The sequence below is a fragment of the Idiotropiscis lumnitzeri genome, chromosome 22 (assembly GCF_059441095.1).
Source record: "Idiotropiscis lumnitzeri isolate Australia: NSW breed Sydney's pygmy pipehorse chromosome 22, RoL_Ilum_1.0, whole genome shotgun sequence".
NCBI lineage: Eukaryota > Metazoa > Chordata > Actinopteri > Syngnathiformes > Syngnathidae > Idiotropiscis > Idiotropiscis lumnitzeri.
The window spans coordinates 3,998,059-4,142,237 of NC_142412.1; the positions used below are offsets into that span (position 1 = coordinate 3,998,059).

The 144,179-nt window shown below is 42.7% G+C and overlaps 1 long non-coding RNA gene across 1 annotated transcript; it reads right to left on the reverse strand.

Moving 5' to 3' along the window:
- Positions 1 to 4,851: 4,851 nt before the first annotated feature.
- Positions 4,852 to 114,672, reverse strand: LOC148316152 (uncharacterized). Its single transcript, XR_015840268.1, has 3 exons — positions 114,571 to 114,672; positions 22,909 to 22,989; positions 4,852 to 4,952 (listed from the first exon to the last, which is right to left on the reverse strand). It is a non-coding gene; the product is annotated as an uncharacterized LOC148316152 (long non-coding RNA).
- Between the last annotated feature and the right edge of the window lie 29,507 nt (positions 114,673 to 144,179).

Below are 144,179 nucleotides of genomic sequence, written 5' to 3' on the forward strand. Positions count from 1 at the left end.
ACTTGTAGTCAATGCCGAATTTTGCGACTTTTCAGCAAAGGGCGTGCCTGAGTGGCTGAATGTGGATTCATCCGTGGAACGTAAAAAAGTCAAGGTGCCATTGTTGAAAAATGGAAACCAACAACAGCCTGTTAAACTTTCCAAATTGAAAGTCGGAAGCCTGGAAAGTCATTAATTTTTTGTATCAACCAATAGTACTCTTTTGGAACACATCTTTTAGTGTACTCTCCATTTTAAAATTTATTTCAAAACAGAAATTTTATAAAAATAAAAAGGCTAATGTCGGAACTTACTCGCAGGATAAATGTCATTTTGGGTAAAAAAAAACATATGTTTGGCCTGCTATTCCTCACACTGGAAAGAAAGTAAAAAAAAAAATTTAAAAAAAAGAGAGAGAGAATAGCGCTGGAAGAAAGTGATCAAAGGTTTGGGCCCCACACCCTGGGTTCATATTGTTTTCTGTCTAAGATCAATGTCTTGAGTCTTTTCTAGCCAATTTTCTGGGGGGGTTAAAGTACGAACGGTGGAAGAGACATTGAACCCCCCCGGGCAATTGATGATGGTTGGAGGAAGTTGTACGCAGTCAGTGGGAGGAGATAAGATGAGGATCTTTCTGCATGACTGGGAAGAAATGAGGATTCCACTTGCATGGCGGTTGTGCACTTTTTTTTTTGTATATCTGGGGCCTGTTATACAGCAGCCCGGGATCACGGCGCCTTTGACGGCCCGCTCGCAACAGCCGTGCAAAGACTGGAGTACTGACCTTGAGATAGAAAAAACAGAGGTCAACTTTTATGGCTGTATTGCACACGTGTAGTGCAGTTTATAACAACTTTGGGGTCAGACATTTGATCAAACCTATTGAAAAATAGGTTCAACTCATTTGCCCACTGAAGCCCCCCCCCTTCTAGAAAGGCATCCTGAAGCCTGGAAAGTCATTAATTTGATTGTCCAGTATTTCCTTCATGAGATATTGCAACACTTCAGGGTGCAAAAGAATGACCCCTGTAAACATGCAAAAAAGGGCAAAAGTCATTCTATAGGTTTATGAGGAAGGAAATCCGATTGCGATGTATTTAATAAGGGAAAAAAAGAGAGATTTATGTAGCGGATTTTGTGAACAAAAGAGCGCCCCTAGTGGTGAAAGAAAAAAATCCACAGAAAAGCCCGTAAAATATGGTATGTGTTGTTTCGGCGCCAGTGTTGGCCGTCGCTAATCAGCAGGGTATAATATTTAGGTTCAGCGGGACGGTTGTAGAAATGAAGACAGCGGTCGCTTGACTTGAGAGTTTCTTTCATTCTGTATATCAACTCCTACTTCCGGATTGAAACAAATGGAAATGCCGGTAATCCGTCACAACCCGACATTGTTCTCCTTCCGGTGTGTGATCTTTTGTGCCTGTTTTCACTCTGTTACCGTCAAGAAATGTGAGTCTATAACATCACTTTTAGGAAGTGAAAAGAAGACGTAGCTTGCATTGTTCTCCAAATAAGAGCCAAAAGCATAATAAAATAGGCGGACATCCCATCGAAGTCGGTCTCCTTGTAACATCACTCAGATCATGCTATCATCTCAAATTTTTTCACATTTGAGGAGAGCCCAACCCTGAAGACATCGACAAACTAATTCTTAATCGTAGTGGTAGCGCCACCAAGATAGGATCATCTGAGTCATGTTGCCGGAGCTTTTGTTGCCACAAAGTACAGAACGGCAACCGGTGTTGGGGAGCTTGCAATTGTTGCTGATGCGACATTTTGCTTGTTTAAGCCCTTTTTGACGTGCAGCTTTTTGTTGTCTAAAGCGCCGATGCATCAAAAAAGGCCGCAGCCGACGGGGTTGTTAGTGTGACTCAAGAACATCATTCATAACTGACAGCTTCGCGCTCCGCTCGTGTCAGTTCTGACCTTTTCTGGGTTATGCCGTAGCATTTAATTACCTTTTCAAGATAGTACTTGGATGGGAGACCGCCTGGGAATACCAGGTGCTGTTAGCTTTTGCACCGCAAAAAAGGGCCATGGCGAGCCATTTCAAAAAAGCTGCACAACTAACGTATAAAAGCTTCCATTCGGTTAAACTTAGGGGCCGCTTGGCACCGATATTTTTTGACACACCACAATATTTAGAAAATAAAACATTTCCAAGGTTTATTCATTTTTATTTTTTTTTCACGAAAAAGGACTAATTTCGAGCGGTCTAAGGCGTTGCGTTCAGGTCGCAGTCTCCCCTGGAGGCGTGGGTTCGAATCCCGCCTCAGACAGAGCCCATTGAAAGTACCAAGCAAAAGGAGGAGGGTGGTCGCCCAAAACCACACACAATCATGTGCTGCAGGAATAAAAATGCCCGAATTACCTGGTTAGAAAGTTGACTGCCGAAAAAATAAAGCTCAAGATAGGGACGCATTGAGATCGCATCCACACGGAACACTCTAAATTGCCCCTATGAGTGTGAGCGTGAATGGTTGTTCGTATCCGTGTGCCCTGCATTTGGCTGGCAACCAGTTCAGGGTGTCTCCCGCCTACTGCATGAAGATAAGGCGTTGCGTTCAGGTCGCAGTCTCCCCAGGAGGCGTGGGTTCGAATGCAATTTCCCAGACTCAAAAATGATGGCAGGTCCATCAATCCAACTCTGATGACGCCTGTTTCGCTGACTCTGTGCCAAACGAAGCCGGTGCTGCAGTCATATCGGTCGATATCGATATATATCAAATTATATATGCTCAGCTCCTCCTCTTCACCACGACAGACCGATAAAAGTTTGGTTTTTTAGTGCTGATGCGTGTGACTATGGTGAGACTCGGTATTCAGATACAAATTAAACAATAAATCTACAATTTATGTCATTCAAATTCAGTTTTTCAATTGAATAATTCAATTGAAATATTCAAGTTCACATTAATAGACAATATTCAGATTCAGTCTCTCGTGGCACAAACGTCATCCCTTTATGGGATTAAGACAGAAAAAAGACGCTGTTGAATTTGACCTATTAAACCGTTTTGCTCTTGTGAAAACAAGGACAGACATCAGTGTCTGTTGTGATCTGTTTCTGTTTTATGAATTTATTTATTTTCATTTTTATATATCCATCAGCTTCTCGTTCTGTTTATTCAGAACAAACCTGCAAATGGGGGCCCTAATAACAATTTCTAGAAAAACGATAGGGACCTCGCAGCGGTCAGTACAACCTGAAGGGGCAACGTAAAACACTCTGAAGAAGGCGAAAGACTCGCCGAAACTTTTTGGTCACAGTGAATCAAATCACTTTCCAACTAGAGTCACAAAAAGGCATAGTCGTGGACATCCAAATTAATTTATAACTTAATTTTTCTCATGCAGTTGAGCATGTTAAATCTCCTCATCCTTGCTTTTAAGTAAAAAAAAAAAAAAACAATACTCTTGTATACATTAATTACTCTACAGTCAAGCTGGAAAATACACAGTTAGTAGTTAGCAAAAGCGTATTTAGAAAACCACATACTGTGCTTAAATTAGTTTCTAAATACATTACATGATAGGAGATGATTGCTGAAAAAGTGAGTCTGAGTTTGTCCTATTTAATCATTCCTTATTGATGTAATTCCAAGATAGTTGATGGGAAAGCAAACATTTTTCGTAAATTAAAGTCGATATTTCAATAAAAGCATTTCCTGAACAATCTGTTCCCATGACTGATGTCTGAAACTCCTTGCGAGGCTTTCATATTCACACTTGTATCAGTAATGATGAAGTTCAAATGGGCCTTTACTGAGGCATTTTATTCTCTTGATAAGCTCCAGCTCACCCACGACCCTCAAGAGGACAAACACTTTCCGCTAGCACTAGCACGGCGCTCTCGCTACTCGCGTGCGTCAATCCTGGCGAAGCGGTGTAAGGCGTTGCGTTCAGGTCGACAACAATTAATGTCAATGAATTATAATTTAGAAAAGCAGGTTATACATTCTCTTTAATTATATGCTTTTATACAATAAAGTGCATTGTTTTCCTGATTAAAAACACATTACCAAAAATATTGTGGTGTTTCTTTCGAGTCTGGTTTTTTATTTTTTTGACTATAAAGGATCCTAGGCATATGTCGCTTTTTCCTCAGCATATAAAAACTGGAGCGCCTTCATTTGCATATGTGGGTGGCAATCTACTCATGGCTCGGTGGCCTAATACGTTTGTTGCTTTGCTCAAGGGCAGTTTTCAAGAAGCAAGGCAGTATCTCGACAGTAACTAGTCCCAAGCTCAATTGGCTCATAAAAAAAAATAAAAAATCCTTTCCAGTCTTTAAAGCCAAGGCCCGAGCCACTGTCGTCCCAACTGACTTGAAGTGGCAAACCACCGACAAACAATAGTCAAGCGAAGACGAGTGGCTGCCACTGCTCACCGGTAACTCTCAGAAATTTTTTAATTAAATGTATTTTTTTTCTCAGATGAGGTGAGGTTTCCAACCTGGTCGTCTCGTGTAGGAAATTAGCTTGGACAGGAAACTAGAAACGTCTACTTGCACCGAAGTGCCTCCTCACTACGCCTCAGTGGATGTTTCTGCCTCTGCCCAACTACCTGCGAGCTGATTCCATTTCCTCTGTCGCAGCATGACGGAGGGCTTGGGCCAGCTGACGGACGGCGTGTGCGGACTGGACGATTTCACACACAGCCACGTGTACAACGTGTGGCCCGGCTACGACTATGTTGGCTGGAGCAATCAGAGCTTCCCTGGCGGCTACGTGGTGGGCCCGAGCGGGCGCTAAGTATGCGTCCGGAACGACGCAGAACGTGTCTGCAAGTGGCCCAAAAGTTAAATTGTCTTAGCGGGCGACATTTCGCTCCGTGCGAGCGCTCCGGAGGAGACCGTCAGCAATCACTGACCACTGCAAAAGGGAAAACCACATCATGGACCGGGAGAAGGGCAGGGTCATCCGCACAGAAGAGAACAAACAACAGCGCTGGATCAGAGAGGCCATTGAGATCTGCAACTCATTTCTCCTGATATATATATATATATATATATATATATACGTCTCTCTGCTATTTGACAAAGAAACCAAATGGCATTATCTCATAAGGGAAATATTGGACAATCAAATTAATGGCTCTCATAGCAAATGTGTACGGCGCGGCTCATAGCCGGCCCTCAGGCACGGAGCTCCGGGTGAATTTTTACAAATTTCTTCTAAGTCCCCTTTCCAGCGGGGAACTTTGAAACATTGTATCCGACCGTGGAAGGCTGTTGGCGGGCACGGCGCGGCTCATAGCCGGCCCTCAGGCACGGAGCTCCGGGGGAATTTTCACCTCATTTCTTCTAAGTCCCCTTTCCAGCGGGGAACTTTGAAACATTGTATCCGACCGTGGAAGGCAAGATTTGCAGTTAGGTGCAAATAGTCTACAGTTACAGCTGATTATGCTTGTGTATTGCTGAAGACAACTGGGATAGGCTGTAGCCCGCCCGCGACCCTTGTGAGGAGAAGCGGCTTGAAAAATGGATGGATGGATCATTTTCAGCTCGCGCTGTACACATTTTCTAACAGTGCTTCGCGGGTCTAAAAAATATTCGGGGGCATTGTAGTTTCGCCGAGCGGCGCGGTGAAACTTTACACACACATCAGGCCGAGCAAATTTATCAATATTTTATACGTTAGTTGTGCAGCTTTTTTGAAATGGCTCGCCATGGCCCTCGAGAAATGTGTATTCTTCCGACTCGTTAGCCTCTTGTGTACAAGTACAGCTGTGAGTGCCAGGGGGCAACTTTAAAGATCATGCAAGCTGTCTCCTAAACATGCGCTTCGGACATCCGAAGACCTGTTCTGGAAGTTGGACGCATAGACGGTTGTTGTGGTAGATTACAATTAAGGAAGATTCCACTTGTGGAAGGCAGTAGCTTAGTGTATTGAGAGGGACCCAAGCCACGAGCTTCAATGGCTGCCCAGGCATTCTTTGTTTGAAATGACAACAGGTGAATTTGTTGTAAAATGAGCTCCCACATTTTTTTGGCTGATCTCATTTTCAATTCCCAAAACCGTTCGAACAACAGGAAGCGTGTGGACGGGTGTGAAATGAAGTCATTTTTTGCAGTCGTAGCTCTGATGATGATGAAATGCATGAAAGTGAGGGTTGGGTCGCAAAGGACCGCGATAACCGGGGGTTTACTGTATATATATATATATATATATCACCCAGTAATTAAATAAATACAAAAAGAATGGCTGGGGAATAAAAAAATTAGATGAGCTGATCAAATACTGCACTTGAATAGTGCTAGACCTCACGTAGTCACCTTTTTTTTCCCCCTCCCTTGAATAAAAATAAAGTGGTTAATTAAATACAACTACAAAGACTGATGACTCCATGTACAGCAGAGCGTGCTCATGCCAGCTCAGGAAACCGAGTGGTTGTACCAAAAATATGCTGTTGTGCCTTGTGTCTCTGTATATGTCGTTATTTTAATTTTCACGTACTGCACGGTGCCCTTCTGACGAATCCGACTGAAAATTAGTCAGAAAAGACTCATTGCATTGAGTAAACACCATTTTTTAAAATTGATTTACTAACTTTTTTGGAATGTGATTGAAGTGAACTCGGCGACGCACCGTACCAGAGCTCCGGCCGGCGTGCGTGGCAGTTAAGCCGTTTCTGTACATGGGTCGCAACATTTGTTGGAATTGTACTTTATTACACAAGTCATGTTTTTTTTAAATTTTGTACTCGAATGAGAGATATGCGACAACAAAATTGAAATCTTTTTTTTTCAGTCACCGGAAAACGCTCTAATAAAAGAAAAAAACGTATTTAAATGGTGTCAATATGTTAAGAATTAAAGGGCTCATACCGGGATGGCTACATACTCCCCTGTGCGTCCATGTACGTGTGTGAAGGAGGAACGCATGCGTAAACATGATCTTATGATACTCGTGCCGAATGCTGCACAAGTGATTACGCAAACACGCTTTCTACACATCACGTTGAATTATTTAAAGAAACAACACTTGGATTAATAAAAGCGGCCCTCGCTTATAAGAGCATATTTGATGTGGCTAGGGGGGTTGCGTTGGAGTTGATTCTGCGGAGGATTTGTCCACGGGAAAAAGGAAAAGTTTTTGAGTTTATTAAAAGACTACTCCAACAATGTAGTCTCCGCTGAGGCTTCCTTGTGCTTGCATATTCAAATAAGAGTGCAGAAGTTGGATGACAGTCCATGTATTATTGGTTCTTCCCATTTTCATTTGGAGATACTGGACAATCAAATTAATGACTTCCCAGGCTTCAGGATGCCTTTTTCCAGTTCGAATCCCACCTCAGACAGAGCCCATTGAAAGTACCAAGCAAGAACAAAGGAAACACAGTAAAGAGAGCATTACCAGTTGCCAGGATGGCGGAGTGGTCTAAGGCGTTGCGTTCAGGTCGCAGTCTCCCCAGGAGGCGTGGGGGTGGGAGAGGCTAGTTGCACGGTCCATCTCCTGGTACCTTCGTCCTCCCGGGAATCGGGGTGGCTGGGGGTTCCCCCCTCTGACGAGGAAGCGAAGTGTGCGTGCTACGCCCGGGTGGCAGGTGAGCGAGGATGAGTGCCCCCATTGGAGTACCTGGGACCGTGATTTTCATTCGAAACCCTTTTGCGTTGAACTATAGCTTGGCATGTTGATTGGGTTATTATGTTCATTAGTTATTCCAAGAATAAGGATGAGGGAGCTGACTTAAATAAACAAAAGTGCAGTGAGGAGGTGCCAGCCATAAAATGTAAATTTTTTTTAGGAAAATAATTGAAGTGATTTATATACTTTCAATGTCCTGCATATTCTTGGCATTTATATTATTTGGAAAGACAAACTGAGCTTCCCACTTGCCTCCTCCCTTTTTTTCCACCATGTGCTCTTTAAATGCAAAACGTCAGAGCCTTGCTCCCAGGTCAGGATTGTGAACGCCACGCCTTAGACCGCTCTGCCGTTTGGTTTACAGCCATCCCTTCCTGTTCTTTATACACTGTCCAGTCAAGCGACTCACGAAGCTGTCCACCTCCTCTGCAGGATGCTGGTGTTTGATCCGGTGAGTTATTATACCCACCGGATTTTATTTTATTCGCCATATTGTTTAACGAAAAGAGGTCTTATCTGAATGTTTCATAATTTTATAATTTAAATTTAACTTTACCAACTTCCTTTCGAGATAGAACTAGAACTACACTCTGGTTCATTCATCATCAAATTTGTACAGCGCGAGCTGAAAATGCATTTACAGCACTAAAAAACCAAACTTTTATAACAGCTAAACCAAACGTTTCCAATGTCACATGTGCAGGAGAGTCGGTACCTGAAGACATCTATATGTTTATATTCAGTTATACACCTTGCGCCAATCAATATCATTTTTTACATTTTGACGTACTGCACGTTCTCTTTTTGCCATCTACCCTTCTATGCTGTTGTATCTTGTGCCATGGAGCAGCGAGGCAGACCCAACCTCGTTCTGTATGTATAAAAACGCTGAAACACAGACGAACCAAATCTTGTCCAAGCCATTGCTTTGGCCTGAAATGGTTGGAAACATGGCGGCTACGATTATAGAGGACTTTCATGAGCTGCCTTGATTGAGCGATCGAGGCTTTTATTCATTTATTTATTTGGAGTATTCAAACCAATGTAGATATAATTTAATTCCACATTCACAGAATGAGTGAATGGATTAATCAATTTATTAATTAATTACAATTTTAATCAAACATTTCATGGCGTATTTATTTATTTAATTAATTCGACTTCAGCTGCATTTTGTTTGGTCGCATCGGCCGACATCGGGACCTTTTGATTGGCTGTCGCGGTCTAAGGCGTTGCGTTCAGGTCGCAGTCTCCCCAGGAGGTGTGGGTGAGCAAATTTATCAATATTTTATACGTTAGTTGTGCAGCTTTTTTGAAATGGCTCGCCATGGCCCTCGAGAAAAGTTAAAAAAAGAATAGAATAGAAATAGAAATCCCTTTATTGTCATTGTACTCAGGAGCTTCCATTAGGGCAAACTTAGGGGCCGCTTGGCACCGCCTGTGCCCGGGGAAGGTGCTCATATTCGGGCCAAGTGTGACACACGCCCGCCCTCCTCCTCCGGAGCTTCCATTTGGGCAAACTTAGGGGCCGCGCCCGCCGCGCGCCCTTCGCCGGCCCTGCTCGCTCTCCGCCGGGCGCCCGCGTCGGCCGCCGTGCGAAGGCCGGGTCGGTGCGAGGGGAGTCGGGGCACGGCGGGTCGCGGAGGCGACTCTGGACGCTGGTCGGGCCCTTCTCGCGGATCATTTCAGCTGCGGCGCCCGTCGGGAGCCTGCGGCGGGGGTATCTCCCTCACCGCCCTGCCACGTTGCGGCCCGAACGCCCCTCCGTTCCCCCCCCCGGGGGGGTTCGCCGTGCGGCGGGAAGGTCGTGGCGGTCGGCTTGGCGGCGGGTGTCCTCGGCCCGGGCCCCCGGACACGATCGGTGGCGACGTTTCGCGCGGTTCGGACAGTACCAGAGCTCCGGCCGGCGTGCGTGGCAGTTAAGCCGTAGAGGAGCACCTTCCCCGGGCACGGGCGGTGCCAAGCGGCCCCTAAGTTTAACCGAATGGAAGCTCCGGAGGAGGAGGGCATGCTCGCGTGGCAGTTAAGCCGTAGAGGAGCACCTTCCCCGGGCACGGGCGGTGCCAAGCGGCCCCTAAGTTTAACCGAATGGAAGCTCCGGAGGAGGAGGGCATGCTCGCGTCACAGTAAGCCGAAGAGGAGCACCTTCCCCGGGCACGGGCGGTTCCAAGCGGCCCCTAAGTTTAACCGAATGGAAGCTCCGGAGGAGGAGGGCATGCTCGCGTCACAGTAAGCCGAAGAGGAGCACCTTCCCCGGGCACGGGCGGTTCCAAGCGGCCCCTAAGTTTAACCGAATGGAAGCTCCGGAGGAGGAGGGCATGCTCGCGTCACAGTAAGCCGAAGAGGAGCACCTTCCCCGGGCACGGGCGGTTCCAAGCGGCCCCTAAGTTTAACCGAATGGAAGCTCCGGAGGAGGAGGGCATGCTCGCGTCACAGTAAGCCGAAGAGGAGCACCTTCCCCGGGCACGGGCGGTGCCAAGCGGCCCCTAAGTTTAACCGAATGGAAGCTCCGGGGGAGGAGGGTGGGCGTGTGTCACAGTTAAGCCGAATTGGAGCACCTCTTCCGCCCGGGCACGAGCGGAGCGCGAAGCTGTCAGTTATGAATGAATAAATGAATAAATAAATAAATAAATAAAGAATGGCACCTTTCATTTCACAGGGCACACCAGACGGCGTACCAGCAGGTAAAAGTCTGAGTAATTAAATAAATACAAAAAGAATGGCTGGGGAATAAAAAAATAATACGTTTTAATAATAATTTGTTTTTTTTGTTATAACATGAATTTCACTCTCTCTCTCTCTCCCCGTATATATATATATATATATTTATTATATATATTGTATTTTTTTTTAAGCATTTTTGAAGGTGCGCCGCTACTTCCAGCTCCTGCTTTCGGATGTGGAGCTGCGCTTTTAATATTTTCCACAAACACAATATTAATCAGATTGCCGTGTTTGGTGCATAGAACATATTAGTGTACTAGCTTGGCTTCATATTTCAGACAAGCTAACATTACCTGCTCCTGACTGATGAAAATACCGTAAACGTCATAAAAAACACATAAAAAATAACAATTCAAAATCAAATTAAAAAAAAAAATCCTAAAATTATTGGAAACAAAAAAAATTTACTTTTTTTCCCTCATTCTCAAATGGTAGGTTGTTTAGTCTTTCCACTTATCGCAGATGATAAATTATATGCTGCTTATGTGCAAGTGACATTGACCAATGGAGACATTAAGCAGCCAAATAAAGAAAAGAAAATTCACACCGGGGCCCTCTGCACTATGTGTAGGGTCTACTATATATATATATATATATATATATATATATATATATATATATATATATATATACGGGGAGAGAGAGTGGAGTTGACACATACATACATATATATATATAAACGTGCGAAGACTACGAGCCGGCGGCGGGCAAGCTTGAGTTCCACAACGACGAGACCATGTGAGTTGAATGACTTTTTCAATTTGGGGCAAAATTGCGCACTCGTTGGTGATGCGAATATTTCAGTTGATCCAACGGCCACTTCATTAGGAACACCTGAGCTCCAAAATGTGTGTTTCACGCCGTCGTCGGGCGCCTTAACCCGGCGTTCGGTTCATCCCGCCAACGGCAGCGGGCAACCATGCGATTCCTAACATTTGAACATTGGGCCACTTAGGCGACATCCGAGCCTGCCAATTGTCATCAGTGCGGCACATTTCCTTGTAAATTTTTAATCATACCACTTTGTAGGAAAAAAGTAGACTTTTCAGCACCGTAATAGCCACGCCTTTTGCCAAAACGTCACAAAATTCGGCAGAGAGAAAGATCATTGTCTTGAGTCTTTTCTGACTAATTTTCGTCAGTCTTGCAAGAGAAATGTGCTTTTTTGTAGGTCTTGGTCTTATACATACAGTGAACCCTCGCTACTTCGCGGAACGTATATGTCCACTGGTACAATACGGTCAGCTATCGTGATATCAGACCCATTTTGATTTTCAGCACTAAAAAAACGAAACTTCAACACGCTTTTGATGCACCACAAAAAAAAGTCGTCTGGTGAAAAAAGACGCGAGTGTCAAATAAGTGTCACATTTTCTTGGGAAGGTATCTAACATTTCCCATAAAAACGACAAAGCTCTCTCAAACAAAATGTGTTGACCGCCACGCGGTAACGCGGCCTCTACGGACCGAGCACATACCGAGGCCCAGCGGCACGGGCGGTGCCAAGCGGCCCCCATGACAAGTTGAGGGTTCACATTTTCAGACATGGGCTGCAGGCAAAATAGTGACTTAGTTGTTTCAATTGCCACAAGGGTCTCTATTTAGTGCTGAGCACAAGTTTAGCGCGAGGCATTGTCTAAATCTATGCAGGAGTGGGCTAAACTGTGAAAAAAAAAACAGTCTCAGTTGGGGGTCACAATAAATTAGGAGGGGCACAGAGTTCCTGGAGTGACAGTTCCGCTCGGTGCTTCCAGAGATGCTAGGGCCTGAATATCCTCAAATGTGAAAAAATTTGCTATGAGAGGCATAACACACCTTCTCACGCGTGTGAGTACATATAGAATAGTGAATTCTTACAGAAAGGATTTTTGTCAGAAGGTATTTAGGTCCTCGAAAAAAAGCTGCGGTGCAACTCAAAAAAAGAAAATTAAAAACACAAGTTTTAGGCATGTTAACAAAATCTCCTCCGCGAAGTAGCGGCCGCACTGCGTGGACTGGCTGGGAAATTATTATTATTATTATTATTATTAGGGCCCGAGCAGTAATTTTTTTTTCTTTTCTCCCCCATCCCCTTTCGGTGATAACAAAAAATATGAAAAGGTGGAAAAAACGCCTCCTGGGGAGACAGGATGGCAGAGCGGTCTAATGTGTGTGTAAAGTTTCACGAGTTGTCGTTCATATTTAGTTGCACTCTAGAATGTCGAATGCTGTAATGCACTTCAGCGATTAGCATGCTTAGCGACCCCTCGTTCTCCTCCTCGTTTAAAACTACTTATTAATGGGGTTGTTTATTATGCACTTACTTTTAATTAGTTTTTAAAACGGGGTTGCTATTATTATTTTTCTTTCTTCGTTATGATATTATTGAAAATGTTTTTTTCTTTTAGTTTTTCCTATTATTATTATTATTATTATTATTATGTTTAAATATATGTAGAATGCATGACCTTCCGTCCTCTGTTTGGTTGAACAGTAATACGATTTTTGTATTTATTCAATTACTTCTTTTTGTATTTATTTAATTACTTCCAGCTGCGGGGGTTTCCGCTCGATGGGCCGGCGACGCTTTTTGTAAATTTTATGGAGTACAGTGAACCCTCGGTTATCGCGGTTAATGGGGACCGAGACCACCCGCGGAAACTGAAAATCCGCAATCTACAAACAGCAACAACAAACCACTAACCATTTCCATGAAAAATATCACGTATCAAAACTGTATCCCACTTACTTGAACCAACTAACCTTGACTGGAGCATGTGCTGCAAAAGATTTCCGAATGGCAATTGTGGAAAATTGTGTTCATCGGGGATCGGAATTAAAACTTGATGATTATGTACCTTTGTTCGTAAAGTAACAGCTAAACCAAACGTTTCCAATGTAAAAACAATAGTCCAGTAGGCCCCACAAATGCCGACGATGCACCGACAACAGGTTATTTTGATTAGCTGGGCTGCTGTCTTCTTGGCATGTGAATTTTTATTACAAGCAACAGTTTTTATGAATGATTTAGTTCTGAATTCAGTCTCGCTACTAGAATATGAGCACCTTCCCCGGGCGATTCGAACCCACGCCTTCTGGGGAGACTGCGACCTGAACGCAACGCCTTAGACCGCTCCGCCAAGATGCTCTTGACGGCGTCGGCGATCTGTCAAGAAGATTTGTTTGTTAAACCTCACTCCAACGGTTTTCAATGAAACGTTCTTCTTCAAGGTATGGAGGATTATAGATTCGGTGTTTTGAGAACAGTTTTTTTTCCCCGAGCCTCGCTTCGTCACTCCAGATGATTGTACATGTGGGGCACTAATATTATACCAGCCCCGTACCACCAATATATACACCAATAACATGAGGGGGCGTTCACTGTTGACTGGTGAGCTGTCTCAAAGTTGCGCTAACTCAAATCCAAAGCGATGCAACGCAGGACCGTTAATAATTAGTCATCAAATCTGCTTTGGTACTTGCGAGGATATTTTCAAGACGGACCTTTCGAGAGAAGCTCGGTCATCCGACGTCTTTCTGTTCATTATTTGTCCAGCCGTGGTGTCATAAATGATCGTATTATGAGGGCGATTCATTCAAGTGGGACTTGACCGAAGGTCCGGGTGGGAAGCGCACGGCCCTGAAGACGGCTGCCAACTTATTTTTGATCGCAGTGGTAGTGCCACCAACTGGTTAAAACAAATACAAATTATAATTTTGCAAAATGCCACTCAAAGTGATGCCTCTCATAGCAAATGTGTACAGCGCGAATGACGTCATCTGTTCTTCAGCGGGTCACTTTGAGGGGAGGAGAATGTATGTTTCTTGTTACATGTGGCTTATGTAGAAATGACGCTCGTCATATCTGGCAAAATCTAATAATAATTTCTACACAAAGTCCATTGTGGTGATTTTCTGCGCTCTCTGTGAATGTGCTTAACTGGCACTTAGCAGGACGCCGATGACTACCGTACCCCAAAACACACACGCACGGACGGTCGCCACCCGAGCGGCTCCACGAACACTGTAAGTCCCTTTCCGACCATCCCGAGCTTGAATTAAGTTGGGTGCAGTATTTATTTCATTTATTTGTTGTCGGCCATTTTTCTCGCCAGCCTTTATCAAGCCTGACTTGGTTGTGGGAAGTCTTCGGTGCATCTTTTTTTTGTTATGATCGCCGTCATTACCAGTTGCCAGGATGGCGAAGCGGTGTAAGGCGTTGCGTTCAGGTCACAGCCTCCAAACTCGTGTTGTCTGAGATCGCCTTTTTCGGTCCCAGAACGATGTGTTGCTGACTGGAGGAGGGGCTGCAGTTGTGCTTATCCTTAATCTCCTTTGATAGCCCTCATTTTAAAAAAAATCCCCTCTATCAAGGAGAGGTGGGAAATGTTTTCCCGATTTAATGCACTCACCGGAAAATACAGCGCGGAGGCAGGAAGTAGCGACGGCTAATACATAAAGATGAAGGCAGGCTTTTTTTTTGCTTTGGGCGATGTGGGCGACCGCCAGGGCCCAATATATGTAAAGGCAGGGCTTTGAGGCTCAAAGAGGAAGGGGGGTTGATACTTGAGAATCCGGATAATGGATGAATGGATGCTATCTTTTAAATTCAAAATCAGAATAATCTTCAATGGCCAAGTTTGTAAACCACTGAAGGAATTTGATGCCGCGAGTATAATCTCCACTAGTACTGGAGTAACAAGCAACTACGACAAAGACATGACAGAGCGCCCCTAGTGGTGAAAGACAAATCCACGTGCATGTGTGCGTGCACATGCACGCGCACATGCGCATTTGCCTCCAATTATTTAGTGCGTTTTTTTATTGTCTTTTCATGAAATGGTGTTTCATTAAAGCCACTAAGTTGAATCTTTTTTTTTTTGAAAAATTTGTGCACTGAACTAGATTTTACGATGGACATTCTGCTATCAAGATTGTCTTTATGAGGTCATACCGGACCCTTCTCCTAGTGGTACGTACTCAACACATCAAAGGCACCTAGAAGCGAGCGTTCTGCCGCTTTGTTATGATCCGAGCGCCAACAGCCTTCCACGGTCGGATACAATGTTTCAAAGTTCCCCAGACGTTGGCGGACCGAGCGCCGGCGGCCGGGACGGCGGCGGTGTCTTCCTCGTCGTCGTAGTCCTCCATCACGGAGTCATAGAAGGGCTCTGAGCAACACGCCGACAAAGGGTATGGCTGTGGGCGACTTGTGAGCACGATGGTCTCACAATGCAGAGGTTGTGGGATCGATTCCGGCTCCGGCCTGGTGCCAGTAAATGAATCCCCCCGTCATTGAAAACCCAAAAAACAGCTAAACCAAACGTTTCTTATTATTGATATTTGACTGATTCATTAAAAGCAGACAATTATGTTTAAAAACAAAAAATTGTCTTCCTATTCTTCATTGGAATTGGTCAACCACAAGTTGCTTTCAGGGCTTTTGTGAGGAGAAGCAGTACAGATAAAAAGATTTTTTGGGGGTGTTTGAAAAACACCTGTGAAAGAGGCTGAGCTTTGTTTAATTAATTTCAGGCTTGATGGAATGACTGGGCAAACTTTTTGATTGGTGGGTTCTAAAATTTGACAGAGGCAGAGCGGTCTAAGGCGTTGCGTTCAGGTCGCAGTCTCCCCAGGAGGCGTGGAGTTGGCTTTGAGGAACGACTAAATTCATGACTCACAAGTGCGCAGGAGTATTAACTCTGCACTGTAGGTTTGCTTTGCAACAAAAATGCTATAGTTGCGGCGGAGAGTGGGCAGGAAGCGCATCAGACACTCCACAAAGTCCACCGGTAAGGCCTTCAGGTCAAATCTAAGGCAGGCATTAAAAAAATAAATAAATAAATAAATTGGGTCATTTTATTCATGACAATCTGAATCTTTTTCTTGGTTGTTAGTTTATTTGAATTTTTTCCAAACGATTATTACGTTACGAGCACATGCTTTCTTAGCCCAGGCCACGCCTTTATCAATCGCTTATCCAATTTTTGCAACAAACCAGTGAACAAATAAATAAACAAAAAACGAACAGTGCAATGCCACTCCCACAACTTTTCACGAAAAAGGACTAATTTCGTTTATCGTGGTTCTAAAGGCTACATAAAAAATGTGTTTTTTAAAACGTGCACAGTAATGCCACCCCAATGGCAGCTGAGCAACAATGGGAAGTGACTTGTGGCAGAATTGTAATAATGTAAGGAATGAAAGCCACTGGGCCCGAGCTGCGACGGCTGCGAGGTCCCTATTGTTTTTGTAGAAAATATTATTACTTTTATTATTATTATTATTATTAGGGCCTGAGCAGCGACCGCTGCGAAGTCCCTGTTGTTTTTGTAGAAATTATTATTATTAAGTGCTTGAAAATGTGATTAAAACATGATTGTTTCACATACTTAAGATGACAAATTAGACTTTACCGGATATCCACTAAGATTAGTTTTCTTTCATCAGAAATTAGATCTGATCGGTCGTGAGTCAGTGATTCTTTGAGCTTGGCTGGATGTTGCGCCATCGTGTAACTTTTAGACGTGACTTTTTCGAGCTCAAAACATTCCCAACAAGTCAAATGTTAAGAGTTCATTTAAGACTACTACGCAGTCGACAAGTCCCCGAAGGGACATTCATGCCGTTTATTTTTCTATATTAAGAGGAGCAGCCATATGTTCACATAAAAGGAAAGTACACTGAAAATAAGTTTGTTCCAAAACGGCCTCATGGGGAACGTTTGGTTTAGCTGTTATAAAAGTTTGGTTTTTCGGCGACGTGCTCTTCTTCGTCCACTCTCCTCTTCGCCCACACTCTTCTTCGGCGCACGCCGGCCGTCTAACCGCTCCAGCGCCCCGTCGTGCCCAGTTTTGCCTCGCACGAGATGCATTTTTAAGGACCTGCCTGCAAAATGTTTGGAAAAGGATTTTTAGGCTCTCTAATTGGCAGGCTTGCTTGAGAGAACCTCTTTCCAGACGCAAGCGGCGCCGCCCGACTCGCCGCCGCCGCAATGGACCTGAAAATCCACTTGTGTCGCCCTCTTCTTAAAATATAAAAATACCCCTAATCCTCTAACGCCTTCAATCCTATTCCATCTCTTCCTGCTGCAACACACCTGATTCAAATGATCTTCAAAATACCCTCGAGCTATCGTGATATCAGACCCATTTTGGGGGACACTAGACAACCCCACATGCCTGACATTGTTTTAATGCCACTGTCTGAGGCGGTGCGGCTTGAGCGATCCATCATGTTCCGGGGGCGACTTTAATGGCCGAGCCGCGGTGACATTCACGGAATCCCGCAGATTAAAAAAAAAAAGCGTCTGATCCTAATGTCTCGACGAGACAGCCTACAGAGAGGAGGTAAAGAGACTGACAGCTTGGTGCAGTCTCGCCGCCTCCGAGTGCGTGTTGCGGTCGCGGGCGTGCGGGCGGCTCCGGCTCCCTCCCGCGACTGACCGCCACGCGGTAACGCGGCCTCTACGGACCGAGCACATACCGAGGCCCAGCCGACTTCCTGCAGCCCCCCGTGCCTCACTGGCTTAACTCTCCTGCACATGCTGCTAAAAATCCAAAACTTCACATGTACATAAAGAGTCGGTACCTGAAGACAGGATGGCAGAGCGGTCTAAAGCTTTCAGGTACCGACTCTTTATGTACATGTGAAGTTTTGGATTTTTAGCAGCATGTGCAAGAGAGTTATTAAGCATTTTGTAGGGATTAAGGGGGTAGGGGTGGGGTGGTTCAATTTAACCCAGCAGTTTTTAACATCTAAATCGAACAGCAGGACCAATTGTTGTAGAGAACAATGACATCTACTGGACAGTAGACTTAACACCCATCGGACCGGCTAGATCAGATTTTCTGATGGGTTTAATGTCATAATTCACTGATCATTGTTCAGATCAGAGAATTATGACATCTCGTCTACTATGAGGACATTCCCCACTGGCGTTGAGTTTGAGTCCGAAAACTAGTCCATATTTTAAGCGTTAGGGCTGATCGATTTTCCAGATCAGATTCGCAATTCCAAGAAAGGGCTGGGAAAATAATTTTTTTTAAAATTCAGAGAGGGGCGCGCGGTGACGGGGGCGCGCGCCGTGACCCTCATCTCGCCGGGCCTCGCGTTCTCTCTGAGAAATAAACGTGGCAAATGAGCGCACAGTCAAGTCAACATAGCTTCTCAGGACAGAAGGGCAAACTCAAAGCTCAAAGCTATTGATAATGCATCCGCTTCGTGTGATTGAAAAAAAAACGACGCTTTATTCATAAATTATGAGGCATTATATTAATTTATTACAAGCAATCCAAGTTTGCCCAAATGGAAGCTCCGGAGGAGGAGGGCGGGCGTAATTTCCACCTTTATATAGTGTAGAAAGGCATCCTGAAGCCTGGAAAGTCATTAATTTGATTGTCCAGTATTTCCTTCATGAGATATTGCAACACTTAGAAAAAGGGACAAATAAAGTTTTATCTTTTACACCGTGTTCATTTTTCAGTGCGCCTGTTGGACCAGACCGGAAACACCCCGGTCCCGATGACAAGCCACGGTGCCCAATCCATCGACATTTACAGTTTACAAAGCGCACTCCACGTTGACGTGACGTGAAAAAATATTGGACAATCAAATTAATGACTGCCCAGGCTGATCGCAGCCTCGTGTTGCCATGTCAATCTAATCTGCCCGCGGCCTTCAGAATCACTAATCATGACGCAAACTAACAAATTTCAAATTCATCATCACAAAGCCAGAGCTTTTGATGACATCAGCATTTTTCTGGAAAGTCAGGAAAACTATTCACACTTCAATTACGTGAATTCCGTGGAAAAAAAAATACTATCAGTGACAATAGGGCTTTAATGCATTTTCAGCTCGCGCTGTACACATTTGCTATGAGAAACGTCCCGACCTGAAGACATCTTAATGTTATTATTTTGTTATACACACAGCGCCGCCAACAAGCTCGAAATTAATCTTAAGTGCATTATGCTTCCTCCTTGAGAAATTCCAACAGCTTAACCAAAGCCCACCTGTGGTAAATTCAGTTGATTGGACATGATATGGTATAGGCACACACACTTGTCGATAAAAGCTTCCACAGGTGACAGTCCATGACAGAGCACAAATTGCGCAAGTCCGAAGAATTGTCTGAAGACTTCCTAGCCAGTATTCCAATCTCTGCACTGATCAGACTCGTTGTTTTGCGGACTTGACCCCAAATCGTGCCATCCTGGCAACTGGTAATGCTCTCTTGACTGTGTTTGCTTTGTTCTTGCTTGGTAGCTCAGGAGGGCCACGGCTGTCTCCGCCTCCTGGGGGTCCTTTTGAGGGATCATCATATCCTGGCCACCCGGCGGAAGTGGCCCCAATCTGCGTTCTATTGTCTTAACAGTTAATGTTCTCGTCTGCGAACATTACAATAAAAAAATTGACTCATAAGGTACATTAATGACATTTATTGCCGCGACCTGAACGCAGGCTTAACTGCCACGCACGCCGGCCGGAGCTCTGGTACGGTATCTGATGGGTGAGTGAGGAAACGATAAGAGTAGTGGTATTTCACCGACTGTGACACACGCCCGCCCTCCTCCCCCGGAGCTTCCATTCGGTTAAACTTAGGGGCCGCTTGGCACCGCCGTGCCCGGGGAAGGTGCTCCTCTTCGGCTTACTGTGACGCGACACCTTCTTCAGAGTCAAACTTGTCAGTTGAGGAACTTGCGGCACTTCTTGGCGCCGCAGTTCAAATTGAAACAGTGTTTTATATCATGAGGCGGGATTCGAACCCACGCCTCCTGGGGAGACTGCGACCTGAACGCAACGCCTTAGACCGCTCCGCCATCCTGGCCAGGAAGCCGGCAACTTCAGAAAGGAGCCGATTGATTCCTCACTGCTTGCACATCAGATGGAGGACCGGGTACTGATTCCGAAGGAACTAAGGATACGCTACGATGTGGGGCATATGCATATGTTCCGGACACATGTCTTGGCAGTCACACTACCTCTCTATGGACACTAAACATACACACACGGCGCATAGTTTCACAAATCATTCAATGGCCTGACAAATCTGTTCATGCACACACATCACTATTCATTTAAGATGTTATCGAATCAAGACACAGTAATGGGCATGATTGTTATTTCATGGGCGTGTCCGGCCGAGGGGCCCGCCGGCAGACAGTTGAAACAAATTATCGCGAGAGACATCAAGTTGAACATTTTCACAATAGAACATGATAAAGGTTTTTTTTTTTTTGCTCGCAGGACCTCTCCCGTAGCGCGTCGGTAAGTCACACCCTCATGGAACATCAGCTCAAGACACCATCAGCAATAATAAAGCAAACACATTCAAGAGAGCATTACCAGTGGCCAGGATGGCAGAGTGGTCTAAGGCGTTGCGTTCAGATCGCACTTACTGAGGCCTCATTTCGATTAAAAAAGGGCGCATTGTCAGTGATACTGTTGCCCTCTGGCAGGCGCTACAGATGCATCAAATCGAGGACCAATAGACTGAGAAACAGTTGCTTTCCGAGAGTTTTTTTTTTTTTTTTTTTCTCTCTCAGAGTTTCAGTTGCCAGGATGGCAGAGCGGTCTAAGGCGTTGCGTTCAGATCGCAGTCTCCCCAGTAGGCGTGGGTTCGAATCCCGCCTCAGACATTGCCCATTGAAAGTACCAAGCAAGAACAAAGCAAACACAGTCAAGAGAGCATTACCAGTTGCCAGGATGGCAGAGCGGTCTAAGGCGTAAGGAAAAACAGCGTACTCCAGTCTAGTTAAGGAAAAATATATGCAGCAGAGGACATAATGGAAGGAAACATAGAACAGCAATTTGAGATGGAAAGGACAGGTAACACTTGCACTGAGGTCAACCCCTGGGATCCGTCCGTCCCTGACCCCCTCGCGATAGGTGAAAAGAGCACATTAAATCACTGATAGGACCATCTGTCGTGGGAGTCATCTTAACATTTTTTCAATCGCCTGTGTGTTATCGCTCCTCCAGTCACAACCCAACTTTTTTAAAACAGATGTTGCAGACACATTCGCTAAACCTGTGCGCAGAGCTCATTAAAGTGTCGTGTAAATAGCGATTGTGTTGTACTCGGGCAAGCACAGTCGAAAAGAGTCGTGCGTTTACATGAAGCCCAAGCTGAGCCTTGTTTCCTCTTTTTTTTTTTTTTTTTTTTAATTGTCCCACCTAGAAAGTGAGACAAAATGAACCTAATACAAATAAATGAATGCTTAATACCGCGAAGCACTGAACCCGCGAAAGGTGAACCGCGAAGTAGCGAGGGTTCACTGTCAACGTGCTGCTGGAAATTTGAAAATGACTTAACAATTTTTGTAGAACATGAAAATGACAAGTACCATTTTCAAAATGAACGTAGTTGAAAGACTACCTCACAGTTATCAAAGGTCAAGTGGAAACGCCATTGCAAAAGTCAAAATGTTCACAATTGTCACGAGTTTGAAATGTTTTTTTTGGGGGCCTCGGATGGTTTTAAATGCTAAAAATGGCTCGCTATCGCCCCCTGGAAAAAAAAAACAACAAAAAAAAACAGCCCCATATCTCTGTTTCACCAAACTGAAAATTTGATGAAGTGTGTACAAAGCCAAGTTCGATTCCGGAGAGGGAGCCTGAGAAACGGCTACCACATCCAAGGAAGGCAGCAGGCGCGCAAATTACCCACTCCCGACACGGGGAGGTAGTGACGAAAAATAACAATACAGGACTCTTTCGAGGCCCACTGGCATGTGGCACACACAAGCTGCGGGTTTCTTGTGTTGAATTTTCTTTGGTGTAGAAGCTTCTGGAAAGTTCCACATAAAATACCAGTAAAGCCAGGAGACGGAAAGAGCTTTGTCACTCTAAATTTGGACATATAAGGTTAAAAATAGCAAAGTGTGTACCCCGCTAAAGCACATCTCACAGAATGGCTTTTGGGGGGGGGGGGGCAGACGCAGTTCAGCTACGATTGACATATTCATTACACATTTGCACAATCCAATGGGGTCCAATAAAAAAGCTGCATAAACTGACTGGCAGTTTATAATCTATGAGCCGCGCCGTGCCCGCCAACAGCCTTCCACGGTCGGATACAATGAGCGCATTTCATCTCCCTTATCAAGTGAAAAATGACTTATTTAACTTATTTCTATTTCTTATTTTACTCTGCGAAAAGCTGACTGAAGAACAAACTGAAGAGTCAGAAAGGGGAAGCCGCCTCCTATGCAAGCCTCTCTTTCATTAAACATCACAAATAAGCGAGGAACCAAATATGCAGAAATTTAATGAATGCAAGGCCGAGATTCGTCAAAAGGGCACCGTGCAGTACGTGAAAATTAAAATAAAAACAAATTTTTACTCCTTCCCTCCCAATATACTTTTTACTCATCAGGAAGAAAAACAAAATAGTGATCGTGTACAACCATTACATCACGTGACATTACCACATTAACTCTGCGGTGATGTTTTCAATCGAAGAACACAAAAACACACTTCCTCCGCATCGACGTGCGGCGCAAGCCTAAAAAAATGTCTTAAAAAATGTGATAACTTATTTTAACATATTTTAAACTATATTTTAGGCTCACCAGGCAGTGCTTATTTTTAAAAAATAAAATAAAATAAAAAGGTTAATGTTTTACCTGACATGTTTCGGCGAGTCTTTCGCCTTCTTCAGAGTGTCGCATGATGGTGTCTTGAGCTGATGTTCCATGAGGGTGTGACTTACCTGTCAAGAAAGCAAGCCTATCATTCAGAAATAATAAGGAAAAGGACACCCGTGTCCATTTTTATGTTTGTAAAAGTTTGGTTTTTTAGTGCTGAAAATGCATTTTCAGCAATCATGCATGCCCCCCTGCACTCACACAGTAATGCACACCTTGTTTGGAAGGTAATAATAATTTGACCCCCCTATGCATTTCATGCGCGGGTCCGGCCATATCCCATAACCTCAAACAATCATGAGCCAGCTCTGAGCTGTCAGTCACGCGGGTCATCATCTTATTGTCTTTTTTCGTGAAAAGTTGTGGGAGTGGCATTGGGCTGTCGTTGATCCAATGACAACTAAGGTAAAAGCCTCTATGAAAATTTAAACCCTGAAGTTAACTCTTTTTTTAAACTGATCTCTTACGCGGTATCTCATTGAGTGACGAATACGTGAAGCAGTTCATGTTCTTTGTCTTGCTTCCATCTCAGGAGATGAGAAGGATCACTTCCTCTGACTTGACGTATTTCGCCGTCAATGGGAGTGAATGAGTTATTAACTCATTCGTTGCCAGCCCAGGTAAAATCAATGTACTTTTTGACGTCTATTTCCGTCAATGGGAGTGAAGGAGTTCATGTATTTCATATCTCATGAGGGAAAGACTGGACAATCAAATTAATGACTGTCCAGTCATCAGTATGTCAGTTTACACTATTGTTAGGTTGAAGATATATTTTATCCCATATTTTACTCTATTAGTATTGCAAAAGAATTGAATGTGTTCTCTTTTTTCTTGCTTGGTACTATCAATGGGCTCTGTCTGAGGTGGGATTCGAACCCACGCCTCCTGGGGTTACTGCGACCTGAACGCAATGCCTTAGACAATGGTTTAATCCCTGCAGTTATGTATTAATCTATTTGATGATAAAGGGGATTTACATTGTTATTAATGTCGCAAAAAGCTGTCCCTCTTTGGGCCCACAGTGACATAAGGTAAGCAGATCCTTTTCAAATTCTGCACATTGGCAACGCTAAATTATAAGAGGAAGGAGGAGCGGAACGGCATAATAAAAAGAAAAATAAATTAAAAAAAAAAGCAAATCCAGGGTTCTAAAATTTTTTTTTTTTTTAGCCGAGTCAAAACTCAAAGATAGGTTATTTGCTGTACTGAGCTGCTGAGTTATCAAATATTTTACCCATTATGGGTTATTTATATGTGGAATTGGCACTGTCTGATATGGTAGACCCAAGCCGCTATTGATCATGTGTGTTAATTAAAGTGACTGGCACACACACTTTTGTTTTTCTTCTCCCAGCACTCTGAAAGTTTATATATGAGGAAACCCGTTTTGTGGGCAGTGAATACATTTCGTATGCAGCTTTATTTCCCGTGCAGCGTTGCGTGTTCAAATACACCATATGCATGTATGAATGATCAAAAGTGCTTCCATATTTCCTTTTTTTTTTAAGCATTTTTGAAGGTGCGCCGCTACTTCGCGGATTTTCAGTTTTCGCGGGTGGTCTCGGTCCACATTGATTTAACTTATGGAACAATGCAACACATAACCACTGACCGATTGGCAATCATGACCCGCCATCGGAGGGCCCCTGCCGGCCCCGGCCTCGCGCCGGGGTGTTCGGGTGGACGGTTCCTTCGGCCTGCGGGTCGGCCAATGAGGTTGGAGCTTTCTGTCACAGTTTGTGTGTAGTTGCGCCAGATCCACGCCTTCGCCGATGCGTTTGTCGTGGACTAATTAAGGACATCTTTATGTTGTGGTTTCCCTTTTTTTTTTTAAGCATTTTTGAAGGTGCGCCGCTACTTCGCACTTTTTTTTTTTACCAACAAGTGCTCTCTGTGGATCGCCCTCCCACGCTGCAAGGCTGGAACTGGGGCTACTGCGGCGAGAGCGAGCCATTTTTAAACAACTGTACGACAAAATAATAAAATATTGTGAATATTGAATCAACTCCCGGTTGAGTGGACGCTGGCACGTTTGGCTGCCACTGCTCACCGGTAACTCTCAGAAATTTTTTGGGTTCGAATCCCGCCTCAGACAGAGCCCATTGGTTTTTTTGTTATAACATGAATTTCACTCTCTCTCTCTCTCTCCCCCCGTATATATATATATATATATATATATATATATATATATATATATATATATATAGGCATATTTTTCCTTGAATAATGTTAACCGGCGTTCCACTGTACACCTTCATGTCATTTGTAAAGCAATTCAAGTTATTTCCTTGATGCTCGCTGAAGCGAAACAGCATGGCGTAGCGGTTAATTAAATCACAGCGAAAATACCTTTGAGCAAGGTAGAAAAATACAGAAAAGAGAGCATTACCAGGTGCCAGGATGGCGGAGCGGTCTAAGCCGTTGCGTTCAGGTCGCAGTCTCCCCAGGAGGTGTGGGTTCGAATCCCACCTCAGACAGACCCCATTGAAAGTACCTAAAATTAAACATAATACATTCAGTCAACAAAAGTTCCTGCAAAATGATTCAGATGATCCATCTTCTGGAAATCTTTCACATTTGAGGATATTCAGGCCCTGAAGACGGCTGCCAACTTATTTTTGATCGCAGTGGTAGCGCCACCAACTGTGGTGCGCTCAAGTAGTTCAGTTGATTGTCATGAGCCCACATCGATTCTTGTACTGTTGTAAAAGTAACATTTTGTCAACTCATTCTGCGTACGTGCTTTCATGACACAGTCACGTATTTTTTTTTTTTATCTTTGTTTGGATGGTTGGTGTTTTGCAGTACGTCAAAATGTAAAAAATGATATTGATTCGAACCCACGCCTCCTGGGGAGACTGCGACCTGAACGCAACGCCTTAGACCGCTCTGCCATCCTGGCAACTGGTAATTCTCTCTTGACTGTGTTTGCTTTGTTATTGCTTGGTTATTTGTATTAGGTTCATTTTGTCTTCTTATTATTCGAACCCACGCCTCCTGGGGAGACTGCGACCTGAACGCAACGCCTTAGACCGCTCCGCCATCCATAGTGTAAAAAGACATCCTGAAGCCTGGGCAGTCATTAATTTGATTGTCCATTATTTCCCTTATGAGATAATGCCTCTCATTGCAAATGTGTACAGCGCGAGCTGAAAATGCATTTACAGCACTAAAAACTTAGGGGCCGCTTGGCACCGCCCGTGCCCGGGGAAGGTGCTCCTCTTCGGCTTACTGTGACGCGAGCATGCCCTCCTCCTCCGGAGGACAATGTGCAAAATTAGCGGCGTGTCAATTTTGCGCATTTGACAACAATGGTCACATATTTCATTTTACATGTCATCTAGTAAGGTCCAAATGTCCACTAGTGACACTAGTTAAGCTTTTTCCTGGCCATTTGTGGGAATTTTGTTTCATGAAACCCTAATTGTGGATAGTTTGGTAAACAATGGCTTCTCGGTTACAGAGGGAGTGACTCAGTGTGTGGGGATCAACGTTTGCCTACTAGGGCGTCCTCCGGTGGCCTCTCGGCAGTACTGCAGGCCCATTGAAATGAATGGGGGAATTTTATACGTTTTTGCCTTTTTTTCCCCCCCTCGTTCCGAAATTTTTCACATTTGAGGATATTCAGGCCCTGAAGACGGCTGCCAACTTATTTTTGATCGCAGTGGTAGCGCCACCAACTGGTTAAAACAAATACAAATTATTTTCGTTGATGTTTTTCTCCGGGCAGGTTAACAAAATCTAAAAATTTGCTGGGCATTATTTGCCCAACATCGATAATGCAGTATGGGCTCAACAATACCAACATTTTTTTTTTTTAAATTAGAACAAAAAAAAAAGTCCCCTCAAATAGATGCCTTCTCCGTCTCTAGTGGTCGAATCTGATTAACTACATTAAGGAAGTCCTCAAAGAATGGGGATCAAATTGTCAAGTTGATTTTCTGCGTGTGTGTGCGTGTGGGGGTGTGTTCATTTTCCCTTTTATGTGGAATGACAGCTAACGCTATGCTAACTAATTGAGCAGCAGCAAAAGACTTGAGGCACACGTTGCTTCATTGACGCGGGCTTAGTGTCCCGACTCGGCTGCATGGTCACCGAGCTCGATAGGTCCGTGAAAATCCGCGAAGTAGCGGCGCACCTTCAAAAATGCTTAAAAAAATATACAATATATCTAATAAATATATATATATATATATATATATATATATATATATATAACCCATGTTATAATGGTTGCAGGTATTGGTGGATTGGACGATAGTGTCAGAACAATGATGGCGTTCATCATGACAAATCCTCTGTCTCTGAAGTACAATCATCCTGGCACCTGGTAATGCTCTCTTGAATGTGTTTGCTTTGTTCGTGCTTGGTACTTTCAATGGGCTCTGTCTGAGGTGGGATTCGAACCCACGCCTCCTGGGGAGACTGTGACCTGAACACAACACCTTAGACCGCTCACGAGTTGTCGTTCATATTTAGAACCTCATAATCAGCGTTGTTTTATTGCCGAACAGTGCAATGCCACTCCCACAACTTTTCACGAAAAAGGACAAATTTCGTATTTTTCCCTGCCGACCTCCCTAAATGCCTCGTGCACCGGCGATACGGGAGAGAGCGAGATATCTGCGGTGGGGAGGAATGTTCATCCGGTTTTGGTCTGTTGCATCTTCCTCTTTTCTACAATCAACCTGCCTCCCAAAAACAAAAAACAAAAAAACAAAACTGAAATTGTTCCCACATACAGACTTTTCAACAAAAAACTTTTTTTTAGACAGTGTTATTTGTTTGAGATGCAATATTGTTTGGTTGTAATTCACTAGCAAACAATATCCTTCAGATTAAGAACACAGGGGGTTTCAGGCGTGTGTGTGGAGAGGGTCCACACGTTCTTCATGGACCATTCGGACATTAAGAAGGATTTGGTCACACGTGCGTGGCAGTTAAGCCGTAGAGGAGCACCTTCCCCGGGCACGGGCGGTTCCAAGCGGCCCCTGAGTTTAACCGAATGGAAGCTCCGGAGGAGGAGGGCATAACAACAGATGTCTTGAGAAAAACATTTATAATGAAGTGAATAAAAGCATTCCAACAATAATAAACGTCTAATGGATTGAATGAGTTAAACTCACATTGTTGCATACCATTTGTGGCAGCGGGATGACTTTGAGGTTAATCAGAATAGCCGGAGCACTATTTGATGTTCACATTTGTGTTTGAAGGCATTTCATGCAAATACTGTATGTTGTACCTGCCAGGAAAAAAAAATTTGAGGTTTGTTTAAAAACATTCAAATTATTTTCTAAAAGTTGATGCAAAAACTCACCAAACTTGGCAGTCTCATCGGGCATGTTGTATTTATTTAATTACTCCGACTTTTACCTGCTGGTACGCCGTCCGGTGTGCCCTGTGAAAAATGTCTCTCCTAAAGGAAAAACCTGCAATTACATGCAAATTCACATTCTTGAGGTAATATCAATTTGGCAAACCAAGGGTTTTCGCATAAATTGGCAAGAGCAGATACTGTGCTTTCAGTTGAAAATGTTCGATTGGATCACGGTAATTTATATTTATACTTGAATTACTTCTAAGTGAAAATTTCCAATCACTGCCCAGCAATGTGTGGAAATTACTGGATTAATTGTGAGCAAAATGACACTATAAATGTACCACTTAGTTTCGAATCAAAAAGTGTTAGAGTTTATACCATAGGTTCTGCCATTTGGCAAAAAAAAATATCAATATTTTATACGTTAGTTGAGCAGCTATTTCCCTTATGAGATAATGCCTCTCATAGCAAGGTAAAATGCCAACAGGAGTGCTATTTAAAATCTCAATTACATTTCTACTGAGGTGGCGCCTCTAATATCTGAGGGAAGTGCATTCCAAAGCATTGGTGCCCGAATAGAGAACGCTCTAGAACCTGCGGACTTCTTTTTGGCTCGCGGGATCAGGGAGTGTGTTTATGAGGGGGGAGTGTATATTTATTCATATTCCATATGCGTTCCAAACGACATAGACGTCGAACATCACTACGTTGTCACGCTCCATGTCCAAAAAACAGCACAATTTTGTCGTTTACTCAGTGTGGCGACGTGGTAAACAGGGCATCCGAGTTCAGAATCATGCCACAATGTGCTTTGTATGTTTTGTGACGCAGCAACGAGCTGCGTGATGCGCATCATGACCTACCGATGATAGATAGCCAACCAAATGTCATACTTTTAAATGAAACTCGCGCCACGGTCTAAGGCGTTGCGTTCAGGTCGCAGTCTCCCCAGGAGGCGTGGGTTCGAATCCCACCTCAGACAGAGCCCATTGAAAGTACAAAGGCGTGGGTTCGAATCCCACCTCAGACAGCGCCCATTGAAAGTACCAAGCAAGAACAAAGGAAACACAGTCAAGAGAGCATTACCAGTAGCCAGGATAGCGGAGCGGTCTAAGGCGCAGTTCATTACGTCTGGAGAGCATTTAAATGTTTTGTCTGGCACTGTACATGGCTGGCATAGATAGCTAACTGAATTCATTGCGTTTGCAACATTGAATGAATTAGTTATGAAAAACATATTCCTGTGCATACCTTGACATATGTCATTTGTCAAGTCCTGTTGGTACTTTCAATGGGCTCTGTCTGAGGTGGGATTTGAACCCACGCCTCCTGGGGTGACTGCGACCTGAACGCAACGCCTTAGACCGCTCTGCCAATATTTTTTGCGCCTGTTATGTGTGTGCATACACCCCAGAAAGTTGGTAGTTGCTCCCCTGCCACTAGTAATACTAACACTTTGTCATGCTGCTTTGTCAACAGCCAGGAGATGTTTGGCTTCATCTCGATTAGCGTGGGGAGATATGCTTTTTGTTATTCAATGCATTGTCTTGAATTCAGCCTGTATTAGAACAAGTCTACTACAAGTCGATGTTTATTTATTATATCATATATGTTGCTTTCAGAGAAAAACATCAACGAAAATAATTTGTATTTGTTTTAGCTGAAATGGGTCCACGTGGGTCTCCTGTTCACGATGACCGCTTTTCCCGGCTGCCTCCTCCTCGGCTTGTAATGTCTGGGAATTAAGGCGCTTGGGCCCCAATTGGCGGGGCTCATGGCCTGGCGACACAGCTAGTGACACGTGAGGCAAACCTTCCTCACTCATTCGATACCATTGCTCTTGCTCCGGCGACAACTGCACATATGCTGCCACCCCCTCGGGGCTCTGTCTGAGGTGGGATTCGAACCCACGCCTCCTGGGGTGACTGCGACCATTCATTCAGTTGGTAATTTAGCGAGAACAAAATTCTCATTTCATTTTCAATTACAACCAATGTTTACAAATTGCAGTGATGTGCGGCGGCGGGAACAAAGCGCCTTCCAGATGTTGTCATAGAAATGAGAAGACGTCAACAAAGATCGCAGAAGAACAGCGACCGAAGCAAGAAGAAAGCAAACACAGTCAAGAGAGCATTACCAGATGCCAGCATAGCGGAGCGGTCTAAGGCGTTGCGTTCAGGTCGCAGTCTCTTGAATGTGTTTGCTTTGTTCTTGCTTGGTACTTTCAATGGGCTCTGTCTGAGGTGGGATTCGAACCCACGCCTCCTGGGGAGACTGCGACCTGAACGCAACACCTTAGACCGCTCTGAGGTGGGATTCGAACCCTCGCCTCCTGGGGAGACTGCGACCTGAACGCAACCAATGTAAATTTCCACCTTTATATAGTGTAAAAAGACACACACGGTTCCGATACAGTGAAACTGCGAATGGCTCATTAAATCAGTTATGGTTCCTTTGATCGCTCCACCGTTACTTGGATAACTGTGGCAATTCTAGAGCTAATACATGCAAACGAGTCCGTAATGCCTCATTTGTTTAAAAAAAAAAAACAAACGTTTCCACACTGAACTGCATAAGTGTGTTTTTTAGCTGAGTTCAAGAATGCAGTCGTACTTTTTCAAGAGTGAAACGTGTGTCTGTTGGTGGAAGTACAGCTTTCAGTTCAGGTGTAAGTTCATTTAGCTCTCTGGCATAGCGTGAGAATCCATAGTACTGGAAGTGGTCATTAGGCTGCACATCTGAAAAAGGAAAAGTAGCCCACTTTACAAGTTCAATATAGTACTTCAAGATGGTGTCATGAGGGTTGGTGGACAGTTGAGCCACGCAGCCATGCCTGAAACAGCAAAACAGCAAGCCATCTGGCAGCCATCATCGTCCTCCTAAGAGAGCGCGGCAACGCCCCTCTTAAGAAACCCTCAAGTCCATGTTCCTTTACAGATTAGCCTTTGCCCTGCATGACAGCCTCTTCACCAACTATACACAAGACGGCAAGCGTTCTGGCTGAAAATGAGCAATGAGGTTTTCATCCATGCTCTTGGCAGTTGCATGTGTGTGCGTGTGTGTGTGTGTTGCCATCATGATTGCTTGCAGGGAGCTGGTTATAACTGCAGCAGGGCATGAATCAAATTCAACCCCAGCTGTGGTCTGGGATGGGGAACCCCCGGATCTTCCAGTGCCACCCTCCCCAGGAGGCGTGGGTTCGAATCCCGCCTCAGACAGAGCCAAACTTCCACTTCCTCTGCATCTCCCCCTGGCTTCCCATGCGTGTGTTCGGAGATGTTTATGTAAGCCCGCATTTTTTTGACAGGTAAGTCACACCCTCATGGAGGTCATATCGCCCAGCCCTTCTACAGCATGTATACAGTGTAAAGTGCTTCAGCTGCTAGGAAGCGAGATCTCTTTTAAGATGGATGGCTGCAAGGCCGCCGCGGTGAGCACGGAAGCCGCGGGGAGTTTTTTTCCCATCACAGACTTGGAGTCCACACTGAGGGATGCAAGAGGGTCCATCCAGAAAGCTGTGCTCGCACCCACCTGCAACATGCATGAGAGTCCAGTCACAGCTTTTTTTTTTTTTTTTTGCCACCTTCAGACATAGCTTTACTGTGCACACACACGCACACACTCGCACAAACTCGTCGAAGGTATGCCGAAGCATACATTTTTTGCTGTACATATTTGCATTCACGATGCGGCTTTATGAGCGTTGGCGGAGCGGTCTAAGGCGTTGCGTTCAGGTCGCAGTCTCCCCAGGAGGCGTGGGTTCGAATCCCGCCTCAGACAGATTGTTTTTGTGGAAATTATTATTATTATTATTATTAGGGCCCGAGCAGTGACCGCTGCCCTCTAGGGCTAGTTGTCGATGTTGTACTGAAGTTTCGTTTTTTTAGTGCTGAAAATTCATTGTCTGCTGGCGCTGTACACTTTTTCTAAGTGTTGCACTGGACAGAGGAGCTCTCTAATCTCGTTGCACACTTGAGTACAATGACAAAGGGATTTCTGATTCTGATTAGGCATTTGCTTTCACATTATTTTTACTTTGTAATTATTTCATTCCCTCTCCCCTGTCTTTGCCCCTCCCCTCAAGCAGGGACAGACAGAAACGGTGTAAAGTTGGACTAAATAGTTTTGTAGATGATTTATTAACTGATGTGTATTAAATGTGACAAAGGTGGAAGACAGATGTTTTTTGGATGGCAGAGCGGTCTAAGGCGCTGCGTTCAGGTCGCAGTCTCCCCAGGAGGCGTCGGTTCGAATCCCGCCTCAGACAGAGCCCATTGAAAGTACCAAGCAAGAACAAAGCAAACACAGTCTTAACTTACGCTCTGGTTGGAATAATTCGACATTGTAAAGAGGTGGCCATGGCGGCACAATTTAATTGACCTAGTTGCAGTTATTTCTACAGATTCTCTGAAAATAAATATAGAAATATATATATATATATATATATATATATCGAAGTTGTACACATTTGAGGATACTTCAGCCCTGAAGACATCTACCGACTTATTTTTCATCGTAGTAGTAGCGCTCCGGCCGGCGTGCAACAACAGCGCTGGATCAGAGAGTAAACTTTCCACAAACCGTGGAAGCAGGTCTAGACGAGTATCTGGGTTCATCCTTCACTGCACTCGACGGCGCCAGCGTCTCGCGGCCCACTTAAAGGACGCGAGCGAGCGCAGGTGCGCCGTTTGTTTCCCCGCCGCCTCTGATCACTGTCCGTGCAATGCCACTCCCAAAACATCCCATCGACCCCGACGCTGAGTATGTTTCGGCAGTCTCATCGGGCATAGCGAGAACACCCCGATCACTACATCCTGAAGCCTGGAAAGTCATCTGCCGTGTTCTGATGGATGGATTGTGCAAGTCAAGTGAATACCCAACGTTGTGCCCAACAAGTCTAGTTACCTCACCTCACCAGAGAAAAAAATAATAATTTAAATTTAAATGAAAGTGAACAAAAGCATTGCAACAAAATATGTCTTTGACACACCACAGTATTTAGAAAATAAAACATGAACAAGGTTTATTTATTTAATTTTTTTTTCAAGTTCGGCGGGCCGGATCAAAAAGTTTAACGGGCCGCATGTGGCCCCCGAGCCGTAGTTTGCCCACGCCTGATTTAGAAGAGGAAATGCAATCACAAGCTGTACAAAAACTTTGGACAGGATAGGATCATCTGAGTCATGTTGCCGGAGCTTTTATTGCCACAGAGTACAATCTGACTTTTCAGCACCGTAATAGCCACGCCGTGTCCGGGGGAATCGCTGTCTCCGTAAGCTATTTGGCTAGTTAGCTGCTAGCAATAGCATCAACAGTAGCGAGCTACATTCCTGGGATCAAACTTCCCGTTCCTCTTCAATGGTCGATATCGTTGTCGGCAAACTTTGGCAAGCAAATATCCTGACTGAAAATCTTGCATGTCATAATACCGAGTAGGCAGGATGGCAGACTTCGTAAACATCCTACTACTTCAATCACAGCATCTGCGATTCCAGGTTGAGTCGCGAGCAGATGTTCTGATTTAGAGCATTGCATGCCGGGGCACTCGGATCGGGAGCGACCTCATGCTGGATCGTGATGGATGACTTCATCATTCCGGCTACAAGTGCTGCGTCAACAATGCCACCTGCACTGTGTATTTCATCCCTAACCCCATTAAGAAAGGGGGGGGAGTGGTGGCCCCTCCCCGTGGCGTGCTGCTTAAATAAGCTCTATGTAAAATGGTTAACAGCACTATCCCGTTGGCCGTAAAAACTGCGCTGTCCCATTGATTATGGCGTAATAGCTGGACAGATGAACGTGTCTCTCGGCGGTGCGGTGGGGTGGGGAGGGAATGAAGAAGCGTGGGCTGTGCACGCCTGAGTGATGAACCTGAATCGCTCCCACAGACACCAGCAAGTGGAGCGGCCTCTATATCCAATAAACTGCATTTCTATATCCTCACTCATATTTCACACGCACGCCCGCCGCGAGGGCCGCCCCGCACCACCGTCGCCCCAAGCCTTTCCAGGCCAACCCGAGGTCGGTCGCAGCGCACCGCAAGGCAGGGGAAGTGCGCCCGGCCGGGGGGCATGCCGCGGCTCTTGCCGCGCGCGACGACAGGCCACGCTCACCGCCCCCCCCGAAACAGTCGCTTGGAGGAATGGAGAAAACACTAAAGGAGGAAGTTAACGCCTTGAAAATAATTTTAGCCGAAAAGGAAAATGAAATTAAAGAGCTAATTCAAGGAGAGAAAGTGCTGAAAGAAAAATCACATTGCAGTCTAGAAGAGCTCGGCGTCAGAGCAAAGCAACTGGAGGATTTGCAGCAGTCCTTATCACATCTCTTTGCTGGGATAGGCTCCAGCACCCCCGCGACGCATGTGAGGAGCAGCGGAACAGTCTCGGAGTCCTTTTATCTCATCTCGGCTCACTGCTCCATAATCCAAACAAAAAACAAACCGGAAATGTAACTAAATAATAATCAAAAATAGTAATTCTGCAAACTTGTCAATAATTGTATCTTTAACGCATTTCCTGGCAGCCCCTGCATGCATGCAAGTGTGTTCCGTACCGTCTTGGCTTCCAGGTAAACGATTAATTTCCGTCAATTCAGAGGCTCTTAGTTGGAAATTCGCACAAATGCGCTCAATTCATTCTTTGGGTTTCAAGCAATGTTTTTTTTTAGTCCGGAAAATTGCGGTATGTAAAAATGACGAAAAGAGTTTTATTCACACCATCAACAATTAAATTAAAGGATTGAATTAACTTAAAAACATCGGTTAAAAAAAATGGCTTCAGAGCATTCTCGAGAAGGCGGGACAACTTGACTTTGACGAATCAGTTACTGCGGAATTCAACCATTACCATTATTGCAAAGTATTGGACATTGCCACTATTTTCCTAAAAATGTGCCACTGTTTGTTTTGAGATTATGATTTTTGTAATGAGTTCTTCCTAAATAAGATGAGAAAAACGTTTTTTTTGGAAAACGGTTTTGTCAGTGGCTTATGATCTTGGATGTTAATATAGATTTTTAACCAAGTGTTACAATGGACCATACCAAAACATAAGGGGTTGTCTGGGTTAAACCATCACCATACAGTGCACACAAACAGATTTGACTGTTGGCATAAAACTTTACAGACATTATAAAGTCAATTCGGAGATTTATCGAGTCTGCAAAGCACTATTGGTCATGCAACAATGTGCAGTGAAGCAAATATATATATATATATATATATATATATGCCCTTGAGGGCAGCGTGAATTTTATGACTGTCCATTGTCAAAGGTTTGAAGTATGTTGAAAATATGAAAAAGTGTTTCATGTTGACGTTACTCGAAATTTTATCTAATTTATATATTTAACTGAATTATTGTTGTATAAACCCGGTCCAGTTTGAAGATCACGATACAAGACGGTAAAAAAAAAAAAAAGAGTTCATTTTGTCTTCTTATTATTGATATTTGACTGATTCATTAAAAGCAGACAATTATGTTTAATCACCCGCTCGGGTGGCAGAAATGACATTAAAGAGACCAAGATAAGTCCAAAATATAACTCAGCCTGTGTTCAAAATTAACCAATCAAGGCAGTGTTACAATTATGCTGATGGGACAAGCTGCATGTCAAAACAACAATTCATCGTCATAAAACTGGTACTGATGACTTTTGTGGTAAATGTTGAAAAAAAGTGAGCACACCTCTGCAATTGTGTGTGTAATGAACGTTCATGTATGTGTATATATAATTATAATACACACATTTTACTTAAAAAATATGGATTTCTTTGTTCCCTCCTCCCCTCTTTTTATTGGATGAAACTAATTATTTGGTTGATTTATATCCAATCTTAATTTAATGTACTATCAATGTACGACTCCCAATAGGCGAGCCACCGCTCCATTACAATTCTTTTAGTCAATTTGTCATGCCTTCGATGTCGTCGGGAGGGAGGATTTTGATCTGTGATGTCCCCTTAAGAAACTGCTCAGATTCAGACATCCCTGTGGAAAGACAAGAACAATCATTCACATGTTGCTAACTAACGTTTCCAATGTAAATTTCCACATTTATATAGTGTAGAAAATTCATTGTCTGCTGGCGCTGTAGGCGTTGCGTTCAGGTCGCAGTCTCCCCTGGAAGCGTGGGTTCGAATCCCGCCTCAGACAGAGCCCATTGAAAGTACCAAGCAAAAACAAAGCAAACACATTCAAGAGAGCATTACCAGTTGCCAGGATGGCGGAGCAGTCTAAGGCGTTGCGTTCAGGTCGCAGTCTCCCCAGGAGGCGTGTCCCATTGAAAGTACCAAGCAATAACAAAGCAAACACAGTCAAGAGATCATTACCAGTTGCCAGGATGCTGCCCAGGCTTCAGGATGTCTTTTTTACACTATATAAAGGTGGAAATTTACATTGTATTCACGACGAGCCCCCGGGGCGCTGCCGTGGCCCCTAAGTTTGCCCAAATGGAAGCTCCGGAGGAGGAGTGCATGCTGCCTGACAGTGAAGCCGAAGAAAATACTGCATGTATGGTTGAAGGGATATATATATTAATCTATATATATATTTTGTCTTTATATTTAGGATTTTCCAGCGGTCGCAAGTTCCGACTTTCGGGTGTGTTGATTCCGCATAGCGCCGAGTATCCAATCACAAAATAAATATGAAAAGAGACTCGTCGTGGGACTCAATCGATTGAATGCTGCTGTAAATGCGGCGGCCGCGTTGCCTTTTGAATCTTTTTTGGCAGTTATGTTGGGAGTTATTAAGCATTCAGTAATGTGCCCCCCAACCCCCTTGCGTGAGATCCACATTTTTGGCGCCTGAATAAATCAAAAGTGAGATTTTTCAATTTAAATCACTAGCACCCCCCTTCAATACCAGATATGTTGAAAGAAATGAATACAACAAAAAACAAATCAATATGATTTATTTTGGGATATTTCTCCATTTATTTCCATTTTATGGCTGTTGCATATATATGCGCTTTGCCTCCGACATGGTCACAATCAATGCCGACGACCTTGAAAATCACACGGACCCCCGAGCGGCAGGGGGTAAAATCCAAACCTTCACCTGTAAATAAAACGTCCCGACCTGAAGACATCGTAATGCGCACCATCTTTCAGCCCAGCTTCAGTTTTTATCGGAGTTTTTAGCCGACTAAAGCCAGTGCCCTCAACGCTGGTAAAGGGTTGGTTGTCAAGCGATGGGCGAGCAGCTCTGATGAAATTACACATCATTTTAGCCCTCGAGCCATCTCTGGCAAAATGTTTGCACTTTTCAAGTGGTGGTGGAAACTAGCCCCAGGTCTTTCTTTATGGCTGCCTTTCGGGCACTTTCTTTCAAAGCGCAGGCGTCTTCGTAGGCTTTTAAAACACTGTTGTAGTGATGGCCATGTTTTAGGTGGCCGATACGATTTATTGTGCTGGAACTTGCCGATTGTCTTTCTCTCCTTTTGGAATGTTTACGGAACATTTGGGGAAAATAGCAAGGAAAATGTCTAAAAAAGTGAAGATATCCTCCATGATCTACGACATGTTTGTGCTCAATGAACGTTTACGACAGGTCGTATTCAGCAGAAAGACGACAACGTAGGCCTACGGCTTCATCTTCATTCTTTGATCGTTTAATGTTATCAGATATATTGTTATAATGTCATAATTCCTCGTATCAGCTTCATAATTATCTCGATAATTACAACGCATCTCTAACCAGAAGCATTAGCATATCACGCAACACCTCAGAGTACCTGATAAGACCTCAGCTCAGCAAACATTAATTAATCTTGCGCATGCCTTTTTTTCAACATTCCTGAAAAAGAGCCAGCGAACCAAACCAATTTGCCTGAGACAAACAGCAGGAGAAAAATGGATCAATATACGCCAGAGGGAACATGAAGTAAGAGGACTGGCATTCAAAGAAGGAAAGACTCCCGTGTCGATCGACGTCTCCAGTCTGCTGACCAAAGCGGGCGAAAGTGTGATACCTTTAACCTTCATCACCGTTTTTTTAGTATCTCGAGTTTTTCAAACTATAGAAAACTTTTTATTTTTAATTATTTATTTTTATTATTATTCTGCTCAGTTTTTGTGTCTTTGGGCTCGACTTTTCTTATTATTAAAGGACAGCAAGCTATCATTCAGACATGATTTATATATTTTGAAATATTACCTGCACGAGAGACAGTCAACGAGGGAAAGTCAAGTCTTCCAGGTGGAGGGCATGCTCGCGTCACAGTAAGCCGAAGAGGAGCACCTTCCCCAAGCGGCCCCTAAGTTTAACCGAATGGAATCGTTAACGCCCCTTTTTTAATGACGATGACAAGCTATACGAGGTTCTTTTATGACGAAAACATGACGTGATGTACATGCCAGATTTCATGCAAGTAGTCAAGTAACCATTCTATCCGCTCCGCCATCCTGGCAACAGGTAATGCTCTCTTTACTGTCGGGCGAAGGCGTGGACATTTGACGACATTAGGGCCAATTTGTCAAAAAAAAAAAACATGCTTGCAAGGAAAATGTTATATATATATATATATATACAAGCTCCGGGCTGCTGGATGAGACATCTGTTTATTTCTGCATGCCCTTTTTTTTTTTTTTTTTGAGGGTCCAGTGTCACACTTATGGATGCACAATGGCCGCGGTCCGAATCCGGTCCGCCATTTGGTGATGCCTGCTCTAAGGTGTGGTGCAACATACCAATTTTTGTTTCACCATTTTGTTCAATCTTACTCTTGTGGAAAAAATCGAAATTGGTGACGATGATCCCTCTGACACTCCAAATTTTGAGGGCTTTAAGATGCCCCCCAGCATTTTGTAATGTAAAGACAGGAGCAGCATATCCCCATGGATTTATTTTGGCAGTGAGAGCCTGGTGGTCGGTTCTCAGAGTGAAATGGCACCTGGTGCTGTAAACGAGCCAGAAAAATATTGTGGTCCACCGTGTCAAACGCTGCAGTTAGATCTCACAGATCTCACAGTGAGTATTGTTGAATGTACTACTGTATGATGACAGAATAAACAATAAACACGCCACACTATGATGACCATTGTAGGTCCAATGACATAGCAAGCCATCCAAACACTAACCAACTTCTTGATAAATGCGAAGGAATTTGAATTCCGAAATGATACATTTGTGTCGGCCGTCTAACCGCTCCAGCGCCCATCCTCTTTGACTCACAGACTGAAAATGCAGCTCGCACTGTACACATTTGCTATGTGAGGCATTATCTTAATTTTGTTTGGCAAATTACAGAAAAATGCATCCAACGAATCGGGAGAAACTTCATCATGCAACAAGACAATAACCAGACCGTAACTACGGTGATTTGGGGACATAGCCAAGCCGGCTGGGGTGATGACACGCCCCAGAAAAATCACAGACTTGCATCGGGATCTTTTATAGCAGTTTTAATTTTTTGACTTTTTTTTTTTTTTTGAGTCCACTGAGGCACATCTGGGCAGCCAGAGAGGCATTTGACCCAGCATGAGAGAGAGCACAACAGCAGAAAATCAGGCTGTTCTCACGAATGTAAGATATCTCCTGACATTTGTGCAGCTCGGGATGGTCATATGGATAGTTTTCATTTTACGATGTTATCGGGAAATCATTGTCGTGCCGCTCGGCGAAACTACAATGCCCCCGAACGTGAAGCGGACGGACGACATCGGAGGCGTGAAGCGTTTACAATTTAAAATAATTTTAAATGTAAAGTCATTAATTTGGATACTTCATTCAAATATGTTACTTTTTACCGCCACCCATCCGTCCAGGCTGTTCCAGACCTCAGCCAAGGGCGGAGGAGGTGGTATAGGCAGAAGGCCGGCGCCGGCGCTTGGCCGCCCACCGATCACACCACTCATGCGGTAACTTCACCCAAATAATTACTAATTGCCCACCCCTGCTCAATTGGTTATTGGAATTATATTCTGGATCTCTCCCCGATACACCGGAACTGTTGGGTTTTGACCCATGAAGCAGGACACGATGTCTGTGCCACCTGTTAGCAGACACAAAAAAAATGCACAGTGATCAGTAGTCACTGCATCAGACTTTACATTTGGTTTCCAAAAACACTGTGAAAGGTAAAGTGTACTTTTTATCCGCGCTCACACTCATACCTAGGGGCAATTTAGAGTGTTCAATCGGCCTACAATGCATGTTTTTGGAATGTGGGAGGAAACCGGAGTACCCGGAGTTCATATCCGCATGATTATATGACCAATCTTGCATTGCTGCATTGTCAAAAATATGTCGATTATTTCCATGGAAGTTAATACAGGAATTTTGCCAAAGTGGATATATGGAGCGCGAAGCTGTCAGTAGGGATAGAGTAAGATCAATGTCTTGAGTCTTTTCTAGCCAATTTTCGACAGAGGGGCCCTACCAGTATTTTTGAAGCCTGGGCAGTCATTAATTTGATTGTCCAATATTTCCCTTCTGAGAAAATGCCAAGAGCTCCCCAGCTGACAAGTGTGATTTCCCTCTCCTCTCTTAAGCCACACTGAAAACAAACAAACAACATATACACACCGGCACAGGTAGGATCTTTTACATGAGGGTGCTTCAGATTTCCGCCACATGTCGACCAAAAGGATTGGATGTTGAAAAACATCCTCGTCATGAGCACCTTCGTGAGAATCGGACATTGAACGGAGAGATTGGATTGTTTCTGACATGTGCATTATGTGCAGTGAATCCACTCTGCTACATGCGACGGCAGGCTTGGTGGTCTGGGACTATAACTGAAATAACGTTAAACAAATAAAACATCAAATTATTAGATATCCACTGTGTGAGTTGTTTGTGCGTGAGGCCAATTGTTATTTTTCTTCTATATATAATTGTCGGACCACAATGGGTTCTAAAATTTGACAGACTTCATTATCAGTTTAATTTGAAGAAAATACACCATAAGACCCAGAAATCTGTTATGTATATACATTAACAGCAGAATGATGATTTAAAAAAAATCCTTAATACCCACTCTGAATACTCAGAAATTCTATATCCATCCCGAGTGATGCACAAAAACACATTCCCGTGATACCTTATTAACAAGTTACAAGATATAAACCGTTATATCCTACTTTCTTCCCTAACATATATATATATATATACATATATATATATATATATATATATATATATATATGTATATATATATGTATATATATATATATATATATGTATATATATATGTATATATATGTATATATATATGTATATATATATATATATATATATGTACCTCGCCTACTGCCGAAGACAGCTGGGATCGGCTCCAACACATTGTGTTAGTCACGGTGCAGCGTCACTAATCTCGATTTACATGAATGCACATCTGTCAGCAAACTGTTAGTGGAAAAAGGCCAGCTGTTCGATACTAAAACTGAAATAACCATCTGTTCTGGTCTGACGACGACAAACAACGTGGAATGTCTCCCAAAGGTATTTGATGGTCATCAGAGGATCAAGTAAAAATACCTGAATATCCTCAAATGTGAAAAATTTCGAGAAGATGGATCATCATATGGAGGAAGGGCTGCTGAGTGACGCGCCGATTTAGGTCAGCAGAAAGGTAGCTGCTCCACCCTTGTCCCAAGGACAGATTTCTTTGGAATGAACTTGACACTGATTTTTTTTCGGGGGGGGTGCGCTGACCTGGGACCTCAGTGCAGACATGCCTGATTTAATACCTACCGCCCGTTTTATGTCAAAATTATAGAAACCATATATTACTATACAAAAATGCAAAGCAACAACAATTCTGTCGTGCACCGCAGAGACCAGAGTTGCCCTCGGTTTTTGGGAAACGACCCTCGCGGGGCCCGCCAAACGCGCCGGCCGGCAACCCGCGAAAACTGAAAATCCGCGAAGTAGCGGCGCACCTTCAAAAATGCTTAAAAAAAATATACAATATATATAATAAATATATAATGGAAATCATTTTCATTATAGGAATTAGGTAGGATTTTACAGTAATACGAGTGGACACGACTTCCTGTTTAGGCAACAACAAAAACAATAGGGACTTCGCAGCGGTCGCTGCTCAGGCCCTAATAATATATCACTCCAAACTTGATCCGAGAGGGTTTTTACTATCAAACATTCAAATGCTGCTCAATACCAAATATATCCTTTTCATTGTGCTGAGAACATGGATCTTTTACAGACACCCCGCTTCATAAAAAGGAGCTGTATTCTTTTTCATGAGTAAATAAAGTCATCGACACGGGCACGATTAAATTCTGTCATCGCTGCATTTATGTTCGGATTAACGCCATGAATAATTCTGTTTGTACACTGCAAAAAGTGCTTACAGTTCAAATGTAATAATCAAGTGCAACAATTGTGGAAGAATTTCTTAAATGGCCCCATTTAGGAGTGTTTTGTGCTTTCATGCTTCCCCTGCGTCGCATTTACAGCACTAAAAAACCAAACTTTTATAACAGCTAAACCAAACGTTTCCAATGTAAATTTCCACCTTTGTTGCTTCATCATGTGATCATTATTTCAGTACGTGAATCAGAATGTTGACTGCCACTAATATTGGCAAAATTAAAATCCTGCATGACAGACAAAACTATTGTATAATATCAGAAGGATCACACTTCATTCTCACTCTTTTAATATGACTTCAATACTCCTTCACACTTTATGCACAAGGATGGCCTCTCATTTAAAAAAACGCCCGTGCCCGGGGAAGGTGCTCCTCTTCGGCTTACTGTGACGCGAGCATGCCCTCCTCCTCCGGAGCTTCCTCCGGGGGTAATAGGCCGGCGTCTGTCACACTTAGCCCAATGAGTAAAAGGATTAACAGTGTCATCCTTTCAGCCTGGCTGACAATTAGATTAAATCAAATGGGACAAATGACTTTTGCATGAAGTATTTGTCAAAAACATCGAACTTCGAGTGAAGTAGGGCACTGTCTGAGGTGGGATTCGAACCCACGCCTCCTGGGGAGACTGGTGAACCTGGACAAGAGGAAATAATGAACAGACAACGTCAAAGGGAACAGCAAACATTCTAGAACAGGGGTGGGCAAACTTTTTAATTGGCAGGCCACAATGGATTCTAAAATTTGACAGAGGGGGCCGGACCAGGAGAATTTTGGTCACCTCACCTCATCGGAGAAAAAAAAGGCACGCCTACATTTTCCAAACCCACAACGGAACTTTGTGGTGCTATGTTGACTCTGAGGTGTTCACTATATATTTTAATCTTCCAGAGTTTGCAATGTCATGTGAATGCTCGTCCTATACTGTTTCCCAAGCAAGTTCCCACTGTAGTAAATAATGTCCTCTAAATCTGACTGGAAACTAGATTAAAAAACTTTTCATCTTTTCTTAGTCACACAATTTCTTGTTTTTTTTTTTTTTTACTCATGGGCCTCTCACTGTTTGTTTTTTTGTTTTTTTGCATTGGTTAAAATATTTTTGAATAATATTCTTTACAATAATATGTTCAATGTCTAAAGAGATGTTCAACAGTGCAAACCCCCCGCAAACCTGAAATGAGTTAAAGGGAAGAAAAAAAATCACATTTCTATTCTCCTTCAAAATTGTTCAGGTTCTGGACAACGTCCGCAGCGCCGTGCTCCGCTACGTGATGGACTGTGACAAGAAAGTAATTTGTTTTTAATGGATTTTTGCCGCATCCGGACCCCATTTCCCCCCCCCTCTCAGGGGCAGGGGGGGGCGTGACAGGAAATAATTGAGAACCACTGAACTAATATAACCCCGTTTTCCTCAACCAGTATAATTTGAAGTGGATTATCCGCAGACTAAAAATTTGTAATTTAATTCATAATCTAATTTAATCCATCACAACATGATTATTCATCATATTCCTGTCATTTCCATCTCAAAATGTCGTTTCATATATCCGTCATTGGTAGTGAATGAGTTGAGATCAATACTGATCACCCCAAATAAAATTGAGATGTTCTATAAGACACATGCATGCGTTTGAAGACTGTGTCGCCTCCGACAGATTATTTTTTTGTTGCTTGTGTTAGTTTAAAAAAATAAAAAATAATATTTATATATATGTTTAATATATATACATATATATATATATACACATATATATATATATATATATATATACTTTGAATTATAATTGCAGTGCATAATGATTCCACTTCCTCTGGGACTTTGTGAAGATTCCTTGCTGTGCGGCTATGATGGCGGCTGTCAGTCAATTTGGCGTCCCGCATGCCGCACGTGTCGACGAACGCAACGCCTTAGACCGCTCCGCCATCCAGGCAACTGGTAATGCTATCTTGACTGTGTTTGCTTTACAAAATTCGGCAGAGAGTAAGATCATTGTCTTGAGTTATGACACCACGGGTGGACAAACAATATACAGAAAAGCACTTAGACAGCACTGACCGAGTGTTGGACGATATAGCTTCTCTTGAAAGGTCCGTGTTGAAAATGGCCTCGCAAGTGAATCTTCAATTTCTAAAGATAAAGATGTCTTTTAATTGTCCCATAACGGGGACATTTGCAGTGTTACAGCAGCAAAGATATACATCAGCTGATGTTCCATGAGGGCGTGACTTACCCCGGGGCTGCCGTGATGTTAAGCTGACCTTGTATCAGCTGACAGGGGATAGCGCCACCAACTGGTAAAAGCTAATACAAGTTATTTTCTTGGATGTTCCAATGTACATTTCCACCTGTCCAATATTTCCCTTATGAGATAATGCCTCTCATAGCAAATGTGTACAGCGCGAGCTGAAAATGCTTACGTTCCACTTGGCCTTGCATTAAAAGGAAGCGCTTTGGTTTCAGATCACGGTGTTCCGGATGGGCGGCGAAGGCCAGCAGGACATCGAGATGTCCATCCTCACTGCGCTTCTCAAAGGTCAAAGTTCAGCAGTCCACATCATGTGACACCTTGACCGTCGTTTTTGACCACTGATTAACGAGCGTGCTCGTGCTCGTGTGCGTGTGCGCGCAGGCACCAACGCCTCGGCGTGTGACCAGTTGAGTTTGGCTTTGGCGAGCACGTCGCGTTCACCTCCCATCATGGATTGTTCGGCAGATGTTCCATGACACCAAAACCAGCAGTGGCACATTTGCAATCACATTGAGATAATGGGACAGAGAGGTATTGAGGCATGGGGGGGGGGGGGGGGGGGCTGGGGGGGGGTCTTTCCACTGTGCCAAAAAAAAAATATATATAAAAAAAGGCCACAGGCGAACAGACAGTAAAGTTGTCTTGGGTTATATTTACAATGAAACACGTATATGACGGGGGCGGGGCTTCAAAGTTTTCACTTAATATTTCCTTCGCCGCAATGGACAAAATGCTTAATAACTCTCCTGCACATGCTGCTAAAAATCCAAAACTTCACATGTACATAAAGAGTCTGTACCTGAAGACGTGCGTGGCAGTTAAGCCGTAGAGGAGCACCGTCCCCGGGCACGGGCCAGCGACTGGGCGTCCTCCCTCACGGCCAGCTCGTCTTTGAGGGCGGAGCTCAACCCTCGGCGGAAAACGGTAATTTTCCAAAATCAAAACACATCGAGCACTCGTTTGCACATTCATGTTTACCGGGCAGGCCGGCGTCTCTGAGAACGGAGCGGAGAGTCTGCTCAAGCCAGGAGGTCAAATGCAGGCCTGTGTGGCGAACCCGATCAGGATCGCGGTCCGCCTCAGCAAAATATCTGCCATCCATTAGCGGCCTGAATTCTGAGTAAGGCGTTAATGAAAAAAATTGAATCGGCCCGTCTTTATCAGCTGATGTTCCATGAGGGCGTGACTTACCTGTCACAAGAATTTGTCCCCAAATTAAGTTAAATGAAATATTTCTTTGCCTGAAAAAACACGAACTGTGAAAGTAAAAATAAAAATTTCCAAGAACAAATAAGTCACACCCTCATGGAACATCAGCTGATAAAGACGGGTCTCAAGACACCATCATGCGACACTCTGAAGAAGGCGAAAGACACAGTTAGGCTCAATCAGGGATCCATGTTGCGACCCGACCACAAGTCGGATGTAGATGCAAAATGCTTGACATGTCTAAGCTCCCGGACGCTGCCTTCAGGTCAGGCGACAAAGCCCAGTACAGGGTGGCCCGTGCGTCGGCCCCTACACGTCCTCCACCCTCATGCTGAGCACCGGTTCCGCACAATTCATACACAAGGCAACTGTGGACGTGGCTTGTTGTGATACTCTTAATAAAATATTATTTGAATTAATAAATTCAAAATTAAAGGACCTCAAGGTCAGGGAAGAGCCTTCGGGTTTGCTTCGGAACCGATGACTTGCGTGTGAAAAAGTGCACGGCCAGATGAAGGGCACGGCAGCCACAGTTGGATTAAGCCATGCATGGCCGTGCTCCTCCCATCCCTCTTTCCGAACAAGCCAGGACACCTCTCATGTTAACTCTTTTCTTTGTATTCACCACAACAGATAAGTACCTTTTCTTAATATCATTTAATAATGTTAGCGAAAGCCCACAGAATACACACAATTCAATTGTTCCTAAATTTTATTTTGAATATTATGACAAACATTGACAGTGAGGAGCAGAATATGAACTCAAAAGCAGACATGACACAGTAAACGTATTTATCTAAAATACAAAGTAAATACAGAGAATGCATTTTCAGCTCGCGCTGTACACATTTGCTATGAGAGGCATTATCTCATAAGGGAAATATTGGACAATCAAATTAATGACTGCCCAGGCTTCAGGATGTCTTTTTACACTATATAAAGGTGGAAATTGTACAGTACCATGGAGAGAACGGAGGGGGGCGTGGCCATATAACTCATTAAAAGTAGCCGTTTTTTCAAATTGTCACTTATTTCCTAATTTCTCCTAAATGAATAGATAAAAAAGATGATAACTAATTTCAGTTTCCTAATAAAAAAAAAAATAAACTCTTGGATCTTTAAATAGCATTTTAACTTTTAGCAGTTAGAAATTCAACCGCTATCTATGTCTAAGTCATAGCAGGCATGCCCGATGTTTGGCTTCTCCATAACAATTGCACCTGGCGGGGCGCTGGAGCGGTTAGACGGCCGGCGTGCGCCGAAGAAGAGCGTGGGCGAAGAGGAGAGTGGACGAAGAAGAGCACGTTCAGAAAATAAATGCCAAAGAATAACCAATAAGGGGGGGGGGGTGAATTACATGACAATCAAATTAATCATGATCTATCACATAAAACGCAGTGGTAGTGCCACCAACTGGTTAAAACAAATACAAATTATTTTCGTTGATGTTTTTCTCCGGGAAGGTGAACAAAATCTACCTTATATTTGCTCGGATGAGTGTTTAGGCCTTGAGCATGTCACAATACGAAAGGTCAAAGACTGTCTGTATGTTCTTTTCAATTAGGAGGTCTACTGATACAAATCCCAACATATGTGCAATAAACGGCAACACATTTTCTTTTATTTATTTTGATTTTAGAATGAAGCTGATCCTTTTTGTATTCATTCTTAAGCTTTGTCCTTTTTCCATAATTCATCAAGTGTCTGATTTGGATTTGTGACAAATATGTTCATTTCAACACAACAACAAACAAAAGCATTTGTATTAGTGTGGGATAGACCACTTGCGATGCAACATCTTGTTTGTGAGGGGGCCCCACATGAGAAATAGCCACATTTTAACCACCTGATATTCAGATTTCTAAAGTGCGTCATGCTTAAAAAAATAAATAAATAAAATAATAATATATATATATATATATATATATATATATATATATATATATATATACGGGTAGAGAGAGAGAGGGTGAAATTCATGTTATAACAAAAAAAAAAATCTGCAGCCCAAATTTTTTTATCGTGGAAAGGCATCCTGAAGCCTGGAAAGTCATTAATTTGATTGTCCAGTATTTCCTTCATGAGATATTGCAACACTTAGAAAGAGTGTACAGCGCCAGCAGACAATGAATTTTCAGCACTAAAAAAACGAAACTTCATTAACAGCTAAACCAAACGTTTCCAATGTAAATTTCCACAATTATAGAGTGTAAAAAGGCATCCTGAAGCCTGGGAAGTCGTTAATTTGATTGTCCAGTATAAACCTAGAGAGCGTGTAACAGCTGCGGTTGGAGGTTATCTGACAATAGTTTTTTTGGGGGCAAAAACGCCTTTCTATACATGGTCTTTTTTTTAGGCAAAAAACGCCTTACTATACATGGTCTTTTTTTTAGGCAAAAAACGGTGTATGCGTGTGTGTGTAAAAAAAGCACATTTATTGTATCCTTTGGGCATCATCCCTGAGCGAGTGTTGGACGACCTAGCTTCTTTTAAAGTCCGACTTGAAAATGGCGTCGCAAGTGTATCTGCAATTAAATCCACACTTTTCCCTCGGTTCATGTGTATCACGCCCGCTGATATTTTATATTACTCCAGGCCTTGAGTTTCCGTCACCATGTATGGTCGCTGCTCGGGCCCCAATAATAATTTCTACACAAACATGCAAAAAAGGGCAAAAGTCGGACTTTCAAAAATTCATAACTCACTTCCTGTTCATATTAGACGTTAAAGATTTGCCGCCATCTTGTGGCATTTTAGGGCATTGCAGAAAGAGTATAGGCGAGTTTTTCAGCGAATAGCATAAGTTAAGTTCCTATGGCGGTCAAAGGCGTTGCGTTCAGGTCGCAGTCACCCCAGGAGGTTTCTCTTCCCAAGTTTCATTGAGTTCTGCAATGATTTTCTCTGTTTCCTATGGACAAAGATTCACCCACACTGGAATTTAAGGTGATTAAATATGGGACGTTACAGCAAAAAAGGAAAAGGGAAATATGGAGGACGACTGAATCCCCCAGAATGGAGCCCCGGCTAAGCTGTCCCCATCAGGCTGATATGAACTTAAATTTTGTGTGAAAAGTGTTCATGATGGCCCCGCCCTCTGGCGTAATGCCCCCATAAAGAGTCTGTACCTGAAGACATTTTTTTTTTGCAAATGTTCTCTGAGTAGGAGGAATGCAAAGTGCGAAGTACACAAAGTCCATTGTGGTGACCCGCCGACGCGGCACGAGCTGGCTCTGTTGCGGGGCATTTGACAGCATGGATTATATTATGGGAAACGCCAAAAAAATGCTCTCTTGACTGTGTTTGCTTTGTTCTTGCTTGGTACTTTCAATGGGCACTGTCTGAGGTGGGATTTGAACCCACGCGAGCAAGTGACCGCTGCCAGGTCCCTATTGTTTTTGTAGAAAATACCATCAAGGAGCAGGCTAACATATGGAGGGCGGTTTTCGGATGTTTCTCTTCACCAACACACTTGATTCAAATGACCGGGACCATAATCATGCTCCTACAGAGCATGCTCATGGCCGAAACAGTCATCCGAGCATATATGAAAAGACATCCTGAAGCCTGGGCAGTCATTAATTTGATTGTCCAATATTTCCCTTATGAGATAATGCCTCTCATAGCAAATGTGTACAGCGCGAGCTGAAAATGCATTTACAGGCTTTGTTATTGCTTGGTACTTTCAATGGGCTCTGTCTGAGGCGTGGCTTGATCAATCAATTCCCAGGATTTAACGCCTTAGACCGCTCCGCCATCCTGGCACCTGGTAATGCTCTCTTGAATGTGTTTGCTTTGTTCTTGTATCCAATGTTAGACTCCCAGCGCACAGAGACTGAAGATATGAACGAGGTGGAGAAGCCTCAAGTGCCCGTCGTGCCTCGCACAACGGCGAAACCCGCACCCAAACCCAAGCCCTCCACTCCGAGGAAACCCGTGTCCAGGCCGTCTACGCCAAGCAGCCCATCGTCAAGGAATCCTAGTAGCACCAACCTAGGTAAGGATTAGAATATTGCTTGCCTTTAGGTCAATGCAAATAAAGATTACGATTCAGAATGAGGCGTAGGTTCGAGTTGCCGAATCTAGCAACCCAATGTTTAAGTTGACAACACGTGCGCCGAAGAAGAGCGTGGGCGAAGAGGAGAGTGGACGAAGAAGAGCACGTTCCCCCGGACACGATGGGCGGAGTCACGTCCAAAGTCAAGCCATATGTTCAGTTACGCAACAAGTAGCAGATGTGACAAAATGGTTCATGAGCTATGTTGAGGAAGTTATAGTATTTTACGGACGCCTCGGTGACCCCCATTAAATCCCTGACCCTTCATAGATAAAGTTGAGGCCCAGTGCCTCTCCAAATATCGACTTTGAACGCATGCAATGTGGGCCAAGGTGCTAAATGACTTGCAGACGACCTGATTCTGGGTCGGGGTTCTTGTGACCCGATTTCATTGCCGTCATTTTCATGAATGCTCTTCGGCTTACTGTGACGCGAGCACCATGCTCCAGGTGTCTGCATTCACGGAGAATAATCAGACTCTGCGGCACCGTAATAGCCACGCCCTTCGAAGGAAAGTCACAAAAATAGGGATAGAGTAAGATCAATGTCTTGAGTCTTTTCTAGCCAATTTTCAATCAGATTCGTTAAAAGGGCTCCGTGTAAAAAAAAAAAAGGGCCCCAGGTTAGCGGGACACCCAGCCAAGGGCATCCCCAGATTGCGCGCTTATGGATTTCTGTACGCATGCCAAACTTCACCGCCAGAAAATTATGGCTCAGATGTCAGCCATGCAGAAAAATTCTGTTAAGCATATGCTTCTCCTGACTTTGCCAGCAACTGTAGGAAACTTAGATTTAAATTTCAAAGTGTCTAAATCATTATTAAATTAATCAATCTACGATTTATACTTTTTTATTTTCGGGACCTTGAAAATCAGGATGTTTGGACTTTGTCTCCTCCAGCCACAATCTCAGGACGAGACTACAGGGCTGCAATTAGTGAGATTTGGACAATCAAATTAATGACTTTCCAGGCTTCAGGAGTCGTAACTCAATCCTCTTACTTGTTATATTACTGAAATTCACTCTGGTCTCTTAATTGGACCGCCTCCTCCCCGGGGCTTCGTTCCAGGACTGCGCTTAGACGTCGGTTCTTTCTGTATTTAGATACTGATTCAATTGGCTTTAGAACAAAAATCCCGAGCCACCTCATCCGGCTCCTCTCAACGCGGAGGAGCAGCGGCTCGACTGAGTCCGTGACGGGGCTTTTTTAAACTTTTTTTTAATCACGTGGGTGCTTCTGCAGACCTTGATCCGTTGATTAAACTTCACTGAAAAAACGAAACTTCATTAACAGCTAAACTAAACGTTTCCAATGTAAATTTCCACCTTTATATAGTGTAAAAAGACATCCTGAAGCCTGGGCAGCCATTAATTTGATTGTCCAATATTTCCCTTATATAAAGGTGGAAATGTACATCATTCGGTTAAACTTAGGGGCCGCCGGGCACCTAACTTGCTGCATTTGATCATTGTTTGGGTGGAAGGAATATATCATTGCAGGAGTTTTACCACTACAGTACTTTTAATGCGATTATTAGTTAACTCAACATGTCAATACAAGCGCTGTCAGCCTTGTTTGTATTCGCTGCAGGGCCGGCCACTTTTATAAACATTTATTTATTTTGGGAATAATTAATTCAATTATCGTTCGGGATTCGAACCCACGCCTCCTGGGGACACTATATAAAGGTGGAAATTTACATTCAACGACGCGAAGGCTGTCTTCGAGCGTGAGGACGTGCTCGTCATTGGCAGCCTCGGGGAAGACGTCTGAGGTAGAATTAACTTGAAAGAAGAGAATATTTATTTCTGTCAAAGTTGTGAAAAGTGACAATGATATTATTATCTTGTACGTTTCGTCATAACAATAATGAGCCACACCCATACTAACCAACTGTCCCCTGTCTTCAAATTTTGCAAAGATTTGATCAAAATGTCAATAAAAGAAGGATCAATTTTTTTTAATTCACCAAATTGTATTTTCAGGATCTACTGCATTGTAATTTTCCGAACATTTTTTTTTTAGCAGACCTCAAAAATTCAAAATCAAAACTCGCTCCCAAACGTGCTGGAGTTCGAGCCATCTCATTTTAATCGTTGTTCATTTGGGGAATCAAATAAATTAGCCCACAGTTAATTCCGAGTCAAAATTGGGTTTAATGGTTCTTGCTACGGGGGTGCGGCGATGCCCCCGCGGCATTTTATACCTTTTGTCGAGCGCGCGGATCATTTTTTGTACTAACACAATATTAATCCGAATACAGTGTTTAAGCCAGGGGAGGTGCATAGAAAAAAAAGTCGCCTGCGGTATTTTGTGTAAAAAAAAAAAAAAAGTCGCCTGCGGTATTTTGTCACCCTTGACTCAAATTTAACATTTAAAAATACATCATTCTTTTGCACCCTGATCCTAAAGGCTTCATCTGATTGCCTTAAAATTCTGTCTGTAGCATCTGAAGACCTGGCACAAACACTGGTAGCTTTTTGGAAGGCCAGAGACTCTTATTACAATGGCATTTTCAGCTCGCACTGTACACATTTGCTATGTGAGGCCAGAGTTTCCCCCCCCAAATATTTGTAATCAACTCTAACCTTTTCAATTGTAGCGTGTGTAAACATATTGAATTTACATAAATCTTAAACGATTCATAAAACTAATCTTATTGTGATTAATTTTCCGTAATCATAAACTAATCTCATTTGAAATTCCATACTATAAGGAATTTAAAAAAAAACTTCTGCAAATATTCATTTCTGTAAATAAGAAATAAACTGTGTTTCTCTGCGACGGAATAATAATATAATTCTTTTTCAAATTGAAGGTGTCTGCTAATCGTGCCGTTAACTCATTTAATACCATTGACGGCTAAATACGTCAATTTCCTTTTTTTTTTTAATTAGCTGTTTGTGTGTTGTTTGGACAGATTGTCTCCGTTCACATCTTAAAGAAGCCAAAACATCCTCATCACTTTATTTATTTGCCAAAACAGCTTCCAGGGCATTCCCGCCAGATGAGCCGACGGTGTCCAACATGGCCCGACTGTCCCCGACGTTTCCAATGTAAATTTCCACCTTTATATAGTGTAGAAAGGCAACTTTTATAACAGCTAAACCAAACGTTTCCAATGTACATTTCCACCTTTATATAGTGTAGAAAGGCATCCTGAAGCCTGGAAAGTCATTAATTTGATTGTCCAGTATTTCCTTCATGAGATATGTTTTAGGTTAATTTTTTACCTGACATGTTTCGGCGAGTCTTTCGCCTTCTTCAGAGTGTCGCATGATGGTGTCTTGAGCTGATGTTCGAACCCACGCCTCCTGGGGAAACTGCGGTCTGAACTGCCTCTGTTATTCTCACCAATATTTTAGGCGACATTCGGCTGGCGAGCTACGAATCAGTTCGACACCTATGGCAAATAGGCTAGCCTGTACTTGTTGATAAAATGGTTATGGGGGTTACAGTTCAGACGTGAGATATAATTGAGCTTCGTGGGCAATGCTATTTATTTATCTTATATATATATATTTTTTTTTTGTATTTATTTATTTATTTATTTATATATTTATTTTTAACGCATTAAAAGCTTGCTAATTTCCACAAAATTGTGTACGCGCACGCACGCGCACACACACGCGCGGTTATTCGCAGATGCCTTCGATGTAAGTAGTAGCAAAAAACGAGCACGACGCAAAAAAAGGACTTTCTCACTTATTGGGGGCGACTTTAACAAGTCATACATGTTTACAACTTGTTGTCATAAAGGGGCCACTCGCCCTCGCGTGCGCCGAAGAAGAGCGTGGGCGAAGAGGAGAGTTTATTTTGATATGCAACCAGTATTTTATTCATTTAATTTGTACGGGCATTGTAGTTTCGTCCAGCGACCCGACGAACATCACTGATTTCTTTCGTGGGTGGCGTTGGGTACCACACTGGTCAGTTGATGTCTGACTAGTCTTGTGCCTGGGCAGCCATTAATTTGATTGTCCAATATTTCCCTTATGAGATAATGATTGTCCAATATTTCCCTTATGAGATAATGCCTCTCATAGCAAATGTGTACAGCGCGAGCTGAAAATCATGTGGCCACATTTTGTGTGTCAGCCATTTTGTCTGTTTCACGCATTCAGATACATACATAACCGAGGTTCCTGTTATCTTCCATGAAGAAAGTCAAATATTCCTTGAAAATTTGGCACGTCTTTGAAGTTTGTTTAACCCACAGTATTGTAAACCAGGTTGGCTTGCCACTTTAAAAATCAGTGTAAAATTTAATTCCTCGCTCTTTAAGTTTTGAAAGTGTTTCAAAAAGATACCAGTCTTTTACATTGACTAGAATATAAAATATAAGACAATGTAGTAACGATAACCAGCAAGAAATCGCCTCACTCCAACCTCCAGAAGAGCTCAAAAAGCTGCAACGATATGACATGATCCAAAGTAATCCAAGAAGAGATGGCAAGTAAAGTCATTGGCACGTATCAGTCTGGAGACCCTCACTGCTCTTTCTGAAACAGAGCTGTCCGTCGGTTGTACCTCTGAGATAACGCAAGACATGTTTGACTGCCCAGGCTTCAGGATGTCTTTTTACACTATATAAAGGTGGAAATTTACATTGGAAATGTTTGGTTTAGCTGTTATAAAAGTTTGGTTTTTTAGTGCTGAAAATGCATTTTCAGCTCGCATAATAGTCGACTAATATTGGCAGCCCTGGTACTTACGTGGACACATTGAATGCTCCTCTTCGGCTTACTGTGACGCGAGCATGCCCTCCTCCTCCGGAGCTTCCATTCGGTTAAACTTAGGGGCCGCTTGGCACCGCCCGTGCCCGGGGAAGGTGCTCCTCTACGGCTTAACTGCCACGCACGCCGGCCGGAGCTCTGGTACGGTCCGAACCGCGCGAAACGTCGCCACCGATCGTGTCCGGGGGAACGTGCTCTTCTTCGTCCACTCTCCTCTTCACCCACGCTCTTCTTCGGCGCACGCCGGCCGTCTAAACGCTCCAGCGCCCCGTCGTGCCGCTCAGCGAAACTACAATGCCCCCGAATATTTTTTATACCCGCGAAGCACTGAACCCGCGAAAGGTGAACCGCGAAGTAGCGAGGGTTCACTGTATGTATAAGACCAAGACCTACAAAAAAGTCTCTTCGAACAATAAGCTAGGTTTTACAGGAAGTCGGCCATTTTGAATTTACTTAAAAGGGGGCAATATGGCCATCGGGGCTACCACGCTTTCATCCGCTGATGCTGTTCCCCAAAATGTATCAACAAATCTACCAAACGTATTGCATTGTGGAAAAGGAATGTTTCTACCCCCTGCTGGAAAAAAAAACGTGTTGGACGATGGGCTCTGAGAGAACGGTAAATAGTCAGCTTCATTTTTCATATTCTCTAGCCGAGTAGCCCAATACATTTTATTGCTGCCGTCAATGGCAGTAAACGAGTTAATTTAATTACGCAAATGAATTTGTAAATCTGATACAAAGTTAAGCCCTGTCAATGATCTTGTTGCGTTCAGGTCGCAGTCTCCCCTGTAGGCGTGGGTTCTAATCCCACCTCAGACAGAGCCCATCGAAAGTACCAAGCAAGAACAAAGCAAACACAGTCAAGAGAGCATTACCAGTTGCCAGGATGGCAGAGCGGTCTAAGGCGTTGCGTTCAGGTCGCAGTCTCCCCAGGAGGCGTGTCTTTTTACACTATATAAGGGTGGAAATTTTGGGCCCGTGTGGCCGACGGGCACGCGACAGGGTCGTCTCGGTCTCGCGACGATCGCTGCGCTGTCTCTCGCTTTCTTTGACATCCACTGGGCCCCGAAGCTCTCGTCCCGAGTGAGGGGAGGGTGAGTTGAGGTTTGGAGGGCGGGCCACGTATGGCTGTTGTGAGGTGGGGGGGATGCGTTGAAAGTGGGGAGGAGGCCTTTCCGGGAAGGTCTCAGACCAGAGATATTGCAACACTTAGAAAAAGTGTACAGCGCCAGCAGACAATGAATTTTCAGCACTAAAAAAACTAATGTTGAAAATTAACTGCGGAATGAGCTACAGATGCGACTGAGCACTACGAGAAACAAAATGAAGCTATTTTACTTACAATTTGACAGGCATCAATGTTTCTCAAGTATTGAGATAGCCAGCGACTGTATAAAACACGTGCTGTGTGCGTGAAATTTGATGTATTTTTCAATTATCGTCTGGGGCGAGCCCTGCTTAAAAGGAAATTTGGACGGTTCCATTCGGTTAAACTTAGGGGCCGCTTGGCACCGCCCGTATAAAGCAAATAGCCAAGAGCTTTGACAGAAGAGGTTCCGCTCGCGCTGTACACATTTGCTATGTGAGGCATTATCTCATAAGGGAAATACTGGACAATCAAATTAATGACTGCCCAGGCTTGAATTTTGTGACGTTTTGGCAAAAGGCGTGGCTATTACGGTGCTGAAAAGTCCGATGAGATGTTCTTGATGTGTAGGTGCTTGTCTGGTTTAATACTAACATAGTACACGCTTCAAAGACTCCGTCCTTGTAAACTTGCATGCGTACACTTTGAATTTGTTTTGCTTGAAGGTTCGTCTTTCTTGGTTTACTTCGTGGTTAGGGACGGCGGCCATCTTAGTTGTCCTTAACGGCTATGGTCTCGCATCAGGAAGTGTCCGACTCGGTTCTATGCGTTTACTTATCGGGGGGTCAAGTCTGTCAGTCCAACTAAATTCAAACAGCGCTTTGAGGTAAAGTACGCCAAGATAACTGCTCCCCTCTTTTTATTTCTTGTTGAATTAAATTCCACTATTGTTGTGCAGTATTTCCCTGAATGTGACTCAGTTTTTCAATGTTTCAAAGTTCCCCGCTGGAAAGGGGACTTAGAAGAAATTTGTAGAAATCCCTTTGTCATTGTACTCAAGTGTGCAACGAGATTAGAGAGTGCTTACAATGGATTAAGTATGGAGAAATTGGACACTTTTCTACGACAACAGGATTGATGTAAACAAAATCAAACAAAACTAAATATTCCAGAGAAAAATAAGAAAATATTCTTGTTGGGGTGAAGAAGCCACGTTGTTGATTAAATTGTTGTTAAATTGAATTATCTAAATTATTTGAAAGGAATTACATGAATAGAGTGAATCACATGAATTATGGGAAAGGAATTACATGAATGTGAAATGAATGACCTGAATAACTTGAATTTCAAACTGGAAACATTTGAATGTGAAATGTTGAATGTCCCATTGGAAATGAATGGGGAATTTGGGGGTGAAACATGTAAAATGGGAATGCATGAATAGAGGGAATCACATGAATAATGTGAAAGGAGTTAAAGGAATGCGAAATGAATGACCTGATTGTCGTGAATTTCAAACTGGAAGCATTTAAATGTGAAATGTTGAATTTCCCAATCGAAATGAATGGGGTGAATTTGGGGTGAAAAATGTTAACACCGCCATTTACCTCCGTTGTCTACCGGGACGGAGAGGGGCGCGCGGTGACGGGGGCGCGCGCCGTGACCCTCATCTCGCCGGGCCTCGCCCCTGTCCTCCGGCGGGGGGGGTGGTTGCCGGCCGGCGCGTTTGGCGGGCGCACGACTGTAAATAGACTGGACCTAGCCTGGTCCTGCTCTGGAATGAGTCTTGACCAAATTTGGACCAGACCTAAATTGTAATAGATTTGCAAGAGGTGAATATGGATGTGGGATTTTTCAAGTTTAAAAACTGAGAACGCCTCTATTTGCGCTTTCAGGGTCATTTGCTCTTGTAAGAACTTCCGGAAGTATATGTGATTAATAAATTTCAGTAGCTTTATGAATCGCATGTCTGAGGAAAATCATCATCTCTTGGTATTCTCACCACTTTGAAATGTCAGTCGAAAAGATGTTACATGAGGTAAATTGAGACGGAATTCTTACGTGGAGCGGCGGCGGTCAAAGGGGCCTGATTTGGAAAACCCGATTGTACTCTGTGGCTCAAATCAGTGACGCCTTTTCACATATCTCTCTGCCTGCGCCTGTTTCCAGTTCACCAAAATTGCATTATACCACCTGCGCTACAATTCAGGGTAAATTTGCGACAAACTGAGCATGCACCTGTTCCAGTGATGTCGTCTTCCTGCAGCATAAAGTGCTCTGTCATGTTCACATGTGTCAATGTGACATTATGCTGGAGCAAGTGACTGTATCACTTATCATGATGCGCGATGACGTCATCTAACGTGTTCAGATCTAAGGATCTTGGTCTATACATAAAGCGCTACGCCTGCGTGGGTTCTCCGGTTTCCTCCCACATTCCAAACACATGCATGGCCTCACGCTGCCCTCCTTTCTATTCAGTGAAGAAAGGAACAAGCGAGTCGATAAACCTTACCTTTTGGTTTACTCAAAATATCCCAAATGTCATGATGCTGTGTCAAGGGATAAATATAGAAAAATAATCATGCATAATCAAATATAAACTGTCAATTTCCCAGGTTGACCCCTTTTTGACCCATATTGGGATATTTTTGACCCAGCAATTTTGAGAGAAAATGTCAATGTGTCAAGAAGGGCATCCCGTGTTACCAAATAGCGTATATATATAAAATAAATATATATAAATAAATAAATATATAAAAAATAAATATATATAAATATATAAAATAAATAAATATAAATATATAAAAATATATATAAATAAATATATATAAATAAATATATATATGTATATATAAATATATATATATATATATTATTTTTTTAATGGGGCGCAATATTTTTTTGTTTATGACCGATTTTGCTTTATTTATTTATTGAAGTAGGATTTGTTTTAGTCCAGGAAATTTGAAAAAAAAAGACTTAAGTAGGGTCAAAATAAAAAAAAATAAATAACTTGAAATAAATTTAGTTCAGTTCAGCAACAGGTGGATTTTCCTTTTCTTTTTTATTTTCATTGGATTAATATGATTCTTATGAAAATCGATGTGCTATAGAAAAAAATGTGGGCAAACTTGTAATCTGCTAAAAAAAAAAAATTGTAAAAATCTTGAAAAGTTTAATTGCAATTTGGATTAAAAAAAACTACATAAAATATAGTGTAAATTTACATTGGAAACGTTTGGTTTAGCTGTCGTCGTCACAAATCGATGTCGATGGATCAGTTAATTAAGCTGTATCAATCACAACTGTGCGCTGCTTTAAATGATTTTTTTTTTTCACTCCCGCCCTCCGTGTCTCTCACAGTGCGTCCAACAAGAGGGCATAGAGGTCCGCGATGTATCCAAACACTTTATTGCATTCAGTAAACACCATTTTTTAAATGCCAGCACGAGAGACAAAGAGACTGCCCTGCATCATGCACAAAAGCCATTTAACTTGAACCACACATTATCTGTCGCATTTCGGCTTCCACGGGATTCTGTCATCAGGACAAGAATTTCACAAATACGACAATAGGGACTTCGCAGCGGTCGCTGGAGCCCCCCGCGCGGGGGGCTCTCGGTTCTGGTTCCAAGCGCGGCGGGGGTGCCCCGGCGTGGCGCACGGCGCAGCAGCACATTTGGACCATCATCCAGTACATCACACGCTTCTGCAACCCCAGCAGGCTGATGATAAAAGCAATGATTGAAATTTTACCTCAATTAGTTTACAAATTTCAAAAATTCATAACTCACTTCCTGTTCATATTAGACGTTAAAATATCAAATTTTTGACGCTAAGAAACTTTGAGGGGAGCTTTTGCCTGGGCAGTCATTAATTTGATTGTCCAATATTTCCCTTATGAGAAAATCGGCCTCCTGAGGGAGCTTGTTGACCCATAAGCTGGAATAAAGTGCTATCATGTTCAGCGATCAACGCTGTTCGATCATTGCATTATTCTTGGTGTTTTACGCGCTGACGGCAGTTTCTGCTCGTGGTTTGGCAGACAGCATGAAGATTTAAATGAAACGTTGCCACAACGCATGCGCCGCCGAACCAGCTCATTCTCTCTACTACATTATTTTGGACAATCAAATATTGTTATGTTTGTTTGAACGTTATTTTCTTCTCAGTTAAAACGATTCCGACTGGCTGGCGTGTGCGCCGTATTTTTTTTTACATAATAACAGGTCATTCCCACAGGGTGCGAAGGTCACCACGAACCTAGTGGGGGGCAAGTTTGGAGTGGGCCACGACCTTTGCATGCCTAAGAACTACATGCCGGCGAGCATCAGATCACACTGCTGAGACTTTACTGGATGTTTGGGAAAATGCTCGGCATGTTAACATTATAGTCATGAGGCCAATGTAGGATTTTGTAGACGGCTGCCAACTTATTTTTGATCGCAGTGGGTATCTTTATTATCTGGATCTGTTTATAATTGGGGCTATGTTCCAGAGGCCAGACACCTACTTCAATTGGTGAAAATCTTCAAGAAAGAGGTTACAAACCAAAAAACAAACATTTACTTCTACCACACGCTTAAATGTATTTGAACACGCGCACAAAAAAAAAAAAAGAATACTAGATGTACTGTACTATAAGAGCAATAGAATAAAAAGAGAGGCTGACATTTCCTCTCAAGTCTCATCGCTTGCTGCTCTGACGAGCTTGAATCAAGAAATTGCTCATAGAACTTTGATGGAGCGATTGCCAGCTAAGTGGATACTGTGGGGACAGGGGACACAAATGTTTATGTAGTTTTAATCTATAAAAGTCTATTTTATTTTGTGTTCTATATGACTGCTCAGCTGCATGATTAAATTATGAATGCGCATCCTTCCGGCCGTGAAGTGGCCTACTCGATGCTCAGGTCAGGTGGCGTCAGCCAATCAGGATAAAGATAATCCATCACGTGGCCGAAGGAGCCTCCAAGGCAACGCGACTCACCTAAACGCATCAGTAGGACACACGAATACATCGGAGACGTTTATTTTAGTCATAGGTACAATCCCATAAACCGGGGCTATACTCATTTTGATTAATACTCAAAACTGTCATTATTATTATTTAAAAAACAAAAAAAAACATTTTTTGTTCTGTTGCCTTGTATGTTCCACTATTTGATTATTTCGTGCTGAGCATTTCACATCTTATAAGACTATATTGCAGCTCCTTTTTCCGCGGATGCTGCGTCTCCACCAGTGTGATAGACTCAGCCAGAGAAGCCCGGTCACCTCCAATCAGGCCCGAGAAGAGTTTATTCAGTAGCCTCTCCTCAGGTTCGCTTAGGTCTTGGATATGCTGGTTCAAGGCTGTGCTCACAGCCCGCCATTGTTTGCATATGTGGTTGGGCACAGTCTTGGTGTGGGAAAGGCAAGAGATGGTGGTCGTGATATGGCGATAGAGCGGGGAGTGCAGAAGTCTCATTTTATCTAAAAGAGAGGCAAATCCGTGATTTAAGGCCGCCCACTTCGTAGCGTTACCCAAGCTGCCGACAGCCTTGGCTGTTATAAAAGTTGGGTTTTTTAGTGCTGAAAATGCATTTTCAGCTCGCACTGTACACATTTGCTATGTGAATGCCTCTCATAGCAAATGTGTACAGCGCGAGCTGAAAATGCATTTACAGCACTAAAAAACCAAACTTTTATAACAGCTAAACCAAACGTTCCCTTGCAGCTCGCACCTGCATACACCCCTCTCAGGCGCAGATTCAGGCCCACCACAAAGACTGTGAAAACCTGGCGTGACGGCGCCATGAGTGAATTACAGGACTGCTTTCAAGACACAAACTGGGGCCTCTTTGATCATCAGGACCTTGATGTCTACACACATTGTGTACTGGACTACATCAAGTTCTGCATGGAAACTGTGTCCCTACACAGGACTATACGGACCTTCCCAAATGCGAAGCCCTGGATGTCCAGCAGGGTTCGCTCTCTCCTGAAGGCCAACTCGTAAACACTTACCGGAATTAAAAAAAAAGGAGAGAAGTTCCGTGAAGGTTTGGGGGGGTAAGAGTCCAAGGGGGCGATAAATTGTGAGGTACAAGATCGGAGACTTCCTGAGAAGTCGTCACATGGACATCTGTACACAACGTGCAGCTGGCTACTCGTTAGCCACGCCCCCTTCCCGCTTGCGAAACTATGGTGTCAACCGTATGGCCCGTGGTCCACAATCGTCCCATCATGGAGTCAAATTTGGCCCGTTATTGCAAAACATTTAAATTAGAGAACATGTTTTGTGAAATGAATACTTGCCGGGGATATATTTTTGGACACTGACTATTGCAGAAATGTCAGTCAAAAGCTTAAGTTCAAACTTTGTTTGGTGGACACTTTTTGTGTTGTTCAAGGACTACCACAATTTGGGTGTATTTTTACATAGGCCGACGCGACAGTTTGCCAGGACGTCCGGTCGGATTGTTGTGGAGAGGCCTTTAACTCACCCGTAAATATTCTCATTCATTCGTATATTTCAATAGGAGGCATGGTTTGATTTCATGAGGCAAGTCTGTCCGAGAAAATTAATTACTCTGAGTGTTTGTTAATGATACCTCTGACAGACAGGTGTCCTGTGCTGTTCGCTTTGCCCAGGTAATTCTCAGCAAAGCAAGTGTATTTCCCTTCATCTGCTCTGCTTATGTTAGTGATCCACAAGATTCCATCAGGAGTCACAGTCACCCTGTGCAGACATTTCACACAAATTCAATTACCACCTCTCTTTAAGGTCATTTTGGTTCGAGGTGGACATTTTAGGGTTTTAAAATTTGAACGTTACGCCGGAGAAGATTCTCTGGCACGCAGGCGGAATATTGGATTTTCCCCCCCCGAAAGGGCGGCGGGTGGAAATTTACATTGGAAACGTTTGGTTTAGCTGTTATAAAAGTTTGGTTTTTTAGTGCTGTAAATGTTTAAGCCCATGCCCACCAATCCCAGATGGCGCCCACATGGAACCCTGTACCATTGCCCACTTCTAGCCCATTCCCACTTGCATTGGTCTTAGACAAGAGTTGGTCTCAGCATGCCTTGTTCTTAGCCTCGACTCAGTCGTGACCATTTTCAGTCTTGGACTCCACTAGGTCTTCGTCTTCACAGGCTTGGTTGGTCTCCTGACTCGTTCTCGAGATGTATAATTTAATCATAGCTCACTTCTTGACCCACTTTTCTCTGACTCAATCTTGAACCGACTAGGTCTCACCCTGCCTTGGTCTCAGACTCAATTTAGTCTCAATTTACAGAGGCTTCAGTTTTTTTGTGGGGTTTGACCCACCTTGATCCAAGTCTCAATATGGCCCACTACATACTGCAAAGGTAAGTCATGTGTCGATTCTATGTTTTTTTTTTTGTTTTTTTTTCTGAAATACCAAAATTGAAATTGTCTTCACTTTTAATAATGTCAGGATACTGAAGGCATTTTTGTTGTAATCCCCTTTTCAAAATAAATTGAAAATAGTCTGTATGTGTGACAATACGACAATATGACTTGAAATTCATAACGGCCTTCAGACGAAACCATAATGATGATGTGGCCCGCATCAAAAATTAATTTGCCACAACCTGAGTTAATCAGTCACATGTGGAGTAGACTGCTTTGTTCCATGTGAATTTTAAAAGCTCTGCTCAGATAAATTTGGCATAGAGGAACATACATCCAAAACTTTGAGATGAACTAGATTGGAATTTGTGTTTTAGCTCCGAAACATATGTCAGTCTGTCGCCAGAGTGCTGCCTGCTGCAAAAATTTTTGTTTCCGAAATACTATATGACGGGGGCGGGGCTTCAAAGTTTTCACTTAAGATTTCCTTCGCCGCAATGGACAAAATGCTTAATAACTCTCCTGCACATGCTGCTAAAAATCCAACACTTCACATGTACATAAAGAGTCTGTACCTGAAGACATCTATATGTTTATATTCAGTTATACACCTTGCGCCATTGATGTGGCATTTAAAAATAAAAAAATCACCTGAAATATGCACTGTGATCAACACTGATTTAAAAGAAAAATCATAGCAAAAATACAAAAATATTTGAAATATAGAAAATACGACATGAAAAATGCTAATTATAATTTTCATTTGTATGAATGTGTGATTGTGTAAATGAAAATGCATTTGTTTAAAACACCCAAATGTTTTACATTTAAAAAAAGCAGCTCTGGTTGAGTGTTTCACCTCGCTTTTTGTAAATTTTAAACGTTGAACGGGCCGCATGTGGCCCGCCGATTTTGAAAATAAAACAAATAACAATGGGGAAATTTGAGGTGTTACAGCAGCAAAGATATAGATCACACAGAGTCGGCGGCGTAATGTAGCCGTTAATGTGTAACATTAGCAGCAGACATTCATAAAAAGCATGTGCATGTTTTGGCCACTTGGGGCAGTATAGCAAAAGAAGACAATTGGTGAGCAGCAGTAGAAAGGTTTGCTGTCCCTTTCAAGTATCGGAATATACCATCGAAAGTTGATAGGGCAGACATTCGAATGAGACGTCGCCGCCGCGGGGGGGCCGGCGATCGGCTCGGGCGTTATCTAGAGTCACCAAAGGGGGGGCCGGGGCCCCTAAGTTTAACCGAATGGAAGCTCCGGAGGAGGAGGGCATGCTCGCGTCACAGTAAGCCGAAGAGGTAAAATAACACCGCACACGCCCTGCGGACGCTTTGGGAAATCCCGCTTTCTTTCGGTGCTTCGGAAAGTCATTAATTTGATTGTCCAGTATTTCCCTTATGAGATAATGCCTCACATAGCAAATGTGTACAGCGCGAGCTGAAAATGCATTTACAGCACTAAAAAAACAAACTTTTATAACAGCTAAAGACAGAATTATTCAACGATGAATAATGAGTATTGATTTTTAAATGTTATGACAATTTACTTTTATTTCCGACATTTGAAAACAGATATTTGTACTTTCTATGTAACATTTGTGTTCATGTGACGTGTAGATACCGCAGGTAAGGGATGCACTGCCTGATGGGTGTATTGCGTTAATTGTGCTTGAGCAAGACTGTTATGTGCATCATCTTTTCACATATATTGGGCGAATCCTTATTTTATATTCAACACCGTCATTTAAAAATATTCTTATTAGCAGGGGTGGGGCTACAGGGTGGCCAAACCTACACAGAGCAGAACATTTTAAGATCTGTGATTTTCACCTGAATGATGCGCTGTTGTTTGTTCTCTTCTGTGCGGATGACCCTGCCCTTCTCCCGGTCTTACGTGCTGGTTATTGTATTGTGTTTTTGTATAATATTGATTTTTAACAATTGTGATAACATAGGGGTGGATTAAGTACTCAAAGCGCTTCAACACCGTCTCCTCATTCATCTACTGATATCGTTTTAGTCTTGCAAAAATGTTATCATGTGCACTGCAAAAATGTTTGGGAGGCCAGTTGACTTTTTATGCTGTCGGAATCATTCCGACTCACTCGGGACGCCGTTTGTAAGGATCCTGAGAAAGTCTCTTGGAGCAATGACCTAGGTTTTACAGGAAGTCGGCCATTTTGAATTTACTTAAAAGGGGCGGGTCACCACAATGGACTTTGTGTAGAAATTATTATTGGGGTTAGTGGAGAGAAAGGTGATTTAAAACGATCGATCGAGATATTTTTTTGTCCCAATATTTTATTGAATTGTAATACCTTTAATATATGAAAATCAATTATCATATATATATATATATATATAGCATAAACAAACGTGATTTAGATTTAAATTTTTTGTTTCACGTCTAAAATAGTACCACTCCTAATGAGTTTGAATGATCTGGGCGGATTAGATTAACATGGAAGCAGAGGGTGAAATCTTCATAGCATTAAGAAAATCTAACTTAAATAAATACATCAAAATTTCCCAGAACTAATATTATAATTTACCTGCTGCTCAGAAGATACACGACAAATTGTATAATTTTTTTTCCTGAAGGAAGTCTTGGGCGAATTATACTTCAACAGCTCTAATTGGATTTAACTGGCAACGTGAAATGAGCCACAGACAAGACGCCGGCTGAAAAGTATTTAATATAGGACCTTCCAAGAAATCACATTCATTAGTGGAAAAAAAGGCGCAATTAGATTTTCCATTTTGCCTCAATTTAGCCAGCGTATGCCATACAGGTTCCACTGCTGAAAACTGGAGATGTCTAAAGATGAAAAAAAATATATTGCACTGCTTAAAATAAACACACAATCATTGTTTTTGCAATTTTAACAGATCACACAAGAACACACACTGGAGAAAAACATTTAGTTTAATTAGTTTATTTTTACACTCTCAATCTGCACATGAGTTACTATAAACGTGATCCATTTGTTTTACATTTTACAATCTCAGCCCCCCCCCCGTGGTCTGTTAATGGCAAGGTGGGCTGGAGTCCACCTTTATATAGTGTAAAAAGACATCCTGAAGCAAATCTCAGAAAAGACTTTAGGCAATCAGATGAAGCCTTTAGGATCAGGGTGAGCAAGTGTGTGATCGTTGGATCCGAACCTTTGAGCGGGAGTAGGAGCTTCGCGCCGACAAACTCGGGGTAGTTTGCCAAACTGGAGTCACTCCACAGCCTGTGAGGACAACATTCCCCCCTGTCGAATAAACTAGAATAGTTCCGCTACAATGGCCTCCAGTTTTCTCAATGCGGTAGGTTTATTGTGGAGACCCGCCCCCTTTTAAGTAAATTCAAAATGGCCACCAAATCTGCAAGGTGAGCTCCTAAGAAACAGAGTGACGGAAACCTCCAGTAGTGAGTTAGACAGGGTTAGGGAGACACTTCAGAGCGGGGGTCAAAAATGCGATCGTACAATCGGAAAAATAATTGGACCAGGAAGTTGGAATGGTCTGGGCATTGCCATGGCAACACTCTAGGATCGAATCCCACCTCAGACAGAGCCCGATCGATGGGAACGTCCACTCCATTGCAGCCTGCGCGTTCCACCATGGAGCGGGCAGGGGGGCTGCAGCGCCCGGGAAACCACCAAGTCTTTGGGTTCCGGGGGGAGTATGGTTGCAAGTAGGCTCCTTTACTTTCCCATCTAGAGTGAGCCATGACGTCTATAGGTCAGATTACTTTTTCATATGTCATAAAATATAAATGAATCATGCCTTCCCCCCCCCCCCCCCCGCCTCCTCTAATCACTTTCCTATATTTTTATCACAGTGGCCATGAGGATAGGTGGAATGACTTCCCCCTTTGGTGAGCAGCGCTGACTTTGATTAGAAGCGGTGAAAAATGTTGAAATTCCGCTCGATTGTTGGTGATTTGACAAAACCTCCGTTTGTGAAAATATTTGACGAACGGCGTGCGTGGCAGTTAAGCCGTAGAGGAGCACCTTCCCCGGGCACGGGCATGAAAAGGTAAAACTATTTTAAAGACAGCCAGAATAAAAAAGGGTAAATAAAATAGAAAAAAATATATTAAAAAAACATAAAATAAAATGCAATTAAAATTTAACAGTTTATATTGAAATTAAATAATTTGCACCTTTTATTTAAATAATGAAAAGGTAAAACTATTTTAAAGACATAATTTAAAAAAGGGTTAAACTCAGTCTAAACCCAAAGAAAAAGTTAGGAGACAGCAAGTGGAAAATAGTTTTTGACGCAGCACATCGAAAAGCCCTCGGCGCTTGCGGGTTACAGTGACGTCAAAAATAAGGCGTGGCTTGCTCGCAGGTGAACGGAACACAGAGCAGGTGTGATATGTTCTCCTACAAAACCTCGGAATGCATTTAATGAATGAGTTGACAAGGGAAATAATGAAACCATGTACGTAAAGGTAAAAACAATTATCAAACAGGGCCATAATATAACTCATTTCACAACAGCAATTAGTATTAATTAATGGCGTCTGCTAAAACTTTCAAATGATTGTTTAAGAATATTTGCCGTTAGGAGAGTTATTAAGCATTTTGTCCATTGCGGCGAAGGAAATCTTAAGTGAAAACTTTGTTTTAAAGCCCTGAATTGAAACCCGAACCCTAGTTGAAAACTACTGAACGAGCTCTTGGGGTGGGATGGAGCATTGAAGACGACTCTTTTGTGTTTTGTGTGACAACTCGTGTTGCAATATCTCATGAAGGAAATACTGGACGTGTTTTTGTTGTTTCCATCTGTTTATATAGTGTAAAAAGACATCCTGAAGCCTGGGCAGTCATTAATTTGAAAAAAAAAAAAAAAAAAGATTTCGAATTGACCCGACGACCCTTCCTCTGAATATCCTGGCAGCCTGCTGCTGTTGTGATGCAAACGAGATGACTTTCTTTTCGGAAACAAAAAATTTTAGCCCCAGTGTTTGTCCTTAACGTCAGCTATTAGGTTTGAAATATTTTTTCTCCGATGAGGTGCGTTTACCAGAACACTCCATCTGTCAAATTTTACAACCCATTGTGGCCCGCCAACCAGAGGCAAAGAAGCAGACGACACACGTAGGGAGAAGATATCGTCCACATATCTGATCTGACCCCTCAAGATTTCTGGCTGCCTACCCGCAACTTGTTTAAGTTTGACGTGAAGATTGTTGTTACATGTCATGATTGTGCCCTCTTCAGGACCGAGGTACAACATCAGTGTCAGAAAAACCAACGTGTCTGATGATGATTTTTTTTTGTTTTCATATCGAACATTATCAATGAAATTAATTACCCTTGCAGAACATATCCTTTCCATTAATTAATCCCAGAGATTTTCACAAGGGGATTGCTTGGTACTTTCAATGGGCTCTGTCTGAGGTGGGATTCGAACCCACGCCTCCTGGGGAGACTGCGACCTGAACGCAACGCCTTAGACGAGACTGCAACCTGAACGCAACGCCTAAGACCACTCTGCCAGGAATTTTTTTTCTAAAATAGAATTACAGCAACATTTTGTTAGAGAATCCACGTAGAACTGCCGCGCATTAAAATTCATTTTGAAAACAAAAATAAAAACGCAATATTTTTAGATCATGTTAGTTTGGACGAAGAAGAGCACGTTCTCCCGGACACGATCGGTGGCGACGTGATCATTTCTCTATGTGAGGCATTATCTCATAAGGGAAATACTGGACAGGTGGAAATTTACATTGGAAACGTTTGGTTTAGCTGTTATAAAAGTTTGTTTTTTTAGTGCTGTAAATACATTTTCAGCTCGCGCTGTACACATTTGCTATGAGAGGCATTAACAATTTCAAGTTTTGGAGTTTTTATTTAGCAAAATTTTGACACGATTTAACCATTTTTTTTTCAACCAATGAATATCGCCTTGACATATCGGTTATCGGCCTCCGTGACTACTAATAATCGGTACGTCTCTAACAAACAAACGTGTAGACCCTACGTGTGCCAGTATAACTCTTTATCAGGCTCACCAGTGACAGTTTATCGTGATTTATCGCTAGCGAACCGCTGAATCATTGAGCCTTCGGTCATTCTGCCAATCTTACGCTTCTCTCATTTGTTCAAATTATTTTGTTTTTGCGCTGATGCATCGTTTTATAACGAACACATCAATCATGACCACACTGTATGAAAAATTAGCCCGAGACAAAGTAGATCATAATTAGAGAAGAATACCCCTAAAATCAGATAGCGTTGCTATTTGCTTTCCAACATCGAAAATTGGGTTCACATATAAAAACAGTAACCTTTCAACAACATGAGTGGTGCAGGTATTTGATTCTGTGCGAAATTATACTTTAGATTTTCAAAATATGTATTTTTTTTTAATAATTCGGTTCAACCACAGTTCAAAAGCAATGTCTGGTATTTGTTGGTTAATTTTTGTAAAATGTTCGTTTGCCATTACTTTTTTAGATTGAAGTTATTGCAGTGACCACTGTGGGTTTTTCTTTTATTAACAGAGGGGTACCAACAATTTTGTCCATGAGTATGTATGCAATATTTTCTGTATATTTAAAATAGTGCATACATATTGCACACTGTTGCTCTTCTAATTTTCTTATCTTGATGTTGTTTGTAAATAATGGTTCCACCACTGTCGTTCTCATCGTCTTTATTTTGAGAATGCCTGTTCTTTTGATAGTATTGTTTAATTATCCTTTGCTGCTGTAACCAGTAACTTTCCCCAATGTGGGGGTCAATAAATTCTTTGTCCACACAAAGTAAAAATAAAACAATCCGGTTTCTTGTTGCTGTTTAAAATTTTTGTTTAATTTTCATTTTGTCAATTTCTTAAACATAAACCATAAACCTATTCACATAATTCATAAAATTTACAGTCCATACACACCTCCACAAACATATTCAAAATGTCTTGCTGGGGATAGGACATGGTGGTGTTGATGCTGTTATTTTTAAGCATGGTGAATAAATAATATGGGATGTTTCCTCTTAAGGATTCAAGAAACTAGAGCTGCAGATATATCTTATGTCATGAGTGACTTTCCTACCTCGGGCCCTATTGTTTTTGTAGAAATTATTAGGAAACCCACCCATGGATACCATTTTGCCCAATGTCTTTCCTGCCATGGAGTCGTGAACATTGACCTTAACTGAGGCCAGTGAGGCCTGCAGTTCTTTGGATGGTTTTCTAGGTTGTTTTCTGACCTCCCGAATGAGTCGTCATCCCACTGTACACATTTGCTATGAGAGGCATTATCTCATAAGGGAAATATTGGACAATCAAATTAATGACTGCCCAGGCTTCAGGATGTCTTTTTACACTATATAAAAGTGGAAATTTACATTGGAAACGTTTGGTAAAGAAGGTCCGCCAACGTCTGCACTTCCTGAGAGTGATTTAAGGACTTTCTTTTTTGGCGGAGCGGTCTCAGGCGTTGCGTTCAGGTCACAGTCTCCCCAGGAGGCGTGGGTTCGAATCCCACCTCATACAGAGCCCATTGAAAGTACCAAGCAAGGTGGACCCCTGAGGATGATGCATTGTTTGTGCAATTAATTCAGGAATTAATTTTGCAGACCGGAATTGAGGACTTTGCCCGTTAGAGCGTGCTCGAGCGAGTAAGAACATACTCAAAGTGAGCAAAAACACGGAAGCGGTGAACACAGGTGGTGAGCGGTGGGGCGAAGAGGAAAGAAAGATTGTTGAGATTGATTGATTGATTGATGAAAATGGGCACAACCTTAATGAGGACAAGCGCTAAACATGGAGCCGGGGCTGAGGCCGGCACGAAGGACAGCGTCGGGCCTGATAATAATAATAATAATAATAATAATAATGTGAACCCTCGCTACTTCGAGGTTCACCTTTCGGGCGGAAGTTGTTCCTCTTCGGCTTAACTGCCACGCACAAAACCACTGGTCTATGTAATCCTCATGTAATTACTTTGTGATCATATAAATTTATATAAATTAACAATTTTAAATGTCAAGTCATTGAGTTCAAGTCCAAGTAAAATGTCATTCAGTGCACATATGCATCAGGAAAATTTTAATATTTAAACAACTTGGATAGTTGCTTGAGTTTTATTGCTATGGGTTTGTCGGCTTGTTTGATCATATTTTTATTTGTTTGTGAATATTGATTCAGCAGACAATGAATTTTCAGCACTAAAAAAACGAAACTTCATTAACAGCTAAACCAAACGTTTCCAATGTAAATTTGGTAGGGTAACAATTATTACAATATGTAAAAAATAATGTAGCACTTTTCAAACCCTCTCATTTTTTCACAACTAGCTAGCTAGTGATTAGCAGCTAAAATAAGCAGACAGGTTTGTGGGATTATTTACTGATTAACATACCAGGCTAATTCTTTAGGAGCTAGTTATTAATTTAACATTTCAATTCACCTCCATTTTTTTCTACCTGTGTGCCGGGAGGACACAAATAATGAAGCAAGTTATTGGTTAACTGTAAAAAGCAGAAGATGCGACAAGACTTTATTTAGCATTATAAAAGCAATGTGAGAGATGCAAATTCTGCATATTGGCAACGCTAAATTATAAGAGGAAGTTTTATAAAACCAAAAAACTTCCAGACATCTGCCTCAATGCTTGTGCTGCTCCCCAGGAGGCGTGGCATCTTGGAAGTTTGAATTCAAACTTTTTGTCATTTTCTCTTTATTTTGGAAGAGCACCTTCCCCGGGCACGGGCGGTGCCCCGCCCTGCCACGTTGCGGCCCGAACGCCCCTCCGAATTTGCCTCATTTCTTCTAAGTCCCGGGGGGGGGGTCTTTTTACAGCCACTGGAAGCTGATTTGCATACAAAAGCGCTGCGCACCCACTCGTTGGCGTGTGTATAACAAAATAATAACATTAAGATAGAACCAATGCCAAGATGTCTGAGGTTCTGAGCTGATACACTTATTATCGAGACGATCGATGAGCATGAAATGCACGGCACCGCCCAAAATCTTGAAACGTTATCGCGTGACTTGGATGAGCGCTCCGCTTGACTGCGCGGGAGCATTTCCTGCCTGCACGGAGGCTTCATCTGATTGCCTTAAAGTTCTGTCTGGAGCATCTTAAGACCTGGGACAAACACTGGGGCTAAAATTTTTTGTTTCCGAAATACTATATGACGGGGGCGGGGCTTCAGAAAAAAGCCGCATTTAATTTGAGCAATGGGATAAAGTTCAACGTCTCTGGAGGTGGCTGTAAACCTTTTGCACTGGATCCTAAAATAAATAAGGAGCCATTGCCAGACGGTAAAAAGACATCCTGAAGCCTGGGCAGCCATTAATTTGATTGTCCAATATTTCCCTTATGAGATAATGCCTCTCATAGCAAATGTGTACAGCGCGAGCTGAAAATGCATTTACGCTAATGACCACACTTGAAAACCTGATCGTGAAATCGTTTTTTGCAATTCATTCAGTCATATCATTAGGGTGGAGTAATTGGTTTAGTTTGTTTGTTTTATTGGCAAGCATGGCTTGAAGTAAGCGGTTTCACGTAAAATGTGACTCATTGAATAGCAATACTGACGGACTGGCGAAGCTTTGAAGGAAAAGCAAATAAGCTCCTGGCTTGCGACGAAGGGCCCTTGGAAGCCGTTATATATATATATATATATATATATATATATATATATATATATATATATATATATATATATATATATATATATATATATATATATATATATATATGCGTGCGTACCCCGCCTTCTGCCTGAAGACAGCTGGGATGGGGCCACTTCCTTTATTTATTTATTTATTTTCGTAGGCATTCTTCACGTTGCCGGTAACCCCGTTCGATCCACGCGGCTGGCAGAAGGTGGGGCCACACGGCGCTCAATAAAACTGACTCATTGATAGAGCTCTGCAAGCGCTACGTTATATCCAACGGCATGTATATTCACCAAATGAAATTATCACCCCAGCCGGCTTGGCATATACGGGGAGAGAGAGAGTGAAATTCATGTTATAACAAAAAAAACAAATTATTATTAAAACGTAAACGCCATCGTCGTCTCTGGTACGGTCCGAACCGGACTTCGGTCAGCGAGCCGAGCCCATTAATTGGCAAAGATTGATTAAAAATATTAATTCCTAGTTAAATGACAGTGTAACCAACCAGGAATGTGGAGCAGTCGTGCTCACTTGAAATGATCGCCAGCTTTTATTTGGCATCTTTACTCGTCGCCATGCGGACAAAAGTCCCCCAGAGGGAGAGCAGATGCGTCTCCCCGTTGCAGTAAAGAAAAGCTTCCATTAACACCATAAATAATCCTATTTCTACCACTGCAGGATGTTCGAACCCACGCCTCCTGGGGAGACTGCGACCTGAACGCAACGCCTTAGACCGCTCCGACGAGAGCGATGGATGCTGAGCGAGAGAGGGTGGGAGGGAGGAAACGCCGCCTTTGATTCCGAGATGTAAAACCAACGGACTTCCACGGCGGGGCCTTTAACCAGTTGGTGGAAGCAATGCCCAACTGAGTTCACCCCGTTGAGGCGTTCTAGCAAACTGCACTAATTCAGCATATTTTTATGTTGGAGTGAAACTGAGTGTGTGACTCCACTGTTACACCTTTACACCGAATTTTGTGACGTTTTGGCAAAAGGCGCTGTTCTTATTGAAGGCCCACCGTCACTGTCACTGCGGCCGCTGCTGGCGACCAATCCGATCGGTGTGGTCGCTAAATGCGCTGAGCTGGGGGACTTCCACTTAGGTGGCCCATTTCATTTCATTTTATTTATTTCATTCATTTATAAAAGAAGAAACAACAATATATGAGTCCAAAAGTCTTATTTTATCTGCCCCGTTTCTACCCAGATTATATTCAAGGTCGCTAAGTACGCTAGCTGGACTAGGACAAACCCCTCCTTCCTGCCATGTGCCTTTTCCTGTCTGTTTTGATCAGCTGAGCAGGGGCGTTTCCCCTCAGCACCCATTTACACTGTTCTGAAATGGTTTCGCTAGATGGTGAAGTCATTAATTTGATTGTCCAACGGCTTGCTGGGAGTTGGCATTTCTGGTACCATTATACAATCATTAAAACGTCCAAAAAAACATGCATTAATTATTCAATGCTTAACTGGAGCTCGTCAATACACGTCCTCCACCCTCATGCTGAGCACCGGTTCCCCGAAACAGTAATCCGAGCATATATGAGGGCGACCTTGTTGAGTTGCACGGAGAAAAACATCCAACCACTTCCACCAAACCTGATTCAAATGTAAAATATTCACTTTTACTCCGCGGGATGCACAATCTGTGAATTTTAGAAAGTATGCATGATTACCACACCATTCAGTATTGTTGTTTCCTCGTCGGGGAGGAGATACGCTCGGCACGGGCGGTTCCAAGCGGCCCAGCCGTTGTGGAGATTGAGCAGCCAACCCACCACTCTGAATGGAATCAAAAGCAGCTGGAAAAGATGATCGAACGAATGAGCAGGCCTCGTTGAGCGCGCGGTCGATGCGGTAGTCGGCGCCCGGGAATTTAATAAATAAATAAAAGCCCAATCGTGTACCTCCTCTGGCTCGGTGCTCTAATCGACTAGTTGATGAGTTGACTCTACTACTCTGCATTGACGTATAATGCTTGAAATTGACTAGCTGCTAATCACGTTTGCAGTCATTAATTTGATTGTCCAATATTTCCCTTATGAGATAATGCCTCTCATAGCAAATGTGTACAGCACGAGCTGAAAATCGAGTCGGCCTGGAAGTATACAAACGTTTCCAATGTAAATTTTGGAGGGTGGGCGTGTGTCACAGTTAAGCCGAATTGGAGCACCTCTTCCGCGTAAAAGCTTCTCTCAAAAGTTTGATTTAATGTGAAAAATTGCGATTGGGCCATGCTTTGTCACGGTCTTCTGATTAAGAAAAAATAATAATCCCAAAGCACCCTAGTGAGAGTCCTGATCGCTGGCCGTCAGCGTACACATCATCAAGCTGTCTATCTATGCCCGAGCGTCAGCCTCCCGGTTCGCCATTTAGCAATAGTGATCTAGTCGCCCTTTTGTTTCCTCGCTAACGAACCCGCACCTATTACTCTGGGAACACCCGTTTGAGTCATTGAAGTCAATTTCAAAGCAGCTGTAATGCACATTAATCAGCACCATTGAAATACAACCAATCTGGTTAGATGTTCACATAGGTGCTTTATATGATAAAATAGCTTCATGCACTATAGTTCAAACAATCCAGCACTTTATGAAACAAAATTAACAGTGTTGTCAGTTGAATATATATATATATATAAAATGTTTTTTTATTGACCATTATTTCAATTCAGTTTTCAATTTAGATTTTTTTTTTTTGGCACATGTAATTTTTGTTTGATTTTTATTGTTTGATTTGTGTATATTCTTTTTCACATTCTGGCTTATTCACATTGTTACTACCTACAGACGGCGAATAAATCACCATTAGTTTATATTGTATTATAATGCATTATGTGAAGCGGTATTATACAGAAATCCCACATCAGCGGCTTTGTGAAGATGAATCTATTAGTCAGTAGTGGACTCGTTTTGTGATAAACCACGGACACTCATTTTGATGTGAATCAGAGACTGCCAAGCCCTAAGATGGCCGACCAAAAATAGTATCAGTGAATAATAAAACAATGCGCACACACAGGTTGTAAACATAATACATGTGCAGGTGAGATGTCGTCAGCAAACTTGACGATGGTGTTGTTGCCGTGTATCGTACATAGCGGCCCCTAAGTTTAACCGAATGGAAGCTCCGGAGGAGGAGGGCAAAATATGGAAAGATGTTTGGAACGCCGCTCTTTCATAATTTCTTCTAAGTCCCTAAAAAACCCAACTTTTATAACAGCTAAACCAAACAGGTGACGCAGGGACCCGACGTGTTGGTGCGCAGCTCGTCAAGTGTTGTCAGGTGTATTTTTTTTATAACTGTGAATGATACGATGGCGGGTCATGATTGCCAATCGGTCAGTGGTTATGTGTTATTCCCCGTGATTAATGAGGATCCACTGTACACCATTTGGTTTTGTGATGAAAGCAAGCAGACAGATACTAAGATTTTTTATATTTCAATATTTATTTCGAGATTAGGACTCTTCTCAATGAGTTCAATATTTATAAAATGTTTCTATATTTCTTATTAATTGCATTAAGTCTGGATGTCGTTTCCCATTTTATTATTTTAATTCAAAATGGCCGACTTCCTGTAAAACCTAGAGACTTTTTTGTAGGTCTTGGTCTTATACATACAGTGAACCCTCGCTACTTGGCGGTTCACCTTTCGCGGGTTCAGTCACACCCTCATGGAACATCAGCTGATAAAGACGGGTCTCAAGACACCATCATGCGGAAAAATTGATCGAGCTGAGGGGGTGCGCTACACACACTCGGACGCCTTAGGGTCATCAGCGCATCATTGATGGCTTTTTTTTTTTTTTAATTGATTAGTACCAATTTGTTATTTTGATGGTGATTGAGCGTAACGTCTGTCTATATCCAAAATACTGGGTGGTCAAACAGGCAGAGCAAGTGTTCTGCCTTCATGAAATTCAGGCCATGCCAGCATCTTGACAATCATCCTTTTAAAAGTAACAACGAGCTGAAGTTAGCACCCACAGGCTATCGTGTGCGCCTGACGGAAAACCTGTTTACATATATATATATATATATATATATATATATATATATATATATATATCTCCCAATTCTTTTTCAGTCCCACAAAAATTTGCCAGACAAGCTGCGCATGAAAAACTAAATTGAGCTTGAGGCGGACGCAGGACGTGCTCCGCCTTTAGAGCTTTTGGTTCGTGTGCACTGTGCAACACAGTCTGAGCGCAAATACAAATGCTCGAACCCTATTGTCTCATTATCCGAAAACATTTCATGGGGGGCGTGACTTGCCTTCATTCTTGTGACAGGTAAGTCACGCCCTCATGGAACATCAGCTGATAAAGACGGGTCACAAGACACCATCATGTGACACTCTGAACGGAAATCAATGAATTCCGGGCCGAAATGGCGGCGGCGCTTCATTGGGTCATGCTAAAAGACTAGCAAGATAGGTTAATTTTTTACCTGAATTTTATGCCTTCACCCTCCTGCAATTACAACTTTTCCGTAAAGGCAACGTAATGTGCCACAAGCCACCAAACCATAACGTCCGCGTTTTCGTCCAACAGTGGGCATAAAGTGACGGGAAATGATGTTTCCACACAGACAATGACAAGTCTGTAAAAATATACCGAATTCCATGCATTAATTAGTCAATTAGGATGGGTGGCTGTTGTAAACCTGACTGAGGGCCAATACGTTATAATATATAGACATTAATAAGTGATAAGAATAATTAATTGATGGTTATTGGCCATCTCTTGTATTTTAAAGGAACAGACAAAATATTTCAAAGTCCAGGTTTCTTCTTTTATTGTTTCATTCTCCTGAGATTTTACTTAATGCTGCCGGACCTTAAAAGTCTATTATATCATGACGATGCCATGAGCTGGCAAATAGTAATTGTGCAAACACAAAGAGTACCCTGGTCACACATCCAACCATCCATTTTCTAAAACACTTAGCCAGCTTTTAAGCATCAAGCACATGGTTCCCGACTGCCATACAAGAAGATACAGTATAGGATAGCAATGAAGAATATATATATATATATATATATATATATATTCAAGGAAAAGATAAAGCTATTAGAAGAATCTAGCATATTTGAAAAGACCTCTATGTTGGCGAGGGGGGATCGAGTACCTGTCGTAACGACGGCTGCCTGGAACCACGTTGAGTCTGACTTGCAAATCAGAGGGCCACCAACATCCGTTTTTTTAGTGCTGAAAATTCATTGTCTGCTGGCGCTGTACACTTTTAAGGCAGTGCAAAAATGCTGCTGTGGAAAGTACTTTGTAAAGAATGTATTTAGACTCTACAGTGATATAATATGTCAGTCCCAAGTAGAGTAAAGTACTGTATGTGATACACAGTCATCTGCTAAAGTTACTGTAAAATGTCGCCCCGCTAGTGCCCGGGGAAGGTGCTCCTCTTCGGCTTACTGTGACGCGACCAGCCGCCGCTCCACGCACCGGGAGCGGCGGGGTTCTGCGTGTGTGTATATATATATATATGAATTCACAATAATTATAACAAATGATTTGCACGGTTCCTGGGGAGACTGCGACCTGAACGCTGAGTTACTTAATTTGACTGTGACAACATTTATAGCTTTCATTAATTCAAGAATAAAAGTGATTTGAATGCTGTTTTTTTCACTGGATTTGGATTAGAATATATATGTGTGTATGTATGTATGTATATATATATATATAAGTGATATATATGGAGGGGTCGGGGATCAACACGCTGTTCTCGCATCAGAGAGGCAAAATACGGGCCCTAATAACAATTTCTAGAAAAACAATAGGGACCTCGCAGCGGTCACTGCTCGGGCCCTAATAATAATAATAATAATAATTTCCCACAGTAAGTATTCCCACCCACCTACTTTCAGTAGGCCAAAAACAAACCCCAAAAAGGGAGGGAAGGAATGGCTTTGATTTGAATGTAAGGCTCGGTTGCCCAACCCGAGTGTACAAATAAATGTAAGATGTAAAAATGTCATCTCATTTATATATTTGTCTGTATTATTGTTGTATTGCACTGGAGAGAAAGCTGAGAACAGTGGAGCCAAAAAAAAAAAATTGCTCAAAACGTGAATAATGTTTTGGTGGGTGCAAAACGGATCAATTCGAACCAACTGCAGAAGGGACAAATATACATCAATATTATTACATCGCGTCACATTTTCCTTTTGGCCATGCATGCGCCAACCAAAGCTAGACGGAAGCCAAAAGGTTTGGAGCCAAGTTATCCCGCGCTAACCTGGATTGGCGAGACTGCAGCGGCCGGTGCTGTGCGCGTTGGGATTCCACTGAGAGGGCTTCGAGGCGAGCTGGGAATTTGAACGGTGAGGCCCGGTCCATCTGAGAGTTGTTATTTTTTTCTTTCAGTATAAAATGCTGCTCTCATGTCTCTCAACTGCTAACTATCATGAATAATTAAATTGGGACAAACAGCAGGAATTTACCACACTCTGAGTGTAAGACGATAAGCGAGGACAGACATTGGCAGGAGGAAAATGGGATAAAGACGAAGGTTTTGGGAACTAGGGAAGAGGGATGAAAAAAAAAAAGCGCTCGGGGCAAAGTGTGGGCCAGACAAGACGGAAAAGAGCGACATGGCTTCAAAGGAACAAGAGCGGCGGGAATTGCTCGTCTTACCCCCACAAAAAAAAAACTTTCCATCCTTCCTTAATATCATAATTCCACCTTTATATAGTGTAGAAAGGCATCCTGGAGCCTGGAAAGTCACCATGGCCCTCGAGAAAAGTTAAAAAAAGAATAGAATAGAAATACGACTTCCTGTAAAACCTAGCTCATTGCTCCAAGAGACTTGCGCCCCCCCACCACCAACTCTCCGCCGCAACTATAAATAATAGCATTTTCCTTGCAAAACAAACCTACACCATAGTTAATACTCGCTGCGCACATTGGGCAATGAGCTCGCCACAATCTTGAACATCAGCTCGATAGCGCCACTTTTGCCCAGGGATATGGCGTTCACAACTTCAAAGTACAAGTAAAAACAAATCTCAAACAAATAGCTAGCTATCTATCCAGATAGCTAGCTAGCATTAACAAACACAGTTATTAATACGTACATAATATAGAAAAGACAAAAAGAAGAGCCAGGGGGATTTAAAATAAAAATTCTATATGAATAACATAAAGCAACAGCTTTTGCATTGTTGGAGTTGAGTCACAGTGGAAATGAGAAGTATTTAGTAAATTAATTGACCAATTGCTTAATAAAATCAATGCAAATATTTTGCACTTCCTCCAGATGACAGAGTAGAATTATCGTGTGTATCCACTTTGCGTCAAAATGTGATGTGGCACTTCAAAATAAAAGTAGCCTGGATGTTCAATTAGTGGTGCCTTTTTCCCTGGCCTGAGATCAACTTGTCAAGTTGATTTACTGTGTGTGTGTGTGTGTGCTTTCATTAAACCTCTTGTGCTATTAGATTTTGATACGGAGAAATACTGCACCCATTTAGAGCACCACATATGCTCCCCCCAACGGATGTGCACAGTCAAGTTCAGTCCCATCCGGAAATGCCACTCGAATTCCAGTGTTCGGTGCCGGCGGCGGCGGGGGTGCCGCCGGCGGCAGCAGCAGCCCCCCGCTGGCCTTGGTCGGGGTGGACGCCGAGCAGCGCACGGCTTTGGCCCTCGTAAATGGTGAATGAAGAGGTGACGATCTCGCGTAATATTTCATGCGGAAAATTGAGATTGCGGCGGAACTTTCAAAGTTAAAAAAACGAGATGGAAACGGACAATTTGGAGTTCAAAGAAATGTTTCGGGAAAAATGTGCTTCGGCTATAAAATGTCGCCCGGCTGGCTCGGGAACACGTTCGGATCCCCGTGGAAGCGATGGATGAAGTGGAAATCCATCAGCCCCAAGTTTGCAATGTCCTTCAAGATGTGGACGCTTATCTGATAATATAAGCACTCTTTTTGATCCCAGATGAGGTTGCCGCTGACAAAAAGTACAAAAATTAAATAAAAAATAATACTTAGAAGAATTACACAAAAACACTGAATCGGATTTCACAATAACAACCAGGTTAAAGCCAATGCAAAGGACCAAAGAGGCGTGGGTTCGAATCCAAACGCAGTGAGCATGTCCATGAGGAATGTTTGTAGTTTAATTTGTCGTCATTAGCAAAGTAGAATGAAGTACCCTTTCATAGAACGTAATCGAGTTGCGTCTTTTACATGTAAGGAGGGAGGGGGCTAAATGGGGAAAAGAGAAGAGAAGAGAGGAAGGATGCTCGGACCAGGGAGGAGAGGATGTCGGCTTCACTTTGCATGCATTTTATACCTCATGATCACTCTTTGACTAAGAAATGCGGAAAATTTCATGCTCCTTAAAGGAGATTTTTTTCACTGCACATTTAAGTCGCTTACCTTTTTAAAGACAGTTTACGTCCCGTATCATGAGCCTATACGTTGTTTCTCGCGTGGAGCAATATGAGATGCCTCGTGCTCTCTTTATGATCAAATGTCATAAAACGGCGATTAGGAGTCGGCGAAATTCTGCCTTCAAAAAAAGCCAGATGTTTGGTTACCAAGCGCGTAAAGGAGGAAGGAGTTTGTATTTTTGTTTTTAAAATATCTTTTTGCTCAGGCAAGGACTTTTTCCTGGTTAAAGTTGGACGGTTCTTGTCATTTACATTTCTTCTTCTAATACTTGGAATTTTAATACCCCCAATAAAACTCAATGCCACTGTGCACCTTAAGCTGTCAGTAGTGTCGTGAGTCGATTTAACCTCCTCCTGCAAATAGCCGACCCACATTTGGGGAATTCGCAGGGGTCAGTACAGCCGGAGTGCAATGGCTGAGCCTCACCCACGGCTAACCTTCGTGATCATGGTATCTCCCCTGCCAGGTAAGTATGAGATGTACACATTGTTTGTGCACAGGGTAATGTAAGTAAACAGGTAAAGAGAGAGTCACATGCATTATTTAGTTGGGATTACATTTAAATTCATAATGCATTTACAGCACTAAAAAACCAAACTTTTATAACAGCTAAACCAAACGTTTCCAATGTAAATTAGGAAAAAACACACGAAAAAGGCTCAATAGTGAGCCACGCTGCTGTAAACAGGCACTACGTTCAACGTAAGGAAGTTCCGATCAGGGATTTAATTTGCTTATTCTGATTGATGATATGAGATCGAGATAATTTTTTTTAATACATTCAATTTTAATGAGTTTCCCCCACTGGGTGTTAAGATATAAAGGGACTTTATAATCTGTAACTTCATTTCATTGTCCACTTGCTGAAATATTCACATTCACAAAACCTTTATTGTTAGTAGTCCATTTTTTTTTTAAATATTGAGACTCAATCTTAATTTCCATTACCCATTTTCTCCAAAATATCCCAGTTTTGCGACTTTAAATGTACTGCGAGTAAAATGGTAATGTGAGACATTAAATAAGACACAGTTGCTCCGTCAGGATTATCATTTTTATTTTTTATTATTTTTTTTTTTACAATTTTAAGGGACATTTCTAGTATCGTATAAATTGTATTTAAAAGTGCCCCCCAGGTCTGCACCTTTGCTGTCACCCCTGTTAGCTCCGCAAAGCTAACGCAAATGACAATTGTTAATTTAAAAATGGAACCTCCCAGAAAGGCCGTAAATGACATTAAAGAGACATCTTTAAAACACTCGAATCTCAAACTTATTTTCCGTGAGCATGTTGTCTCCCCTGGAGGTGTGGGGGACTGAGCGCCTGTTAGAGGTTCTAAATATGAACGACAACTCGTAAAACTTTACACACACATCAGGCCGAGCAAATTTATCAATATTTCCCGGGCGGAGGACACCCGCCGCCAAGCCGACCGCCACGACCATCCCGCCGCACGGCGAACCCCCCCGATCGAGAGTGTCCCACCTCCATCTCCTCCTCCTCCTCCTTGGGCTCTCTCAGCTCAGACGAAGGCGGAGTAGAAGCGGAACAGTTATTTGCTTTCTTGAATTCAGTTCAAACTGTGCAGAATGTTAAAGTGGTTTGAACTTTTTTCTTTTAATCTGGAACATTACATTTGTTACGTGATGGTACTTTGAGAAGCAAGTTTATTTTATTATTATATATATATATTTTTTTTTAGGTGGTGCGTGTAAAAAAAAAAAAAGTTTGAGAATGAGAAGTTTGTTTTCAGAAAGGCATCTTTTGTCTTCTTCCATTAACATTTCCAAGCTAATTTTTGTTTGTTTAGTTCTTCCAACTTTCAAAGGGAATGAGTACCGATCCCTGATGTCTTTCACAATAAAACGTGGAATATACCAAACGGAACAGCACCGCTAAGATGGAAACGTGCATTTAGAATTAACATTCTCGAACTTCGCTGTCGTCCAAACTTGGACTATGTTTCTCGAACTTGAAATCTGGTCTAGTTGCACCTTCTTTTGCTACTATGCTCTGCACCGAGCCCTCTTTTCTCATAAAGCGTGCTGTATATTATATTTGTTGTTGACGGTCAAATTTGCCTGTCGAGTTTTTTTTTTTTTTTTTCTCCATTGGATTATTCTACAGCAGTACCTACGCTTGGCAGCACAGGTAAATACAGTTCAGTTGTATTTAACTTTTAAGTACAATACATTTGACTATAATCATTTATACATGCATACTTGTTTTCATACCCTTATGAAGACATTTTTTATTAAGCTTTCATGTTGAGTACACTTTCAATTCTGTATTTTCCCCACATTATCATATATTTAATCAGAGTGGCAATGTTCAAACTGTGTCTATTTTCTATTTTCTCTAAATCAAAGCAAATATTCTTTTGGGGGAAAAAAATGCCTTGTTTTGGTGACACGTGGGCCTACTGCACTACTGTATTGTATTATTGTGGCACTTGGAGAGCCAACAATTTATATATTTTTTTTCAACCAATGTCGCTGCTCAGGCCCTAATAATAATAATAATAATAATAAAAGTATTAATATTTTCTACAAAAACAATAGGGACCTCGCAGCCGTCGCAGCTCGGGCCCTAATAACAATTTCTAGAAAAACAATAGGGACCTCGCAGCGGTCACTGCTCGGGCCCTAATAATAATAATAATAATAATTTCCACAAAAACAATGGGGACCTCGTAGCGGTCGCTGCTCGGGCCCTAATAATAATTTCTACATAAACAATAGGGACCTCGCCGCGGTCGCTGCTCGGGCCCCAATAATAATTTCTACACAAAGTCCATTGTGGTGACCCGCCCCTTTTGAGGTTCACCTTTCGCGGGTTCAGTGCTTCGCGGGTCTAAAAAATATTCGAAGGCATCCGGAAGCCTGGAAAGTCATTAATTTTATTGTCTGGCTGACCGCCGTACGCCACATAGATCAGTTTGTTATGCAGAGAAATCAAAACCCGAATGTTGCCCACTTGGCACCCATTGCAGCCTGGTCATCCTAGAAGGGGGATTCCCCAACCGTGGTCCCTTCTCAAGGTTTCTCACTTTTCCCCGGATGGGGTTTTGAGTTTTTCCATGCCCTCCTGGGGGTTAAGATCAATGGATGTCGATTGTGGTAATGTAAAGCCTGAGATTGCCTTTTTTGGTCCCAAAACAATGCAAAAAAACATGTTCCCCAGGGTCCCACGCGCCCCCCTCAGCACCACTATTTGAGAATCACTGCCGTAGAGAAAGATTTTCAAGTAAAAAAAACAAAAACAAGAATGAAATCTTTGTCTTTTCTATTGTCTTTATTTGGGTGCGTGACCACAAAATAACACTCAGTCAGAGGTTGCATCAGACCCTTATGTACCCGCCCCCGTCATATAGTATTTCGGAAACAAAAAATTTTAGCCCCCAGCGACCGCGGCGAGGTCCCTATTGTTTATGTAGAAATTATTATTAGGGCCCGAGCAGCTACACGTGAGCAGCCGGGGTCGGTGGTAGGCATTATGCAAGAGGCTTCCTCCTCCACTCCCCCTTCATGGTGTACATTATACTCACTTTCCCAGAAGGTGATCGGCCGCGCCGGGGGCGGGGGGCCTATATATATGTATGTGTATATATATGTATATATATGTGTGTATGTATGTGTATATATAAATGGCTGGGGAATAAAAAAATAATACGTTTTAATAATAATTTGGTTTTTTTGTTATAACATGAATTTCACTCTCTCTCTCTCTCTCCCCCCGTATATATATATATATATATATATATATGGGTCTGGCCGGATGCCAGACCTGTCGATGAGGTGTCCAAGGAATCGCAGCTGGTTCTGTTTAATTGAACACTTATCTTTGTTGAGCTTCAGGCCATACCTAGAATGGCACTCAGCAGCGCGCAGGACCTCGGCCTTGTGGTGATTGTGCCAACCACTCATCCACCGTGCTGCCTAATACACACATAGGTATTTCAATTTCTGAATCCTCCATCGAAACACATACTGTGTGTTCAAGTGCCGAATCCCCGCCCCGCTCCAGGGGGCGAGGGACATGTGGCGTACGGAAGGCCGAGTTGCCCGGCGCCGCCCGATGGGGGCCCGAGTCCTTCTGATGGAGGCTCTGCCCGTGGAGTCGCTGGTGCAGCATGTCATAGAATACCACGAGCGCATCGGCGCTCAGGTAACCACCATGATCGGACACGCTAAATTTTCGACGTTTTCCATTTTTTGTGGCAGTCAGACACGGCTATCCCTATTTAATTAAGTCCATGAACGTGTGTTTTACGAAGAGAATTTTGCCCTTTTTTGGATGTACATGTAAAGAATGTAAAGATATGTAAATTAGATTAATACACAGACTTATATACTGTGATCATTTAATTGACATGGCTTTGGTAGAACATAGGATGGAACGTGCTCTCGGGGTCCAATGATGTATCATTTCAGATCTGATGAGTTAGCTTGCCAAACAGGCCCAATAATATCAGGAATAACCATCTTTTCATCGTTTTGCCTGAACGCTAACGCCGTCGGCGTCCGCCCGTGCGCTAGCCGCGCTAGCCGCGCTAACTGTATTTGATGTTTGCTGTACTTTTTTTTTTTCGTTAGGCAGCATTCCTGGGTGGAGTTTGCATGTTTCTCCTTTTTTGTTGCAACATGCTCAGAGAGGAGCAGCGCTTGCCTTTTCCTTTCTAATGCACGTATACACATTTGCTGGCATGTCACCGTTTCCCCGTCCATCCATTTTCTCCACCGTCTGCCCTCACGAGGGTCGCGTGTCGGTGTGCTCCATGGAACCGGTTCTTACCCCCACCACGAAGGGGAGGGGGGACGGGGGTCATGTTGCTGATCTATGAGCCCAGTAGGGGTCCTTCCTCTTCATCCAGATCCACTGGCTGCTTCTTTCAGCCGCTTTAGAGAGCGATCTGACTGTGTGTTACCATCGCTGGAAGCTCATCTGCTGTCAAAAAATTGTTCACGAAGCGTCCTTCGGTTCTCAATACAGCCACTGTACGTGTTTGTGTAGGGTGGTGCAAAAATACAATAAAGATGTGGTGTAGTACAACGTACAGTCTTGACTCACGCCTCCTCTTTGCCTGGCGTTTCAACTTCCCCATCACTTGTTCAAATGTAAATTTCCACCTTTATAGAAAATGGATGGATAATCTCATGATAACTGAGTTCAACCTCATGTTGATGGGACCACATTTGTTTTTACGGTTCCGTCAAGTATCGGCAGTCCTAACACCGTATTATAACAAAATGTCTTTTGAAGAGAAATGGAGGGCGAAGTGACAATGTCCACCTCCTCCTCGCCGTAATTTTCGCTGCTCGTGAGCCGGGTACCCGCGAGCGCGGCGGAACTCCCGTGTAGGACATCTCTGGGCCCGTGTGGCCGACGGGCACGCGACAGGGTCGTCGGACCGGCCGTGGGGCTGTTAAAGTAAATCCGAGATAAACCCCACCAAGGGTAATTTGAACAAGCTAATGTTTCGAATGGAGGTAAAGGGTGGCGGGGGGGGTGGACATCGGAACTGTGGCTTTGACTTCGTCGTAGTAGCGCCACCAACTGGTAAAAGCTAATACAAGTTATTTTCTTGGATGTTTTTCTCCGTGCAACTCAACAAGGTCGCCCTCATATATGCTCGGATGACTGTTTCGGCCATGAGGATGTCGTCAAACGGGCCAGTTTTTCCTTTGAGGGAAAACCTAAAAATTATATTAAAAAAATAGCGAAGGAACTTGCTGAGTCGCAGCCTCGATGGAGGTATACAGTTTGCTTCTTTATAACTTGCTCAGGATGGATTCCCTTTCAGTGTGCGCTTCACATTTGCCCTGTGATTGGGCCCCTTAGTCCTTATATATATTTATTTATTTATTTTTAATGTTTTTTTGTGATCACACTGACATTGTCGTTTGTGAAGTCACTTGTGGCCTTGACACAAATGGACGCCATTTTTATGACTCAACTAAACACGTGGTTGTTGCTGCAGTAAATTTGCCGTTCACATAGTCAGAGTCGAGCCAACTAAGAGGATAGCAAACAGCTGCTCAGCTACCCGACAAAAAAAAAAAAAAAAGAAGAACCACGTGCCAGGATGGCAGAGCGGTCTAAGGCGTTGCGTTGTATGTGTGAAAGGTTGAGGTCATAAGGTCACAGAATCTGATTTATGACTTACTGACTCTTGTTTGGTAGAATTTGGTGAAGTTGTAGTGAATACAGGTCAAAGTATGTTCAAGTCATGCAAAGCAAGCTATTTGGAATGTTTATACAAATGATTTTTTACACCTTTTCCTTTAATTAAAGTGACATAGTGCTGCTCCTTCTGTTGGACGGATCCCCGTTTTGCTGGAAACGGAAATGGTCAGAGCCATTAGGGACAATGTGAAGTGATGCTGTAAAAAATCCCCCAAAAAAAGAAATAGTCACGCCCCCCGCTGTCCGTTAACTCCGCCAGCACGTTTAAACGATGAGGATTAATTCATCACAACTAATAGTGAGATTTCTCTGTTTTTTTTTCTTTTATTGCTGTGGGCGGGACAATCTGCTTCTGCAGGCAAGGCCACCAGCACAGCAGAGAGCGAGAGAGAGAAATGTGGGAGAGAATGGTGCCCGGGAAAAAATGATTTTTGAACATTTCTCGAGGGCCATGGCGAGCCATTTCAAAAAAGCTGCACAACTAACGTATAAAATATTGATAAATTTGCTCGGCCTGATGTGTGTGATTTCTACACAAAGTCCATTGTGGTGACCCGCCCTGAAAATTCATTGTCTGCTGGCGCTGTACACTTTGGAGGAGGGCGGGCGTGTGTCACACTTGGCCCGAATAGGAGCACCTTCCCCGGGAACATTCATGATGAATAAAATGACCTGTTGGAAAATTACGAAAAACTGGTTTACGCACGCCGGCCGGAGCCCTGGTAAGCACTAAAAAAACAAACTTTTATAACAGCTAAACCAAACGTTCGCATGCTCGCGTCACAGTAAGCCGAAGAGGAGCACAGCTCATTGCTCCAAGAGACTTTTTTGTAGGTCTTGGTCTTATAACGTTTCCAATGTAAATTATCCCGCCTAGACGCGTTCCATTGAAAGTACAAAGCAACCAGAGAGATCTTGGGGTCGTCGTACTCGATCGCAACCTTTTACGAATATCGCCGAGGATCGCTCGCAGGCCACACATAGACGAACAACCATCGGCGCCCACACTCCGCACTCACCAGATGCCAAGGTAGAAAAGCAGAAGAAAGCAACTTTTCAAATCCATTTTGTGCTCCAAACCTAATGTGCCGAGATTAAATCAAATCCAATTCCAGTGGATTATAGCGCACTGTTCTCATAGAAAGTTGTGAATTGTAATTTTAATCCCAAATTGAAGTCGATTTCTGGAGAGAGATGAGTTCATCAGAAGAACATTGCCCACAGCCTTCATCCATATATATATATATATATATATATAACCGCATCCCACCCCCACCCCTCTCCATGGGTTTGGGTCGTCATGCATTAATCATTGATGCATGATCTCATTTTCCAGGGAAAATTTGGGGGAATTAAAAAGGTCATGTGATGGGACATAAAGATGGCTACTTGGCTGGTGGTTAAATTAGAGATGCGTCTGATAAAACACACAACGAGCTACATATTGTTAGCATTGGGCCTACGACGCTAACACGTCATGGCGAATTGACCAAGGTTATTGATTTGTGGTGTGAACAATAAATACTGGACAATCAAATTAATGACTTTCCAGGCTTCAGGTTGTTCTTGCTTGGTACTTTCAATGGGCAATGTCTGAGGCGGGATTCGAACCCACGCCTCCTGGGGAGACTGCGACCTGAACGCAACGCCTAAGACCGCTCTGCCATCATCTTAAACTTTCATAAACTTTCTTCTTGTCCTATTTTTTCAGCTAGTGATCTGCAATACCCACTGAAGAAGAATTACCAAGGTAAGCATCGCCTGTCAGCCAAAATCCAAGGCTATGTCATAGAATACAGTCAGTAAATGTTGACAGCTCGGTTGAAAATGACTCGTCGAAGTGCCTTGGGCTTTCCAAACGAGGTCACACCATTTTACGAACCACTTTTCATGGAATATACAGTAACATATTGTTTTTGTACACCATGGGAAAAATACAACTTCTTCAGGAAGGTAATATATCTTTAAATTACGGTTAAGTGTTGACTCTCCCATGCACCATTTTGGTTCAAATGGCCCAATTCAGATCGTTTTACTTCTATATAGCCCAATTTGAATATATTGTCAAAAATGTGAATATGTCAAAAAATACGTCAAAAAATAGCGGCTTCCATCTGTTTCCAATCTGAGAGCTATTAAAATACATACACTCACCACATGGTTGTGTGCAGTTCATATTGTGTTGCATTTCTTCTCATTTATCCAAAAACTCTCCTTTAACTGCAGGTATTAAAGACCTATTTTTGATGTTCATTTTCACCCAAATTGCAGAGCTTTCCCATTACAACATAAATGCATGCAGGTACCATGGCTGCAGATGCAACACATCTCCGATTGATGACCTCCTCCCCAAGCTAGCAGGGAGTACAGTCTTCTCAAGCCTGGATGCGGCCTGTCATGCCGCGTGTGACTTACCTGTCAAAAAAATGAAAAAATCAGAGCAGTAAAAGAACAAGCACAACATGAACATTACAAATCAGCAATCACTGACCACTGCAAAAGGCTTTAGATTTAGAAAGAAATAATTAATTTTAACTATTAATAATACTAATTTACACCAAATCTCATATATATATATGTATATATATATATATATATATATATATATATATATACAAAATTAAGATGTATATATATATATATATGCGACGGTTACCGCATCTGGAGAGCGGACACTGTACAGCAGAAAATTACATTCGCCCTCATATATGCTCGGATGACTGTTTCGGCCATGAGGATGTCACAATACGAAATTCGTGATTTTTCGTGTCCCAAGGGGTGTGTCATAGGTCAGAATGACGGTTAGTATATAATGCACAAGCAGGTACATTGACATTCGCACAGGTCCTCGCTCTACAAGTGCTAATAGTCTTCGGCAAAGAGAAAAATCTGCCATAAGGTACAGAAAACATTGGCATTGTTGTATTCGCCGCATGGTTCAAAATCTAGGAAAAAAGTAGCGGCGAGGCTGACAACTTCCCACGTGCAGGTACTGGGCCTGCTCCTCACCATCGGTCTCCCGGTGGTAGAAGTAGTTGAAATTGGACACGAGGGTTCACTGCACTCCATAAAATTTACAAAAAGCGAGGTGAAACACTCAACCAGGGCTGCTTTTTTGAACATTTCCCACAGGACGACCACCACCTCCAGCAGACTGGCCACCATCGCGCGTTGCCGAGGCTGAGGCGTGACGCGGCGGCGGACCGTCGTCCATCGCGGGCATACACATTGCTAAGTGTCAGGATTTGTCTTTGTAAACGAGGATCCGCGCAAGGCGCAGCAGCGTATGACGGCCGGGCTAAGTACAACAACTGGGATAAGGTGGACCCTGCAGAAACGTTTGACGTCAGAATTCTGCCGAACACACAGACGCACACGCACACACACTTGTAACAGATATTTACTTGAATAATATGTTGGAATTGATGCAAAATCGGCAAATATGAAATATATTTAATCAGTAAATAATTTTGTGAGTGAATTGTGTGTCGCATTAATATTAACTCACTTACTGCCATTGACGGCCAGAGACGTCAAAGATCCATTTTTCTATTTTATTGTAATTTTTTTCACTCTCTGTGACCTCGTTTTGAACCTGAAACAAGTTTGTAAAGCCGGCGGGCCCGCTGCACCGCGGCAAACCGAACCCGCGTGGGTTTTGGATCTGATAAATGCGCGCGTCCCCGCGGAGAGGGAGCATATCTCTTATTCTGGACGCAGTGTAATCTCAAAAATGCTGGCAAACATTTAACATATGTTTTCCATTGTGAAATGGGAGGGGGAAAAAAATGACTTTCTTTGACGAGATTGTACGTGTATGGGAAATTCATTCACTGGATCGTTCGATCCATGATGCCCAGTTAGAATCGGTTTTTAAAAATAGAAGAAAAAAACAGAGTGGTAAAATCGGACTATTATGGAAAGTGACGCAGAGGAATGCTGATGAGACATTTGAATTCTGATATTAAAGTCCGAATTCTGGGATTATAGTCAGAATTCTCACTTTAAAGTCAGAATTCTGAGAATAAAATCTGAATTCTGACTTTAAAGTCACCCCGACATACATACACTGTCTCCCCCCTCCCTCGTCCTCTTCCAGCCTCCTCTGCCACCCCCCTCTCTAACATCCCACACGTCACGTTTCACTTTCATGACTTGGGAGGACACACACGTGCACACGCACACGCACGACCAGCGCTAAAATAAATATAATACTAAAACTAAACTAAAATGAAGCATTTCCCTAAACAATGGCTGCATCGTATTGCAGAGGAATGGACACGTCCACTTGGTTGTCTGCGGGGACTTGCTCTCTACTCTCACTGCAAAACAGCAACGAACATAATGCAAGCACACATTTATTATCAAATAAGAATTTTAGCAACATTATTTTTTTTCTAGTCATTAGTGCCAGTAGTTCACCTTTTAGCCTCAAATGTGACCTTTGCCCGATTGGATCATCTGAATCATTTTGCAGGAACTTTTTTTGCCACTATTAAGACTTCCAACCGGATTTTTTTGACAGGTAAGTCACACCCTCATGGAACATCAGCTGATAAAAACGGGTCTCAAGACACCATCATGCGACACTCTGAAGAAGGCGAAAGACTCGCCGAAACATGTCAGGTAAAAAATTAACCTAAAACATAATTGTCTGCTTTTAATGAATCAGTCAAATATCAATAATAAGAAGACAAAATCATATTTTTCTTTAACTGCCAGTTTTTTTTTTCGCACGTCAGCGGCTCAGCGCCAGAAATGTCCAATATAAAGTCTCTGTAAAGATGTATGACTGCACAGAAAGAAGCTTAAAATTATCAATTATTATTATTTTCCAATTAATTGATGAATTGGATTTTAAAAAAAACAAAAAAAAAAAACAACTTGTTAATAAAAAAATATGACATGATTTGAAATTGATAATTCAGAAAATGCACAAAGATAAAAATAATAGCGATTCAGTTACTGATTTCGGAGCATAGTGTTCATTAGGGTTGGGCATTGTTTGAACTTGAACGATTCTGTCGGCGAGAACCGATTGTGACCGTAAAATGAACTCAAATGTTATTCCATTCTTCCAACTTTAATTGCTTCCCCAATTTTGGGGCCGCCGCGCTCCTCCATTCAATTGGACGCCACCCTTTTAATAAAAAAAAAATAATTAAAGTCGCGGCGAGATGACTTGAGTAGAGTCGGAGCGACACAGATACCGATTGCTCCATTTTGCGAGAACATTTCATTTTTATTCTAAGTGTGTGGCATCATATTCAAATTCAGAACTCTAACAGAAAGCAAAATTACAGGCCGGACAAAGCAACTTATATATATATATATATATAGAAGTTGTTAGAATTTGGCAGTTATTGATCACTTGCTTGCTCTATAAAAGTACGATCCCAGAGGTATGATTCCCATCTGCTCCCCTATTGACTGGACTATTTAAACACCTCACTCCGACAATACAATTGATAGGCAGTTGCGAGAGCCAATCAGATCACGAGTTGGTTACTGCGAAGCCATTTTCTCTTCAGTCGCTTCTTTGCGCCATTCAAAATGTACATTTCCACCTTTATATATTGTAGAAAGGCATCCTGAAGCCTGGAAAGTCATTAATTTGATTGTCCAGTATTTCCTTCATGAGATATTGCAACCCATGTCGTCGGTCTTGGTCCAGGAGGTTCAGCAACAACCCCTGCAAATCAACGCTGGGAAATCCAAAGAGCTGGTGGTGGATTTCCGCAATTCTGCGTATGACCCAGACCTGCGCCATTACTTTAGCTGAGTCTTCGTTGGTTTTTAATGACTTCTTCATGTTTGGAGGCCGCTGTGCGCTGCCCACAGCACACTCCGCCAAGATGTGACGGATGCAAACACCACTGGAGAATTACGATGGCGTTGCTAATGAAAAGCGATAATTAAGTCAACCAACGTGAGGGTGATTTAAGGTCGAGATGCAGATTTTTGCAAGAGGCAGGCGCGATTTGTGGCCCGTCTTTATCAGCTGATGTTCCATGAGGGCGCATTACATTTAAAAAAATATTAAAAAATAGTTGACTTTCCTATGGTGCGGATCCAAGATATTTACCTCATTTTGCCTCTTTAAAAAAACCCGAAATAAATTCATTTCAAAACATGTATGCAAAGTGTAAAAAGGCATCCTGAAGCCTGGGAAGTCATTAATTTGATTGTCCAGTATTTCCCTTATGAGATAATGCCTCACATAGTATATATAAATATATATCTGGAAAGTCATTAATTTGATTGTCCATTATGTACGTATTAATAACTGTTTGTTAATGTTAATAAAGTTTTTTTTTCACAAAAACAATTAGAAAGTGGCCTTTTTGTTTTCCACTCACCATTCTCCCATTTGGTACCAAAGCCTCACATTGTGGAGGTGAAAAATATCAATCCATGCTACCAGACAAGTTCTGCGGGACACCAGACCACCCCAGTTGTGATTGACATTTCAATAAATTTCAAAGTAAAGAATATTTCATACAAGGTCAAATATATTTTTTTACTCTTTAAGATTGAAAAAAAAACACAAAGGTCTTTTATCGCGTCACATTGCTTGGCAATAAGGTTGTCAGTCAACATGATTACAGAGACCTCTGTAATGTAGCAAAGGGCCCGAGCAGTGACTGTAGAAAGGTGGAAATTTACATTGGAAACGTTAAAAATACTTTGCTGCGAATGCCAATCTTTTCCGAAGAAAAATCTGTTATTTCAGCACTTACGATGAGCACATGTTGCTTCGTTTACCTGGACGACATCCTGATTTTTTCCCGCACCGTTGGCGAGCACCAAGAGAACGTGCAGGTACTCCATGACGTTTTCTTGGACGTCAGCCAGTGTGGAAATGTGCGTGTAATAACCTTTCAACGCACACACAAAAGCGTTCTCATTCAGGTGGAATATTTTTCATCGCCAATGCGCTTTTTTCTTTTTGGCATCACGTTAGATGTGCTCAATGTACTAATCAGACTTCAGGACAAAAATAATCCCCGAAAGGCTGAGCTGTTCTTGGCTTATTCTGTTGAAACACAATGACGTCAATGGGATTATTGAGGAGGCGAAATATTTGATTAGTGAAAATACGAGTGGCGGCAGTGAAGGCCAATGCAAGAATTTATTATAAGCCGATATTTCAACACGATATTTTGATTCAGTAACAACCTGCGCCTGTGCTGAGCTCGGCACTTTTCAGGAACAAGCGCGCATGCCGGCGGAATCTTTTCAAACTTCACTCTGAGGCATTTTTTCAAAGATAAGAAAAAGTGTGAGCGGAGGGAAAAGTGGCGCTCCACATCGCACACGATGAGAATCTCAATTAAAACCTTTGGGAGGAGATTTCCCATGTACAAGTGAAATGTTACTTCTTCTCCCCCAGGCCTTCTTTCACGACCTCCCTCCCCTTCAAACTTTACCTTTACTTTATTTCTTTTTGTTTCCTTTTTTGTGCTTCTCTCACTGTCCCTATACTTCTTTGTCGTGATGGATGGACGAACAGAACGCCTAGAACCCGTGGATAGCGCCAGCAGACAATGAATTTTTTTTTTTGAAGAAATTTCAGTTCAAAAATCAACTGGAGTTGTCGTCATGTTGAGAACCGACAGACCTTGAAGGTGTACTGACAGTCAAATTGGAGAGAGTCATCCGCCCCTGCGATGTTTCCGTTATAAATGACTTTACAGGGCTTTGCGCTGCCTTTTGGGATCTTGAACAGTCGGTATGTGGCAGAGACAAACTTGAAGTCACCTGGATTGTAGAACAGGTGAGAAGAAATTAAAAAGATGTCCAACAGCAGTGCGCTCTATTGGTCGTCGGGCAGAACAGAAACAAGCGTCACACCCAGAATCGCTCGCATTTCGTTGCTGTGAGCCGTGATCACGTTGGCTTTGACGAGCCTCGGGGGTCTGAATCCGACTTCCTCGGCCAACCGTAGCAGATCTTTGTACCATAGCGCGCCACCAAATCCCTCACCTGGACCGGCCCGGAAATACACTGGCCGTTCTGAAAATGTCAAATATTTTCCAGAAATTCCCAAGGACCACCACACTCTTGCTGTTGACACATTTATAAATGAAATTCAATGACATCCACCACACATGTCCGCAAAGCACCGAATTTGTCTGCCTGTGCCACAATCAAATACACCAAAATCACATTACACCACCTGTGCCACAAGTTACACGTGTTAAATAACGCAAAAGTCAATTCTGTTGCATTTGTATTCTTAATTTTCATTCTGAAACGTCACCTTCATTGCTTTATCATATTAATCTATTTTATCATGTTTATTTTATCTTATCGGTTATTTTTGCAAGTCTTGGGACTCACTGGACTAACCTGGGATCTTGAGGATTGCATTTCGTGATATGTCATATGATAATATGTCCTTGGATGTTTGCATCCTTGCATTTTAAGGAGAGGAAAATTCTTTGAATCCTTGAAAGCTCACCTTGGAAATGTTTAAAATCATGGGTGAGGAAGCCGTGTTCCCAACAAAATCTTTTGCAAAGATGTGAAGCCTTCTTGTGCTCATCAATTAAACATACCAATGCATAACAAATAACCGCACAGTTCAAAGCCCGCGGCCTGGTCGCTTGGCAATCGGAGGGCACATTGGTCACTGAGTGGGAGCGCAACTCAGAGAGAGTCAACGAGAGAGAGGAAAAAGACAGCGAGAGAGGGAGGATAGGGGGGTGACAAAGAAACGATTGTAATCCGAAAATATATTTTGATTTGCTTTTCATTGCGTCCGTGAAATGTATCGTATCATGAATTGGCTTTTGTGCAGAGATGCAGTTCAAATTTATAATCCTTTCAAATTCTTCTGAGAACAGGGTGTCCTATTCAAGAGACAAATTCAGAAATGATTTCTCTGACAACTTTTATTTGACAAACAAAAAATGCAATGAAATTGGAATAATATTTGACGCGTTCGTTGTTAATTATCAGTTTAGAATTAGTGCAGGAGAAACTTAATTTAAAACAGAACAGGACATTTTCACCACGATTTATCTTTTTTATCCTCGCCTTTTGTGCGTGGCTGTTAAACACACAGAGGGAAAATGAACATCATGCTGCACTGTGTGTGCGTGTGTGTTTACAAAGTCGATGTTGCTTTCATTGTGGTTGGTTACCATAAAATGTATTGTTTCCATTATATACTAGGATGGAATTAACATCATTTAAAACTTTTGTATTCGGGTGAAATTTCTCAACCAGATCATGTGGGCCATAGGCAGATTTGCAAGTGGAAAACTGTATGCTTCACAGGAAGTCAGCAGTTTTAGCAAGAAAAAAAGAAATGTTACATTGGAAGAGAAAAAACTTGTCAATCAAGGAAGTCCAGTTGTTTGCATCATGCAAAAACTAAGTGAGAAAGTGCAGTTTCGATAACATTTTGGTTTTTGAATGCTGAAAAATGTTGTTAGTGAGCCAAAATGGCAAAAGTGCTGTCCATTCCAAAAACATGGAAGGTAGATTGATTGGACACCCTGAATTGTCCAAGGTGACATCTTCATCAGCGTCATCGGGGTCTCCAAGAGAGCATTACCAGCTAATGTGTATGCCAGTTTCCCGAAGAAAGGACCTAAGGACCTTGATCCTAAAATAAAAATGCAATCAATTAAATCATTATTTCACACACATCAAATTGATGTAAAAAGAAGACGGGGTATATTTATTTATATATTTTAACAAATATCATAGGAATTTGGGGAAGTTGTCATGGTGACATGCTTCATATGTTAACAACTCTAACTGAAATAGATAAACTGTATTTGATTAATTCATGGTTCTCTGGCTTTATTTTAGCAAATACTTAACCTAGAAAGACCCCCGCGCCCGCGGGAGACGTCTGTCTGCTGCTGTTTAGTAATTAGGGTTAATTTGACTCCCCCATTTTTTGTCTACAAACTGCTGAAAATCTGGAAATGGCCCAAATGACCATAAAATGTTCCTGCTTGTTATTTCGTTGCTATAGATCACAAAAATATACTCAATATACAAAAAAAAAATTCCAGTCAAATTTTGCCACATTTCAGTCTTCAAATATTTTTTTTTATGAAATTGTGTTTCAATAAAAACACCACAATGTGAGGACCGCTTGAGGGAGCCCTCCTTCGTCTCTTGGTGGAACCCCTTCGCCACCGACCTGCCGTACATGACCTTCATAGAACATCCCGTCAGGAAAATCAGCGATGACTGTCATATGAGCCAAAAGGTCATTATTTAACATACAAAGATGCCCTGCCCTTTATTTTTTTTATAATTCAGAATCCAACCTCATTCTTTACGAAATAAAATGTTCCAACAAAAATGCAGTAACCTTAACCATCGACAGCCACGTCAAGAGTAGCAAAAGATAAACAAAATAAAGTCACTTGTGTTCTGCGTCCGACTCGAGATGCATTCAAAGACCACTTACACAGTAGGACATCCATATACGTCTTCAAAACATCAAACAACTACACAACTCAAAACAATATGTATATGATGGCAGGCAGTCCGACGCAACACAAGCTAACCTCTGTTGTATTTGTGACAATCATTCCTCAGTTGTGTGCACAATTTATTTGATATGGAACTAACAGGACACGACATGAAACAAAACCAAATCCAAATCACATCTCTCATGTGTGACAAAATGCTTAATTGTCATGATGTCCCCCCCTCGTTCTTTTTGTATTTATTCATTTATTTAAACTTTTACCGACTCAACCGCCCTCCGGCGTGCCCTCGGCGGTCCCCATTTTTTATGCTGCATCATTCAATGCACACAAGGACGAAAACGCGTTAGTTGAACTGATAAAACGGAATATTAATGCAATAACATTTGGGTTTTAGAAGGGGCATTTCTTTCTACAAAGGAGGGACTGGCACCGGTTTATAACTATCACCCCTTATCTCCTGCGTGGGGGCTGCCTGACTTCCTGGTCCCACAGTAGATGGAGGTGAGACCACAGCGCTCTGCTTGCATTCTTCCTGCTGGGCCCAATCTTCAACTCTTTCACCTCTGCATGAGATGCAGAGTATCAGGGACAACAGGCACATTGGGAGTAATTAGTCGTGTGACAGAGGCTATGATTGCAGGGCAGGTAATAAAAAAAATCTAAACGGGATTCAAATCAGTTTATTATATATATTGTATATTTTTTTTAAGCATTTTTGAAGGTGCGCCGCTAGGGGAAACGTCATAAGGAGATGTTTAGTTTCTCATTGTTAAAAAAAAAAAAACACAAAAAAAAAACATGCGGAGCGAAATGTCGCCCCGCTAGTGCCCGGGCGGAAGTTGTTCCTCTTCGGAAATTTTCAGTCGGATTCGTCAAAAGGGCACCGTGCAGTATGTGAAAATTAAAATAAAAACACATTTTTGAGCCACAAGAGGCTTCAAGTAGATATGATTTTAAGATTAGGATTTCCCAGCTGTCTTCACGCCTCCCACCTCAGACAGAGCCCATTGAAAGGCTAACTTTGGTTCACACATTAACTAACAACTCTGGGAACAGCCACCTGCACCCAGGTTAAGGCGACTCTGACATTCTGTTACATTTTTGGACTGATTGACACGTAGATACTTTTTTTTGTTTGTAATCCATACAATGAAAAAGATTTTAGGCTGCAAGATTGTTTTCTGCCTGGTGGATCAGGATCACTGCAGGAGAAGCAAAAACAAACATTTTTAATACGTGATAAAAACGATCCACAAATCAAGCATACTAATGCATGTTACTGCAACATACCCAAAAAAATAATCATTAGTATTATTATTATTATTTTAAGAAAGAGTTATTGACAATATTCACTAGACGGCAGGCATGGAGGGATGGTTCACTGTTCCACGGCCAGGACGAAAACCACACTGCTTAAATTAAATCGTCGTTCATATTTAGAACCTCTTAGACCGCTCCACCATCCTGGCAACTGCTGTGCCATCCGCATCATTGATGTGCAGGAGTAGCTTGTTGGTAATAAATAGCTGCAAGAAGTCCAATTCCACGGCTTGGGAATTAGGGTGGACGTGTGGGGCTCAGTGAACAATGCGTCCCCTCTTAAGCCACAGTAATAGTTACAATAGAATATATGCCGTCGATACCATTTCACTTTGACATGATAAAGTTTCGGCCGAGGTGTGTTGATACACTCACAGTGAGTGCCAGCATGACCTCCTTAAAGTTCTTGTTTCCCACAATCCTTTTCTTTATGGCTCTGACTGCATCTTTGAGTCATACATAAACATACGCTGTTCAGGTCGCAGGATTTTGGCAGGGGGTAAGTACTTTGGCAACCGTCTCAGAGTTGCATGTATCTGAAAGGTCAATATGCTCTCATTTCAGATTAGCGCGCTTAGCGCCTCCTTGCTTGCTCTGCTGCGGCGCAAGATTCGCCGGTTTCCTCCCACTTTCCAAAAACATCCATGATAGGTTGATTGGTCACTGGTCCAAGGTCTGAGTGTGAGAGCGGATGGTTGCTTGTCTCTGTGTGCCCTGCGATTGACTGGCAACCAGTTCAGGGTGTACCCTGTCGACTGCCCGAAGACAGCTGGGATAGGCTCCAGCACTCCCGGGGACCCTCCTGATTTTTTTTTTTTTTTTTGCGACACATAGGTCACCGCGATCACACATGGAGTTCCGCAGGGATTGGTACTAGATGCTACCGCTTGGTGATATTATACGGAAATATCACATTAGTTTTCATTGTTATGCTGATGATACGCAATTAATGACTGCCCAATATTTCCCTTATGAGAATGGTGATCTCACCTTGAGCTTCTTCATTGTGCAAGACTCATAGCCGTCCCAACCTCGGTTAACTGTCGGCAGCCCTGACCACAGGATCAGCCGGAAACTCTCACCTGTCGAGATTTACTACGAAATGAGGACACGGCGTAATTCGGTCACCAGCTCTGTCAGGTCGCAGTCTCCCCAGGAGCCAATTTTCAATCGGATTCGTTAAAAGGGCACCATGCAGTACGTCAGCAGTGTTAAAATTTAACACCGATGATTATCGCAATACAACACAGTGACAACATAATGATGATGAAATGCGTGAGTTCTTGGAGGGGGGGGCGGGGGCAACGCTGTGCATGTTTAAGCAAACTTTGAATTTTCCCGTGAATAAGTAAAAGCCAAACCATTGGATTACCTTGCTATCGCACCTTTCTATTGCAATTCAGGAGGACGGAAATTCCTTTCCTCTCGTATGAGGTTCGCGTATGTACTTCCGGGTTTGTTTGGCTAACCTAGCTTCTGATGCGCACGTGTTTGGTTAATTCAACTTGCAAGTAAGTGAAATGAAACATTCGAAAAGTTAAAAAAAAAAATTTGAATCAAGTAGAAACATGAAAAAGTAAAAATATGAATACGATGAAAATTGTTTTCATTTTATGAAAATAAAGTCAAAGTAAAAAAATATATTATCAGAAGTTTTTCAATTAGTGATAGTCAAAATATTAAAAGAAATATTTAAAAATGATAAGTTGTCATTTCTTGAAAATACAGCCTATAAATCAGAGATACAAATGTGATTATGAGATAAAAATGGAGAAGAGATTTGATCATAACTTCATAAAGGCGAACAAGAGCGATCGATCAGACTGCGGCATGTGAAAAACAAAAACAAAAACAAACCGATTCTGTGACTTCAATCATGCATTGTAGATTGTAATACGGTAGATAGCAGAAGAAACAGCGCATTCTCTTGTTGTCAAAAGCTATTGAATGAAAATGTGTCTTCAAACGAGTGCTTTTTTTATGTGTGTCATGGAATCATGGAGGTATAACACACACACACACACACACACACACACACAAGTGGCAAATGCAAGAATGTGACAGTTGAGCTGATGAGCGTGTCAGCCATGTTGCGAGACTCGTTTTTTTTTGGGGGGAGATAACAAGTAGCCGGATGGAGCATTAAAGAGATATCAAAACTCACAAAAACTTTTAAACTTCTTTAGCTACATGTCAAATGTCATAATAATGTGCCGCAACCAAATTCACAAACACGCTCAACTAGACAAACAAAGACACACAAACGTCGCGCCTTGCTCAGGCCCTAATAATAATAATAATAATAATAATAAAAGTAATAATATTTTCTCCGCACAATGCGGAGGTGCAGGGTTCGAATCCGGCTCCGGCCCAAGTTCCAAACGGAGAGCTTGTGGGTCAAACGTGTTTATTTGATATCACAGCAATTCCCAATTTCAAATTTTCCCCGGTCAAATTACTGTTCAATCCATTTTCAGAGTAGCAAAAGAGGCATTCTTCTGATGGGAGGTCCCCGTGTGGACATTTTCGTTGTAATTATAGCTTTATAGTTAGTTTTTATACATGTAAAATGTTGAATATTTTTAAGTAGACAATTCAGTTGTGAGTAAGGAAGGGAGTAATATTTGATTATTGCTCATATTGGCACCAACTGAGGCACAACATCGATATACGTTTCAGGATCCCGTGGATGAGAAAGTAACAAGAGATCAGGTATCGTCCACGTTTGTCTCTGTGCGCTCGTGTGATGCTGCAGCGACACGTCAGATTGAGCCTCTTATTGCAAGTCTTGACCTGCGGGCTGTACGCTTGCCCCCCCTGATAGTTGCAATAATTGTTACATTCAAAAATAAACATTTTCTTTTTAAACCAGGTTTTATATGCCTGCAATGTCGGCTTTCCAGTTTTTACAGCACTAAAAAACCAAACTTTTATAACAGCTAAACCAAATGAAAGTGGCTATCATCATTTTGTTGGGGGGAAAAAATGGAGGAGCATTTAATTGTTCCGGCAAATTATGAAAAAGGAGCGGCAGCAACAAGAGCAAATATAATTTGCGGTGTCTTTTTCACCACAATGGACTTTGTGTAGAAATTATTACGGCCCTGTTGCATCTAGAGGAGATGTGTTGAATTCCATAACTGTGGAACGTTCCTATTAATAATAATATGCACTCAGGAGTAAACACATGGGTAAAAGCGTTTTGTTAGATAAATGAAGACAAGCTTTTCCGATACCAAGTCGATACTGGGCTAGTATCATCGATACCAGTGCACGCACTCATCTCCCATTGCTTTTCTCTTCAATACAGTGACTGGGTGAGATCTGGCTTCTTACCTTTGCAAGATGCCATTCTCTTGTGGTATCACCATTTGACATGACAATTAACAGGAGGCTCATTATGTACTGTTATCTCTAAATGATTCGTTTGTTTGGCCTTTAAACTCCTTCACATCCCCCGTATATATATATATATATATATATATATTGGCTTCCAACAATATTTAGTGATTATTTCACATGCCACCACAGAGTCACTTTGAAAATCACAAAGATTACACTAAAGATGCACAATAAAGTATGCATTCCAGTATCAAAGAAGTTGTAAATGTAAACAGTCAATAATTATTACCTACCAAAGCTAATAAACGGACACTGTTGCAGTGATTTGTTTTTACTGTTCTTTTCAAATGGAAATTATTTCTTCTTTACATTTTTCTTGTAAAAAAAAAAAAAAAAAAAAACGCTCCAGCGCCCGTCGTGCCGCTCGGCGAAACTACAATGCCCCCGAATATTTTTTATACCCGCGAAGCACTGAACCCGCGAAAGGTGAACCGCGAAGTAGCGAGGGTTCACCGTATGTATAAGACCAAGACCTACAAAAAAGTCTCTTGGAGCAATGAGCTAGGTTTTACAGGAAGTCGGCCATTTTGAATTTACTTAAAAGGGGCGGGTCACCACAATGGACTTTGTGTAGAAATTATTATTGGGGCCCGAGCAGCGACCGCGGCGAGGTCCCTATTGTTTATGTAGAAATTATTATTAGGGCCCGAGCAGCGACCGCTACGAGGTCCCCATTGTTTTTGTGGAAATTATTATTATTTTTATTATTATTATTATTAGGGCCCGAGCAGTGACCGCTGCGAGGTCCCTATTGTTTTTCTAGAAATTGTTATTAGGGCCCAAGCTGCGACGGCTGCTCTCCATAGAAGTTCGCTAGATCTTTTTTGACTTTCATTGATTGGTTTCCAACAAATAACCAATCTTAATTATTAGAAATTGAACGTAAAGTAAAATGTGAGCTATAGAAATGCACCCTGGGCATGTCGTTGGAGCATTTACGGCACTTGAAAAAATTTTTACTTTAAATGCCATGTTGTGGTTTTGTTGGTTCTGATTGGATCAGGTTTTGTCATGTTCGACCTATTTCGAGACCATCCTCTCCTACATGACAAATTCCATTGCTATCTGTGAATCGCACTGTGTACTGTCTTTGTTTTTGGAAATCTCCTCACCCAAATGTTGTTGCATCTCACGGGGCTTGTAAACGTTTCCAATGTAAATTTCCACCTTTAGATAGTGTAAAAAGACATCCTTTGCGCTGGGAACTTGTCCTAGTCGGGTTTTTTTGTGCGTGTTTGTTTGGAATATGGCTCAGGTTGGAAATCTTATAGCCAGTTCCCATATATATATACGCACACACACACACGCGTATATATATATATATATACATACACACGCGTAAGTTGTTAAAGCTGTAACATGACAAAACAAGACGAGACGGCCCTCGCGTCCGGCGGTCTGTGTTTCTTGCATTGGAACCGGAGCTGAGCGGGGAGCCGGGCGCGGGGACCGGGCGGCGCCCGCGGGAGACGGCGGATGGGAATGCCACTCGAATTCCAGTGTTCGTTCAGTCAATGGATGTGAGGCATTATCTCATAAGGGAAATACTGGACAATCAAATTAATGACTCACATTTGAGGATATTCAGGCCCTGAAGACGGCTGCCAACTTATTTTTGATCGCAGTGGTAGCGCCACCAACTGTTTTTTATTATATTTATGTACACAGTAGGGGTGTGTGTGTGTGCGCGGTAGTACTGTTTGTGTGTATGAGTGACACTTTCGAAGGAGGACATGGGGGTGGAGTCTGGCAAGCGCAGACAGGTATGGTTTAGTGACCCCCCCCCACCCCCCTTCCTCCGTCCCAGAGCAGACAGACGCTCGCTGGTGAAAAGGCCACCAGGCAGGAAGACGGCACAGATGGACAGGTCGCAGTCTCCCCAGGAGGCGTGGGTTCGAATCCCACCTCAGACAGAGCCCATTGAAAGTACCAAGCAAGAACAAAGACAAGGAAGAATAATGACTACTTGGACCTCCATTTGTAAGGTTTATATTAAGACAAATGGTGCACTTTTTCTAAGTGTTGCAATATCTCATGAAGGAAATACTGGACAATCAAATTAATGACTTTCCAGGCTTCAGGATGCCTTTAATGAAATATGTTAAGAAGACAGTAAACCTCACTCTTCACTATCTTTCAATATAAGTAGCTGGCAGTATTATGCAACAAGGCTAGTATATTCTCACTAGTAAAAACGATCCAGTGAACTAGTAGCACAATTGGGCAACTAGTAAGACACAGTTATTGTACTACAGTGCAGCTTTTGTGAATATATTGTCATCGGCGCATGACAGGCGAGCAGTTTTCTGGCGGAAAAACACAACAAGCAAAAGTGTCTGTAAGCAAGAATAAAGTCTGCTTTCAGCCAGTGAAAGAACGAGGGAATATTTCCACCTTTATATAGTGTAGAAAGGCATCCTGAAGCCTGGAAAGTCATTAATTTGATTGTCCAGTATTTCCTTCATGAGATATTGCAACACTTAGAAAAAGTGTACAGCGCCAACAATTTTATAACGGTAAAATAAATGATTTCCATTTTCTTTTCCCAGACTAAAAGTGTCACTTATTAGTCACTGTTGAGTGACAGTTCTGCTCACTAGTAGGACAATTTTGGAGAAACTGTATGATTAAATGACTGTGGACTATGATTCTTCTTTTTCCTGAAGATTTTGTGGTGGCTTCATTTTTCCTTCCTTCTGCCCAACACGTTCATGCCAGTCTCCCCAGGAGGCGTGGGTTCGAATCCCGCGAAAAAGACTCAATTTTCACATGATTTCAGTCCCTTCTATATTTAAAAGAATGTATTGGGGCTCCCCCTTTCCAGCGGGGAACTTTCAAACATTGTATCCGACCACTGAAGGCTGTTGGCGGGCGCGGCGCGGCTCACAGCCCGCCCTCAGGCACGGAGCTCCGGGGAAATTTGCCTCATTTCTTCTAAGTCCCCTTTCCAGCGGGGAACTTTCAAACATTGTATCCGACCACTGAAGGCTGTTGGCGGGCGCGGCGCGGCTCACAGCCCGCACTCAGGCACGGAGCTCCGGGGGAATTTGCCTCATTTCTTCTAAGTCCCCTTTCCAGCGGGGACCTTTCAAACATTGTATCCGACCACTGAAGGCTGTTGGCGGACGCGGCGCGGCTCACAGCCCGCCCTCAGGCACGGAGCTCCGGGGAAATTTGCCTCATTTCTTCTAAGTCCCCTTTAGGCGACCAGGGGTTTACAATTTAGGTGACCAGGGGTTGACAATTTAGGCGACCAGGGGTGAGGTTTAGGCGACCAGGGGTGAGGTTTAGGCGACCAGGGGTAGCGTTTAGGCGACCAGGGGTAGCGTTTAGGCGACCAGGGGCGTTGCAGTTCCGCCGAATTGCATTAGGGGCGCTGCAGTAGGCAAACGTTGATCCCCCCTAGTCAGAGGGTCATTTGCCTACTTCCCAGGTTTACCCGGGTTTTCCAAAACACCTGGGGCACATTTTTAGGAACCACGTTTTTAGTAACAAAATTTCTTCTATGTCCACCTCCGTGAAAGTAATTGCCCAATGGTTCCCGCGGAGGAGAGCTGCCAGGCGGACGCATACTGCAATAACGGCCGCCCTGGCGCTCTGGAGGATTTTATCCTCGAAATTTCTTCTATGTGCCCATTCCAGCGGGCAACTTGCGAACAATGGTGTCCGACCATGGAAGGCTGTTGGCGGACGCGGCGCGGCTCACAGCCCGCCCTCAGGCACGGAGCTCCGGGGGAATTTTCCCCTCATTTCTTCTAAGTCCCCATTCCAGCGGTATTTTGGCGGGCCTAGTTCCGGTTTTCCACCTTGCTTGTCCTGGGTTGCTTTAACGTTCAGGCTGGGAGGGGCTCTTTCTGGAGGCCAGCAAAATGTGTAATTATTGAACTCACAATTTCCCAAAACAAGTGATCGAGCAAAAAGGAGGAAGCTCTTTAAAACTAATCAATTAGGTAATTTCTTGAGACCGGAGTTCTGTAAAGGGCATTTTAACAGCCACAGCACTAGCTAAAAAAGGTTGAGTTGAGTTCAATTACAATTACAAAGCGAGGGCTCTCAGACGGGGCCGGGGTAACCCCGCGGGAGGCCGTCTCCCGCGGGCGCCGTAAACGAATGCTTAATAACTCCCCCTCTGGGTTATACAGATCATTTCTGGACCTCACTGCTTGCCCAGCTGCTGTGTTGGTGTAAGATGTGCACATCAGCAAAGACACGCTTGAGCAATCATTAGCGGCGGCGGTGCACGGCATGTTTACAGCGTTAAGGTCAAGTGTGAAGATGCATGCGGGCTCAAAACCGAGACTTATTTTACATCGTAGTGGTGAGGGAGATACCCCCGCCGCAGGCTCCCGACGGGCGCCGCAGCTGAAATGATCCGCGAGAAGGGCCCGACCAGCGTCCCGCCGATTTTTTTTTTTAAACCTTCTTCATATTTTAGAAAAAAAAACAAAAAGGGGGCGGGTCACCACAATGGACTTTGTGTAGAAATTATTAAAGTGTTTGGGGTTTGTTGCTCAGCAGAATCTCACTTTATTACGAATCTGATTGAAAATTGGCTAGAAAAGACTCAAGACGGGCGGTGAGCGTGGCCTGTCGTCGCGCGCGGCAAGAGCCGCGGCATGCCCCCCGGCCGGGCGTCTCTTTCAGCGTAAGAATAAACATGACACGACCAAAATAAAATATACCCTGGAAGCCCTGGGGGAATAATATCATTACTTTTCAGCACCGTAATAGCCACGCCTTTTGCCAAAACGTCACAAAATTGGATGCAGTAATTGCCCTCACACTGTTTACTAATAGACTGAAAAACCTTTTCTTTCCGAGAGCCATCACCATTCTGAACTCTCACAAGTGTGACGAATCTCTTCACAAAAGCAAATAAACCATTTACATCTATGGTAAATTGAAACATCGAAAGCCTTGTTAGTTAATGACCTTATTAGAGACTCGCCTTCTTCAGAGTGGCCGAGCGGCACGACGGCAAAATATCGCATTACTTGAATCTTGTCCGTGAAGCAAAAAAAAAAGGGTCCTCCAACATTTCACAAACATGCATGCAAGTGAAAACAAAGTTGGCGTGAATGGCAACAGTTCAGATATTAGAGGCCCTGTGTCATCTTGCGCTTCTTGGGGCCTATCATTCATATGTTCATGCAATGGATACACCCATCAATTTGATGGGCAGAGACATGGCCGAAACAGTCGAGGAGCACCTTCCAAATGTATTACAAAACCTACTGCATGTTCTCCATTGGTCGCTTCAAACATGGCTGCCACATGCCACAATGCAATATGGTTTCCAAACCTTTCCAGCGCAAAACTCAGACATATATTCTTTATCCTCAGCAAAGAAAGTGTTTGTTTATCACAGCGTAAAGCGGAATCCTCGCAGTTAACCAGCCTGCTTCTGGCCATTGGCCAAAAGTCAAATCCAAGACAGCTCCCCCCACTTAAGCAGCCAAAAGTTTCGTAATAGTGAGCCTTATAATCAGGTGCGGTAATAAAATAAATTATAAAACCTTGGGTCAGTTTGGCAAAAAAATAAAACTAGCATTATTAGAATTATAAAGTGTGATGTATTGTTTATCTGAACGGAAGGCGACTAGTAGAGGCCCCATTTTTGTTCTGCCGCAAACCTTTTCACCGTAAAGTTACCGCGCACATTTCTTTTACACAAAATGCTGGCTTTGTTTCCGTACAACTCAGTATCACAACTTGAGATAACTCAATAACTTTTATGAAATGTAAAGGACGACTTTTTAAATTGCCGGTTTCGTTCGAACGAGTCTCGCGAGAACCGTTCCTGGAGAGGGGCTGTAAGTGTGTATATACATGGGGATCTGTGTATATACGTATGCCTCTTCCATCCATCTTCCTGCGTTGAGATTCATCAGTTCATGATTGTTTTTGCGAGATCTTTGGTCCAAAAGGAGAACACTTTTGATGGCAAAACACTCGGTTTGAGGTTTTTATAAGCCGCTAGTTTGTTCCTAGATTTTGAACCATGTCATGTTAAGCAGATACAGGCAGAAATGCGAAGCGCTGAGAAGGGATCTGTGTAGAGCGCAGGAGTAGGATATCCTGCCTCCTTGGCGATGAGATAAAGTCCAAGAAGATGTCTGAATTTCCACCTTTATATAGTGTAAAAAGACATCCTGAAGCCTGGGCAGTCATTAATTTGATTGTCCAATAATGCGCCACACCAATATCAAAGGCAAACAGTAGTAACAATACAGCAGAATGTCAAACGATGCACAATTATTAACCATATAACTGTGTATATCATAAAGCCATAACAAAATAACATTCATTCAGAAAATATCCCCCTCTTAATAACAACTAAAAGGGATGATTCTATAAACATGCAAACCTTCAGAACAGTTTCGGAGCATATGATGCACACTGGTTTTAAATTGGCTGCAGCCAGATCGAAACTAAATTTCTCCGTCCATCCATTTAAAAGAAGACGCATCGACCTCGCTAACTTTTTAGCGAGGCATACTGTCAGCAGCACTCTCTTCCGGTCTGCTGCGCAATTGGCACCCTGCCATGTTTGTTTGTCCACGCCATGTTATTTGTCCTCATTGATTAATTTAATAAATTCCCTTTAGTTTACCCTTTTCCCTGCTTCCTCGCACCTCTGGGTCCACCTCCTCCTCGCCGACCGGCGACCGAAACCTGACAGAATGTTCCGACCAACCCCGGACCCAGCGGGAAGCTCTCGGCGACGTCGTCGTCGTCGCTCCGATTACTCTCCCTCGGACGATGACGACTGGGCACGAGATATTAGAACTATTGAAATAAAGACTGTACGATGAAAAATAAGTTGGTAGATGTCTTCAGGGCTTAAGTATCCTCAAATGTGTGCAACCTCCGCGTGTCGCACCGAGCCCGCCAAAACAGCTCCCGGAGGTGCACGAGAGGTCAAGTTGACAGCGAGAGGTCAGCGACGCTGACGTCGTCCCTTTCACTGTGCTAAAGGAATACGCATTATTTTGTAAACAAATTTGCTCCTAATTATGAACCACGTATACTTGACATGGGCAACGCTGGCTTACACGGTATGCGAGGGGGTTCGTCTGTATGCGTGTGTCCATGTGACTGCGACCTGAACGCAACGCCTTAGACTGCTCCGCCATCCTGGCACCTGGTAATGCTCGCATCGTGTCATGCTTCTGACACTGCACGGCTAGATAGGAAGCGGTCATAGAGGACAATAAAAGTACACTGTTTATGTTTTGACCGAGGCAGACGCACCTGAGAGCTGATTCCAAGTCCTGGTTCGCTCGCTCGTTGCTCTTTGTTTTAATCGTCTCCCCAGGAGGCGTGGGTTCGAATCCCACCTCAGACAGAGCCCATTGAAAGTACCAAGCAACTTGGGTCTGTTCTGCTTTAATTATCTCTCGCCTTCTTCAGAGTGTCGCATGATGGTGTCTTGAGCTGATGTTCCATGAGGATGTCATAATACGAAATTTGTCCTTTTTCATGAAAAGTTGTGGGAGTGGCATTGCACTGTTCGGCAATAAAACAACGCTGATTATGAGGTTCTAAATATGAACGACAACTCGTGAAACTTTACACACACATCAGGCCGAGCAAATTTATCAATATTTTATACGTTAGTTGTGCAGCTTTTTTGAAATGGCTCGCCATGGCCCTCGAGAAATGTTCAAAAAAGCAGCCCTGGTTGAGTGTTTCACCTCGCTTTTTGTAAATTTGCCCCCATCCCCCTGGGGCCCAGCCAGCTACCAGAGCCCCTCTCCATCCCCAGGCTCCTCCACAAAAATTTCTCTTGAAGGTTCCGAGGAAGGCGGCAGGCCCAGATGGGATCAGCTCCCAGCTCCTCAAATCCTGCGCAGACCAGCTGTGTGGAATCGTCCAGCACATGTTCAACCTGAGCTTGAAGCTGGGCAGAGTCCCCCAGCTGTGGAAAACATCCTGCCTGGTTCCGGTTCCAAAGACACCCCATCCGAAGGAGCTCAACAACTTCAGACCAGTGGCGCTGACGTCTCATCTGATGAAGACCCTGGAGAGACTGGTCCTCGTCCATCTGCGCCCCCTGGTCAGCTCCTCAATGGACCCACTCCAGTTTGCATACCAGCCTGGCATCAGTGTGGATGATGCCATCATCTACCTGCTCCACACTTCACTCTTCCACCTGGAGAAGGCGGGGGGCACGGTGAGACCAAAGAAACCAATCATAGCTCGCCGACAGCTCCACCTGTTGCGAAATGCACTCTATAAGCCTCAGACAGAGCCCATTGAAAGTACCAAGCAAGAAATATGGGAGCAGGGATGGATTGTCTTTGCTTTGTTCGACATCAAAGAGGCATAATATTGGAGATGTCTCGGAACGATAATTTTATTTCGTGAATGAAAACCCGGTTATAAAAATTAACCATGCCCATTAAGATGAAGGTTCTTAAGACGGCTACTTTTGTCTTCTATGTATGGATGCACCCCATATCGTTTCGAACCCACGCCTCCTGGGGAGACTGCGACCTGAACGCAACGCCTTAGACCGCTCTGCCTAGAAGATGGTTTAACAGCGATCTAGTGCGCACCCAACCGTGATGGCTGACCAACGAAATAAATGCGCACCGTTTTCTATAGCGCTCGTTCTCAGAGTGAGCCTGAGCCGCGAGATGGAAATATGGAACGGACGCAAGATTTTGACACCATTTTAACATAACTCTTTGATTTAAAAACCTGTTCAAACTTGCATTAAATTGGTAATACAAGAACTCAATGCAGTCCTCTTGTGACACTCTTACGATCAGACTGCAGGCATGGTGGGACGGTATGACCTATTATTAAAAAGATCATCTCTGTCCATCTGTCCGGCCAGATGGCAGGTCTGCAGGTGGGCAGGAAGATCCACACCATCAACGAGGAGTATGATAAAAGCAAGAAGCAAAACCTAAGAAGGTATGCCTCAAAAAAACAAAAAGGAACAAAATTCAAATCACTGCGTTCGGCCATGCATTACGCACGCTTTGGTGCTAGTGATGACATCTAGTGGACGGAAAGTGGTCCTTTGTGTTATTGAAAAACTGCACAAGGAACCACAATACAGGTGTGGGCAAATTACGGCTCGGGGGCCACATGCGGCCCGTTAAACGTGTCAACAGAGCATGACGATTGACTCATGTCCTGTTTCAAAGGCAAAATGTTGCATTTAAAATGGAATCCCAAACATCGTCTGTGTAGTGCTGTAAATGCATTTTCAGCTCGCGCCAAACCTTTTCCAACGTGGGAGAAAGCATACAAGTGATGGCCAGAGCTGAGATTCAAACCAGAACTTCGAAACTATGAAGCAGACGTGCAACGCACCAGACGACCTTGCTGCCTTCGGTCGACCCATCCTTTTGAATTCATTGCTACAGTCTCGCCGTGGACGACTCGCAAATGCGTGTGGCAATTTTATTTTTATTTAGGGCCTAAAAATACATTCAAGACAATAAAGGTCATTTTCTCTCATAAGGGAAATACTGGATAATCAAATCAGTAAGTCACGCCCTCATGGAACATCAGCTGATAAAGACGGGCCATAAGACACCATCATGTGAGGCATTTTTTTTTGTATTAATGACACTTCCATAACACAAGACCTATTCAAGGGCAGTCCGAAACCCAGTTTTTTATAAAGCCTTTAGATGCGTCATTTTTTTCTTGGATGGTCTGATCACGACTCGTGTTCATAAAATATAGGAGGACGGGGTGGTCTGGTGTCCCGCAGAATCCCGCCTCAGACAGAGCCCATTGAAAGTACCAAGCAAGAACAAAGCAAGGCACCTTTTGAGACTGGTTTGAACTCTTTGTTAGCTGTAGAAAGGGCGATACTGGGAGCCATATTTATTCTTACATGGCAATTAAATGAACTGTTCAATTTTCAATAATAACTTTTCAGCTTCTCTTGTCTACATTTTACCAAAACAAAGCCAGCGCCCAAGACCTACAAAAAAGTCTCTTGGAGCAATGAGCTAGGTTTTACAAGAAGTCGGCCATTTTGTCAAGCTGGGTTCAGGGACTGAATTTTGATTACCAGTGCAAGCAAAAAGACAAGAATCCAATACAAATGACATTGACAGCTGTTTTATGTGCGCCGTGGCCGTCATCCACGTGATGTAACACAATTAACATGGCATGACAGAAACGGATCATGACAGAAATAAACCTGAAATTTTGTTTCTCTCCTTCGGGATCTCGGAGTTGCAGAAACAAGGGATAGATGTCAATTCTGTAACTCCAAACAGACATTTCTCTCGTTTTAGTTTAAGATATACATATATATATAAATATACATATATACATATATATATATATATATATATATATATATATATATATATATATATATGTCATTGACATAGCGAGATTAACAAACAAACAATTCCATACAGCACACACATGGCCCTCGTTGAAAGATACAACAATGATGATTCCATTTCTTCCAGTGTCGACCACCTGTCCGAGGACCGTCGTCTCTGTTTAAAAACACGGCTCCGGAGCTTCCATTCGGTTAAACTTAGGGGCCGCTTGGCACCGCCCGTACAAAAAAGCCCTGCATGCAAATCCTTGAATGGAAAAATAAGAATCAGCCAAAGTAACGAAAGGGTAAAATCTTACAATACTTAATACTAGATTCATTCATTATCTGAGGCTGAAAACCAATCCCGCCTCAGACAGAGCCCATTGAAACCAGCCATTCTTTTTGTATTTATTTAATTACTCAGACTTTTACCTGCTGGTACGCCGTCCGGTGTGCCCTGTGAAATGAAAGGTAGCATTCTTTAAGATTTCGATCATCAGGCCTTCCATGACTTTGTGAAGCACTCTTTAACAATCAGTGTTGGTCAAAATTGAGGAATTTAGAATTTCTTACTTTTCCCTCAAGTGCACGCTAGACGTGTGACTTGATCTCATCTTTCAATATTCCTGACTCTTGTGGCTCTATGTAGTCATATCTTGTCGCCCAGGTTGATGACATGACAGGAACAGGCAGAAGTGCGACCACCAAGGTAAGCCCGTTAGCAAACACACGCAATTTAGGAATAAATCAGAATGCTCTAGGCTGGGGATTTCCAAACTTTTATAACAGCTAAACCAAACGTTTCCAATGTAAATTTCCACCTTTATATAGTGTAGAAAGGCATCCTGAAGCCTGGAAAGTCATTAATTTGGCGAAACGGTACGGTTCATGAGCACGATTGCAACGGTTCCTCTGGGAGCATCTGAAAAAGGATGACAATTTTTGTGAATTCATCGGTAAACTTTTCCGCAAGTGTTACGAGGCTTGCAGACTTGTATCAATTAAATTATCACTGATTATATTTGGCACTTCCCACACTCATCGAGTGTGACCACATGCCTGATGATCGAACAGAAATCCCAACACCCACAGCTGCTGATCCTAAAGGCTTCATCTGATTACCTTAAAGTTCTGTCTGTAGCATCTTAAGACCTGGGACAAACACTGGGGCTAAAATTTTTTGTTTCCGAAATACTATATGACGGGGGCGGGGCTTTTATTGGGGCCCGAGCAGCGACCGCGGCGAGGTCCCTATTGTTTATGTTCACCCTCGTCACCTCAGACTACAAATACAATTCCTCCACCTGTCACCTGCAGAAGTTCTCTGATGTCTCTGCGATTGTCGGCCTCATCATTGACGGAGACGATCGGGAGTACAGAAGGGTTACTCTAAATCAACGCTGGGAAATCCAAAGAGCTGGTGGTGGTTTCTCCGGAGCTTCCATTTGGGCAAACTTAGGGAGTCAAAAAAATGAAAAAATCAGAGCAGTAAAAGAACAAGCACAACATGAACATTACAAATCAGCAATCACTGACCACTGCAAAAGGGAAAACCACATCATGGACCGGGAGAAGGGCAGGGTCATCCGCACAGAAGAGAACAAACAACAGCGCTGGATCAGAGAGGCCATTGAGATCTGCAAGCGAGGCATAAAAACCATGAACAGAGACAAGGGAGCCTTCATCCTCTCTACCACCTGGACCAGCATCTTGGCGGAGTGAACGGACAGCGGGGGGCGTGACTTGCCTTCATTCTTGTGACAGGTAAGTCACGCCCTCATGGAACATCAGCTGATAAAGACGGGTCACAAGACAGCATCATGTGACACTCTGTCTGAGGTGGGATTCGAACCCACGCCTCCTGGGGAGACTGCGATCTGACTGTGTGCCGCAGAGCCTGTCCATGGATTCCCAGGTCTTTCAGCAGCTTGATGGTTGATGTTACACACAGCGCCGCCAAGTGGAATCAAACACAAAAAAGACCTCCAATTTTTTGTCATACAAGTGTAAAAAGAAGTTAATTTCTGTTAGTATAAAATAACTAAATTGTGCAATGTCGCGGTGTTTCCTCGTCGATTTTGAATGACTGGCTGGCGGAAAGTCCGAGTTGGAATCGAGTGATTCTCTCCACTTCGGCGCCCGCCGGCCGTCTAACCGCTCCAGCGCCCCGTCGTGCCGCTCGGCGAAACTACAATGCCCTCGAACGTCTGGTTACATCATTTTAGGTTGTCGTCGTCAGCAGAGGTTTAAAAAAGTACTGTGCCAAAAGAGTAGGAAATAATCCAAATGTCAGGAACAAAAGTAAAAAGTTGTGGGAAAATATGTATACTTAGAAACATTGTATCCGACCATGGAAGGCTGTTGGCGGGCACGGCGCGGCTCATAGACAAAAATAGGGATAGCGTAAGATCAATGTCTTGAGTCTTTTCTAGCCAATTTTCAATCGGATTCGTAAACCGCTGAGCTACCGTGACTCAAAAAACCCCCCAAAAAATGGGTGGCGTAATGTGGCCTTGCCAGGATGGGAAAAGTTATCAAAAGCAGGGAACATTGGCCTGGCAACCACCATATAGGAAGTGTTTGCATTCTCCTGCTTCATGGCTAGCGCTGGTTCTTCTGCCCTGTGCTCTCGCCGTCCTGGTGCGAGGTCCCGGTGCACGATTCCCATGTCATGGAGATATTTGACAGCTCTTTATCCTTCCGTAGAATAATAGAAATAATATTACTGAATTCAGTGAACGAACGGTGCGTGACAAGAGGTCAAAGGTGACATCATTATTATTATTTAGATTTTTTAACAAACTGTGAAATGAAGAATATTCATCAAAAGCATTGAAACTGACCTTTCTCTGTCAGGAGGGCTTATCTTCCGCCATTGTTTCTTCACTCTGAGCCGGAGCATCACTGCAGCTGACTGACGGACCTAGGGGACACAATAATAATAACAATAATAATTTTTAAAAAACATATCTGTTTCTCCGAAATTATCATGGTACTTGCATTCTGTTGTTCTATAACAAAAGTGCAAGGCGACTCATGTGTCGGCCTTAGAGCAGTATCTTGTAATCAATTAGCAAACGTGAGGCAATTAGTACACTTAATCTGCATAATGAAGCGTTTCTGGACCCCTGCATTGCATTGTGACATCATGCGCACATTTCGCCACACGATCCGATTTGTCCTCGTTTTAGTAATGTGATTGTCCAATATTTCCCTTATGAGATAATGCCTGCCCAGGCTTCAGGATGTCTTTTTACACGAGGTTAATGGGGACCGAGACCACCCGCGGAAACTGAAAATCCGCGAAGCAGCTGTATCATTTTCAATTCACCATCCTGCCTTTTGTTCTGCTGTGGTTGTAATGATTCCTCAACTTTTGTGGTAAGTGAAAGCGTGGGAAGGAAGGATGCAGTGCTGGAAGGGGTGAAGATACTCTGTTCTTCAATTCCACATGATAATACAGTCGACACGCGCATACTCGCGGTTCGCGCGAAACGTCGCCACCGATCGTGTCCGGGGGTTGAGGCCATAGATCGGAGACAAAGGTTTGACATGGGGGATAACGGCGCCGCCGGGCGCGAGGGGCCCTTTAAGACCGCTACAGCGCCTCTCTAGTCATGTGACTCCACCCGTCTGTCGCTCTTAATAAGTACGTGGTCCAATGAGTCCGCCAATAGCACGGATGAAAAATTATGGCCAGCTGCCCGTCCTTGGTTTCCTTGTATTTCTTCAGCTGAAACAGGCGTTTTAGTCACGATGGAGAAAAAAATGAAGAGTCCAGACAATGATTAATCTGGAGAGGACCTTCCCTTGGACGTAGACCCGTGCCGGGGGAAGAATGTGAGGCTGGGCTGAGATAACGCACGACTCTTTTCGACTGTGCTTGCCCGAGTACATTTTCTCATGAGATTAAGAAAAAGCCGTGGGCGGGTCACCACAATGGACTTTGTGTAGAAATTATTATTGGGGCTGATGGAATTTTGCCCCCTAGTAAAATATGTATTGTCGTGACCGCTGTAAAGCGAGAAAGCCCTTTACTTTGGGGCTCGGGATGGTCGGAAGGGGACTTACAATGTTCGTGGGATCGCTCGGGTGGCAACCGGCTTGGTGGACGTGCAGGGCAGTCTGAGAGCCGGTGGTCTGGTGGGGCGCTGGAGCAGTTAGACGGCCGGCGTGCGCCGAAGAAGAGCGTGCAGTTTCACCATGTTTACTTTGAAGCTATGGGCTTCACTTTATGCTTTCACTGTGTATTAAAATGTGAACACTTCTGTTCAATGCGAGCAAAAACCTCGCTTTTTGTAAATTTTATGGAGTACAGTGAACCCTCGGTTATATATATATATATATATATATATATTCAAAAAGGCCATTCTACCAACACAAAACTCAATTACTCTGGACCCCATTGTCCAATTTTTTAACATTTTTAGAAAGGCATCCTGAAGCCTGGAAAGTAGTAGCGCCACCAACTGACAATTGTCTCAACTGGGATTGCCAAAAAAAATACAAAAAAACCCATCTTTTTTTTCATTGTTTCTTATATTGTAATTTGTTGATGACCTACCCTGGGTACATTTTCTACGTGGTTGGTGTACATGAATTGACAAAAGATTAATAAATGAAAATAATATGCAACACTCAATAAGAGGTGGGATTCGAACCCGTGCCCGGGGAAGGTGCAGGAACACACCCATTTGGTTATGTACAGTAGATTGTTAAAGAACCCAAGCAGGTCTTAAAAAAAAAAACATGAGAATGAGCAACTCCCAAGCTTAGACCTGGGAAGTGGAAACAACAACAACTTTGACATGGCCAATATACAGTATACCCCCCTGTATACAGTACACCATATAGAATACGGGTAGAGAGAGAGAGGGCGGTGCCAAGCGGCCCCTAAGTTTAACCGAATGGAAGCTCCGGAGAAACTCATTTACTACCATTGACGGCTAAAGACGTCGGCAATCTAATAAATGTATGTTGAGGTTTCTATGGAAGTTGAACATGCTGACTGACTGGGGGAGTTCTCCATTGTCCACCCGGCGAGTTAAAGAGAAAGATGGTGCGCATGACTCCCAGCGGCAGGAGCAACATGCAAAGGTTAGCTAACAACGCGCTCCTCACAAGTGTGTCACAAAATTATCCTGGATTTTGAATTTTTCACATAATCAATTTTATTTTTTTTCCCAGTTGCTCAAAACGTCTTCGATTGGATCTGTTTGATCTTGAGCCATCTAGTGGCACTCAAATGACGCACTTTCCATGTATAGCTAAATTGTATCAAACTTAATTGATTTGTCATAGAGAGGTGAACAAACTATTTTGGCGTGCGACGGAACGCTTGCATTTAAGCATCCCTTACAGCACACTCATGATTTTACGATTACACCTCTACCCATTGCCTTCTGTAAAATCTTTCTCACTCTTATTTTTTCCTTTAATTTTCGGGATGCCGCGGAATGCTAATAAAGGCAATCGATCTTAAATGAAGTCATCCAAAATATATATATATATATTTTTTTTATTTGGGGAATGCGGAGCTTGATTGTCGCCATGTTTGGAGGGTAAAAATAGTAATTGACCCTTGACCCGTTCTGTCTATTAGTTTACTTTTATACTTTCAGTACATTTGCAACCATTACATTGACTTTTATTAAAATAAAAAGATAAAGATGGTGCTTTGACACCAAGATGTCAGAAGATGGCGTCAGAGCACTACATTTATCTAAATGAAGCTCTTCAACATCCAATTATTCCTTTGGCTTAATGACTTGGGAGGAACAATTATATTATATAAAGACCATTGCGGCGAAGGAAATCTTAAGTGAAAAATTGCCCGCTGCAAAAAACAAGACATGCAAACTGCTTACGTGACATAACTTACTAGGGTAAATAGTCTTTACTGAAATTTTGTGTACAATTTTTTATGCGATGGGAGTATTAGTAGTCATTTTGTTTTGAATATTACAATACTGCTATTATGTAGTCTGGCTGAGGTTGATAAATTGACTTTTTGAAAAAAAAAAAATTCTTTTGGAGGCTGTTTAGTGTTTGTATTTGAGTACTCGTACACATTCCCATGGGTGGTCCATTGAAAATTAACTTAGCAATGTTCCCTCTAAGCTGCGCGAGTGAGCAATTGCGCTCTGCTCTCACCCTGTCAATAGCAGAGGCACTTTGGATTTATTTTTTTTGCTTGCTGTCCTTCAATGCAAGCTGAGCCACAAAGTGGCCATGAGCCATTTGATGTCATGCCTTTGGTACCTGTTGTAGGTCAAAATCAAGGTCTGCCTTGTTTTTAAATAGGGTATAACCTTTTGAGGAATTTCCAACCTGTACACTAAGGAATGTTTATGACCCATCATTTTTTTTTTTCTTTTGACCGATCAAGACATCAATGCCCATAATTAGCGGACTATAAGGCGCGCATGTATTTAAGCCACAGTTTTTTATGTTGAAAAAAAAAATGTTCTTGACTGCATGTACAGAACAAATGTTCTACTGTGAATGCACAAAAAAGGTACATAAACAGATTCTAAGAGTGGCTTTTATCACAGCAACAACTTTGCTAATTAAAAAGAACAGACCCAAGAGAAAAACATTTAAAAGGAAAAAAAAAAAAGATTTATTTAGCATATTTTCTGAACTATAAAGCGCCCCCAACGGTGAAAGAAAAAAAAAATGATGGGTCATAAACATGGGCTCTGTCTGAGGTGGGATTCGAACCCACGCATTGACCAGCAGAGAAAATTGGATTTGTGACAAAAAATACAACTGCCACACAGTATTCCATCCATTATATTCATATTCTTTATTGTTTGTCGTCATTGCAGTCACACCCCCGGCGGAGGCCAAAGCGGGTGGACAAACATTGTATTTATAATAGAGCCAATCATAATGTAGTTCATGTACATGCTCATGCAGAGGCATGCAATTGCTCCTCAAGCAGGTTATTAATCTTAACCGTGAGCTCGCGAAGTAGAGTTAAAGAGAATTGCTCAAAGTAGGTTACAATGTCAGGAATTAAATCGTGAGCTGAATAGGAAGAGCTATCCGAGGTTGGTTGCTGTTGCGTTTTTTTTTTTTTTTTTTTGGAAGCATCTTTCAGGACACTCAAGGCCGCTGTACAGAGTAAAATACGAAAGTAAAAACACAAATACGGGTAGAAACACCAACACGTAAATCAAGCAGGATAAAATACAATAAAGTGGATGAGGGACATATCTGGAATTGGAGAGAGTAATTAAGGCGGAACAGATTGGTTTTGAGTTTAGTTTTAAACACAGGGAGGGTGGTGCAATTACAGAGGTCAGGTGGAGAGAGGGGCCAAGTGGCCCCTAAGTTACACCGCGTGGAGGCTCCGGAGGAGACGGGCCGGCGACGTTACAGCACTAAAAAACCAAACTTTTATAACAGCTATCTCTAATGATACACTTGAATAACGAGACCATTGTATTATGGAATATATAAATGAATGAAACTTTTTGTTTCCTTGCCGTTAGTGTCTGTAAAGAATGCCTGAAAAAGACAAGGAGTTCGCAGTCACCCCAGCAGGCGTGGGTTCGAATCCCGCCTCAGACAGAGCCCAATGTGAAATAAAAAAATAAAAAAATAAAAAAATAAAAATTAATGAGTAAATTAAACGCAGTAACACATTCCAGCTGCTGATAATTGAATGCCAAGGCAGTAATTCAAAACTTGCTTGCAACATATATATATATATGTATATATATATATATATATGTATATATATATATATATGTATATATATATATTTATATATATATATATTGTATTTTTTTTTTAAGCATTTTTGAAGGTGCGCCGCTACTTCGCGGATTTTCAGTTTTCGCGACGGAGGTGGACATAGAAGAAATTTTGTTACTAAAAACGTGGTTCCTAAAAATGTGCCCCAGGTGTTTTGGAAAACCCGGGTAAACCTGGGAAGTAGGCAAATGACTTCCTGCTGGGAGTGATAAGGTGTGTGGGGGTGTGTGTGCCCTGTGAAATGAAAGGTGGCATTCTTTATTTATTTATTCATTTATTCATTCCAGTATTTTGGCTCCTTTAAGCTCCTCAACTCAGTTCGAAATAGTTCCTTGACACCAAGATGCCACCACATGGCGGCAAATCACTTTTTTGTCCAAATTAAACTCCTCAAATGACTTCAACGTAATTCCTATATCCCAAGACGCAACAAGATGGCAGCAAAGCACTATTTTTATCCTCAAAATAAATTACAAGATTAAAATCAATAGAGGAGCTGGACACGGAGGGACAGAGGTAGCCACAGTGAACTAACTAGGATTTTTTTTTTTTACTATGAAATTTGCTCCGGAGAAAGACAAAAACAAAAATGATCCACTCCTCCGTTTGCCTCCCCCCAAAAACACCGCAACTATGTGTCTGGCTTTCTGCCGTGCTGCCAAAATGTGAGGGTTTTCTTGTGTCTGGCGCTTCAGACGAGCGGGCGGAAGTCTGGTCGGAGATTAATGGTCATTATGCTCAGCTGGAATCACAGTTGATTAGTGGAATGGAAAGTAAGAAAATAATTGGAGTCAAGTGCTTTTCCCAAGGCCCATATTTTTGCGCTGCGGGAGCAAGGTCGGAGGGCGGTCAGGGGACGGCAATGGGCTTGTATTGCCATGGCAGAGTCAGAGGGATGGCTGAAGGGCTTGCAACACCTCAGCAAGGTCAAAGGGTGGCCGCAGCGTTTGCGCTGTAAAAGTAATAAAAATAACGCTCTTGTTTTATTGTTGGAGCCATTCTTAAGTGAAAACTTTGAAGCCCCGGAAAAATGTTCTCGGCTGGAAGACCTCAATGGTCTCTCGGAATGCCTGAAAGTCACAAAATAGAACATAAGGTACATCCGTGGCTCCCCAAGCAAACGTCGATGTCGAGGAAAGGCCAAATTGTACTATTAATCTAGGAAAAATGTAGCGGCTTATAGTCCGGCCCATGGTTCATTGTAACACTCAATGATACGCAGCTTGGCGACCGCGGCGAGGTCCCTATTGTTTATGGAGAAATTATTATTAGGGCCCGAGCAGCGACCGCTACGAGGTCCCCATTGTTTTTGTGGAAATTATTATTATTATTATTGCTATACACCTCGAAAATGCTGAATAGAGTCTCAGAAACCTCACAAAATTGATGCTTCAAGATATTAATACATGGATGACGACATTAATAAATAGAGCAAAAGGTGATATGTTGTATCAGCACAGAGCTGTTTGTTTATTCAAATGATTTTTGTACTTTCATTTTTCATTGAAAGTAATGCACGGTGCCCTTTTAACGAATCTGATTGAAAATTGGCTAGAAAAGTACAAACAGGGTGAGAGCAGCTTTACGACTAAATATGTCCGACGTCAAGGTGGGGCAAGATCTGGCTCACCATTCTCTTCATTTTCCGCATGCTGATTAAACCCCAGGAGTCATTTTTTAATTGCAAATTGCCTCACTTATTTATTTTTTTAAACATTCAAACTAGCTTGCTTTGCGTGACTTGAACAATGTCACAAAGAACAGGAGAAAAAGGGTACCTCTCACAAAATCTTTTTATGTAAATATATTGTGCCGAGATGCTGTAATTCCATTTGCAAAGGCCTAGATTTGTGTAAAGGTATCGTGTAAACAATCTAAATAATGCCATGTGCAAAGGCGCTAGTCGCCTGTAAACAAAATGCTAAATAGAATGGGAAAAAAATGTCAATGGAATGCCAATGCCAAATAAACGCATGTGCTTCATCAGGAAAATGTGCCGTCTCGATTACCCTGGTGCGCAATCGCCACTTGCTGTCTATGTAATGCACATTCAGGCGCAAACAGGGATCCATATTGCGACAAGACCACAAGTCGGATGTGGATGCAAAATGCTTGACATGTCTCCGCTCCCGTCCCGATGTTGTCCATATCGGAAGTGCTGTTTGCGGCAAATATTTTCGAACCTCTTGTCGGCTACTTTCATGAGGCGTTTGAATCCTGTCCGCTCCATTGTAACAAGAGGAGCTCTATCTTTAGCTATGTGCTCGGCGATAATGAAGGAAAAGATGATTAGCTATGATTTATGTCAACAATAAAACATTTTGCAACTAAACAGAATTGCGTGAAAATAGATTTCGAAATCCTTTTTCACATATTTAACATGATAATTTTAAAGACTGTTTTCCTGCTTTTTGGTAGGTGCTGCTGTTTGGGTTAGCAACAGAATTTACATTGGCTCTGCCGTTCAATGGGCTCTGTCTGAGGCGGGATTCGAGGCGAATCATGGAAATGTTTTGTGATTAGTTAATTCCAATCCATTTTTAGCTCATCTTTAACACACTGTGAATATGTAGCAACGTTCAAGTATCATTAATCAGCGCCTCACTATTTGAACACTCACTATTTTCGTGGTCACATTAACGTAATTCTCTTCATAATACTGGTATGGAATTTATCCCGAGGGACCTGCTATTAAAACGTACGAGTGTGCAATGCAACAAAGTACACATTTGCTATGAGAGGCATTAGGCGCCCCATTACATCAAATTTTTCGCCATGCCCGATGAGACTGCCAAGTTTGGTGAGTTTTTGTGCATGTTTCGGGGGTCAAAAATGCAACGTTAATCAAATTATCAAACGAGTACCTGCCGTGCAGGGAGACTGCGACCTGAACGCAACGCCTTAGACCGCTGAAACTTTACACACACATCAGGCCGAGCAAATTTACAGCGTGTCTAACACACTTCCAGTCACGCTTTCCCCCATGCCTATGTTCCTCATTAACATGCTTTTACATATTAGAATGTTTCCTTGCCATGTTCCCAAATCAGATCATTCAAATCGAAACTTCATTAACAGCTAAACTAAACGTTTCCAATGTATATTTCCACCTTTATATAGTGTAAAAAGACATCCTGAAGCATTAATTAATCTTGGGTAAATGTCTGGCTCTCATTTTTTAGACTTACTTTACAATGTGTTTTGTAATTTTTCAAGGTATTTTCTCCCAAATTTCTTCTGAAACCCCCTCAGCCAAGGTGCAAAAATAATACTGCACAGGAAAATAAACTCTGGACAAAGAGCTTTACAGAGTCTTAAACTCTTTGGGTCACACGAAGCAAACTAGGTGTGAAGGCGACCAAACTGCTGCAACAAGCTACAGAACCCTCGCTACTTCGCGGTTCTCCTGCACATGCTGCTAAAAATCCAGATGGCTAGCTGTTCATGCCTTTTCGTGTCTTGGTAGACCTTTTCCAGGTGCTCTTCAAGTTCCTTCTTTGAAGTACGAGGAGGCGCGCTACTACCAGCTGATGCCCGTTTGCTCAAAACAGCTTGAAATCTTTCACATTTGAGGATACACAACATTTTGGTTGATTCCCAGCTGGTCCCCAAGACTGGTAGGACTCATCACGATGTTGGTTACTTCATCCTCACTTGAATGCCTTTGCACAATACAGAGCCCTAGTGTCCTCAATTATAAGAAAGTTAGCATAGATGTGAGCCCGATTTGTGAAGTGTATTTGTGCGTTTACGTGTGTGAATCGTTCGCCTGCCTCTGCCGCGTGATGTTAGAATGAAGCCTCACTTTTCTATTTCTTCCCCCGCTCTGCCATCCTGGCAACTGGTACCTCTCTCTTGACTGTGTTTGCTTTTTTCTTGCTAGGTACTTTCAATGGGCTCTGTCTGAGGTGGGATTCGAACCCACGCCTCCTGGGGAGACTGCAACCTGAACGCAACGCCTTAGACCACTCTGCCATCCTGGCATCTGGGAATGCTCGGGATCGAGCAGGGGATGAAGCGAACACGTGTTTTGTGTAACTTAATAGTCCAGTTCAAATTTTACACATGGGCTTTTTTTTCTTTTGTACAATTAAGTGCTCGTGCTTGAGAGCCCTTCGTCTCGCTCAGTCACGATACAATCAGCTGTTGACAATCACCTGTCATGATCCGTGCCTGTCATGCCGCGGACCGCTGCGGGCCTCCACCAGAGTTTCACCAGCTACATGGGGGGGAACCTTTGACACTGGCGACTTTCATGCGCCTCAAACAACGACTGCATTATGTGTGAAAAGGCCTCACAATGAAAATGTGTTTGAAGATGAATTTAAAAATTGAAAAACCTAGCAGGAGTGATCAAACAAAGCCAGACAAAATGTGAAGCCCACCTTCCTCTGGGTCCCTCAACCACACAGGTTCTAATTCTGTTACTCTAGACAGTTTTCCACTTGCAAATCTGACTTTGACACATTTCTCTTGCTCTATTTTACCAGTTGGTGGCGCTACTACTACGATGAAAAATAAGTTGGTAGATGTCTTCAGGGCTGAAGTATCAGTCGGATTCGTCAAAAGGGCACCGTGCAGTACGTGAAAATTAAAATAAAAAAAAAATCAGGACTAAAATCCTTGTTTACGGTCCTCGTTTGAACAGTGCACGCCTCATTATGTAAACATCCATGCAATACTCATCAGGAGCGATGTAAAGAATAATTGAAAAGCAATATATATTCGATTTACAATTTTCTAATCCAAAACACTTTTGGGAATGTATTCTCTAAAATTTATGAACAGAGACAAGGGAGCCTTCATCCTCTCTACCACCTGGAGCAGCATCTTGGCGTGACTTGCCTTAAGACTTTTTTTTTCTTTTTTCCATTTGCTCAATGTAACAAAATTGCTCATCTTTGTCGGTGTGTATTGTGCTGTAGGATGTGTAGTTTCATTGTAAGCATAGCCAACTGTGTGTGCAATCATGAATATGAAAGTAAAAAAACAAAACAAAACAAAAAGGCGTGTAAAATTCTGTATGTTGTCTTTGATTTTGTGTTTTCTAAAAGAGAACGGAATCTAAGTAAATATGTCATTGAAGATTTTTCTTTTAAATCAGTGTTGATCACAGTGCATATTTCAGGTGATTTTTTTATTTTTAAATGCCACATCAAATTTTGAAGTGACCACTTTTTGTGGCCTCGAGGCTTGCGGACGAGCCGAACGTTTAATGTCGCGCCGACTGTATTCAGATTTTTTTTTCCTGTTGGCTTCCAATGCAGCGCCACTGTCAACACCTCCCCTTATCTGAACAGCTTCTCTCACACCTTCTGCGATGACCATAAATAGAACAAGTCCCTTGGCTATTACGTCGTTCTAAATTCCATTTCCATCGCATTTTCCCTCTTTTCCCTTCCACGGTGGCAAACCCAAAATATTCTGCTTCCAAAGGTTCCAACACAAGATCAAATGGAATTTTGTGCGTGGCTGCCGTCAGTCTGAGTCCATTCAGCCCGCCGTGACCCCCGCGCGCCGGGGTGCTCCAAACAAAAAAAAAAGTCTTGGCTGCCGTGGGCTCCTGACTCTTCTTCTTCTTCTTCTTCTTCCTCCTCCTCCACGTTTAATGACCGAAAACTACAATCGGTCGTCACCAAACTAGCCACGCCTTTTGCCAAAACGTCACAAACTCGGCAGAGCCCCAATAATAATTTCTACACGCGAAGTCATACAACCGGGGGGTGCTGGAGCCTAGATATTGAGACCAAAAAAATGGTAAACATGCAAAAAAGGGCAAAAGTAAATCTAGCAATACTGACCGAAAGTTATTTTCTTGGATGTTTTTCTCCGTGCAACTCAAGAAAATGCATTTACAGCACTAAAAAAACAAACTTTTATAACAGCTGGGTCACCACAATGGACTTTGTGTAGAAATTATTACATTTTTAAAAAGGGAGCGTCGTTGCAATCATTTTCGAGTCTTTTTTGACACTGGTTGCCGCTGTCGTTCAGTTTCATCAGCAACAGATCAAGTAACGAAAACACGATTCTAGAAATGCTCAAGCACTTCCCTGGCGAAGATAAATATTAACTATCAAATATATATGAGGGCGCATGTACGTCATCATAAGATGGCTGCCGAGCGTCAGAGTGAGGAGTCACTTCATGTGGCGGGAAAAAAACACAAATCTGGACTAAAAATATTTGTCACAAGTTTGAGCCGCAGCTCGGAAGTACCTTTGCCGTTTTCCTCTCCAGGGCGAGGGCTCCTTGTTGTGTCTGTGTGGAGAACAGGACAGCATTAATAATACAGTTTTTTTGGTGGCGAAAAAACAATCCGCGTTATGCTCCCTCACACCGAAACGCTTGCTAATCACAGCCACCAATATTTCCAGAGCAGGCAATTACTCTTAACGCCTGATTCAATGCCGAGCGCTTGTTCGTCCTAAATAACACTTGATCACTTTTAACACGTCCACATCACCATCTCCAGTGTCTTCCGAGTCAGACAGAACAAACTTTTATAACAGCTAAACCAAACGTTTCCAATGTAAATTTCCACCTTATAACTCACTTCCTATTCATATTAGACATTAAAATATCAAATTTTTCGCCATGCCCGATGAGACTGCCAAGTTCGTTCAGACCAGTGGGCTGACGTCTCATCTGATGAAGACCCTGGAGAGACCCTGGTCCTCATTCATCTGCGCCCCCTGGTGAGCTCTTCGATGGACCCACTCCAGTTTGCATACCAGCCTGGCATCGGTGTGGATGATGCCATCATCTACCTGCTCCACACTTCACTCTCCCACCTGGAGAAGGCGGGGAGCACTGTGAGGATCATGTTCTTTGATTTCTCCAGTGCTTTCAACACCATCCAGCCCACCCTTTTGGGAGACAAGCTGGAGCAGGCGGGAGTGACCCACCACCTCGTCACATGGATCCACGACTACCTCACAAACCGGCCACAGTACGTGAGAACACAGAACTGTGTGTCTGACGTGCTCCTCTGCAGCACGGGAGCGCCGCAGGGAACTGTTCTGGCTCCCTTCCTGTTCACCCTCTACACCTTGGTTGCTCGACTAAGGAGACAAAGACCGTAATGAGATAAGAGTTTTTTTTACTGATTAGCCCAGTGGGCTATAGTCATACCTGGCGTGCTCCGACAACAACGCACCCCCACCACACACACACACACACACACACACCAATGCCACTCATTAAAAATGTACAAACATTCCCGGTGCGCGATTTTTTTCCTTAATCGGTCCGGGCACGGAGCTCCGGGTGAATTTTACAAATTTCTTCTAAGTCCCCGCTTAATGGCGTTTTGTTTTGTACACTGTGTCACTCATGTTGACCTGAATGTAGCACACATCAGGCCGATTTAACAAAAGATTATGTGAACTCATGTTGTTCGCATTATGCTAATATTAAAAACACAAGCTCACGAAATGAGTAACAATTTTTAATTTTCACATCCTGCACGGTGCCCTTTTGACAAATCCGACTGAAAATTAGTCGCGCACGCACACACGCACACGCACAAAGTGTCACCATGTCGTATTTGGTGATTTTGCATTCATTCGGAGGGGGCTAAGCTGGAAAAGCCGGGTCATGCTAGCTCCTCGCTCTTGTGACATCCTCATGGCCGAGAGCTATGATGAATGACAATGCAGAAAAAGTGTACAGCGCCAGCAGACAATGATTATCAAGTAGTTTCTAAGAGTAATACAGACTCTTTCAACTCTATAAGCAAACTGGTGTAAAACTCCAGGAAGTAACTGTCTTGCTGCAAACACACACAAATAAACATCAACATCCAGGCGAGAAAAATAATGACTTCCCCAGCTGAGCATGCTGCGCTGTCATCACCCGTTTTAAAAAAAAGGAACAATGAAAGACAAATATTTTTTAAGACTGAAAATCCGCGAAGTAGCGGCGCACCTTCAAAAATGCTTTAAAAAAATGCGGCGGAGGAGGGGCATTTCGTTTCAAGTCTCATTTGGTCATTCCAAAGCATTGGTGCGGCAGTCGCCTAAAAATATAGAATTTTTGCCTTTTTCCCTCAATATGTGGAATACTGATTTACAGCTGTGAATTAACACACTTCGGCCCCAGCTGCTGTGTGCTGAATTGAAATGACAATTGGCTACATGCACACACACACGCACCCGACAAGGGAGCCTTGGAGGTGGGGGGTGCATTGTCATGTTGTCAATAGAGGGCACCAGATCTCTCACAAAAATAGGGATAGAGTAAGATCAATGTCTTGAGTCTTTTCTAGCCAATTTTCAATCGGATTCGTTAAAAGGGCACCGTGCAGATACACACATTTGCAACGGCCTTATTAAAATGTGCGCAGTTTATTATATATATTGTATTTTTTTTCTCAGGTACGGCACGGACACGGGCTTGGGATTTGGATTGATATTTGACTGATTCATTAAAAGCTGGGCCAGGGGTGAGATCGTGCAACCTGCCATGATGAAGACATCTACCAACTTATTTTTCATGTATGATTTCGCTTGGTTTATTTTTGGTTGAACTTGAGGACCACTCGGCCGCCACCTTCTTCATCCTCATCATGGCGGGCCACTTTTCCAGTTTGCTGCCCGTCGCATGATGTACACTCTGAAAAGCCATCGTGGGTTCGAATCCCACCTCAGACAGAGCCCATTGAAAGTCCAGATGATAAGATGGCAGAGCGGTCTAAGGCGTTGCGTTCAGGTCGCAGTGGCGCAAAAAGTATGAGTGGGCATTTTATGCATTAATTAACTAATGACTAATACTAATCGAGACACGTCACTGATAGGCGTCCTCTGCTCCGTGACTATCACCAGCGACCCCTCTCCTGTGCGCCGCGTGCACATACAGATAGAGACATAGCCCTGTGCGCGCGCCCTTGAGAACGTGAACGGCGAGTGTTTCAATTCAAAAAATGCAAATGACAGAAAACTTTTTTTTTATCAAGACACATACAGTATTTGAAAAGAAAGGGAAGTTCAAACGCAGTCTTTTCTGGTTATGTGGGGTCGTAACTGGGTATGGAAAACACGGTGTGTACCGATTATAGCGTTCTTTGGAATGATGCTAATGAAGCTCCTCGGCTAAGACTCTAAATTCTTGAATGTAAGGGGCAAAGTTTGTTCATCTAAATGTGCCTTGTGATTGACTCATCATAAACGCAACTTTGGAACTGTCCTGAGCATAGGTGAGGGGCTGCTGATCGAAGATCAGCCGACAGTGATGGATGAACGGCCCGCAAAGGCCAGGTTCCCCTCCATAACGGTTCGGATGGGGTAAACTAGGTTCGCGTACCCCATACCCCGGTGGTGGCGCCCCGGACGCGGATACGATCGGGTCGGTTCCCGACGCTGCGTGCGCGTACAGACTGTTCATACGGGCATCGAAACTTTCGAATCGGTGGGCCAACAGGCCGACCGCTTCGCGAAGGTTCGCGAGTTCCACGGGGAGGATTACACACATTTCATTTGTTCTATCTAATTGAGCGGGCTGTCTTATTTATTTATCTAATTTATATATTGTCTGTATTATTGTTGTATTGCACTGGAGAGGGGAGCCCAATTCTTTAATTTAGCAGGTTCATATTTACTGAATATGTTATTATTAGGGCCCGAGCAGTGACCGCTGCGAGGTCCCTATTGTTTTTGAGATGAAAGGTGTAGGGGATTTGGGAGATTTAGAACTACACCCGATGACATCGCCGCATACAAACGCGGCGATATGATTAGCGCAGTTGTCCCGCCTCCATGTTGTGTTAATCCCTCCCTATAGAATACCGTTTCTATCAAAAATGTCCAATTTCCCCGCCTCCTTGATGTGGTAATCCCACTCGATAGGATACCACTTCTGTCAAAAAAAAAAATTATGTGTTCCCCACGCACATCTGCCCCCAAGCCCGCTCCCATACCGTGCTTATGTCATCAATATTTTTTGTTTAAGTATAGTGGTATATAAAGCAGCTAATTAAATAAGTGAAATATATAACATCTAATTAAATAGATATATAACACCTAATTAAATAAATAAGTGAAATAATATGACTTGAAAAGAGTTGGCGTTGTTTTTACCTTTCAATAAGGTGTTGACCATCATCTTCGTTCTCCAGGTATATGGTTATCCGGTTGATAAAAGCCCCCGGTTTCTTTTTGCAAACATGCCTAGACATGTTCCCGTTGCCACCCCCCCCCCCATGACGCAGTTTCTGATTAAAAACCAGAGTGCCTATTTGCCCACGTTGACGTTAATGTGCCTTGAACTATGGGGAGCATTAATTAAATGTTAGTTTCGGTCATTTCAGCATGACTGCGCACATGGTGTTCGCCTCGAGAGAAATTTCAATTTGCTCAATACACTTCTTAGATGGCATGGACTTCCTCGCGTCAAAGTTCGACAAGCTCAAAAAGCAGAGTCGTTCCTGCAAGCGGCCGCTGAGTAAAGAATTGGAGGCCAGCTCTACTTACATACCTGAGGTGTGTACATGTGGGGGTTGGGCTTGAAACATCAGAATAAGACATCGTATGGGATTATTGCATTACAGTAAATACAGTGCTGATGAATACAATTTTCTCTGAATAGGTATCAGCAAGGTGTTTTCCTGTTGGTCTAAACAACCATTTTAATTTATTGTCTTCAGAAGTCACCTAATTGAGCTCAAAAGATCTAAACTCAGAACTCGGGGGGTGCACGCTCTTCGTTAGCCACCTTGCCAATGATGAGGTGGTGTGCTAAATATTTCCCACACTCACCACATTGGCGATGTGCAGTGTTTATTTTTAGCCTGGTTGTTTGTTGTTTTGGGTGCTTGCGTAAAAAGTAATTTCTTAGCTTCGTGTATGTGTCACCGCCCTTGAGTGCTATAAAGCAGTTGCTTCTACATTTTTTTTTTAATAAGACAAATTAGCTAAGCCTCATTTATTTGGTTACGGTAGCACTTGCATGGTTTACCCTCGTTTTCTCCATTTCGATCTTTTTTTTTTAAGCATTTTTTAAGGTGCGCCACTACTTCGCACCTATATATATAAAAACCAAACTTTTATAACAGCTAAACCAAACGTTTCCAATGTACATTTCCACCTTTATATAGTGTAGAAAGGCAGATCGAAAAATTCAGGTCAGACATTGTTATGGTAACCCTGCAGAGATAAAGGGAGGGGGTTAGGCCATATGTCAACAACATACGCTTGCCACCAAAGGGCCTGACGAGAAAGAATAACCAATTAGAAAAATGGCAATCAACTCATATTAAAATCAAGCAATGAACTTCAAATAAAACTTAAGTAATAAGCAGGAGCAAATTAAGTCCAAAAGAACACTTGAGAATCAACTCTTAACTCTTCACGATGAGCTAACGCGGCAACGCCGTCAATGCTAAGGGTCAGGAAGTCATTAAACATTCATTTAATTTATCACGTTTCAACTTGCGAACTCCTCGCGATATGTATAATAACAATGTTCACGCAAAAAGTCGCCAAAAAACGCCAAACCGCTCCGGCGAAGAAGATAACGTTGCAACTTCAGCTTAGCATTAGCCACCAATGCTACTAAGCCGAGTCGTTAAGTTGTAATGTGACCCCGGGGGCCACATGTGGCCCATTAAACGTTTTAATCTGGCCCGCCAAACTTGAAAAAAATTAAATGAATAAACATTTTATTTTCTAAGTGCTCTGGTTTTTCAAAGACATATATTTTGTTGGAATGCTTTTGTTGACTTTCATTTAAAAAAAAAAAAATTTTCTCCGATGAGGTGAGGTCCCCAAAACAGCTCTCGATAATGTCTCAACACGACCAAAAAACGTTGTCGTTCGGTTAACTAAAGACGCTTGGGTAGGAGGCCCAAGTGGTATTCTGGTAATTTCATGGACAAATTCCTACTACTAAATACAGATGTAAGATGCACCATAATATTAAAGGGAGCTAAATATTTGTCGGATTTGGGAAATATTACACGCGCACACCCAACGATACTGCCAAGGCTGACCAGAGCTCAGATACAAACTGGGGGCCCCTGTCCGAGGATCGAACAATCGGAAAAATAATAATAATAATAATTTCTACAAAAACAATAGGGACTTCGCAGCGGTCGCTGCTCAGGCCCTAATAATAATAATAATAATAATAATAAAAGTAATAATATCTTCTACAAAAACAATAGGGACCTCGCCGCGGTCGCTGCTCGGGCCCCAATAATAATTTCTACACAAAGGCAGCAGGCATTCATAAAAAGCATGCAAATATACACAGTATATACGTATAAGGAAGAAGTTCCAGGGAACACTACGACTCACATGCTGACCCTCCCTTCACCAGAGGAACATCTGTCGCACTTAACAGAGGTTTTCAAGCACTGAGGCGTATTAGTGACTAATGTAAATAAATTGAGTCCAAACACCACTTTTTCTTCTTGACTCCTCTAGTCAGTCACTTTGCTTGACTCTACTTCAGCCCTGAAGACATCTACCAACTTATTTTTCATCGTAGTAGTACCGCCACCAACTGGTAAAAGCTAATACAAGTTATTTTCTTGGATGTTTTTCTCCGTTTATTATTTTGTTATACACACAGTGCCGCCAAGTGGAATCAAAATTCATAACAGGGGAAATATTACATGCATCTCCCGAGCTTTCCTTTATTTGTGGCTTTGGATGAATGCGTGTCTTTGTTCCTGTTACTGAACGTATGCTTTGAGAAAATAACTTGTATTAGCTTTTACCAGTTGGTGGCGCTACTACTACGATGAAAAATAAGTTGGTAGATGTTTTCAGTCCTAAACGCCGAGTTGAAGTACACGTGTGTCCTTACATGTTTGCGTTTTAGTCATTGTGTCCACAAAAATGAACAATCTCAATTTTAAAAGAGGAAGTGGAACCCAAAGTGATGCTTTCAAAACCAAATCTATGACAGAGGGGTTTTTTTTTCCCGCTGAACATCAACGAGCGAGCCCCCCCGGTGGTCCTTTTGTACATCCCACGAAGTCAAAGCCCGCCGATGGCCGCGTGCCGCGGACACGTGAAATTCTGCACATTGTCGGTGTGCTAACCTGCGATGGGGTAGGTCAATAGAGCTAGTGTTGCTCATTAGCAAAATGGGTGGAAAGCAGTGAGGGGGAAAAAAAGTTGTTTAAAAGAAGAAAAGGGAAGAAAAGAAAGAAACAGGAAAAATGCATCAGATCAAAAATAAAAAATAGTGAGAAAAGTTGATAAATGAAAAATCTGGAATGAAAGGCATATGCAGACAATGCGTGCGTGCGTGGCGACTCACGCTTTGAGGAGGCTGCGGTCTCTGCTGAGGTAACCATGGCTGATTTTATTTTTTTTACTTTTTTTCCAATTAGTGAGTTGTCTCACATTTAAATATGATGAGTCCTCAGAACACAAATAGTTGGCCATTTCGGAGTTCATGCCGCTTTAAGACCGCAACAGCGCCTCTAGTCACGTGAATTTTTCAGCTACTTGCGCTTGTGCGACCTATAAATTAAATTTAAAAAAAAAAATGTGCTTCCCAGGAGGCGTGGGTTCGAATCCCACCTTAGACAGAGTTTGTTTGGGTTTGATGCATCTATTTTTATGTATAAAATATTTTCCGATATTGTGTTAATTACGAGGTTGACCAAAGTGTTTGTAAGCAGTGCATATAACTTCCTGGAGACAAATTGTGTGACATCGGTGGCCTGATGTCTCCAACGGAGTGGGATGGCGTGGGGAGGTCGCGGGGTCGAGTATGTCGTCACCCCGGTTGTGTACGCAATCTGGCTTGGACGTTAGCACAGCTTGTAAGGAAGCGTGTGTGTGTGTTTGTGTGTGAGTGAGAGTAGAAATCTTTTGAAATGACAACATTGATGATGATGGTGATGCTGAACCTTGTTCTGCTTTAGTCTGACAAGTGTGTGCAGGCTGGATGTGAAAGAGGAACATTTTTGGAAAACTAGACCACAGTTGTAGGATATGATACTTTCACTGGTCGCACATGAGTGTGAAAGTTATTTGGGTTTTTAAAAAAAAACAATACTATTTTTTCCACAATCCATTTCAGTGAGTCCATCATATTCAGATTTCCCATTTTCAGAGTGCCACTCCGAATGGCCTAATATACAGAGGGGCCAACTTTGTACACCATTGGATGCTCCACAGCAACTAACAACAGTGGTTTTTGTTCTGTTGCATGAGATATTATTGTTTCTATTTATGACTGTGCATAACTTTAGCTTTGATTGACCTGCTGCAGATGCGCTGCATTACATTACCTTATGCAATGTGATGAATCTTTTTTTTTTTTTGTGTGTCAAGTGTTTGTCCATTGGGGTCCTTGATTTGTTTGGATTGGAAAATCTGCACACAAACAGTTTTGAGCAGCTGTGCATCAACTACAGCAACGAGAAGCTTCAATGTTACATTAACCGGCAAATCTTCACACTTCAGCAAGTAGGAAAACTTATTTATTCAATATGTATCGTTCTTTGTGTCACACGGGTGATGTATATCCTCGTCGCATAAACAAGGTAAGAATTTCACGGTATGCATTTTGGTGAACTATAAAGCGTGCTTTACTGACTGGAGCGACGTCGAGTTAGCCTAAATGTATCGTGCATTGGACTAAATCTAGCAAGTTAGAATTATACGATTTGTTCTTCGGGAAGGTTTTATATTAGAGGAGGAATTAAGATCTTGCCCTTCGGACATTTTTTGTGATAAAAGGCCGAGCATTTGCATTTGCGCACAGTATTAGTCCACGAAACAAGAAATACCCATGTACAAATAACTTGCATTTATAATAGTTGGAGCTGTAACAAAGTGTTTTTCATACGTAATTATCTCTCATTTTCAAGTTTTCCTTTCAATGGCCTTTGGGACGTGGGTTTGAATCCCACCTCAGACAGAGCCCATTGAAAGTACCAAGCGGCCCATTGAAAGTACCAAGCTAGAACAAAGCAAACACATTCAAGAGAGCATTACCAGGTGCCAGGATCCAAACTATCTTGATATTGCAGATCACAACACATTCATCAGCCTCATCACGGCACAGTGGAAGCTCACCGTGCCTCCGACGGCTAAACAGTGTAAAAATCGTCTAGCCACACTTGAAGCCACGACATTAAATGTTTTTGGTTTCCCCTCTCTCTCGCAACATCAGAGATATTGTAGTCCAACTGTGCTCATGTTTTGAGTACAATGAAGTTTTAATGCTTCCATAAGACATGACCTGTTTATTATTATTCGAGCGCGCAGCCAAAGTATATTGTCCACAATTATTTGCGGACAGTGACATATATGTCACCAGAAAAAAAAACATTCGAGATGTTTGAAAAAATCGACTGAAGGACAATAACAAAGTTCTTTGTATTTCATTACTTCCACATTTTTTTTTTTTTTTTTACAAAAGGCTGAAATGTGTACAGTGCGAGCTGAAAATGCATTTTCAGCACTAAAAAAACAAACTTTTATAACAGCTAAACCAAACAGTTTGATTCAATTAGTCCAGTGGAGGTGAAAGCAGGGAGCGAATGACTCCAATGCAAGAACAAGTCAAATTTAAGACCTCTCCTTAATGCTTAATAACTCTCCTGCACATGCTGCTAAAAATCCAAAACTTCACATGTACATAAAGAGTCGGTACCTGAAGACATCTATATGTTTATATTCAGTTCTACACCTTGCGCCAATCAATATATTGTATATTTTTTTTAAGCATTTTTGAAGGTGCGCCGCTACTTCGCGGATTTTCAGTTTTCGCGGGTGGTCTCGGTCCCCATTAACCGCGATAACCGAGGGTTCACTGTAACATGCGGAACATTTCGCAACTGGGTTGATGAATAAAATCAGAATGGGATGATAGTGGCATTAAATGACTTGGCTTACTTTATCGCAATTTTAATTGACATGACATAGTTGCCACCAACATCGACGGCAGCGACGCCGGACCTTCTGCGCATGCGTGAGAAGTAGTAACCCTCCTTGCCATCGGCGGCGTACTAAATGTATTAATTAAGGATCAGCGTTGACTAAGGAGGCCAGCCAACCCGACTGTTTAATTTATTATTTAGCTGTGACTATTGGATCTATAAGCAGATTATTCTTTTTATAACTCATGCCCTTTGTCTGGTTTCAAATGAAAGACCACACAGAAAGAAATTAAGCATGTTCTCATTGACGGCCGACTATTTCATGCATGCAATCAGACACTTTGTCCGGCACTGTACGCTGAGCTCCAAGTAGTTTTTGTGATGATAATTTAAAAGGGGGCGTTAAATCTCGGCTAGATTGTCGCAGTCTCCCCAGGAGGCGTGGGCGGTGCTTTGTTTCGTAGTGGCGCTTCGCAATGTGTTTTTACGTGTGCTTGTTCATTTTCAGTCTTTATTCTTGGACTGTAAAGCTCTTGAGGGTTTCTCACTTTCCTCTACCATAGAGCTACAGGGTGTTAATAAGTTTCATTAAATCACAACATTTATGGAGGGTTAGATGTTTTTATTCATTGATTTGAATGTTTTACTGAATTTTGGAGGTTTTCAAAAGCTGCCAAGTACACAAAATGAACCGGATTCAAATTAAACTTTTGCCCCTCCCCCAAATCAAAACAGGTGATTTTTAAATATGGATACATTCTGGAGTAGACCATTTTTTCCAGATATATTTTCCCAGAAACTATCATGACATATGATTTTGCTTTTTTTCCCCCCTCTCTTTCACTGACAGAGATGAGAATTATGCAAATTGTTTACTGAAAGATATTGAACATTCACATTGATCAATAAAATTATATATACCGTATTTTCGCACCCAAAAGACGCGCCGTGTCAAAGGGCGCAACACCTGTTGAGGGCGCTATTTCTGTCTTTGTAACATATACTGGACGCACCGCCTGACAAGACGATAGCACAGCTGCTGTTAGCATAGCATGAACTGGGCAGAGCTGCCCACACTGACACAGCCGATAGCAGCCTACTATGCCCCAATAACATAAGCAATCACCCCAGCAGACGCCAAGTCTCTATTGACAATAGCTGACATTGACAATGGCTCAGGCCAATATTAGGTGCATTGGCAATAGCCTACAAAGCAACGTCAGGGGAGGGACTTGGCTGCTTACCACACTCCTTAGAGTCACGGTTTAAAAAAAAAATAAAAAACTCATCATACAAGCAAACAATGAAACATAGAAATAAGATTAACACAAACATGTATCTCTCATGCCATCAATATACCCAAAAAAATGAAAATAACACAAAAGCCACTCAGCCTTAGCTAATTCAAGCAATGCATTCTGGGAGCAGAGACCCACAATCCCATAGCTGTTTAGAGAGATTTGCATGGCTGTTTAAAGAGATGTGCTGTTATGCTTTGGACTTTTTGTCTGTTGTCTAAACCTGGGACGTTTCTTGCTTGCAATAACATAAATGATAAGACAGACTAAAACATTGTGGACAGCTGCCCTTTGTCCAGCTTTTTCCAACACCATCACCCAAACATTATAGTCAGATAGTGTATTTGTCACGGTCGATTGTAAACATGAACAACTCACTCTTTGCCCAGCAGGGTGTGCTAACATGCACTTCCAACAGCTCGTTGATGACAAGGGCTGATGGACGTGAGTGGTACTTTGTCCATTTAATGGACGCATCGACTGACAGGGCGCTTTGTTTGTTAAGGGGAATTTTTGTGACTTTAAAGTGCGCCTTATGACTGCGAAAATACGGTGTATATATATACGGGGGGAGAGCCACCTGCCAACTGTAGATCAAAACCATCCTCACAATGTCGCCACTAGCCCAGTATGAATAACCAGAATTAGCAATGTGACAAAGATTAAGTCTGTCAAAATGCGGCATCTGTGTTGGAAAGACCACTTCAACCCAAGTACAACAAGAATTTTGTAAACTAGATGATGGGCTCCGGAGAAATTGCTTGCGAGCAGACTAAAAAGCACGGGCTTTCACTTTAATACAACCTATATTTAAGCAATCAAAAGCGCACGACGGCCGTCTAACCGCTGCAGCGCCCCGTCGTCAAAAAATGCTTAAAAAAAATATACAATATATATAATAAATATATATATATATATCTGGGAGTCCTTCAACTTCTTCCGCGTTCCAACATCCATCACTACCTTGCAAAATATTGGGATATGTGTTTGAATGAAAACCTACCTGAGGATGTAAGTCAATTAACTGCAATTATAATAACATGTTGTTTATATGTGGTTTGTCTTCCAAGACACCCAAGGACACGTGACAAAGCGTAGATTGCACTTTTCAATGGCACCAACAGTGATGCCAAGTCGCTGTATTGTAAAAAACGAGGGGGGGGGGAAAAGGCAAAAACGTAGAAAATTCCCCCATTCATTGTTTTTTTAGTGCTGAAAATTCATTGTCTGCTGGCGCTGTACACTTTTTCAACGCAACGCCTTAGACCGCTCCGCCATCCTGGCAACTGGTAATGCATTCGCTCTTAATTCCATATAACATACGGTATTGAATCCTCTTACTTGTCATTAGAGCCACACTTTAACTCTATCAACAATGAATCAATTTTCTGGTAGTTTTTTAATTTATTCATTCATAACTGACAGCCTCGCTTATACACACACAGTGCCGACCTGAACGCAACGCCTGCAGTTGCTGGAAACAAAAGCGTAAGATGGGATTTAACACTCGCAGTAAACAGATAAATATAAGCAAGGAGATGCTGGGGGATATAAAGCCTTTTCAGCACGCACAGAATGTGAGCGTGAATGGTTGTTCGCCATGGCCCTCGAGAAATGTTCAAAAAAGCAGCCCTGATTGAGTGTTTCACCTCGCTTTCGATCATGTGAGAAATCCAGGATAGCAGAGCGGACTAAGGCGTTGGGCACGGGCGGTGCTCGCATTTTTTTTCAATTTCTACTTCTTTTTGTTGACGATGACTATCTTTGTCTCGCTGTGTCCCGGGCCAGTTCTGCTTCAGAGAGCCTGCTGACGTACTGTGTCTCCACCTGGTACAGCGGCTGCACACATATATACACACATATATATATACACATATATACACACATATATATACATATATATATACACATATTAAAAACAGGGATGGTGGTACAATTACGAAGGTCAGGTGGGAGAGAGTTCCAGAGCGAATATAGTCTTTTTAGAGTAACATACGCTCGGTCGAAAAAAAACAACCAAAAAAAACCAACTTCAATGTCGCATTAGCGTCACATCGAGACAAAGAGTCTTATTGCATCAATCAGCTTGCACGGAACGTGCGAGTTGACTGTACATTGTTTACATAAACCCTGTTTGGCTCCTGGCAGCGCTGAGCTTTAAACCCCGCGGTGATTGTTGTTGATGAGCTGCAGGTGCGCAGGAGCCGACGCCCTGCCCCAAGGCTCGGTCCTGGCCCCCCTATTATTTATCATATACCTCCTTCCCCATGCGCTCGAGCGGCATCCGGGCTGCGATCCACTTGTCCTTTCTTGACGCCTGTTTTTCCAATATCGTGCCGCCCTATATATATATATATATATATATATATATATCATCATCACCATCCTAAAGGCTTCATCTGATTGCCTTAAAATTCTGTCTGTAGCATCTGAAGACCTGGCACAAACACTGGGGCTAAAATTTTTGCCAATTTTATGGTGTACACAATAGCATTCTGACGCATAAGCTGACATATCGCTTTCCAGCCAGTCGAGTATAGTGTGAGCTAAAGACTGAAGTGTATCACGCCGTCCCGGGGCATCCACACAGTGACTTTCCTTGTAAGTCTCCATTGAGATTTTGAAAATTTAGCCGAAATTTTGTGGTCTTGTCTCAGTACTGTGTTTGCTTTGTACTTTCAATGGGCTCTGTCTGAGGTGGGATTCGAACCCACGCCTCCTGGGGAGACTGCGACCTGAACGCAACGCCTAAGACCGCTCCGCTGGCAAATACTGAAGAAAACACGAGACTTGAAACTGTGGTCATACTTAAAGGTTTATTTTTGCTTTTTTGAAACCAAAATGGCCGAAGGAAGGAAAAGTGTGGATTTAATTGCAGATACACTTGCAAGGCCATTTTCAAGACGGAGCTTTCAAGAGAAGCTAGGTCATCCAACACTCACGCAGTAGTGCGAAAGTGTGTTTCTGTATATTATTTGTATCTTCAAACATGTGCATTGTATTTAGAAACAAATCTGTGAATTTCCACTAAGTACTGCTTCTATGGTTTAGTGTAAAAAGACATCCTGAAGCCTGGGCAGTCATTAATTTGATTGTCCAATATTTCCCTTATGAGATAATTCCCTCCGTCCAGCGCCACCTTAAAAGGGCTCACCTCGCCTGGGGTGACTGCGACCTGAACGCAACGCCTTAGACCGCTCTGCCAAATGTGGGAGTAATTTGAGATATGAGGTCAAATCGGATTAAAACCTGATGAATAATTAGCAATATTTAAAAAGAAAAAAAGAGTCAATCCTTACTTTTTAAATCAAAAGGAGGGATTAATATCTCTTTGTGGAAACACTCAAACAAAACAGACAGCCCGGAATAGGCTTTAAACCGATGATCGCAGCAGAGTAGTTAAGACATTCTTTTTAAAGGAATCTCAACTGCCAAACAGAAGTGAAGTTATACAGTTAAATCTGATTTCACTTAGTCAACAGTTTGTTTTTTTTTAATCTAGGTCGTGTCAGACAAATTCCAGGACTGATGTAAAGAAAACGACATATTCCAAATCCGAACTACAAGTTTACACTTTCAAAGGCAGTCTCCAATTTCATAGGATGCGATCTTGCCTTTGAAGGACCCTTTGCAGGCTCTTCTCATGTAGCCTTAAGGAAGTCCATAAACGGTGGCGAATTTGGATTGGCCTTCAGTTAATTTGAGCTCGGCCAGGCGTGTTTTTGCTGGTTCCGCTCGGCGAAACTACAATGCCCCCGAAGAGTGGAAGTTTTCTTAAACGCACAGTTTACCCCCGTTTGGTCTCGCCGGGGATGTGTAATTACTGCAATATCTAATGATGTTTGGGATATCCGTTTAAAAAAAAATAAGATTATAAAATTCAATGGAAAATCGTAACTTTTGGGCGGTGCAATGGGAAATCCCCAATACATCTTATGGTGATAGTGTCTGTGTCACATGGTCCGTCTGTTCCCGCCCATGATGGCGGTCCAAGTCGCTGCTCAGGCCCTAATAATAATAATAATAATAAGAGAAGATAAGATAAAGACAAGGATCATCATTCCATGGGCGCCTCTGTTGGTCACTATATAAAGGTGGCAATTTACATTGGAAACGTTTGGTTTAGCTGTTATAAAAGTTTGGTTTTTTTAGTGCTGAAATGCGGGCAAGGAGAGCCACTGCAGCCGACGCAAACTCCGCAACAGGACAGTCAACGTATTTCCTACATGAGACACTTAGAAAAAGTGTACAGCGCCAGCAGACAATGAATTTTCAGCACTAAAAAAACGAAACTTCATTAACAGCTAAACCAAACGTTTCCAATGTAAATTTCCACATCTATAGAGTGTAAAAAGGCATCCTGAAGCCTGGGAAGTCATTAATTTGATTGTCCAGTATTTCCCTTATGAGATAATGCCTCACATTACAAATGTGTACAGTGCGAGCTGAAAATGCATTTTCAGCACTAAAAAAACAAACTTTTATAACAGCTAAACCAAACGTTTCCAATGTAAATTTCCACCTTTATATAGTGTAAAAAGACATCCTGAAGCCTGGGCAGTCATTAATTTGATTGTCCAATATTTCCCTTATGAGATAATGCCTCTCATAGCAAATGTGTACAGCGCGAGCTGAAAATGCATTTACAGCACTAAAAAACCAAACTTTTATAACAGCTAAACCAAACGTTTCCAATGTACATTTCCACCTTTATATAGTGTAGAAAGGCATCCTGAAGCCTGGAAAGTCAATTATTTGATTGTCCAGTATTTCCTTCATGAGATATTGCAACACTTAGAAAAAGTGTACAGCGCCAGCAGACAATGAATTTTCAGGAGGGCGGCCGACCCCGTCCTCCAACAGTTTAAATGATTAAAGTTAGCTCCAACGAAAAAAATCAGAGCAGTAAAAGAACAAGCACAACATGAACATTACAAATCAGCAATCACGGACGATCTACTTACACATGCGCTTCACGGCGTGTCCTCGACACGTAAACAAACTTTTAAGTTCAAAATAAATGATTGAAATGCTCTCTGCACACGACAGAAAAGGTGCACTTATTATGTAGCGCGTAAATCATACAGGCACTGTGTGATTGAGCATCGGCCCACTTTGAGCACTGTTTGGCATTCGGGCACTGCTGCCACTTTCTTGAGACTCTAAGCCAGAGCAACAAATGGCTCCTTGTCACGCACTCCTGCTACGTGCCAAGGAGGTTGCCTAATTTGATGGACCGTGACAGCCACAGCGAGGACACCTTGTCCACCATGGTCCTGGAGAACATCAAGAACAAACTGATCGACGCCTTCAGGACGAGCGGAGGCTCTCGAGAAGATCGGCGGGAGGATGACCACGTCCGAGCGAGGCAGCTCAGCATCAGCAGGAGTCATCAAGCCAATGAGGAGTTGAGGAGGGCCAAGATAGACGGAGCTATCACTTGGCTCCGGTCCGAACTGGTATGTTGACACGATGGCTGTTTTCAATCTCTTCCTTTTTAATCCATGTTCCATCAAAAAAAATAAAAAAATAAATAAAAGTATGAACACAAACAAGATAAAACACAGTAGCAGAGTAGGCGTAAGTGTTGATCAAAAACAGGCTGGTTATTCACTCCTAAAAATGTACTCAGAGTGCCTTTTTAAATTTAATCATCTTGTAAAATGTACTCAAAAACTGGGGCTGGTGGGACTTCCTTGCAGCGAGGGCCTTCATGCTTTGCGTCATCCTCTCAACCAAAGCGTCTCCATCGCCTAGTCCCAGTGGCCCTTCTACATTCCACCCAGACCGGCAAATCAGTGATGCCATCCTGGCAGCAAAAAGTGGCATGTATTTTGTGTAATGGAAAAAAGAAGTCAATAGGCAGCTTGGCATTGATGGTTACATATATATATATATATATATATATATATAAATATATATATATGCGACTCAACCGGTCATTAAATTTCCACCTTTATATAGTGTAAAAAGACATCCTGAAGCCTGGGCAGTCATTAATTTCGGCGGCCACTACACAGAGTACTAACCACTATACGACACACACACACCCCGGGCCCTGTTGTCATTAGTTGATGAATAAGTACAAAAAGCTGTTGGGACCCTGTCAGGAATAATGACCGCCATTGCGCAATCCGGTCGCTGCTCGGGCCCATTCTTGAGCCGTTTACGCCGAGGCGGGTCACGATGGCAAATGAGAGCACATGATCAATCAAATAACACAGCAAGCGGTTTATACT